Raw genomic sequence first — 144,179 nt, 5'->3', positions numbered from 1 at the left:
TTAAACATTTTCCAATCTCTTATTTCATTTGGTCCTCTTTCAACTAAAGGTACTGACCAAGCTGAAGCCTCCACAGTTAAATAAGAAATTAAAAAAGCTACCTTAGTTGTTCCAGTAGGAAAAGCTTCTGGCCTACACAAAAAGTGTAACTCGCATTGCATTAAAAATGTTGATTTCCACCAAATCTTTCAGGGGGCGCTAAAGGAGTTGAAACCAATGAGATCCCTGGAGTCAACTGTATATTTTTTCTCTCTTCTCTGTCAACTATTTGCATCTTTTCTCCTAACTCAGGATACAAAACTGGAAGTTCTCGCTCTATAACTTTGCTAACCTTTGATGATCCTGGAATCTCTGATCTATGCACAAAACTACTTAATTCCTCCACCCTAACTCCCAAGTTTAAAGTCTTACTCTTGGCCAACCTTAATTCTTCCTTTATCTCCATTAACATCTTTCCTATAGCTCCCAGACTAAACTCTGACTCTGGGTTCATCATCACTCAGGCAGGATTTAAATACGTGGGCCTTTCATTCTGTCAGAGTCCAATCTTGAATCTTCCTGCAGGAGTGATGCTGGCCCACCAGACCCCCCAAGTCTGCCTGCCTAACAGTCTCTCAGCAGATAAAACTACCAAGCCGGCAAACCCAAGGGGAAAGGGGAATTGGAGAACAAAACAAAGACAGATCTTCACTGGACTGCACTGATGCCCTCTGGTACTGGATTACTCGTCGTATCAGTGTCCTCGGTGTCTGTGAAATCTAGGGAAAACAATAACATATATATGTTGATGTATAACTGATAATATGTCTACCTTTTCTTTACTATAATTTGCTTTCTTTCTCTTAAATACCTGTAGCCTATGCTATAATGCTTATAGGCTTTCTTTTCAGATGATGTTGAGTAGATGCTTCTGTAGTTCTTGAATAACTGTTTTCTTAATATAGGTTTCCTAAACTTCTTAACCAGGATCTTCTCTCGAACTTTAATATAAATACTTGTTTCCAGAATTCTAATTAACTTCCTCTGAAAATGTGTTTCTATGCTGCAATAGTTACAAATGTCTCTTTAAATGGAAGGAGTTGTAAATACCTTAACTGAATTGCTTTTGACTAAACAAAACTTATATTGCGTAAAAATCAATTAAAGTCTGTTCACTCCTCTAAAAATACTCTGCTGATGACTTTAGCCTTGAGTGCACATAATGATGAATGTTGTACTTAGTTGGATCCGCGCAAGACTCTTATGATTTTTTCTTAATAGATAAACGTACCGCGCTTCCTACCGACGTCTTCTATGAAAAAGTACTCAACCACGCATTAATCCGATTCTTGCTTCATAGCTGAACGAACCGCGCTTTCAACCGTCGCTTTGTTTCTTGACACACGAACCGCGCATCATTCGACGCTTGAATTCTTGATCCAACGAGCCGCGCACTGCTTCCGCAATAAAAATGACGAGTACGCGACAGCACGTGATGAAAGTAAGGTACTTTACTCTAACCTTACTAATAACGACAAAGCGAGACCAAAATACGCTCGCACACGTAACTACAAATTACGTAATAACAAGTACAGCCCGATCTTAACTGTATTTGTAAAAATATATATTGAAATAAAACCGCACGTGAGTTAGTAGGAAAACTTCGCGAAATAAACGTATTGAACACAAAAATATATGTACGCAATATGCAGATATCAGATAATAAAAACGGAATCAAATCTGATAATAGAAAATACAGTCTTTCTTAAATAAAGTCTTATTAAGGTAAAAGGCAAATGAACTTCACTCGATTTCATAAGTCTTGAAAGAGTCAATCACTTAGCTTGCTTCATCTGTATCTTCACTGCTTCTTTGAAGTCTTGAATTCAATGTCTACTCTTCTGCAGTTCTGGAAACCTTAGTAACTCTTCTTAGTATAAGCTAACTATAAATATTTAACAACATATTCTTAGAGCTAAGTAGACTGCAACCTGCCACTAAGACAGCTAAAATGAAAGGCAGTTTAGAACTCTGAGCAACATTCCAAACAACCTCATACACTATTTACACCAATCACTGCTGCAGAAAAGACTCTCCATCTTGCTTTGGTGGAATAAGCGATTCTTGAATTTAACATTAAGGAATATTTATACAAGTTCTATTTCTAATCCAAACATAACCCAAACATCACACTTCTAAGTAAAACTACATCCAAAAGGTTTTTGTGCTAAATGATGATTTCTTAACTTAATGTGTAAGTAAATGAAGTCTATGAAATTTACCTTGGAATTGTAACTGTATGTCTTTTAAGGTTGTGGACCTTTGAAACTCTAGAAATGTACCATGGAATCCTGACAGTTACACATGCCGAGAAATGTTTGCATCTCTTTCACTGTTATTGGTCTTCCTACTGCTGTAATGGCTGCTACCCGGTCAGGTATTATTTTCTTGCCGTCTTTTGAAATTAGCTGTCCCAGGTACAACACTTCTCGTTGGCAATATTGTAATTTCTCCTTGTCTACCTTGTAACCTTTATGGGCCAACAATGTTAGGAGGGTGATAGAGTCTTTTCTACACTCTTCCTCATTTTTTCCACAGATCAACAAATCATCCACATATTGGATAATTGTACTTTCTGCCGTCATATTCCCTAGATCTTCATGTAGAATGTGGTTAAATATGCTGGGGCTTTCACAGTAACCCTGGGGTAATCTGCAGTGCTCATATCGCTTTCCTCCCAAGGTAAATCCTGTTAAGTATCTGCACTCTTCTGCAAGTGGAACTGTGAAGTGGGACGCATCTTTTGGGGTGCTGCACAAGATGGATTCAGGGTTGGGGACCAAAGGGAACTCTTTTTGGATGACGTTGTTTAGTAGGCGTAGGTCTTGGATCATCCTCCACGCCCCTCCTTTTGCTTTTTTAATAGGGTAGATACAGATATTAATTACATGGTGAGTTTGAGGGCACTATTATTCCTTGTGCTAATAATGCGCTGACTGTTTCTTTTATCCCTTCTTCTGCTTCTCGGGACAAGGGGTATTGCTTCACCCTGGGCAGTATGGCTCCTGGTTTGAGTTTTATTTTAACTGGTGTGACCCCATGCAATACTCCCACATCATGGGGGCCGGTGGTCCATAGGCCACTCGGTACTGATTGCATGTCTTCATCAAAGAAAGAAGGTGGTGCTCCTACCACAGCCATTAGCTGTACTGGCACTTGTCTTTCCTGTATCATAATATCACAGGGCATAGCTATTTCCATTATTATTTCCCCATCACTCTCAGAATCTGCGAAGAGGTCTTCGTCTGATAAATCTCGCAGTGCAATGTCGGCATTGATGCACAATACTGTGCGCCATTCGCAGCCATGTATGTCCATTGCAATGACTGCTATTCTTTTGGCTGAGATCTGAACTGCATGTAAGTCCAATGACATTACTGTCCCGGGCACTATCCCGGGGCGTGCAATGGGGCGGAAGATAAACTCTGCAGGCACCCTCCATTCTAGGTTCTTCAATTCTGGGACCACCCGTGCCAATGTTTTTAGCCCTTGGATGAACATGTCTGGGTCCACTGGAATGCCGCGCACTTCTTGCGTTGTTGCTCTCGCATGCACCAAAAGCATTACACGCATAGGGCAGATCCCTGGTGTTGAACAGACTATTCCTTTCTCTGTGAAGGATATGGTCATGTTAAGCTTGCTGAGAAGGTCCCTCCCCAATAAGTTAATCGGGGACTGTTCTTAGTACAATAAGGGTGCCCTTACTGTCTTCCCCCCACTGTAACATCTAATTCTTCTGTGTAAGGAACTTCGACCACTGCCCCAGAGAACCCCTGCATCTCCAATTTATGATTAGATAGCAGAAACCGGCCTTCACGCAAACATGACTTCTCAGCTCCCGAATCCACCATAAAAATGAAATGTTTGTTCCCTATCTCCGCCCCTATCAATGGTTCCTCTGCTGCATTGTAGGTTGTCGATAGTACTGGGCACGCAAGTGCTGTCTGTGGGCTGTCCTATGCTGGGTGTCTCATGTTCCCCCCCCTGGCTGAAGACATTTCCCGGGGTTACTGCCACTCCTCCATACGGTGCAGGTGCACCGCTTGCTGTTGTGGTGAAAGGATTGTTCTGTGTGTATGGTATATGTTTACGGCATTGTGGGTGCTGCTGGACATTATGTGGCTGCTCCCTGTGTTGTTCTGGGCACCTTTGTTCCTGTTGTACTTGTCCCCTCCCATTGGTAGCCCATATGGACTTCCTGGATGCGGATGACCCTAAGGTTGTTCATCTTGATAATTGTTATTTGGTCTATTCCTGCATTTGCGTAAGAAGTGTCCCCACCTTCCACAGTTCCCTTGTCCCCCTCTTGGTCCTTGTCCCCCATAACCGCCATTTCCTTCATACCCCTGACCACCCCCTCTGCGCCCTCTGTACCCACCTCTTCCTCCCAGGGGGCTCCACACTTGCCACTGCGGTCCTCCGTACTGCTCCTGTCCGTTCCACTGTGCCTGCCCCATGCCTGCCCAATTTGCTGCCATCCTCCCTTGTATTGCCACTTGTTCCTCCTCCCCCTCTGCACTATCTGTGGGGAGTGCTGCTACGGCTGCAGTGACCTTCACCAGTTTCGTCTGTATTAATTTCGCCTTGTCTGCCAACCTTTTCTGTGCTATCTCCTTCTCTCTTTCTTTAATTCTCTTGCAGTGGTGCACTATTATGCTTTGAATTTCTGGCCAGCCTTTCGCTTCAATCCCTGCTATCTTGTCAAGTGCTTTTTGAACTTCTTTTGGGAGCCCTCTCTTTATTATTAAGTAAAATAGGGGCGTTGTTTGATCCCAGGCCGAACCTGTCTCCGCTCTCCACATCTCCTGCACTCGAAAAATGAAATCCATAGCATCTTCCCCATCATTCATGGTACATTGCATTACTGACTGTAAATCTGGTGTGTCTGGGAAGGTCTCTCTTAAGGCCTCTCATATCCTTGCACGTACTGTATTAAAGGAGGCTCCATCATGGCGGTCACAATCGTTTTAGCTTTTCGAAAAGTTATCCCAGGTCTGTCCCCAATATAATTACAAAGATGGGGATCAAGTTTCAATAAATGCCAATTTTTGCTCAAAATCTTCCTCAACTTTGTATTTTCATGGCTGTACGTTGTTATAAAGTTTATTTCATTCTTGTCAGATCCAACAGGGTTTACTCTTGGTGTCACTGTTTGTTCCCAAGACATTTTTGTTCACTTATGATTTGTTATCAACATATGTTATTGGTGTACATATGCTATGCATATTATGTGGACTGTGGTATTGATGTAATACACAGATAGAAAGTATTATTTAGCAAATATTTTGCCCTTAAAGAAGTTTTTGTTTTGAAAAAGGCCATTGAGAAGCTGAAACACGTGTCAACAATATTCATTGGGCAAGGGGAGCGAACCAATAATAAACTTGCTCCAACATTACTAAAACAAGAGTGGACAAAAAATTTTTTTCAAACATGAATTTGAGTGGCCCAGTTAAAGTGTGTATCAATAGTGTCAATATTCTAACCAAGGGAAGGAGGGGATTGGTCCTTCCCTATTAAAACACACTAGCGCGACACCAGACTAACAAGTGTATTATTCAGGTCGCTGGTATAAGTAGCTGCACCCAGAACCAAACCCCAAATACGAATAACAATACTTGTCCACTAGCCCTGGGGCAATCATATGGTGGCAGTGCAGTTGGCCGCGGAGCAGCTGCGGAGGTCGGGGCGGGCACATACACAGGGTCACTATAACCCTCGGCGGGCACTGGCTTATTTAGTAGAGGGTACTGCTGTGTTACCTCTATTGGCCCTTCTTTTCCCCCACCTTCACCTTCACACTCAGCTGTTACCAAGGGAGTGTTGGTAGTGGCAGGCTGTTACGGTCCCATGTCTTTTCTTTTAAGTGGGGGGACCTCTTCAAACAGCCTCCACAGATCAAGTATCTCCCTTCTATTATGGAATTGTTTTCCCTTGTATTTTATAAATATGCATGTGGCAACCATGTCCAACACACTTTTATCAAATGACCCTCCTTCTGGCCATACCTGGGTTAGCCCCTCTCCTTTTAATTCCGTGACCCACTGGTCATGGTACTTGGTTATGCGTTCTGCATAGCCAGGTAGGTTTTTGCAAATATGGGCTAGGGGTGTTTCTGCCCCCATGTTGTTTTCTGTTAGTTTACCCTCCTAAAATATCTGTGACTACTGTGACGTGTGTGTGTGTGTGTGCGTGCGTGTGTGTTAGTTATCACTAGCAATTCTCAAATGTTAAAATGCTCTCCCACAATACACCTGTCTTGAACCTGACCGGGTCACACTTACAATGACCATACCACAGAAAACTCTTGCATCATTAATTCAGCATTGTTATTACACAGTGCAATTTTCTTAACATAAATAACATAGCACATTTAACACAAAATAGACGTTTAACAAACACTGAACATACAACACATAACAAAAGACCCTCCCTTTTCTTGCCTTTGTAATTTTTCTTTGAACAAGACCCTCTATCCCTCACCCAATTCTGCCCTTCGACCCTTAGAGTTTATAGTACCTCATCTAGTATTAATTCACCTAGAATAAAGAAGGAAAAAGCAGTTTCAAAATTTTACACTGTGTCTCCCTTTTCTCAGACACCTTTATTTCTATTTCCACCATTTCCAGTACTAGTCAAGATAGCACTATGCGGCGCCGCCTTCTATCCTCTTGCAGAGCTAGGTTCCCGTCTTCCTTTTTTCACCTTGTAATCTCCTTAACTTATCCTAATGGCCATATGCCACAGAAAGAAAAAAGTATTAAAGTACCAGTCAGTTTACTCCAAAAAGAACCCCTTCCCTCTTGCTCGACCTCGTGCACCCTTATTAATATCCCTCTCCTTTTAGTGTCACTCGCACTTAATACTCACGTACCCGTCTTGATCCGAGACTCTCCGGACTTGGTCCGTCCAGGCGGCGCTGCCTCACACTCAATGCCTGCCCCCGGCGAGCGGTACTAAGGGTTTTTTGGAACGGGACCCGTACCCTTTCGCCCTACTGTGTGCACACGTCTAAGTGTACCAGTTGCCGTAGGTGGGCAGCTCTCTTGAGCGGCCACGCCGTGCGTCTCCACTGCGGCCGGGGTCGTCTCGTGCCAAAAGGGGACAATTAAGACGAATCACGTCGACGGGGTCACCACTGAAAGTAAGCGTCCCCCAATGAGGTAGAAGGCCCCCCTGTATGAGAGGCAATAAAGGGCACACCCCAGGAGGGAATGAGACCAAGGCCAAGTGCGGGTGAAGTTAAAAGGTTTTTATCTAAATCAAATAGGGCATGCAAAGGACTCTACAAACTCTGAGAGCCCTCTGTTTGACAATAGCAAAGACAGTCAGTTATATTACAAAAACACGTCATGCATGAGGTAAGCTATAGGGGACGGTGCTCCATGATTGGAGGAGATCCACGTGGTGGCATCGCAACATGCTCGAGTCAGCTGGGCTCATCGGGGTGGAGCTCTTGAGCGCTGCCTGTCAGTGAAGATTTACCACGATAGTTCTAGAAACTTGCCCTTGTGGCCTTTCATACCCATTCATCACATTCACTTATACCAAGTTGTTATTTAAAACTTCTAACACATTAACCTAATACCTACGTGGGGACACAGGAACACAATATGCAATACCAGGATGTTTCTATACATCATCATAAAATTGTCAGCAGCAGGGGGTCCAGTCTCGTGGGACCAGGTGTCTTATCAGGGGGCATGGGTCAGGCTGTCGCCATCATTTTACTCTGTTTGATGCAGTAAAGGATGACTCCGAGGGGTGTTTGCACAAGGACGGATAACTGCCTTTGTGGTCTGTTAGATTTGGGGTGAACTGGAATACCATTGGGTCAGTGGGGGCACCTAGCTGGCACCTCAAAGGCGGTGGGATTTAGGACCAGGTAGCTCATAATTCATTTGGTCTGGCCATGGCGGTCTCTGTCATGGGGGAGGTAAATACTTGAAGCGGGTCCAACAGGAATGTGGGGAGGTGAGGCTGTGCTGCTCGCTCACCAGCGAGCCCCTGCGGGCCTTGGCGGGGAGCGGGTGGAGATGGCCTTGTAGTTCTAAGCAACTCTCTATTCACAGGGCTGCACACTATACCACTTGGAGGGGACGAATGCTAAAGCCGGGAGTGTTGGGGAAAGTGCATATATTTTGTTGTTTACATTGTCTATATTACTAAGTTCATAACAATAACAATATCACATACAATTCATAACATTGGTCGATCTTAAAACGTGTTATTCCTGATAGAGGTGGACGAATAAAACATGAGGTAGTATCAGGTTGAGTCATACCTTCAAGAGCATAAGAGCAGCATATTAATGTGGAGTTTCACTTATTCTACAATCTGCTTCCATACCCTACGTAGCTTACATGTAATGCGTCATCTGACGTTACATCATACACAAGCGTTTTATATATCTTTTTTTTTATATATTGCTTTTTCAACTTATCCTTTTTTACAATAGCAGCAAAACATTGGTTGGCACAGATTGAATATATCGAGTAGTTGTACACTGGGCCTTAGAAGGTATACGAGGTAACTTTGCTTTAATATAAGTAATCTGCACTGCATATTTACCATACATTACTGCACATTCTTTAGCGACCAGGATTAAGCTGAGAAACTTGAGGGCTTGGTCAATGCTTCATCTGGGGGAACTGGGCAGGGGGGTTAGGAACACCATATATTGGGAGGGATGGAGTTTGTTCTTTTCCAGACTCCAACTACAGGTCCGGTCACTTCTGGGGCAATGATGTACTGCGGAAGGTAAATGATACAGTGTTTGTTTTGTTACTTGTTCGTGTCTAGTTGCTCGTGAGCCTGGGCTTGAGCCTGGGCTTTCAGTGGATCTGCCATGGGGTGGAGGTTGGGGGAAGCGCAGGCCTCTCCGTGTGCAGTCAAGTGGGGGCCGAGCTGCAGCTCTGTACACCAGCTATTCTGCACGGGCCTGTGTTCAACACACTTAAAATGGAGTCCTGTTTATTACATATTGGTTTCTAGGTTATGCCAGGCTACTGGCCATGCAGCCTCACGTGTCCATCCGCAACCGCCCTGCCTCCCGGGCCCAGGTGCATGGGGGGCTGCCGACGAGTCATGAGCCTCACGTAGGTGGGCAATGTAATGGAGGGGGGTCTCACAGACCTATCCTTCCATACACTAGTTAGCCCCCTCAACCAAAATATTTATAAAAATGTATGTCATTTGTTAAAAATTCCTTAGATCCGGGGTGATCAGGCATTTTTATTTGTTAGATCACACAGCTGAAAATATTTGGCTGCAAGGGAGCAGGGCTGGCCTGCCCTCAACAACATTATGGAAAAAAGTCATTAATTTCACTACATATTCGTTAGATCCAGTCAAATCAACAGTTTTTAACGTTAGATCCGCTACAGAACAGGAGTTATAAGCAATTATTTAGAGGGGGCCAACCCGTAACCAGCCACCCCAGTAAACAAATGGACCAAAATTCATGTAATTTGTTAGATATTCATTAGATCTGGTATGATCAACCATTTTCAATGTTAGATCCGCTACAGAACAGGAGTTGTGAGCAATTATTTAGTGGGGGGGGCGCTAACCCATAGTGAGCTAGTTAGCCCCCGTCAACCAAAAAATGTACACGCATCTGTCATTGGTTAGATATTTGTAAGATCCGGTATGATCAGGCATTTTTTTGTTAGATCACACACAGATGCTGAAATATTTGGCTGCAAAGCAGGGGGTTGGCCCCCACTCAATAAAATTTTGGGAAAAAAAGTCATTAATTTCAATAGATAATTGTTCGATCCGGTTTGATCAACCATTTATCACGTTATATCTGCTACCGAACAGGAGTTATAAGCAATTAGTTAGGGGGGGTGGTAACCTGTAGCCAGTGTCACTTAAATCACAAAATTGACACAAATTATGTCATTTATTAGATATTCGTTAGATCTGGTTTTATTAACAATTTGCAATGCTTGTCTCATTCTGGTCACTTGTTTTTCACTGTGTGAATAAGGGTAAGGGAACTCTAAAGTGAATGCCTAAATAATCAAAATGTTTCACACACAGTACAGGGCTGACATTGCTTCACATTGTTGGAATATGTATCTTCTTCTTGCCTTACGAGCAAGCCATTATTGCAGATTTTGCTGAATTCAGATGTAAATCTAGGCTGTTCACATATTGTATTTGTTATTTAGGATTTGAAGGGTTCTTGGTGTGCGGGTGATTAAGACGGTGTCGTCAGCATATGCTAATACTGGTACATGTCTTTCACCTTTTTTGGGACATTGGCTTCACATTCTAGTAATACCTCTTGGAGATTATTAATGTATACTGAAAATAGCTATGGGGCCAACACACACTCTTGTCTAACCCCCAAGCATATTGGGAACCAGGGGGTGCAATGGCCTTCTGTGCTGATTCTCATGCAAGCCTTGTTGTTTGTGTGAATTATCTTTAGTACATCTACCAAAGATGTAGGGCAATTATAGGACATATGCACATGCCAGAGTTTGTCTCTGTCAACTTTATCAAAGGCTGTTATTCAGTCCATGAATGCCAGATATACTGGTTCCTTTTTGACTAATAAAGAATGGGTGGCTACTAAGCAGAGATTTAGACCTCGTTTTTTATCCCTAATGAGCGGTGGAATCACTGTTGTATTGGTGATAATATTGATTTATCTTTGACCCAATTTTCCAAGATGTTTAGCCGGCACCTTCCAAATATCTTAAAGTCTTAAAGCTAGTATTTAAAAGGGAAATGGGTCTGTATGCTTTCAGGCTACCTCTATTACCTTTTATATATATTGGTATGATAATCAGTCTTCTCCATGTATCTGGAATGGAATTCATAGTTAATATTGCAATAAAACACTGTTGCTAATAATGGCCCTCATAGATCTATTAAGTCGTGATAATAATCTGCTAGTATGCCATTCGGACCTGGGGACCTGTTATGGACCTGGAGCATTACTGCTTTAGTCACCTCTTTGAAGGTAAATGTTAGTTGTGTTGGTAATGCAGGCACAACATACTAAGTATCAGTTAAAAGGCCCTATTAGACAAGTTTGACATTTCCTCAAACGGTCCTATATCTTTAAATAGTTCTAGGAAGTGACTTAGCCGTAATTGATCAGTTTGATCAATTCAACACATTTTATTTGGCTCTACATAGTATCCCTATTTTTTAAACAGTGTAATAGATCTTTTTGGCCGCTTTACATTGATCATTGAAGCACCCCTGATCTTTTGATTTTTTGGTGGGTTTTCTGGTTGCAAGATTGTGAATACTTTAGCAATGTTTGGTAAAGGCGTCACAAAGATACATAGGATTATTTTGGCTCCACATCTTCGTTTAATAGGGTTAAACAAAGAGAAAGGTTTGGGCTTATTATATTCACATGTATCATTGGTTTATCTATTGCTTCCCATTTGAGTCTTTTATTGGTCGAGCCCTTGTATGCCAGATCGTGGGGTATTATATTATTAGAGTTTCTTGAGTTCCACAGCATCCTTAGATTTAGAGCGTGATGGTCACTAAAAAGGTCAGGGAGTACCAGAAACCAATTGATATTCCACCATAAATTAGTTGTAACCAGAAAATAATCAATTGTTACAACCTCAGTTGGCTTCTAAACGTAAGGGCACTGGGCAATTATCCTCTGTTCAACAATTGGCTGATCACACCCCTTTGTCTATGAGCCAGTTACACATTTTAGACCCTCACCAGAAACTCCTGGCATCAGTAATTTGCAGTTCTAGTATTCCATCGCTATGTCTTCTGCAGGTCATAAAATCCTTGTGGCGGTCCATTACTGAATCTTATTTCTAGATCTCCTCTCCATATAATAGAATTTTCTTTCGATGAGGGTTGGTGCTTTAGTGGGTTTTTATGCATATTTGTTCAATACAAAGATTGGCCATCTGGGGGGATTCATTCAAACGTTTTAATTAAGGCAGCATTACTTCTTGTGCGATTTGTTACCTTACATTCTATAGCGGTCTTAAAAAAGTGGCCATTCCTCCATCATATCTCCCCTGGGCCTTTATTTTGCCCTTGTTTGGTATGCAAAGTATCCACCCAACACCAAATCCTCTCCAGCCCATTTATCCTGTAATAATATAATTTCATGTCTGGTTAGTAATTGTTACTCACCACCGAGCTGGCCGGACGTTGATTAGAAGACCTCGAGTTCAGTGACCAGGACGGGGGGGACCCTATCTGGATAACCACTCATCAACCAGGGATTCACCCAGAGCCCGGCCTCTTCAACATGAGGGAACTCTTCTTTGTGTGATACACCCCTCTGCTGTTTAAATGTTTAGACAGACAGAGGTGTTGATCACATAAAAGAGCGGAGAACAAACGCACCGCCACACCAATGCTGTGATAAAAGTACAAGAAACAGGTTAGCACAATGTGGAGTTGAACAGATATAAAATATATCCTTAACATGCCCTGTATACCTGGTAATGTTGGTGTCTAAGGCATGTGGTGTCTGCGCCTATGGAGAACCAAAAAGCACAGTTAACCCACTGAACCCCAGAAGCAGGCGTCTAGAACAACTCAAGAAATGACATAGAGGAATCAGCTTACCCCCGTGAGGAAAGGATGGGGTTTGAAGATTGTTCAGAAAACAACAAAAGGATAAAACAATAAATGTGAATGTTAGTATACGGTATCTCCCTGGACGGCACGAGGGACGCGCTAGTTACGGGCTGGTGCACTGGTCAGCAAAGCGTTCGTTAGTACGCATGAAGTGTCCAGATGTCCTTGTTAGGAGAGTCTATTGGGACAATTGTAGTAGAAGCAAGGTGACAATGAGGGCTCAGTAAGGTGGCCGGTCAAGAGTGTGGAAACCCCTGGGCAATAGAACGCAGCTGATTCTGTATGGCTATTTAGGAGCGCAACACTCAACTGTACAGCAAACGCAGTATAAGCTTACCAAGCGCAAATGCAACTGTTGCATGTAGTGGGATACAAGTAGGATGCGCAACGATGAAAGGAATATAGGAACAGGATAGGGTCCAGCAACAGCGGGTTGGATCAAGGCACAACCGTAAGGCAAAAGAAGTCTGTGGAAGAGTTCCGAGTTGTCAATAGTCGGTCCAAATAATCCAAAGGAACAAGCAAGAAGGAGTCCGTTATAACGTAGCCGTAGTCAAAAAAGCAATGCATTGATCAAAGGGTCAAAGTAACGCCACAATTAGAAGCAGCGCCGTAGTGGACAATGCCCATTTTATGTATGCTTTGGAGGGCTGAGTCTATGGGCCTGTGTCGCGGGAGAGATCAGGTGACATGAGGTACGCGTCTGTATTGTGGAGACCGGGGCCTGTACGCATCTCCAAGGCAACCTCCAATGCTGCCAAACAGGAGTAGCCAGGCGCCGGGAAAGAAAGAAACGCTTACCTGCTCGAGGGGCATACAAAGCACCTGGCGTAACAGCGAGTTCACTGCATTGTTAGTAAGTTTACCCCATGCTATATTCCAGGACAAAATGGATAAAATAGTGGTTTGTGGTAGTCTGTTTAACTCGCTATTAATGTCCTGTGCGGAATTACGGTGAGTTAAATCAAAACACAGTACCTACCAAAATATTCATGAATTTTGTCTATTTTCATAGCTTTTGGGCTGCTAATGGGCAGGATACCTGTGTTGTTTTTGCAGCTGTCGATATGTTGCTGTATCTTGTCCATGAAGAATTGTTGATGGTGCTACATTTGTCAGCGGAATGCATTACTGCAAGATATGTCAAATGGGTGATGCAGAGATGCATGGTTTGTAGGATTGCTCTGTTTTTGTTGGATACTTCTATGATGTTGTTGTGTGATTGTTTCATTTGGATGAGGTGATGTGTTTCCTGCATGTTAAACAGATGGTTCTCAGGGTGATGAGTTCTTGTTGGATGGATGGAATTTCTCCCACGTTTCTTGTGTGTGGATGTAATGCCTGTGGTTGATTAATTCCTGAGTCTACTAAGGTGTGAAGGGCTTATGTTTATTGAGTCAAAGTGTCAGTCATACATGGGTGTTGGTGGGGTCTGTTAGGGAGTGCACAGAGCTTGGAATTGACATTCTTTGAGGGTTCGGACGTGAAGGCCAGGGTGTTAAGATTTCTTTCCAATGCATCCATGGGGACATTTCTGAAGGAGTTATTGGGAGTCTTGGAAGGTGTGAGTTGGTCCCAGTTGGGGAGAAGTGACAGATCTGTCCGTTCTGGCAGCACTTGGCTCATTAGTGAGTATCAACTATCACGCACATACAAGCAGTCACATGACACACAGAATAACAGGCCATGACAATCAATGCTAACAACAACCATTTCCACCTTTGCAGGGGACAGTACCAAACCCGCTCTCACCATTCAGGAATCATGCCACCCCAGGTGAGATAAGGTATAACGCAGTGCACACAGCCACTAGGGCCATAGTGGAGCACACGTTAAGTGTGCTTAAGTCATGCTTCCGCTCCCTTGACCACTCTGGTGGGGTATTGCTATGTGCCCCACCAGTGCTATGTCAGATCATCATGGCATGTTTGTTCCTGCACAATGTTGCCACATGGTGTGTCCTTCCATTACAGCTGCAGGAGGGACATCGTCCTAAGCCACAGGCATTGCCCATCTCCTTGACAGGCGCCAAAGGGTACAGGGACAGGATGCACACAATCAGATTGTGCAAACATACTTCACCTGAATACCAGCACACACAGTGAAGCCACAACCGTGATGCCCTTCAATGATCGATCAAGGCTAATCCACCTTGCCCATAACAACTGTAAGGAAGGCATGGTATCAAACAGTGAGGCTAAGAATCTTGGTGTCATCTTCAACTTCACCCTCTCCTTCTCTCCGCACATCTCCGACGTCTCTAAGAAGTCAAACTATCAGCTGCAACTCCTCAGAGGTATTCTTCCTTTTCTCACTTTCCCCCAGAAGCTTACTGTCTCAAGAGCTCTCTTCCTCTCTAGGCTGGACCATTGCAACAGCCTCTTTGTAAATCTGCATGCCTCTTCTCTTCGACCTTTACAATTTATCCACTACAGGACAGCGAGACTTGTCCTTGTCCTCGAGCCCAGTGATCATATCTCTCCATCTCTGAAAACTCTTCACTGGCTCCCTGTGGCTGCAAGGACCATGTTCAAGATCCTCTGTATCATCCACAAGTTTTTCTGAGGCCTTGGACCACTCTACCACCAACTTTCTCTTCCAAAACATCTTCCTTCTCGAGCTCTCCACTCATCCTCCTCCAACTCTCTGAGGACCAGACGCTTCTCCAAGCAGAGATTTGGGGGCAGATCTCTCTCCTCGGCTGGGGCCTCCCCCTGGAACAGCCTCCCTGGCTCTCTCAAACTTGAGCAGAACCACCTCCGTTCCGGAAGCAGCTTCAGACCTAACGTGTCACATCCGCTTTCTTTCTACCTCTCCCCTGCTGATGTACCAGACTGTTCCGCGCACTGGTCACCTCGATACCCACTGAACTCGGGCCCAGGCTCCTGCTTGTCCAGTTGCCCCTGCACTGCCTCTGGGTTCCCCCAGCACTTAAGGGTCTGTACCTGCAAACCTGCAGTCTCTTTTCTCTACACTTATGAGCCACCTGCTGGCTGCACTTATTAAGTTACCTGCACTTATCCCTTCCCCTTGCCCCCTGGCACTTCTCCCCTTCCCTCTTCCCCCCACTTGCGCGATCTGAATGACACAAGGCCTAGTAAGATTGTTGTTTTGTCCTCCCTTGCTTCCCCCTCCTTGTCTTGTCACACCTAGAAACACTTGTGCACAGGCGCTCAATAAATGCCATTTCATATCATAAGTGGTCACAGTTCAAGGGTGTTTATTGAACTTCAATGGGTTGACTGAAATCCTCACTTCCTTTTTGTGTGTACTTTCTTTACTGAAATTTAATGCCATGCAAAAAAAGACAAAAAACAATTAACACAAATTAACTGATAAACATCATTTAGACAACATACCTGTATATTTATACAGCTTTTACAAAAAGTTTAGAAAGCAGAAAAGGTGAAGAAAAGAAAGAGCAGATAGAGAGAGAGAAAAGGAGAAGGATGAAATGGGGAGAAAAGAAAAAAAAATAATAAAGTAGCAAAAGGGAATATTCATATATATAATTAAAAATGGTGTGGGACAATAGTGTATGCAAAAAGAAAAGTGTTCAAGAAATAATATGTCAGTATAGTTGAGCAGTTGTCTTCCATTCCCCACTTGTCCAGCACGGGCAAGGCGGCACGTTCGAGCTTCGCACACACTCTGGCTTCTCTGCCACGAGGATACAGTTCAAAGCATAGGTATCAGGGCCTTCTGCCAAAGCCTCTTTCCCAGTACTCTTACTGTAGAGGCCCTGTCATAAGAAACACGCACCAAAGTTCCTTTCTTTTCAGGATTTTCACATTCACAAGTTCTCAATTTCAGTGTTCATCATGGTTCTCCCTCCTTCAGACTCGGACCCCTTTTTACCACAATGTTCACAATTGGTCTCCTTCTGACCCCTTTAGTACAATATTCACATTTGGCTCCCTTGTTCGGGCTCGGATCATGGATCTCCATCGTTCTGGCTCAGACTATGGATCTCCCTCGTTCAGGCTTGAACCCCTTCAGCACAGTATTCACAATTGGTCTCCCTCGTTCGGACTCGGACCATGTAATATCACTTTCTACGTTTTCCTCTTTATATCAAATATCGAAGACTTTTGAATGTGTGATGGGTTTTGCTTAAAACATTGCAGGATCATTTTGATTCACTTCACACAATTTTCTTGCCAATATTGTTTCGTTTTGGCCACCTCTTGGCTGGATTCCTTACAGAGACCTTTGATTGAGCACTCGTGTGGTGCCGGATCACTCTGTCACTGGTATCATATCGTTCTCCTTTAATGTTCAAACATTCATCAGCAATTAAGTTTTCCTCACATCTTTCATCACACGTGTCACTCTTTGTTTTTGCTCTCGTTATACAATGTAGCCGCTTGCAACCTTGACTTCAACACAGACAGGTCTTACATCAGTCTACCCAACTCACCGGCTGTGCTGATCTCTACGGTGCTCGGTGCTGCTTTCATATTGGAGCACGGTGGCTGTTGTTCCTCCCCGACTCAGTCAGCCGTACAGGAGGGCCCCGGGTATCTCTGACAGACAATACAGGATTCTTCAGTCTGGTTTCCTAGCCATACTCTTTCTAATCTGAAGGGTTCTGGAAAGTAACGGTTTCTCACAGAAAAGGACAAGGGTCTCTCCCTCCTTGCATACCCTTCTTGGCTTACCATCTTCCTTCCTTCGTTCAGCTGCCGTCTGGAAAGTACTATTCCTTTGTGTGCTTTGCCTTACTCAGTGTGTGCTCTTGTGCTCCGCCTTTTATCTGTGTGGGGAAGTTTAATGGAAGTCAGGTGTAAATGATCTGACCTTGCCTGAACATAGTAGTGGGACATGTTAGGTACAATGCTAGGGTGTGAGTTTGTTTTCTCCCAGAGCGGGCTGTCCATGTAAAAGTGTTTGTGAAGAGAAAGGCGTGGTAGAGTTTCTAAATATCCTATCGGGTAGGATGGAGTAAAGGTGTTACAGGGAGGGGAATACTGTGTCTCGCCATTGGGTGTCCCACTCCCCGAAGACCCCTCACCCAGGTGATCCTCCCGCACTGGTCCACCCCCAGGAACGGGATCCAAAAGTGATGGCAGTGTCCTGGCCACCTGGATGACAGATCCCTGAGGACTAGCTGGTTTGCAGTTTGGAATGCTCACCACCAACAATTGTGGACTCAGACACCTAACAACACAAGCAGACCAGTAGTAGAAAGGCACAGCATATAATGTAAGCATGAACAAATTCCTAGGAGGACTGCCTAGCTCACCCTAGGCATGTTTCACCCTCATATACAGTTGTCATGGCTACTCCATTATCTGCCAACAATAAAGCTCATAAAACACATCTCCATATAAATAGTCATACAGACTGAGTAAAGTGCAAGTTGAGTTCAAGAAGAATGCCCATCTCACATGGCAGCTTTTTTCCTTGAGAGTCTGCTCAAGCCGTCCTCAGTCATGTAGCAATGCACTTCTCTGGGGGTGCCGAAACCAGCCTAGACTGCCTGAGGTGCGGTGTGCAGGCATTCCACAGCCCTGTGTCCTTGCATAGCAGCAACCGTCTCCCCTTGCAGAATGCCTCAGTAGAAAGGAAAAGACAAGGTCAGAGCAGATAACACATCCCTACACCCAATGACACTGTACCCTGTGCCCTCCTGATTGCCATGCAACACCTGCAAGCAATGACTCACCAGCCTCCCATTTCCATGTCTCCCTCCACACCTATACTGCTGGACCTGCTCACCCCAGGCCAACGTACTGAAAAATACCCCTCAAAGTGACATCACCACCGTGTGCTCCCCTGAGTGTCATGCAACAAATAACTCATCTGCCTCCCATCTCCATCGTGCCTCCCTCTGGACCCATGCCCTCTGGAGAGCCCTGGGCAGGGCTTTTCATACCTCCTTGCCTGCTCATATAGGCATGCAGTATTGAATAAAACAAGGACCTGGTCAAAGAATCCTGCATGGAACTGTGAAACTTGACAACTATGCTTTACTGAGCAGTGCCCTCTGCATGCTCCGGGTGTACCCCCGGCCCTGCAAAGCTCTAATGCATTTAGCAGTTGCTCGCCGTTCCAAGGTCCCTGCAGACACCCGCTCCTGCAACACAAAACCACCTGGGCGTTCACTTCTGGGGCCATGCAGGGGGCAGTTCCGTTCCAGGAGGCCAGCGGCTGTGCCGGTTTAGCAGGGACATTGGAAGCGCTATCTTGTGCCCTGGCCTGAGCTCCATGATGGCTCGGGCTGCTGCCCCCTCCCTTGAGCACCTGCATCCAACATGGGTTGACTGTTTGCCTGGCCAGCAGTGGACCCGGGGCACCCTACCAGGGTCCCCGTCCCTCCCTGGAGGCAAAATCCCAAATGTTCCTTGGCCAGAGTGCCAGTGCTGCCCCTCTTCACCCCTGACCCTTGTGTGCCTGGCTCGCATATGGGTCTTCTACGCCCCCTGCCCAGCGGGTCCTGCTGCCCCTTGGCCAGGGAATCCAAGGACCTTCCTACCCAGGACCATTGGAATGCATTACACTACCAAACGGCTGGCTTCCTCCGGAAGTCCGGATGGCTGTCATTTCAAAAATTATATTTCTAGCTGGGTCTATAAGGAGGCTGGATGCTTTTGGCCAGAATGCCCTCTCTGGCACCCTTGGTATACAGAATACAAGACGGTTCAGTGTTTGTGGGTCCTGTCTGTGCCCCACTTGGCTCTCGCTGCCCCACCTGGGCTTCATGGTGAAACCATTATGCCGGTGGGTTTTGGGTTGAAACCACTGCACCCTTCCAAGCTGGCCCATGCAATGCCCTATCCGAGCATGGTCTGCTGTGGGTGTCCTGCCACCTCACAGTGGGGCGGAGGGGGAAACAAGCCTATAGTGCTTTTCCAAGAGGCCAACTTTGTCCCAGCCAGCAGGGTACCTGGACGACAAAAGAACCTCAGCTGATTTGCACGTGGATATCTGGGTGGCCTGCCTGTGTGCCTCCCTGCACTACACTGGACTGATTTGGTGCACTTTGTTCATCTAGGATTGGATTGCTTAGCTTGCCTCAGCTGTTGTTCCAAGCAATGACCTTCCATCTGCCTTGGGACCGTGTCAATAGCATGCCCCTCTGGGAGGGCCTCTCAATGTGGGTAGCTCTATTCTGCAAGCACAATGGCTGGTTGAGCAGCCTCTGGGAAAACCAAAGTCTTTGGGTAACAAGAGGGAGAATGGTTGCAAAGCTGAAACTGAAAGAAATCGACGAAAGTGCACCACCAGGAGTGGAGCATACAGCTCAATTTGACAATACATGGGAAATACCACTCGGCCCATACACAGAAAGGATTGACAGATTGATAGCTCTTTCTCGATTCTGTAGGTGGTGGTCCATGTCTGTTCTAAGTTTGTGCAGCTATCTGTCTGGGTAATTCCGATAATTATCGAGACTCCATGGCAACTACTTAAGTGACCCCCAGGGGTTGGCGTTTAACTTCTTACAGGGACAAGTGACATTCAGCCACACAAGATTGAACAATAACATGTCTTTGATGCTATCAGAATTGTGGGGCTGCCCGTGCGTCACTCTGAATTGATCAGTGTGTGTTTATCCTTTGCAGACAGGTGCAGGTACCCCCTGAACCGTGTTTGTGATATGGATTGGTGATTGCAATTATATCACATGCACTAGGAATTCCCAGTAAGTATAGGTCATACACTTGTGTTGATTAAGTCTCTGCCCTGTGTACACACCGCCTGTCACTATAACTGATTGTATGCTTGAGTGAAGTCCCTGGAATGGTCCTGCTGGGGTTGGCGACGGCTGAAGTAGAGTGCTGAGAAGAGGATCAAACTTGATAATCCAGAGGAAGCAAAAGTCATAACAATGTTTCTGTAGGTGAGCCTGTGGAAGAATTATCAATGGTGGAGTAGCTGTTGCATCCCAGACATGCACACCCACAGCCCAGGGTGCCCCTCGTGCCATAGTCTGACAAGTGGAGTGGGCTGCGAGTTGGGCTTGTCGGAGACCAGGTGTCAGCTAGCGGGATCCCTTCCACCAGAGTGGTCCGCGACCCAGCAGATGTGCGGGGACGTATGTCCCGGTTGGGTTAAGCTGCTGGAAGAACCCCAACCATGCACCAGCAAGGTTGCCCTAAGCAGTGCTGGAAATTGAAACAATTTATTGCGGGAACTGTCACCTCCTTGAAGGGGCAGGGCTGTCGGAAGGTGGAGCGTGGCCCCCAGGCAGGTTGGGCAACACAGTATCTCTTTATCGAAACCCAATTCTAGCGATTTGCATAGAAGCAAAGAGCATTATGGCAACATCATAACGTCCACAATTTTAAATGTTAAATATATCTTATATTGATTCAGTAAGAAGCCATTTAAGTGAATAACGAACTCTTCTGTTTTGATTGGGCACAATATTAACCCTAATAAAGAGATGTCTGCAAATTGCAGGACAGATATATCAGTTTGGACAGCTGCAGAACTGTTTTTGCGGTTTTGGCAGTTTCCTGTGCTGAGAGTTCTGAAAGATCGTTGAAGAGCTGGTTACTCATGCCTGCGATAATGCAGCTTCAGATCTGCTTGGTAGATGTCTGTGCGAGTCCCTGGCCCAGTGGAAAGAGCAGCATATGGTGGAGTTATAGCAGGTGTAACCTGAGCTTTCACGAGCAGACTGCTTTCAGAAGACTTGGCAGCTCGCTGTGCCGGGTCTTCTGAAAGCGGTCTGCTCGTTTAAGGTGCAGGACCTGGGAGAGACATGTGCTGGCCCCTGGGTGAGTCATGTGCTGGCCCCTTGGTCTGGGGGAGGAAGCGACATTTCTTGCCAGAGCATGGCTCAGTCTTGTTCCAGCCCATTCCTGCACTGATCCTGAGATGGACCCCCCTGGCACCAGAGCTGCCGTGTTGGCCGAGTGCACTCCTCTATCTGACCTGCTGGTCTGTCTAACGGGCAGGTGTTGGTGGGGGCACCACAGTAAGAATTGAAGTCCCGAGTGGGTGCATCCAGGAGGTGAGGGAAACCTGGCTGTTCTCAAAGGATGCTTCCCCAGGTGGACAGGGGCTTTCCATGCTGAGCGAACTCAGAGCCATGGTGCAGCCAGGCCTACTTCACATGTGGGCGTTGAAGTTCTGGCTGCCCTCCACCGTGGGTGAGCAATGGCCAGGCTCGCCAGTGCAGTGGGAGACATAGTCTTGTGACGAGGTACCTGGAGCTTGGCCCCATGTGGCTGGGCTAGGGATTGAAGGCCCTAGCAATCCTACCTGACCCCTACCCTGCCTGGCGCTGAGCCTCCTCTCAGGACCATGTCCTTCCACGACCAGGACATGGTCTTGGAAGGATGTGCGGTGGGCCAGCAGTGGAGCTGCCTGTCCCAGTTGCTGTGGGAAGCCCCTGTTACGCTGCTGCAGAAGATGGTGTGTGGGCTTCCCAGGCTGAGCATCTGGAACCTGTTTCTTTGAAAACCATAATGGTCTTGGCTGACTCCCAAGTGGGGAAGCTAGATGGGGCACCTTGATGTCTCGCTGCATGGGTGGGTGGAACAGGTGGCGCTGTCTCCCCCCAGTCCTCCTTCACTGGCAGGTTTGGGCCGCTGTCTGGACAAAAAAGTTGCCTGTCACTCCTGGTGGTGGATCACTCGGCTTGCGTTTTTCATCGACACATTGATCAACACTTCAAGAACACGTTGTGGCCCTGGATTCCTCCTAAGGCTCTACCTGTCTGAGGGTCGCTTAAATGTCAATAGCCCAGGGACACGCCCCGGGTTCAAGGCTGGGGCTGTTGCTGGGACCCTGTTCCCCTTCGTCCCCCTAAGGACAGACCCTGATCAGCACTGTTGCAGGATCCCTGGACCCAGCGCGGAGGCTTGTTGCTGAAGCATCCTGCCTCCCTGTTTCCCCGCCCTGTTAGTTTGGGAGGGCCAGGTGCTCAGTGTGCACCAGTGATGGTGGCGAATGCCTAAAGACCTGACGTACCTTCCCCTACCCCGAGGCAGCTGGCCATGCCACGTGTTGCTGTCCGTGGTGTCCCCCATCTGCCTGCGTGGGACAGCGCTGGAGTGCAGGCCTTGGACTGCGTCCAATGGCCCACCCCTACTAGGCGTTCTTTGGCACAGATTGGAACAACCCACACACAGCTGTGTCCGAGGTGCGGGCTGGGGAATCCCCCTCAAATGGCCCCGACCCTGAAGCAGGTTGCTTGAGCTTTGGATCCCTGACCATGACACAGATCAGACGTGGCAACCCGCTGAATTGAAGCATAGTACTAATTGGAGGCAAAGAGACTAACAAGGATTCCCTTATAAATGGCAAGTGAAGAGGGAAGAACCCAGTGCAGAATCTACGTCCAGCAGCAGGGTGAGGCCGGTATCACCCCACGGCATGCTGGGATCGGGTCATCTTGGAGTTGGGTTGCTTGGGGATGCAGGTCAAAGTGGGTGGTAAACTCCATGTTAGGCCAAATACGGACATGAGACCAATAGCCAACAACTGCCATAAGGGAAACCTGAAAAGAACTAAGTAAAAGAGGGCGTGTAATTGTCGAGAGGTAAATGGGTGGGGTTCATGCAGTCCGCTCCGGGGATACAGCACAGCAGGCAGGTTGGCCTGCCAGAATGGCGGATCCCCTCATGGGACTGCCGCCTGGGCTCACACGACCCCTGCAGGTTGCATTTCCTCCATGCAGGTGAACTACTGGGAAGGCCCCAGGGGTTGTATCTCCGATCCGGTGGAGAGTGGCAGCCGTCTCATGTCCACGGGACAGAGGGAGATTGACCGCTGCCACGCCCTCCTCCACCAACCATCCCACCTCTCGGAAGGTGTCTCTGGGTTAGTGATGGGGCATGGGGCCCCCTGATGCAAGTGCAACTGTCAACTGGGGTGGACTGTCCTCCGTGCACCACGACCGTGTTGTGCTGCTAGGCAAGGAGGGTCTCGAAGGGCGCTAAGGGTCTGCAGTGATATCGGTACCCACCCAACCTGTCTTCAAACACAGACCAAGGAGTCAAACACATGTGCGAGTCAGAGGCCAGTATCAAATCCTTGGCGCAATGAAGTTGAGGGCTGGCGCACACCTGCTGAGGCGGCACCCTGTTGTGGCATTGTGGCAGGTGCCCCACCAGCATCTCAACCTCTCTTTGTCGGGGAAGTGGAACATGAGCAGATGTGATAGGACCTGAAAGATGGTGAACAATGCCTGGGCAGGGCAAAGCCAGAAGAAACACTGGTGGAGGCTCGTAGCATTCTTGACGTGCAAATCGGTCGTCCGACCTGGATACAGGGAAAAGGATTAATCAAACCATCTAGTAGCTGGTTCCCTCTGAAGTTACCCTCAGGAGAGCTGGTGCTCGTAACCCCCACTTGCACCTGGGACTGGTAAAGCAAATTATCAGAGGCTTGGAAGCGATATTATCTCAACCTATTCTCAAACTTAAAATGGGCAAGAAGCCCGGCTCACTGGTGTGGAGCCAGGTGTCGAATGCAAGTGCACAGTGGGCCTCTTTTGGGAAGAAGAACTGGCACTGCTGGAAGAACCTAACGCTGGGTTAAGGCGACCCATGCCAATGCTCATCAGACCACAGAAAGAGTGTTGGTTGATACAGACAGCAGAATGGTGGCCATGGAAGACGGAATCTGATAAGGAGTGAGTAACAACTCACCTGTTTAATCAACTGGCCCTGAAATGGATGTTGCTGGAGCATCAGACACATACTAGGCCATCGTTGGTGCTCATCGTCGATGCTGAGAGCCATGGGGCGAATCCCAAATGAGTAGGAGGGCTGCTGTGGTGTGCATTGATGCTTGGGGCAAAGACCTGGGTGGAGCCGCCACAGGTGCAGACCTTGGTGGCAAAATTTCAAAAGAGAACTTTGAAGGCTGAAGTGGAGAAGGGTTCCATGTGAATGGCAGTTGAACATGGGTAAGTCGGTCCTAAGAGATGGGCGAGCGCCATTTGGAAGGAATGGGTGATGGCCTCCGTTGACCTCAGCCAATTTAAAGGGAGTTGAGTTTCGATCCCGGAACCAGGAGTGGCACAGATGGGTGCAGTACCGCAAATTATCCCAGAAAAGCTGTCGGGAGCCCCGGGCTCTCTCGAGAGGGTGAATCTCCAAGTTGTTGAGTGCCTAGCCCCAGACAGCTAGCAGTGGCACTGGGTAGACCATAGCTGTCCAGTCACCCGGTCCCATTCAGGACTTCTTCACCCAGTCCTGTTTCTGTTGATTCCCCACACTGCATATCTATGTGAGCAGACAAGGAGATTGAGTGAGCCCTGATGTTTCCCCTGACCACCTTACTGAGCCCCAGTAGCACTTCCCTGGAATACCTACTGGATGGTGGCACCCACCTGGGTCTCCAGCTGCTGGGCTTGCTTAGCCTTTCCCGCTGTGGCCAGGCCTGTTGGTCCCCATCTGCTCTGGGGACACATTCCAGCATGGAGGAGCCTGTCCACTTCACACCTACTATCATGGAGCCTGGCTGCAGACTAATGTAGGAGACAGCTCGGCCAGGTACGACTCAAGGTATCTGGTCTGACCCCTGTGGCCATATGGCAAGTTTGAAGAACCAGATAGCCCGGGACAGTCACCCATTACCACATGGCTGTGCCTGCTTTAAGGCCACCATTCAGGGTCTGGAGCTGAAACTGCCACCCGCAACCAATGCCCACCCTCTCTTCCTTGACTCCCATGAGTTGAAACCTGCCACTATGCCGCTAACTGAGCCAAGCCCATCTGGTCTGTTAGGCTTACCGGAAAGAGAGAACAGTGCTCAATGCTCATCCCACATCCCTGCAGGTGCACCCAGGGTGCATGGGAGTTTCCTGTGCGCACCGTGGTGCAGCAGGAGGAGTAAGGATAGAGACCCTTGTGGTACCAGCACTGCAGCAGAGCTATTGATGAAACTCTGCCACAGAGTATAACTACAAACAGATAACAGCGAGATAGCTACTCTACCACTCAGGAACCACCTGGACCAGATTCAGGTTGTCTACAAATCATCATGCACCACATTCCCCACAAACATGAGTTGCACGACAGGTGAGAGAGGTTGGCCACTTGTGTCCACAACGAAGTCCTGATGCAAGCAGCTCTATGCACCAGCACACAAGCTTGTTATCTCAGGCCCACCGAGGCACTACAATGCTAGATTACCATCACAGTTTTTGAGGGACACTGACTTTGAGACATTCAGTCATAATCACACAGATGGCAGCTTTGCCCCATTGCCTCCTCAGCCACATGTGTATGATAATGGTTGACGTTGTTTGGCCTCCAAAACCTCTAATCATTTGCCTCACCAGATTAAACTGGGGCATCCCAGTGCTAGCTATGAGTGAAACGTCAGAGGGAACCAGACACTATATGGTCTGATTGCTCATCTGACCCTATACCCATGTCAGACAAACGATTAGCATGTCAGGACCAGTATGGACCTCCACCACAGTACCCTCTTCCACCACCCTGCCCAGGCATAGTGCACCATGTCTCGGGTCCTATCACACATGCTCATATTTCACAATAAAAAATAACAAAAATTAACAAACAAATCAACAACAAGAAAATCACACATGCTCATGCAATACCTCCACAACAGATTGGACAAGAGGTGCTGGTGGCATGCACAGTGCAATGGGATCACACATCTGTTATCGCCGGCCCTCACCTCCATAGTGCCACAGTCTTTGGTTTGGCTCTCCAACCTATAAACGTTGGTCTTTGTCACAAGATGAGTTGGGTGGGTAACCAACATTACTGCAGAACCCTGCAACCCTTTGGTTCTACCCTTTGTGGGCCTCTCCGCATGGAGTTGTTGCGTGGTCCAGGTACACTGAGGACAGTCCACCCCGCGCACTGGGAGCAGGGGCCTCTTGCCCTGGTGACCCCTGAAAGATGCTGGGATGGTTGTCAGGGAAGTTCACGCTGGTGGTTAATCACCTGTGGCCACTTGGGCATGTTGAAACTGGAGCCAGGGGTCAGTGACACTCTTCACCACAGTCGATAGTGTGACGAATCCCAGGTTATTGTCACATACTTCCTTGGAGAAAGCACCTTACCATGAGGCCAGGAGGGTGAGGTTGCTACCTGTTAGTCCCTGTTGGGTGGTACTCAGTGGGTGAATGTCATGGCGAGGGAAGCCCTCCATGGGACCGGTGACAATGCTCTGTGGCCTGTTGGGGCTTCTCTCCCTGCTGCAGGCAATTACAAGTTAAATGGCTAGCCCACTTTTCCAGTCAAACATGTTTAAGAGACATACAGATTTGTACTCAGTCTGGGCAAGGAGGCCGCTAAACACAGCCTCCTAATGCTCTATGACCTAACTGTCAGTGCTAAAAACCCTAATGACTCTGTGGAGGGTCTTGCGCTTCCCATTCTCCTAGGTCTGGAATCCATAGCATGTTAGATGGATAAAGGATGTCTCTCCATTGCCGCTCATGAGCTCTGATCACTTGAAACTGGTAGGTTCTGTCCACAATCCACAGCTGCTTTGCCATTTGAGTAACTCAATCACTACCAATCAGTCCCGCATGCCCAAAGTTGGCACCTGCAGATATTTAGGAGCAGAGTCAGAGTCCGCTCCGATTGGAAATCAGAGAGACAGACCATCTCCAAGAGAGCCAGAGGGCCTTTATTCCACCAGGAGAGGGGGGAAGTAGTGTGAACTACTTGGGATATGGATGACCATTCTGGCTGAATCCCATCGGCAGATCAACACACCAACCAGCTGTGCACTGTGTGCTTGCAGGACACATGCTCCTATGAGTTGGTGCACCAGGATCACAGATGGCACCTGGGGTTTCTCGTAGGGAAGCAACATTATTGTTATATTCTCACTTTAAATCTAAACGCAGCCCCATGATTATGTTTTGATGTGTTATGTTAAAAAACATTTATATTTCACCCATTATCACCATAGCGTTCTTACAGCACAAAAGCATTTCCAAAAAGGTAGTATATTGAGCCCCTGCAGCAGGTGAGCCATAGTGTGGTCTCAGGAAGAAAGGAGGAGCAGAGGTAAGAGAAAAGGAGAGTAGGGAATAAGAAACCGATTGACAAACGGAAAGATACAGTGCAGTGGGGAAATAGGGAATCTGATTGTGGGGATGAGATGGTGTGTTTAGTTACTGCTGATAACAGAGTGCTAATCAGAAGAGCGGGTTAACCTCCTCTTTTAAACTTGAGCATTTTCTGTGACTGCAGATTCTAGTACATTGTTGAGTAGTACTTGATAAAGTCAGTGCCTGGTTGTGTGATGGATATGAGATGTGCTCAAGCGTTCCTTTAAAGTCAGGAGGCTTCTTCACCAGAAACATTTCATAAAACATCCATCGTTTTGGAAGGGGTATGACACAAAATGAAGGGGCCCCCTTCGAGCTCGGCTGAGGGATCCTCCCCCCTTTATAGTCACCTCAAGCTCCACAAAGAATTCTATGCTCTTCCTCCGACTCCAGGGCTACCACGCCAGAGTAATGCCTATAATGGCCTTGATGCTGCAGGGCTATGTTGTGCTTCACTAGGTGAAAGATGTACATGTTTTAACCAAATTGTTAATGTCTGGGATTCATAAAGCGCAAACCTAGCTGGGAAGCAACAGAGCTCTGTACTAAGGAGGCTCGCCCAGGGGTTACAAGGAGGATGCAGAGTTAGAAGAACTGGGACAGATAAGGGGAGCAAGGGAGAGAGTATGCCAGTGTGGTCACTGCATATCTCTTTCATGAATCTATTTTTATTTATTTGATGTTATTGTTTGCTTGTTGGGCGCTTATACAGCAAGTAAAATATTGTTTCAAAGCATCCACAGGGCGAGGGGAGAGAACAAGGGAGTGAAATACATCAAAAAACACAATAATTAATAAAAGCAGTGGAGGGAAAAGGGAAAGGGAGCGTAGGGACGAACCTACTATGCCTTTTGAGCATTCAGAGCGTGCAAGTGCAGCAAGGAAAAGGGCAGAGGGCGTATGTGCTGGGGAGTCCGGGCTCATGGGTGAGCCACAGATGAAGTGCTTGGGTTGATGAGTGCTCAAGGCCAGGTACCATGATAAAGTGTGAACCTCCGAGGCGGACAGTGTGCCAAAGCAAGTGCTGAGGGTAGACAGGAGCTCAGCAGATTGGGAGTGGGAGGCCAGGGGCCCAGAGGATGCATAAGGGCCCTGGACACCAATCACAGCAACTGTGGGATTAGCAGAGAAGAGAAGAATGGAAGGAGGAGGTGAAGAGGTAGGTCTTGAGGAGCTTCCGGAATTAAAGAAAGGCACAGAGGCAGGGGGAGGCTGTTACATAGGATGGAGCCAGTTATGGAAAGCGATCAACCACCTAAACTCTGTTTGGCAAAGCGCTTTACACACAAAGTGTTGGTGCCAGAGGAACGAAGTGGTCTAGAGGGAGAGTATTTAGTAAGATAATGTTGGAGATAGTGTAGTCCCCGGGCACAGACAGCCTCATGGATGATGCAGAGGGATTTTAATTTAATCTGTGCAACAAGCTGGGAGCCAATGAAGACTTTTATGGGCAAGATCGATTCGGTCCCTGGTTTTAGACCAAGGATAAGTCTTGCTGCCCTATTCTGGACTAGCTGGAGGGGTTGCAGAGTGGAAGAGGGTGGATTCAGGAGGAGGCTATTGCAATAGTCAAGCCTAGAGAGAACCAGGGCTTGGGTAACATTGAGCCTCTGGGGGGAAAAGTGAGAAAAGGTAAAATTCCTTTGAGAAGGAAGAGCTAAAAGTGGGACTTCTTGGCAATGTCCTGAGTCGGAAGGAGAGAGAGCAGTCGAAGATGACTCCAAGGTTTCTGGCTTCAGAAGAAGGAGCAGGGGGAGAGCCCAACGAGGAAGGTCAGAGTGAAGGGAAGGAGGAGGAAGAAGGGGTCCCAATAGGAAGGATCTCAGCTTTACAGATGTTGAGGCATAGATTGTTGGAGATGCACCAGGACTGGATGGCAGATAGGCAATCTGGGATGATGGAGGGTGCAAGAGGGACAGCAAGAAATTTGAAAAAATAATTTGGAGGAGGAGGAGGAGGATATAAGACGCACAAGCAGGGCAGGGTATCTGTTAAAGAGCCATGGGGAGAGGATAGAACCCTAGGGGACACCACAGGTGAAGACGGAAGTAGGAGAGGAGAAGGTGCCCAAGATGACTTGGGAAGAGCGGTCAGTAAGGAAGGATGTCAGCCAGTCCAGTGCCCGTTCCAAGATAGCAAGGGTATCGTGGAGCCTTTGTATGAGGATGGCATGGTTGACTGTATCAAAGGCAGAGGAGAGATTGAGAAGGATGAGGACAGAAAGCGAGTTGGAGTTAAGAGATGCAGGCAGTTCTTCACAGGTGTTCAGAAGAGCAGTTTCCGTGCCTCTGGATGCTCAGAATCCAGATTGATTGTCGCGGAGACCATCAACAAGTTTGGTGTGTGAGTTGAGTTGGGGAAATGCCAGCTTCTCACAGAGCGTACCCAGTAAGGGGGTGATTGAAGTGGGGTGGTAGTTGGCAGGGCATGTTGGGTCTACTGAAGGTTTTCTCAGGAGTGGGTGCACAAGGGAGTGCCTAAGGGAGGAGGGTAAAGATCCAGTGTCAAAAGAGTGATTGCAGAAATCAGTGAGTGCAGGGAAAAGAGAGCCAATGTTATCCTTGATGGTTCTGGATGAGCAACGGGAAAACTGTTTAGAAGAGACCTTCATGGAGAGGACAACTCTGATAACCTCTTCAGGTTTGACAGGGGGGAAGGAGGAAGGAGGAGGGTGAGGGGTCAATGGAGGTAATGGGGTGAGGGATGGGTTCGGAAGTTGGCTAGGAAGGGAGTTCAGGATATCCTGAGTGTTGGTGGCAAAGTGTGTAGCCAGCACGTTGCAGACGGCCTGGGAAGGAGAAGGGGAGGAGGAGACTGCGGAAGGGTTGGCTAATTCCCTTAAAATCTTGAAAAGTTCAGCCGTGTTGTTGGATGCACCGGAAACCCGTGCCTATATGTTGGCTCATTTCTTGCCGTGGATGGAGTGTCTGTATTGACTTTGGAGCAGGTAGCAGGCCCGTTTGTCAGAGGTTGAGCCTGAAGTTTGGCCACTTCCGTTCTGCTGCCCTGCACTATCATTTCAGGGCCGCAAGTTCGGAGTCGAACCAGGTGTTCCGCTTAGAGGCAGGTTTCAGGCGGATCCTCATGACTGGGGTGAGCATGTCAAGGGTATTGGTGATGGAAAGTTGGAGGTTGCTGAGAGCAGAGTCAGAGTTAGTATCAGAGGTAGTGGGTGAGCGGGAATGAAGGTGGAAGCGAAGGCAGCATCAGTCATTCGATTCATCGCGCAGATGTTAGTGCATGAGGAAGGAGGGGCTTTTTGGGGGGTGGTACGGGGGGCCAAAGGGACCCAGGTGGGAGGAGAGGAGAGAATGGTCCGACCAGGAGAGAGAGGTGACTAGTGAAGGGGAGAGAGAGAGAGAGAGGCCAGAGTGTATGAGGGCATCTAGAGTGTGTCCAGCTGAGTGGGTTGGCCCAGAAGGTAGAATGGGAAGGGAAAGAGAGGTGCAGAGGTCTGTAAAGAGTGGATGCAGAGCCAGGGGAGGTCAGTTGGACTCCAGCTATCCCCGCAATCTATCATAGTATGTTTACTGTAAATAACTTTCATGAAGTTGCCGCTATAATCAATGCCAATACGGTGGGTGTAAATCACTTTCATGAAGCAGTGGTCAGAATGTATGTGAGTATAGTCCATGTAAACCTCAAACATGAAGCTGCAGCCACAATCTATAATGGAAGTCCGAATCTAGCACATTGGATGATGTAGCACAAGATAAATAAACCAGCATTGTCATTATCAAACACTTTCATGATGCAGCATCCTGCCCCTAATACTTGCATGCATGCAGCATGCAATACCTACCCCATACACATTACTCACACAATAAATCATGAGACACTGTAAACATGTTTTGGGTCCTCACCATCGCCTCAAATGGGCTTGTTTGCATCCCGTCTGCATCCTGTAAATACATTTCTCTGGCTCCGTTTGTAAATAAACTGCAGTTTATAAATACAATATTGCCACTCAGTATATAACTAATTCAATCAGTGATAAAATCTCCCTGATTCTGAAAATAAATCACCAGTAGGAAAGCGTATGGGGATATATAGCACAATAGTTCCTGGTTGTTTTGCATAAAACCAAGGGCATTTTGAGAACATAAAAATAACCATTGATTTTTACATTTACTATTTTCAGCACATAATGCGCACTGTGCTTGGTGCCTATTTCGTTTGTTACAATACTATTGGAAAAAGGTCTACAAATGATGAGTCATTTAAACAAAGCTGGACATGCTTTATATTTGGGTGCAAGGTTTGTGGAGGAGAAAGTGACTACTTTCCCGCGCTGTTTTCGTCTCCCATTCGGCACAAAAGACATGCTGGTGGCTAGACAGAAGCATGTTTACAGTGTGCTTGTTAGGCGCCGCCCCATGCCCCGCCCCGAAACCCCCCCCCCTCCCCTGCTGCACCAGTGTCTTTTGCTGAGGGATCATCTTTGATTGCCAAGCTGTTTGATCGAAGAGCTAGCAGGTCTAGTTAATGCTGCCTCATCCTATGCTGCGAACATAAAGTCTCTGCTCTCCCACAAATACCAAACTCTGCGGGACGAACTTACTACCGAAAGAGGCACACTCTGGGGCCTTTTCTTTTCAGGTGGGACCCCCCACTTCACCCCTTCTCTCTGCCTTCACTTCCCCTTCTCCCAAGTCCCGACTCTCCTCTGCCACGCTTAACTGGTCTGGACTTCCGGTCCGAACTGCCACTACTTCCGTCCGTCCTGGGCCTTTGCATGGCAGTGTGCTGACATCATAGCAAAGGGCTATGGAGGTGCTGGCACCAAGCCTTTCCAGTGCATACATGAGTGCGGCTGGACACAATTAGTTATTAAGGGGGAAGCGAACGAGGAAACCTGAAACGTAAATCCTGAATGGTTATGCTGACATCATAGATCAGGATTGCATACATTAGGGGGGTAAATTGTGAGGTGTCTGAAGGAGAATGGAATATAAATTTTTAGTGTGATCTGAGAGAGATAAACAGGTATTACTAAAAGTAGTGTGTGCCTGTGTGATGGACTTGAAATGTACTCAAGTAAACCCTGAAGGCGTATCTGCTTTTATTGCATGGGAGTATGTTTAATTTATCCCACAAAACAAACACCACAATGGTACTTCCGTCGCTGCCAAGCCTAGAAGCCAAGTCCAAAATTCTGTCAGAGGAAAATGTGAACTGAGACAAAGAGGGTGAGTATCGTGGTTAGTGTGAGTGTGTTGAAACCATGCACAAAGGAACATGAGGGCAAATGCCCTTATATTTAAACTCCCTGTCTCTGAACAGTCTGGTGCTAGTACAGACAGGAAAGCTGGGTGGGAACTCCGGGCACTCTAAACTTAGGGTGGGCTTTGAATTGGGGCCTTTCTGCAAGTATTGGCCTGCCCCGGGCGGCCTGCAAGTTCATGAGGCCTGTGAGGAGCTCTAAGGAAGTGGTTATGTTGTGGGAGCCTGGAATGCTCTATGGCTGATGCCAGGCTCCTCAGGGAGCTAATCTGCATAGTCCATTTCTTTTATACCCTTCTCGACCTGGGCTGCAGTACTTTGTTTTGTCCTAAGAGCTCACTGCTAACTTCATTTTAACAGGACAGAGGCGTGGAGTCTACTTTAGATGTTTTGGCACTTTTCATTAACTGAGTGATGCTTAGATGTATTTTTTTAAATCTATTTGTTTTGTAGCGTGCTACATGCCATCTACTGGCTGGTTCAAAGCACTTGTCCTTGTTCCAACCAACATGACGCTCATTGGAAACGGCATAACAAAATATGACTCAACAGAACCTCATAATTTACTGTAATAAGAAAGGCTTTATGTCCCCAAAAAATCAAGGGGTGGTGGAAGAGGAATAAGTAAACAGATCACAAAATAATAATGAAAAGGAATGAAACTCCCTCAAATTGAAAAGTGCAATAAAGTTACCAGATTGCAATTGGGGAGTGATAATTAAAAAGGAAAAACAGCAGGGTGGAACAGGGTTGGGTGTCCATGCAAAGAAGGTTGAAGTGGAAGTCCAAGCTGGGTGTGTGCCGACAAACACCCTTATAAAAGCAAAAAGGAAGATGTGCATAAAAAAAGTGTGACATCATTTTACCATTTATAGCAATGATGCATTTTGGAATGCAACACATAGGGCCTCATTCCGATTTTGTTGGTGCATGAAAAAAAATATCGTTGCCAACATTTTTTGGGCTTTATAGAAATTACCTCAATTTTTCCTGCACCGCCAAATCACTAACTTTTGGTAGAATTACCACCAGCGTATTTAGTGAGTGGTAATTCTGCTGATATTTTTGAGGAAAAGTGGAGCATTTACCTCCAGCATTGGTTGATAGTGAGTGAGGGAAAGAATGTTGGTTTATGAAAAAGTTCTGTCTACAGTAGTTCCTAGTCCATGGCTCCATCCTTGTCCCAACACCTTCCGCTTCAGCCAAAAAGCCACCCAGTTTGGCTATTACCTAAGAGAACTGGTGAGGTCGAGGAAAACCTAAGCATGGGAAGGGGACGTGGTTGCCTGGGGACATGACTGCGTACAGCAAGCTTGTATTCACAAGGAATAACTGTACATGGGATTACCCACCGCGTTGCACCTATTTCGCTGCATGTTTAATGGCTTTTTTAGGCGGGGCAGGTAAATAATTGTTACGGTAGTGGGGGCTTTGTGTGAGGAGATGGGGTTTTGGAAGGTGATGCCCCATAAGAAAATGTGACAAAGCGGCTAGGCAGCGAGATCCGTACATCGGTTTGTTTTAACATGGAGAAGCTGTTGCTTGTCTCACCAGTTGGTGGCAAGATACCCAGTGGCTAGGAATTGGAGAGAGTTGTGCCCTATGTGAAAAACCTAGGGTTGTTCTCCCAAGTAGAGCCCAGGAATCCCTTATGCAGGTGGGCAGGACATGGCCATCACTGTTGGATCCAGTTCCTGGGGGTGGACGAGCAAGGGAGGATCACCTGGGTCAGGGATGATGGGGTTATGCTTGGGAGAATATCCAAGGTGAGGTGGGGTATTGTACCGAGTAGGAAGAGGAGGACGACAAAATCCCTGAGGCCTTCGTAGGTTACAATACATCTACCTCCTCCCTCCCATTACATCTCTCCTACCCAGATCCAGTAAACCCTCCGTACAGAACTGATTCTCTAAGATTTCTAACCTGTTGGCATCCAAGGATTATCTACCCCAGAATCCCTGTTTTGCTGCATCCCACCCAAACAACCCTGGACATTCTTTTCCACATTCCTCTGGTTATTCTGTCCCGAACACCCAATCTACTACGGCAAAATACTATTGTTCCCACAATCCCCTATGTTCTGTTCTCCATCCCGGTCATTCTTGTTCATTTCACAAACCTTCCCTATCCCGTCCCGTAGGATACGCTGACATTCCAACCCCTCCCCTTTCCAATACGAACACTATATTTTCTCATGAAAGATAACAAACTTGTAATAAGACTGTTTACCTGACATGCCCTGACACAAGGGTCAGGCAAAGTCAGACAATTGACTTAAATCACACACACCTGAGGCCCTTCACAGTACGAGCATGGCAGACAGCATGATGGCACAGCTAACCAGGCACGGCATTTCAAGAGAAGGTGAAAAGCAGCCGGAAGCGAGAGGGCAGCAAGGAGAGAAGCAACCTTGCCCATTTCATCCCAGACCTGCAGAACCTTAGTGGAAGAGGACAAAAGACCGCAAACAATAGCGCAAGTGTCTTGCAGCAGATGTCAATGGTACATGGGGCAAGCCTATGCTGATAAGCAGGAGCGAGGGAAGCTCCTGCAACCGTGGTACCGGCCTTGACTCCGGTGAAGCCGAAAGCCAAGTGGTTCATCACAGTCGGTGAGTCGAGGGGAGAGCCGTTAAGAACTGGGGTGTGTGGAAAGAGAATCGCAAAGTGGCAAGTTTGAACCAATTTCAATGACCTATGAAAAGTGTTAACGAGAGACCTGCTGCAGAGAGAAATCGGCACCCCATGGGTGCTAACTCAAGAGATTCTGGTCGATCCCCAACTGAGTGAAACAACAGGTACTAGAACGGCGTAGGAGAACCGCAAAAAGAGGTCAAACTGTTCATACATGAGGTCTAGTAAAACCCTGTACAATCGAAAGACTTTGATCTACAAACTGTGTGAAAGCAAGGGAAGTGAATCCTGCATTGAGAGAAAGCAAGGGACGTGAGTCCTGCAACACTTGAAAGTTAAGTGAATGTGAAGTTAGCACAAGTGAACCCGACCAAGGGATGCTGATGAAGAGGGGGCAAGTCTAAAGTGCCTGATCAAGTGAATCAGAGAAGGGAAGGTTCACAGTGAACTGTGTTTAAAAAGCAGAGAAAGGCAAGGAGAAGTGCACTATCCCACTTGTCAATTGGTGTCTGAGCCAGATCGAGGGAGAAACCAAGAGACAGTGTAAAACAAGAGGAAGTAAACTATCCCGCTTGTCATTTGGGGTCTGAGCCTGGCCGAGGGAGATCCAGGGATTAAAAGCCTCACCCAAAGTCTATGAAGGAATTGTTAATTGATTTGTGGAGTACAATACGTGAGGGGTCAGCGCCCAGAAGAGGGGGATCCAGGGGTGAAGCCATCACCCAACGTGAACTGTGGAAAATAACTTTCATTTTGTTAAAGGAACTTTTCTTTTTGGTTACTTTAATATGTCAGGCCCTCGAAGGCAAGAGACTTTCCAGGGATACAAGACTTGGCCATTGAGGATCCTAATAGACTGAAAAAGAACCGTGGACTCGTACAGGGAATTCTTGAGTGTGTTCTGTGCTCCAAAATGCCACTTTTCCCCGTGCTCAAAAAACGGGGAAGGTAGACTCAAGCTACCGCATCTTGACATATTATTTGAGAACACTTCTTTCTTTTCTTGAAAATCATCCCACACCCTTTTTGTATTAGTTGTAAGGTTTGGCAATAGGTTTCCTAGTATAGGCCCTTTTTATTTTTACTCAACGCCACTAGGACTGCCTTATTTTCATTTGATGGTAGACGCTTGCTCCCTCCCATCTTAGATTTAGGTTTAGATTAGATGTTTTTCCATCCTGCATACAGTTTAATAAACCCCGTCAAACTGTGATCACTTGTGTCTGTCCTACTTGTTGCCACCATGAGTTCCTTACACCTAGGAGTAACTGAGTCACCATAAAGATAACTTTATGCAAGGCAGCGGACCCGTCTATCCTGTCCCCCTTTTTTAAATTTCTCTTCTTGCTTGTGGAGATTGCAGGCTCCACCATCTTCTAGGTGGTGCCCCCCTCTTTATGCTAGCTCACTGCCCTGTGTACATATCTGACTGCCAGCTAGCTCGGTGTCCTTTGTTCCTTTATGATGGACAACAGTTGAGAGCACAGCTAGGATGGATGGCAGCAGACAATTGGGGTATACACCAGGCGCTCTGCCTTATGCTGTTGTACGTCAGTCCGCGTTGTGGTATTTGCATCTGCAATCCCAAGCTCTTGGATCAACCGGGCAATTTAACAGTCTTGCAATCATATTCAATGCATTGCCTAGCATCAGTGCTCCCACCCATAACTAAGTTGGTGATCTAGCCAGATATGGGACATTTCGGTTAGGTAGGTTGATAGAATGCGGACAGAAAATAAACCCGACTCCACAAGCCACTGTCCATTCTGCATTGGATTGGAAGCACCTTCAGCTTTATTACAACTTTTCAAACCAAACAATTTTGGGTTTGGTACACATTGGTACATTTCTCTAGTATTCAAGACATTTGCTTCTCTACATGCTTCCTTAATATGGAGAAAGCACACAGTCTCTCTTCTGTCGCCCCGCTACGCCTCCAGATCTATGAGGTTCCGCCATCGCCCCGTTTACCAACATGCATGTTCCTGACTGAATGTACCTGATTCACCCCCTCCTTTTTCTTCCCTACTCACCATTTATCTGAGTTTCCTCCCAGCTCCCCCATACACACTACATTACCTTTCCCCACCCCCTTCCACTGATTTCCTTGCCATTTGTTATATTAAGGAATTCGATGTAGGTTGAGATATACCACAAAATGTAATTCATTAATATAATTCCGGGAAGATGCAGCATCCCAAGCCCACATCCTTCTTCTGCACCTATGGTGTGTGCCATACCCTGGATTAAGGATTAAGGTGTAAGCCAAATGTTCTGTCCCCCTGAAAGATCCTTCCCAAAGTACCCCAATGCTCAGACCTGTGCCGAGTCACACAGTACTGGAGAGTCAACCCAGATGACTACTAGTTGGAGAACAGTCTTGTTTTAAGTCAGCTTTAGGAGTATGGTAACCAAAGATCTTACCAAGGATACGTCGAGTTCGAGTGATATGGCTTGAGCTCATGCCGTGTTCCAATCCTATCTAACACGGCCAGTCCTTGTTGTTCAGGGTCGGTGTGCAAACATAGCGTTTCTGTCAATTTCCTACATAGCTCGGGACCACCATCCCAGTTTTGCCACCAGAGGCTCAAAGCTCCCTGAAAATGATGCCTGTTTCTTGGTGGGTTTCTGGGCAGTTCCCAGGCTTTGCGTGGGCTCAGCAATGCATCCTCACTGAAGCTGGACCACTATCTAGGGTCTGGGTCCTTGATTCCATCTGCAGAACTTGATACCTACTGTGCAGATTAAGAATACAGGCAACTCTAGCCCTGCACCAATGCTCCATGCCAGGACTCCACGTCAGTTCCAGAGATTATGTACCTAAAAATAGCCAAAACCAGCTGGAACTGGCTTGCATACAAGGGGTATGCAAACCATTGTATTACATCATCCATTCAGAATAGTTTGATCTAAGTTATAACAATGCACTGGGCACCACCAGGTCCCACCAAGCATTGTGGCAGCATTTCACTATGCACCATGTGGGGGTTTCCTATTCCACTGAAACCCTCCTTTTTCTGTATAGTCCCTCCACATGCAGTGTTGTAAATCCTACCAACACGTTGGAGTACACACACAGAAAGGATCCCTCTGTGGAGTTCCCTTAAAAAAGTCCCAAAATCACTACAAATGTTGGTAAGCTCCGATCTCCAACAGCATCACTAACAAGTGGTGGGGAGCACATTCATATCCAATAATTTCCAGGTCAAGAGTTATTTATTTATTTGAATTTTTGTTTAGCACGGGCCCTACGCAGAGTGTCTTGGAGCACCTTCTATGGTTCACATACTGAAAAGTTGGGAGCTGAAAAAAGAAGTTACAAAATGTTTTCAGGCAAAGATAGGAATATAAGGATAGAGAGGAGTGGAGGAGGGCTAGATTATGTGTGGTGAAACAGTTATTTTTTTAGGCTCTTTCTGGAAGTGGTTATGGAGGATGCAGTTCGTATGTGGCTAGGTAGGGTGTTCCATGCCATGGCTGCCCAGTTGGTAAATGCTTGTTTTTGTGTGCATGTGAGTTTACAGGGTGATATGTGTAGAAGGTATTGGCTGGCTTGTCGGGTGTTTGTGTGGGTGATCGGCTTATAGTTTGCCATGAAGGTAAGATGGAGTATTAAGGTGGAATGGTTTGAATACAATGCAGAGTCCTTTGAAGGCAATTATCTGGGGTAAGAAGATCCAGTGGAGTTGGGCAAAAGCGGGTGGATGTGTGAATGTTTGAGTAGGTGGAGAATGAGTCTGCCTGCTGTGGTTTGTATGGCTTGCGGGGGTTGGGAGGGGGTAAGGGTGTTATCCATAGTGCAGCTTAGAGAGGACTAGTGCTTGGAATTCAGTGCACAACTCGTCAGGAGGCAGGATATGTCTGATTTTGCATAGAAGGTGTAGTTGTAGATGGCATGTTTTGGTGTCAGCAGCTATGTGATGTGTGAAAGAAAGGTAGGAGTCGATGGTGAAACCAAGGGAAATAACAAGTGTGGAGAGAGATATGTATGGGTTGTCTGTGTTGAGTTCTTGGATCAAAGGAAGTGAGGTTGGGTTTTTGCCTTGGGGGGCTGATGAAGAGGTATTCGGTTTTGGAACGGTTGAGTTTATGGACGTGGTTGGCCATCCAGTTAGTAATGATGGAGAGACAAGTTTTGAAGGTGTGGAGTTGTGAAGGGGATGACCTTTGAAAGTATAGTTGTGTGTCATCTTCGTATTGGTGGAAATGTGCATTGGGTTTGCTAAGGGTCTGTCCAAGAGATTCAACATATCAGTTGAAAAAGAGTGGAGATAGGGAAGAGCCTTGCAGGACTCCATACTTGACAGGTGAGGGGTCTGACCGAAAAGGGGGCATTGAGACAAAATGTGCCCTGTCAGTGAGAAAGGAGGTGAACCAGTTGAGTACGGTGCCAGAGAGATGTATCCTGATGTCCAGTAGAATGGTGTGGCCGATTGCGTCGAAGGCTGCAGAGGTCTAGGAGTACTAGTAGTGCTGTGTGTCCTTTGTCTGTGATGCTGTGGAGGTCATTGAGGATGTGGGTAGCGGTCTCAGTGCTATGTCCAGGCCGGAATCCAGATTGGAAGGGCCTGAATAGGTTGTTTGTGGTGATGCGTTGTTTTCAGTTGGGTTGTTACAAAGCGTTCCATGAATCTGGCTAGGTATGGTAGGATAGTAGTGGGGCAATAGATTTCAAGGAGCCTGTGGTCGAGATGGTGATTTCTGAGGAGGGGTGAGATATGTTTAGCTTTGAGTGCAGTAGGGATAGTCCCATGTGAGAGACAGGATTTGATTATGTTGAGTCAGTGGGGAACTAGAGAGGTGATGCAGTTGGATGCAGCTTGAGGTCGGCAGGCATCATCCAGGAAGTGTGTAGGTGCTGTTTTGGCAGTGAGGGTGTCAATGGGGTGGAAGGTGTCCCATGTGTTGGAATTCTTGGGTGTGGAGGGTTGAAAGGGGCCCCTAGGGGTCCCTTACGTCTATGGAAACAAGGCGAGTCACCACACACGATAGATACGCCAGACATGAGGTTGTATTCCCAAAGCTAGGGTTTATTGCAAAAGCAAAAGTCTCAGTTGGCCAACTGGGTCTCACGCCCCGCGACGTGTATCTCTAGACCTCGAGGGACGCAAGAGAGTGAATTACATACATCAGTTACATATATACAAAATGCATATCAAACAATCAGCTATGACATGTTTAACACCACCCTTTATTGGGTTTCTTTGTACTTGGTGTGATGATGGACACTTTCGACAGCTATGACACCTTCAAATATCTATTCTACTAACAATTTGCAATTTGTGAGATCGGAGGCATCTTTCAGTTGTTGAACAGAACACAGCGCTTCTGTTCTTGGAAGCAAGCTACATACAGGGGAAGAGTTGCATTCCAGACCTTGCTATCTATGAGGTGCTATTCGTGTCCTGGCAGCCGACACGCTCTAACAGGGCTCAGGAAAGGGGGGCCGTAAGAAGAGCTTAATTCAAGCCCTTAGCTGCTTTATTCTAACATATTCTACCATATAACGAGACTGGCTGGCAGCTGCGAAATGATTAAATGCCCTGCAGCTCTGCTTCAAGGCTACATTCGGGAGGGAGCCGGGCATTCTTCCTGGCGCTGCCTACGTTGTGTTTCAACAAACTCTTGTTATCCTCGCGGCCCTGCTGCCTTGTCCTTTCACGTGCAGACAACAATGTTTTACAGTCGAGCAGTGTAAGCAGAAAATGTACTGTGAAGCAATAAGAACAGAAAGCAATGAGCAATGGTTAGAAAACAAAATGGCGATTGTTGTTACATCAAAATGGCCGTTCATTAGCAAACTTCGAAACCTATATTCTTGTCATATCGTGCATGAGACGGTTGGCCCACGGCCATCAAAATACGTTTGCGGTCACAAAGTAGAGGTATCCATTTTTCTAGACTGACAAACCCTCCTTTGGCCGTATGCCAAATGTCTCATCTATTTATTGAAACCTCCTCTAATGATGAAAAGTCTGAAGTACTTATGTCTGAATTTTGCATGCTATCGTAAACATCATCATTTTCATCAATATCTATAGCCATCAATTCTTTTACTGTTTTCATCTCATTTGTGTCTTGGTCAGCCCGACCATGAGTTTTTCTTTTCTTGTCATCATATGCATACATCCCTTCGTACATCCCTCAATTACCTCAGCGCAAACTATTGGTAGGCAGTGTATGCAACAACAGTACGTTACGAATATTCCAAACACCACTACTAATATCGAAATCAACTTCCATCCCCAAGAACGCAGTATTCCCCAAAAGCACGACCCTATTCCCCAGCTTCCTTCTCCAGTAGGGAGTTCGGAATTTAGGACATGCATTTTCTTTATTGCTTCAAAGATCGTAGGGGAATAGTCATCTACATATACACAACACGCTGATCCCACTATTTTGCAAATTCCCCCACGATCAACCAGGATCACATCGAGAGCCATTCTATTTTGCAGCGTCATTAACCTGATTCCTCTTTCTTCCAACGTCATGTTAAATATTATATCTGTCGGTGTGTTTATGGTATTGTTTTAGTATTCTGGACAGCTGCCTTATATTATAGGAGTTCACTATCTGCCCCAAGAATGGAATGAATGATTTTGCTACGTCAGTTGCTATCAAAACACCTTCGCTAGTCCTTTTGACTCTAGCTCTGGATAGTCTGGCCATGTCTGCTGTTTCTAAGAGGAACACTCCTGGGAACAGTAGACCTAGGTAACATGTACCTCCCCAGTTTCTGGGCAACCAAGGATATACTTTCTCACCGCATATACAATAAACTGGATCTCCCACATATACTGGTTCTATTTCCCATTTCAATACCACTGTATTCATGGATCCAGTATATGTTCCGACTGAAAAGGAGCCTTTCTTTTTTAGACAAAAAGGGACAGTTCTTGGGCTATAATTCACCATGTAAGATGGGGGGATTGCATCTTTGTCCCCATCTGTTCTTACACGAAACGTCATTACAGATGTTTTTTCTGGTGGGGACAATCTATCTCGTCTATTTTGTCGTGTTATCTTTCGCTTACTTTTCCACGTGGGCTCTGGGGCCATTACTTGTGCTTTATGGAATATGGAACAACCCCCAGGCTTCATTATTATTTCCTCAAACTCATTCATGTTGGTTCTGTCTAATTGACCGGTACTACTCTCATTCCATTTCCCATAGAACATTGCACTTAAAGATGCACTACATGCAGAACTTAATGGTAATGGCTGTACATATCAACCTATTCCTTTCCCAGCATGCTTTGGTAAATGGGCACATACCCAGCAATTTGTTTTCTTCAGAATTGCATGTGTCATATTCATAATTAATAACAAGGTGTTATTCCCAAAACCTTCCCTGTGTCTTTCTTCCATTGGGGGCAGGGTATAAGTAATCACCTGAACCAGGCTTTCAGTAGTGGATATATTAACTATTGGTAAAAATATTTCTAATGGGTGTATCGATTCCACATACCATAATATTAGGGCTGTCGTTATTGGTGCTACCACGCTCATAAAGCACATAATTATTGTCAGTGCCAGCATACAATTCTTTTTACCATGCGTTTTTCTTAAGCTTACAGTCTTTATAATTGACTCATTCTCAGCAGTGGTGCAGGAGGAGGCTGGAACCGGTCCCGACATGTTTCTCATCATCCTTCTTCTTCCTTATTACAGTTCGTCATGGATATCTCTCTTTTTTGCACTTGCTCTGATGTCAATAATGTTCAACGGAATTGCCACAGTTCAGTTCTGCCAGTCCTTTATAGTCTGAATTTGCTTTTTTTTTTTTTGGCAAGTTCACTTGTCCTTTCTCATACTGCTCAGAGGACTTTTGATCAGTTATCTTATTGCCTTAGTACCATGTGCGCCCAGCTTGTCCAGTCTGGTTCAGGACACATGTACTTTTTATGATCGCATCGAGGAGCCGCGAGTCTTGAATTGTCTGACTTGCACAATTCTCACGCTTCTCTCCTCTACACCTCTAGTTCCTTCTCCGTCCATGAGCAGAACCAGAGGTTGATATAAACGCCAAAGAACTGTGGATCACTTTGTCTTTCGAGGTCGCAAATTGTATCGCCTCACTCCTGGTATCGTGTGATCCGTGAACAGTGCCGGTGCACCTCCAGATTCAGGCTCAAAGTCAGCCTGTGGCGCTACTGCAGGTGCTGGTGTGCGCCGCGCCAGTGATGCAGATTCGGTCTTTGGCGTGCTGGCAAGTGCTGGTGGGCGCTAAAGGGGTACACGTTTCGTTTCTGCTGGTATTTGCAAGGCAGATTTCATGTCGGCCAACAGTGATGTCGATTCTGCTGGGCAATGTTGGGGCACTCTTTGCCCTGCCCCTTTTTTGGCAGTCGTCTCAGGCTTTGTTTCGAGTTTCACTTCTCGTTTGGGCAGATTTGGTGGCTGATTACTGGCAACAGTTTCTTCTGTTTCTGGGACCGCTGTCTCTTTCCGGTCCTCTGGATCAGGCAAGTCTTTCAGTGAAGTTGGAATCTTTTTGGCATGGGTGGCATGGATCCACGACTTCCGTCCATCCAGCCGTATCGCCGTCTGTGTTGCCAAGAGTACTTGATAGGGGACCACGCCACCTGGGTGCTAACAATGATTTTCTTTCAAAATGTTTAAGCAGCACCCAGTCTCCTGGCTCCAGCATGTGCCCCGGACCGGTGTATCTCACTGGTAATGCCTCCTGCACCTGCTGATGAATCAAATGCAATTTCTGCATTAAAGGCCACAATAAGTACTAAGCACAGGATGTTCTACCTCTCTAAGTCGTTTTGGCTGAGGTGCGCACCAAACATTTGCCGGCCTCCCCATTACAATTTCGTACGGGGAGAGCCCAGTTTTAGCCTGTACAGACGTACGCATGCATAATAGCGCTATTGGTAATGCATCCACCCAACTCAACTTGCTTCCCGCACATATTTTACTGATCTTTGACTTGAGAATCCCGTTGTGCCTCTCCACAAGACCGGCCGAACTCGGATGCCTTGAACTATGGAATCTCTTATCGATCTGAAGACCCGCACATATCTGTAACACCACTGCACCCACAAAATGCGGGCCATTATCTGACCATAAGACATGGGGCAAGCCAAAACGGGAAAAATATTCTTTAAGCATTACTTTTGCCGTGCTCATTGCTGTGCAGTCCTTCAAGGGATATCCCTCCACCCATTTACCGAATGCACAGATCACCACTAAGACATATTTTTAATTTTGACATCTCTCCATCTCTATGAAATCAAAATGGATCACCTCAAAAGGCATAGAGGGGGGGCCAAAACTGCCTATTGGAGTCACTGTTCCCCTTCTTACATTGTGTTGTAAACACGTGATACAGTTCTGCACCAACCTCTCTGCATTCTTCTTTATGTTTACATTCTGCCATACTGTAGATAGGTGCTGTATTATCTTTTTTGCACAGATGTGGGTAGGGCTGTGGGCCATTGTGACCATTGCAGTCACATAGGAATTTGGCAACATCCAGTTTATAGTTCCCTTGTCCACCCAACAACCTTCCAGATCTAACTCAGCAGAGCCCTCTGCCCACCCTTGTATTTCATCGGCCGTAGCTTCGGCCTGCATTTCTTTGACAGTGGCAACTCAATTTTCTATCATACAGGGTACTTCCTCAGTCTGAACCGTCATCATTTTGGTATTTAAATCAGTGGCAGTTTGTTTCGCAATTCTGTCTGCAAACGCGTTTCCCTCTCCTACTTTGCATGTTACCTTTTTGTGTGCCTCGCATTTTACTATTGCTAGGCGTTTTGGAAACGTGAGTGCAGACAGCAATCGTACAATCAAAGGGCCATGTTGAATTCTGGCACCATGTGATGTCAAAAACCCTCTCTCAGCCCAGAGTCGACCAAAGTTATGAACCACCCCAAAAGCATACTGACTATCAGTATATATATTCACATTCAAATTTTCAGAAATCTCGCAGGCTGTGGTTAATCCTATTATCTCTGCGGCTTGTGCCGAATTGTAGGGGATTCTTTTGCTTTCTACAACGCTCTCTAGGGTAGTGATAGCATATGTGGCAGTTGCCGTGCCGTCAGGTAATTTAAAACATGAGCCGTCACAAAATAATTCTCCATCTGGCTCTTTCTGTGGGGTATCACTTAAATCAACTCTCCCCTTGGTTTCTTCCTCAGTGACCACTAAGCAATCGTGGGGGTGATTCATTCTCCCCAATTTCTTTTATGGGTAGTGGTATTCATTCTGGAGGATTCAAAGCGCTACACCTCATAATTTGGATATGGGGCACGAACAAGATAATCTCATATCTTGTCAATCTAGCAGAGGTGAGGTGTTGCGTCTGTGTCCTATTTAATAGCACGTCTATGGAATGTGGCACCATCAGAATTAAAGTATGCCCCAATACCATCCCTTCCGTTTGTTTCACTGACGCAGCAGCCGCCGCGACAGATCGCAAACATCATGGTAGTGTGCGCGCTACAGGGTCCAGCGCAGAAGAAAAATAGCCGCATGGCCTATTTCTTCCACCTTGTTCCTGTGTCAAAACCGCCAATGCACATCCTTCACTTTCACACACAAACAGTCCAAAAACCTTCTCATAATTTGGCGTGCACAAAACTAGAGCCGAACATAATGCAGTTTTCAATTGATCAAATGCTTTCTGACATTCCTCATCCCACTGTAAAGGCATCTGCATCCTTTCTAGTCAAATTCACCATCGGTTTCACAATTAATGCAAAATTACCAATCCATTGTCGGCAATATGAAGCCATGCCTATTATGGCTCTGATTCCTTTCTGTGTCTTTGGAATAGGCATACAAGAAATACTTTCTATGCGTTCTGGCGTTAGCCTTCTCCCTTCTTTCGAAAGTAGGTAGCCCAAATAGGCCACCTCCTTTAGATTATATTGAAATTTCTTCAAACTAGCTTTATGGCCATGTGCCGCTAGGTGTGACAGTAGTAATACAGTGCTTTCTTTACAAATCTCCTCTGTGTCAGCAGCTAATAATAGATCGTCTATGTATTGCAAGAGTAGGCAACCCACTGGTAAGTGTAGCATGTCTAGCTGCTCTTTTAATGCTCTACTGTAAATACTCAGACTTTCCGTGTAACCTTGCGGAATCCGCGTGAATGTAAATGATCGTCCTCCTAATGTGAATGCAAACAAATATCTGCTGTCCTTGTCCACTGGAATGCTGAAGAACGCATTTTTTAGATCAACTACACTAAAATATTCTGCTGAAACAGGTATCATTGTCAATATCGTAGTGACATCTGGAACTAAAGGAAATTGTGGGTCTACTACTTTGTTTAGCGCGCATAAATCAATTATAAAACGGTATGGTACTTCATTGCCTCCTTTTTTATAAACTGGAAGAATTGGGCTGTTGCATGTACTGCCTGTAATTTCTTCAATTACCCCTAATTTCACAAAATCTGTAACAAAACTCTTGAATCCTTTCTCACCTTCAGCCGAAATTCTGTATTTGGGAATTCGCAATAGGGTAACACCTTCTTTCAAAATTATTTTTACTGGCTCTATTTTCAAGCATCCTACATCGTTGTCATGCATTGCCCATATACAGGTTGGCACTTTACTTAGTTCTCCTGGTAATGTTTCAGACATGAATTCTGACACAGGGGCATCTTGTGGCCAAATCATTAGGAACACCCCGTCTGCTGTGCAATGTATAACGTAACCTAATTTTTTCAACAAATTTAATCCCAACAGGTTCTCCCCACAATTTTCTGTTAAAAGGAAAGGACATTGTTCAGTGAATGGTCCTACAGTAACTGGGACTGGTTGGGACACTGGGTTTATGACTGGTGTACCTGTGAACCCTACGGAAACATTCTTTTGCCCTGACAGTGGTATACCCGGAACCAAGTGGTGGTCTTTTGAACACTTTTGCGCTCCTGTATCTACAAGAAAGCGGTGCTCCTCATTCCCGACTCTCATTTCTACGTAGGGTCCTCTCTGATTCACAGGAATAGACACTGGTTCCGACCCCTGTCCTGGGCTGTCCTATTGGGGAAATAACACATCGTCCGATGTGTAATCATTGCTGTTACTGTAATACGTGTTTGGCTGTGTATCAAAAACGTTCCCACTCTTCCCTCTATTTCCCCCACTCTGGTTTCCATACTGTTGGTTTTGCTGTCCTGACTCTGGTTAGGGTTACTTTGGTTTTGGGCCTGGTTTTGATTACCTCCATTATTGTGGTGCTGCTGCATACTACTCCTATTTGGTCCATTTGCTCCTTGGTGCCCTCTATGCTGTCTCCTCTGACCAGACCCATTTCTGTTCTGCAGATGCAGACATTGCGCTCGCCAGTGTCCTTTCTCCTTACAATACGCACACTGATTTGGTCCCACTGTTCCCCCATGCATATTCGAAATACTCCTTCCTTGTGCGTTCCCTCTCCCTCTATTGTGTCCTACTACTTGCTGCAGTAGTAGCCGTGTTTTCAGATTTACCCTATCCTTCTCCTCTTTCTCTTTTTCCGCAGTCACTCTGTGCTCATAATAATGGGCCATGTGTAATACTTCGCCCAGCGTTTTTGCTTGCCATGCACTCTCTGATGTCATTATTAGATCCTGGATTGGAAGTTTTAACCCTCTCACATATTTGTCAACAAATAACCTCTTTCCCGCTTCGGAGCTCACATCCTGCCCACTGAAGTCTATAAATACTTCTTCAAATTTGTTAAAATAATCTGTAGCTAACTCATCCTTGCCTTGTACACATGCAGTCAATTTGTCCCATTTAATTCTTTTCTCTGGGACGATTTCTTTTCATTTCTGTACTATGCGTGCTGGTAATGCTACCAGATTCGGTCCCGGTGTTCCTCCAACCGCTTTATTCCTGTCTTCTATTATCAAGTCCGCCCATGTGGCGCCAGAGATCGTTGTGTCATCCACCTTTCTTATATGCTTCCATATGTCTGTTGGCAGGATCACTGGGAATATTAGGTCTATGGTAAGCACGGATGATTGCAGGCAGGACTCTACTTCCTTGTAAAACCCTGCAGGATTCTTTCTTATATCAGGAATCGTCTGCTTTATGTTGTTCACCTCCTGTCTGGAAAAGGGGACATGAACATATTGGGCGGTATAATGGGCTGGTGTTACCTGCGCCGCTACATTGCCCGCTGCGGGAACCTCTACTTTGGGCACAAAGGTAGGTCGGACCTCTCTCATAGGAAATGCCCCACTTACTGTCCCTCCCCCTTCTCTCATGTGTAACAATATTCCCAGATCAAGCGATAGGGCTGTTTCTCCTGTCCCTCGTTCTGGTGCTCTTTTATATATTGCCATTATTTCGGGTGGGCTGGCCTTATCATTTTTTATATCTTTGTCTAATAAATGTTCAGCCATCGACTGCAGTGCTTTTCTTTTCATGGGCATGGAATATTCATCAAATATCTCATGTATCTCCATTGTGGGGATACTGAGATCCGACATCCATCTAAAAGCTTCTCGTATGCATACTTTTAACTTGTCGCCGCTCTGTACTGACGACATTGAATGTCGTTGTCGTATATACGGCTATACAGTTTATTTCCTATGTCTCCCGATATCCCTACTCCTATACCCAGGTGTAGTAAACATATCGGCATAATCATTATCTAATTCATCTTTAAGTTCAAAAAGTCCATATACATGTTCTCTCACTTCGTCATCCCTCTCCCTACAGCATGCTAATGCATTCAAATCTAACTATCGCTGCGGTGATAATTTCCCAATTAACTGTTTCCATTTCTCCATCAAATATTCACCCATGCATTCCAACACTACCTGTCTTTTGTTGCTTCTTCGGAAGTCATACATCGAAGCCAATGCTGCCGTCCCATCATTCCCGTCTATATGCATCTCTGCCTGTTGCTGCAATTCCACCTTCCTTTCTTTGCTGATCGCGCTGCGAGTTACCCTCGTGCATCCCCGTTGTTCAGTCCCGCCTCTCACCCCCGTGGTTTCAACTTCAACCCCGGGAGGAACGGATGGTACCGAGTCTAAGGCGGGAGGTGCGGATGGGACAATGGGAACGGGGAGTGTCTGTTGTGGGCCTGGTTGGCTAATAGGAAGTGTTATGTGCGCGGTCTGTGGCTGTGGGAGGGCTTGAGCTACCGGAGGGAGAGTTTGGGCTACGGGCAGGGTTTGGGCAATTGTTACTGACGTGTTTGGCCTCACTTCTGATCTTGGGCCTTGTTTTGTATGGGTCAATATGTTTTCTATCAATTCATCTGCTATGTGTAATTCTCGTTGTGGGTATATTTTTTCTATATTCAACTGGTCACGCCTACCTGCCCTTCTTAGACTCTCACTCCACTCCTCCTCTTTCTCTTCCGCTACTTCACCTTTCGATTTATGGCTGCGCGCATGCTTCGCTCTACTTCTAAATCGGAGCATTGCTTCCCTTCTCCAGTCCTTAACGGTATCAAATGCTGCAGGACGCACTTTCTTTCTTATCAACACCCTTTCCAAGTTATCTATTCTTGCTATCTCAAAACTACCATAAATCGGCCACTGATGGTCTTGTTGCTTTCTGGTTTGCCTATGTCAAGTCTCCTAGAATATTATCGCACCCACTCCATACTTTACATACATCTCATACGCCGGCGTTCCCCCAGGTGGTACAATTTGGCCATCTTCCAAAGAAAAACCCTGCTAGGGTGGACAATACCCCAGGCATGTTTCAACCTTCCCCCTGGTTAATCAACCTTACCTAGGGTGTTTGATTTTGCAAAATCAACTCTCAACCAATATCAGGATTACTTTGATTCGGGGAATGACTCATCTGATAAATGAAGTTGTCTGTATACTGATGCACCAAATGACGTTGTGTCTGCGTTTCTTGGCTTCCGCCTCGTTTCGGGACCCTCGCCTCCTTGTTCTCTAGCCAGGCACGTCGATCAGGGATCAGATGTGTGCAGATCTGCAAAGGAGTCTCATCACTTCTACAGGGCGCCCTGAACACCTCTTGATCCCGGCTCGATCGTCCCGTCCTCGCCGTTCTCCGCCTTACTCAATTACAACGTATGCGATGGAACAAGTGGGGGAGGGTCCCTATTCGGGCGCCATCTTGAAAGGGGCCTCTAGGGGTCCCTTACTCTATGGAAACAAGGCGAGTCACCACACACGATAGATACGCCAGACACGAGGTTGTATTCCCAAAGCTAGGGTTTATTGCAAAAGCAAAAGTCTCAGTTGGCCAACTCGGTCTCACGCCCCGCGACGTGTATCTCTAGACCTTGAGGGACGCAAGAGAGTGAATTACGTACATCAGTTACATATATACAAAATGCATATCAAACAATCAGCTATGACATGTTTAACACCCCCCTTCATTGGGCTTCTTTGTACTTGGTGTGATGATGGACACTTTCGACAGCTAAGACACCTTCAAATATCTATTCTAGTAACAATTTGCAATTTGTGAGTCCGTAGGCATCTTTCAGTTGTTGAACAGAACACAGCGCTTCTGTTCTTGGAAGCGAGCTACACACGGGGGAAGAGTTGCATTCCAGACCTTGCTATCTATGAGGTGCTATTCGTGTCCTGGGAGCCGACACGCTCTAACAGGGCTCAGCAAAGGGGGGCCGTAAGAAGAGCATAATTCAAGCCTTTAGCTGCTTTATTATAACATATTCTACCATATAACGAGACTGGCTGGCAGCTGCAAAATGATTAATTGCCCTGCAGCTCTGCTTCAATGCTACATTCGGGAGGGAGCCGGGCATTCTTCCTGGCGCTGCCTATGTTGTGTTTCAACAAACTCCTGTTATCCTCGCGGCCCTGCGGCCTTGTCCTTTCACGTGCAGACAACAATGTTTTACATTCGAGCAGTGTAAGCAGAAAATGTACTGCGAAGCAATAAGAACAGAAAGCAATGAGCAATGGTTAGAAAACAAAATGGCGATTCTTGTTACATCAAAATGGCCGTTCATTGGCAAACTCGGAAACCTATATTCTTGTCATATCGTTGGCCCCCGACCATCAAAATACATTAGCGGTCACAAAGTAGAGGTATCCATTTTTCTAGACTGACAGGGTGAGTGGGTGAGCTGAGGGGAGGGCTGCCCTGATGTGTATTGTGAGTTGAAGTAGCTCATTAGAGAGTTGCATATTATAGTGGATGGGGGTGAGAAAGGTGTAGATGGTGGTTTAGAGAGGGACTTGATGATGTTGAATAGTTTCTGGGTACGCTTGGTGGTGGATTGAAGTTCTTGGAAATAATGGGTGGCGTTGGCATTGGTACTGGCTGTTTTTATATTTGTTGCATCAGTGTGTGGGGGTGTCCTGGTTGAGGGGCATGGCTTCTTTTACCAGGCTCGTTCTAGGCATCTGGCTTCCAGCTTGAGAGGAGGGAACTGTTGAACCATGGTTTGTGGAGGTTGGGAGAGTTTGGCGGTATATGCTTGAAAATACTGGCAAACTTGATTACTGGTACTACATGTGATAAGCATACAGTAAGCATGCAGTAAGAGGAAGGGTGTGTATTATTTGAGTCAAGTGGACCTTTCAGTTATTCCCCATTTTGGAGTTCTATAGGACACCAAGGGGATCCTGTAATGCTTGTGTGTGGAGGAAATGTCCTTCAAACAAAAACAGATGGAATGTTCACATTTTTAATTTAAACTCTAAGTTCGTTTGTGCAGCGAAAGTGAAAGTAATCAAGTCCCCACCAATTACTTACAGCACTGCCAAACCTTAAATGAGGCCTGAGAGAGCTGAAGTTACGTTCTTGCATTACCTTCCAATGAAGGGGAACCAGAGTGGGTGGTGTTTGTGGGTATTCCTATGCTCTCTTGGGTATTTTACCTACTCTGCAATCCAGTGGGTTCAGAACTCCATCCAACAGGTGGGATGTTGCCTGTTCTTCACCTTATGGCTCCAGATGTAGCTTTGCTACTTGCATGTGTAGGACGAACCTAGAAAATGAACTCTCGGGAGATGCATAAGTGTGAATGTGGGCACAACATGCTCATCATGTTCTTAAGCGCTGATGGCTAAATCTCAGAGCTGTACACCTCGGCGCTAAGTATGCAGAAGGTTCTGGGGGCCATCCCAATCTGCCCTTGGAGGAGCACTAGAGAGAAAACTCAGGGCCTCATTGCGAGTTTGATGCAGTGCTTGAAATGGACATATAGAAGCTCAGGTACTCACTATCCCAGAGTGCCTGCTTACTGTTGAGAAGTGCTGGCACACGTCCATTGAAAGTAGTGACCTCCTGATGAGAAATGCTGGTACTATGGGCTGCATTCCAAGTTTGGCGGTGCAGGAAAAAAGTGCTGTTAATTCCAGTAACCGCAACGTTTTTGGTGGTAACAGAATTACTGCAGTTTTTCCTGCACCGCCAATTTATGATAATTGATCAGTTTACCGCTGGCAGAATTACTGTGTGGTAAAAGTGACAGGTTAATCTCCAGCTTGTTGCTTGAGCTAAATCCTTCACTTCACCTCCAAATACGGGTGGATTTACCACGCAGTAATTCTGTCGGCAGTAAAGCTACCAAAAATCCCTATAAAGTCCTATGGACTAGGAAAATGGGGACCTACACCACCCTACCACCACCTATAGTCCTGTGGTAAAGCCACAGGACCAAGTGGCAGAATCGGTAACAGGTTTTGGCAGTAATTTGGCAGATTTACTGCCAGATTACCTCCAAACTCGGAGGGAGGCCGTATGTGTTTCAAATAAAAAAATGTAAAGCACTGGTTTGGCACTATTACCTCTAGTAATATCGCTAAACTCAATTACTGTGACTTCAAGCAATAACAGTAATTTAGAGGGTGCTTGAGTCCTGTGGACTCCAAAGTTATTCGCCATTTGGGGACGTATTCCTGCAAGCACCTGAGAGTGTGCACAAATAGTCCTGGTTATTTGTTTGTTTTGGCCTGTGCTTGTGCCTTCCTTTTTCCCTTCTCTCCCCTCGCCCTACTATCTGCAACCTAACCCCTTCCCACTCCTAGTGCCTGCCCACCAGCCCGCGATAGGTCCGGGGCCTGCCCCATGTGATCAGTAGATCCTTACATCAGAAGGCCCCCCTGGGCAGCCTTGCCCAGGCAGCGGGCAAAGGGCCAGAGGCAAAGGGCAGCTGCTCATCTCCCTGTTTTCTCCTTTTTGCCCATGGACGCCTGCCAAAGCACTCTACAGCTACAACTAAGGTAAAGTGGTACAGGCGGTAAGCACAGCCATTACTGCGCTCAATTAAAACACTGCCACTTCGTAATTACTACCATCAGAATATTATGTAAATTACCAGATGCTGTCCTTAGATAGCCTGATAGATGTATATTAGGGCCAGACAATGTGTCACACTTGTATTGATTTTGTGGGCAGGAAATGTGTTGCAGTTAGAGGTATATTGAGACAGGCAATGATTTTGGGGTTAAGCAATGTGTCACACTTAGATGTATATTAGGGCAGGCAGTGTGCCACGCTTAGATTGATTTTCGGGGCGGAAATGTGTTGCACTTAGATGTATCTTGGGGGTAAGATGTATCTTGGGGGTTTCACATAGATGTATTTTGGGGGTAGACAATGTGTTGCACTTAGATTGATTTTGGGGGGCAGGAAATGTGTTGAACTTGGATGTTTGTTGGGGCAGGCAATGTGCCACACTTTAATAGATTTAGATGGAATTGTGTCCTAAGGGTAGCACATGTATTGCACATGAAGAACTGTGAAGCCTAGCACGCGTACCGCTCTTAGAAGAATTGTGAAGGTTAGCACATGCATTTGTGAGACAGGCATTGTATCAGTAAGTTGACACAGACACAAAAGAACAGTTTAGAAAACCTTTATTTTATCTTTTTTTTTTTAAAAAGGGTTGGAGACTGCCTAACTGGCCTTATCTCTAAATGGGAGTAGTCTAGACCATTAAACTAAGTCGAAAGGAAGTCCAAGTCTATCAGTCAAACTGTCAAAATAATAATGGGGTCTGTGTCAAACCTATGCTTGCCCCCACTTTTTCTATAAAAATAATGTGTACGGGATTGAATAAAAAAATAAAAACGTGAGTCAAAGTAATATCAGGATGGTGGAAGAGTTGTCCCACAACTCTGGGTCTCAAACTTAGTTCACTTGGATTTAACCAGTTCTTTCTTCTATTTGCAAAAATGTCAATGTTCATCGAAAAGCACTCATTGGCTTTTACAGGCCTCAATAAATCAAAATTCACAAATGGCTCTTCAATAGACTATCGGGCTTCCCATACCTGACTTCACATTTCTTACACACACAATTATTCACATAGTTCCTTCTTCATCACTTTTGCAGGCTTCCCTTGCCTGGCTTCAAACGTTTAACAGTTCAAATGTTGAAACACACAATTGAATCACTTTCCAGCTACACAGCTCTGCTTCACAGAGCTCGGGTCGAGGTCTCCCTTCCCCAACCTTCTCTTTGTCAATATTTCTCTGCCAGAGACCTTTGCAACCACAAAGTATTTTCACCCCTATGCGTGACCACCCCTACAGTAGGGTTTCTATCCTGGGGCCGTGCTTCTTTGCACTCTGATTCTCAAAACGTACCCTCGGTACCACGTGAAAAGTCACTCTTTCACAACACAGTTCAATTCTCAAAGCGTGCCCTCGGCACCACGTGATAAGTCCTTCTTTCACCATTTTCAAAACACAGTTCACAAACATGATTGTGCCCCAGGCACTATTTAGTTGCCAAATAACCAATTGGGGATTTTGCTTCCACTTAATCCCATAGGGTAGCTCCCCTCTTTTTACTAATTTGCTTTCTCTTGGTATGGTGCCACTTGCACCCTGTTTTCTCTTTACTTTCTCGGGTCACTTTCGCCCACTTAGTTTTCGGGTTCTCCTTAGCCTCTTGGTTTCGGGTTCCTCGCACCCTCTCGGCTGTTTTTCTTTCTCGATCCTCATATATGCTTAAATCTTTCCATTCACCTCTCTGGTGCTTTAATTTTAATCTTGATGTTACTCAAACTGCAAGTCCCATAATGCCTTTCATCTTCCTCTTTATTTCAACAATTCGATTTTGCTCCCACTTCGCTAGCTCCCCCTCGGCAGCATCTTTTCCTTTCAGCAATCTTTGAAGATTCTATTTGTCATAATGCTTTCCTCTTGTGCCTCTCGCACGCTTTCCTTCTTTACTGTTTCAACTTCACATGCGCACTGGGTTTCTCTACACATTAGAAACTCACCGGTCGTCACGCTCCTCTGGTTGGGATTCTGCTTTAGGTAGTGTTGGGACGAGTTCTCTTCCGCTGCCCCTCTGACACCTGGGCTTCAATACCTTGCCTGGGGAGCAGTTTGCTGGACACAGCCAGCAGGCTGCCTTTCTCTGGCTATGAGAAGACACAGCTCCCTAGCCACGCTGCAGCCTCTCACAACTACTGGGCAAGCACGACGCCACTCTGCTCTCCTCTGGACTCTCCTGACTTCTTCTTCTGCTGCTGCTGCTGCTTCCTACTTCTTGCCTCTCCTGGTGCACACTGCATCCCTAGCTCATTCGAATTGTTGTTTCTGGCCCCACCTTTTATACTTTGCTGGGCAGTTAACAAGCTTCAGTTGTTGGTGATTGAAATCCCATGCCCGACTTTGCCTGGCCTTGTTAATGGGACATGGCCATAGAGTAGGTAGTGCTGCTTCTGGCTGTACCTTCCTCTTTCCAATGTTATCCCTATGGGTAATCGTCATCAATCTTGGTTGACTCTTCCTCGTCTCAGTACATGGGTAACTCAGTTGGAAAAGGGAATTATGGAAGTTGTAGTGTCCTCTAGGTATTGTGGATACGTTGGGTAAATTAATGTCAGGAAAAGGGGAAAAAACATGTCATTATAGAAAACAAGGTAATGTGCTTGATTCCCTTTTCCCTGTTCTCAGACGCCTCTCTTTATCTCAGTACTGGTTGGAAATGGGGGAAGGGCGAATGGACAGTAATGACAATATCCCATTAAGGCTGAGGGAGAGTAGGGTGATGGATAACTGGACAGGGGGGATACCATGTCTCGTCTAGTGTACTCCCATGAGAACGCTGGGCTCCCCCACCCAGGGGATCCTCCCTCGCTCGTCCACCCCAAGGTTTGGAATCCAGAAGCGATGGCCCTTCCCTGGCCACCTGAATAGAGGAATCTCAGGGTCTACATTGGAGAATAGCCCTAGGTTTCTCACATATTGGACTTGGAAGAAATTCTGTAGGTTAGCACATGTATTGCACATGAAGTACTGTGAAGGCTAGCACATGTATTGCACTGGAAAAACTGTGAAGGCTAGCATACGTATTGGACATGAAGAACTTGAAGGTTAGACGGACTTCAGGGCGGGCAGTGTGTTGCACTTAAATGAATCTGGGAGTGGGCAATTTGAGTTGCACCTTATAATGTTAGCCTGTCGGTTATGCTCAAAGATATTTGATGTTAACCTATCTATTTCACTTAGAAGATCTTTAAGCTAGCTATTGTAACACATAGAAGATATGTGCAGGTATCCTTGATGCTGCATTTAGAAGATGCCTGATGGTAGCCTATTATAGAACTTAGAAGATATAAAGTATGAGGGTAGCCTCTCTTTTGTGCTTAGAGAATCGTATAATTCTGGATCTTATGGTAGCCTGTCTGTCACGCTTAGAAGATGTACTAAGAAAGCCGGTGTGAAAAACCAAAGGATGTCTCACTTGCTAGTCCTCGGGGATCTCTCTCTCAGGTGACCAGGGCACAGCAATCACCTTTGGATCCAGACCCTGGGGTAGACCAGTGCGGGAGGATCACCTGGGTGAGGGATCTTCAGGGAGTGGGGGTGAAACAACCGATGGTGAGACACGCTACCCCCCCTTTCTTCTGCCCACACCCCATCCTATTTTATAGGATTCTCCAATGTCCCAACTCCTCCCCTTTCTACATAAGCACTGGGCCGAGGAAGAAGGTGACTGAGAGTAAAGAGGCTAACACTTACACATCTCATTGGACATGTCCAGTTAATCAGGTCAGGCAAAGTCAGGCAGTTGACCTTAATCACATACATCTGGTACCCATTAGCTCACCCCTCATGGATAAAAGGCAGAACATAGAGACACACTCTGAGCAAGGTGAGACATGAGAAGGAGCAGATCTTCCAAGGAGAGGGCACACCCACTAGAGCAGGACGATCGATCGAGGGACCAGAGCAAAGGGTGGGGAATCCCTGAAGGTCCTTGTAGGAGGTCGTTGCCTCTGGGAAACCGTGAAAGATACGCAGAGAATGGCAAATCCTAGACAAGAAGAAACCTGCATTGTGTGTCAAGGACGTCCGCAGCCCTCCCAGATGAACAACAGAGTTGGGCTCGTGAATCAAAGTTGCAGAGACAAGAAAGGAATGCACACACACGGTGAGTTAGCGAAAGACATGAAAGGCCGGTTTGTGTCAAGGAAAGATTGAAGCTGCAACCGTATATCTCACAATTGAAGGTTGCACACATGCTGATGAGATGTGAAAGAAACTCTAAAGTTACCAATATCTGTGAAGCCAGTGACACAGCGTTGTGGAGTGGTCAGGCAAAAGGAAGTAGCCCATTCCAAAGTCTCCGCAAAATGTTTTGATGTCTTGTTATAAAGCGGTAAGTGAACGAACTCTGAAATGCGCAATGGTCAAGATTAATCCCGTTAAAAGGGGAAGTTATAAGGTGATTGCTTTAAGACAAAGATCTCTTTAAACTTTGTTGATTGTGTTATGGAACTACCAAGACCAAGAGACACTGGGGCAAATACCATAAGCGAGAGATAAAGTGAAAGTCGAAGTGGTCCTGAGGAGATCTATGGAAAAAGCCTTGCACATTCAAAAGTGTTCAACATCAGTGGAAGGTCCGAACCCGACCAAGGGAGACCTGGAATATGAAATAAGATAGGGGAAGTGAACCCCTAACGAATGTGAATAAAGTTTGGGGAAGGGAACCCCTGCAAGTGCTGTTTGCGAGGTCCGAGCCCGACTGAGGGAAACCTATGTGACATTGAATCGGGTACTTTTTGTGTTGAAAGGTCCGAGCCCGACAGAGAGAGACCTACGTAAACCTTTGTTGAACTGTGAAAGAACTTTTTGAAAACTGGAATAAGTGACTTTAACGTGGAAGGCCAAGGGGGCCTCTTCCACTCGTTTTTAACTACCTTTTTTTAGAAGCTGAGCCAGAGTGTGTCATCCTGTTTACGCGGACCACCTTACTCTGTGCTGTCCAACATGAGGAGGATAGCTGACTCAGACACCTTGATCTTTTATGCTATAACACTGACATTCCTTTGCATACACATTCCCCTTTACACACTTTTTGCATAAGATATAGGGCAGACATTAGGTTTTGTAAGTATAGGCCATTTTGATTTAACAAAAACTGACTAGGACTGTGTTTGCTTTATTATATGATGGTAGAGACTACTCCCATCATAGCTATAGGGAAAGGTAAGAGTTTTTCAAAACCCCAAGGATTGGATAAGGGTTTTGAAACCTGTGACTCTTGTGTCAGGGTCATACTTGTGATACCATGCCTCCCTTACAGCGGTCTATTGCGATTAGAAGACTTTGGGCCTCATCACGAATGGCCGGTATCCCAGCAGTAAATCTATCGGGATACTGCCCAATGCAATTAGCATTACCGCAACTTGGTCCAGCGCTATTAGCGCTGGATCAAATGTTGCGGTACTGTGGTAAATCCCCATTTTCTTTTAGTCCATGGGACTTAATGGGGCATTTTCGGAGCATTCGCCTCCAGCTTAGCAGCTGGAGGCGAATGCTCCGAGGTTCCCCCAAACTCTGCATTGGCGTTACCATCGCATTTTTACCGCTGCGCCCAACTCCTAATGCGGCCCTTTGAGGGTAGCCTGGCTTTAGTGACTAGAAGTGTCTATGAGGGTAGCTTGACTTTTCACACAGATGATCTGATCACACAGCGGCATCAGCGACATCAGAGATAAAGCTCCATCTGAGCTCAAGGTACGTATAAATGCACCACTTCGGTGGACATCTGCCGCAGGCACGGCTATCCATCCACGCACATTAGAATGCAGCAACAACCTACGACAAATTCGGTCTAGATGGACACTTAACGTTTTCGCCTCCTTAAACCGGACTTGGCCTCAACAACTCTGACATTAGAATACCGCAACAACCTATGACGGAATATCGATCTAGATGACCACATAAGGAGTCTCTTGGACTCTGCACTCTCGTGACCTCCCTCAGCACCCATCCACATGCCTGACCTCTTAGGTTGCTTACTGGAGCTCCTGAGGGTGTACCCACCACAAGCGTATTGAGGCCATACTAATGGAAAAGGTCCTATATGAGTGACTCGGGCCCCCTCACCCTGCTCTCCGATCGATTAGACTAACATCCATGTCGGCACCCACCCTGCCATCTGCCGAGTCACTTCTTGGGGTTGCTGCTGCCCTACCCTGTCTGTGTGTGTCCGCCCTGCCTGTACTGCGGACTCGGCTCCCGACTCACGATCCATCATCAATCAGCGCAGCCTGTCACAGGCACACCTGATGATGATCTGGAGCATGTGTCCTACCCGGTGCTCATGTTGTGTGAGGCCATGGGCCTCGGACAGACTGAGCTACGTATGGGTGCCCGATAATAAACCTGTACATTAGAGTTTCTCTACTTAAAGTTGTAATCCACAGAGGTAGTGTTTAGCTTCAAGATGTGGGTCGGGGCGGAGTCTTGCCCCTGTTTGTTTGTGTGTAGCGTGACTTAGATCTCTGGGTTTTTGCCTTTCAAATGTAGGCAGGTCTGGTGTGAGGTGACCTACCTCATCTGCAGGAACACTTCTTCACTTTGCAAATGATTTTGTTGCATGCCCATCAGAAGTACAATGCCCCCATTATTCCAGCATTGCACAGTTACTGAACACTTGTATGGCTCATTCCTCCGCGCATTACGTCCAAGTCCCTTTTTCTCATCCCAATTACTTACATGTGAGAAATACCAACTTCAGAATCGAGGGGCCAAAAAACACAGTGGGCCTCATTATGAGTTTGCCGGTCTGGTAACAACGGTGCCGGTAAGTTACCGACACTGTTGTTACCAGACCGACACACTCCGAGTTCTGCAGGCGGGCGGAAAGGCATCTGCTCGCAGACCTTGACGGATGCAGTGGCACTGTTGCACACAGTGTCGGTGCATCCGTCCTCACCATTCCCATTGAATCCTATGGGAGTCGAATGGGAAAGGGGAGTAATTTTTCCCGGCGCCTGGCAATGGGAAATTACGGGGACCGCCGGGGCTGTAATGCCCCGGTAATTCCCCATTGCCAGGCACCGGAAAAAAACGACCCTGGCAGCAGCCATGCCGTTTTTACCATCCCGGCCACCACCAGGGTCGTAATGAGGCCCACTGACACAGAGATGTAATCCTCACTACCCAACACCAATGTATTGGACTTGCCTCCTTTAGTAAATTTAATGTGCTCTAGGACTTAATCAAAACAAAGGAGGTGATGGCTGGAAGGTTTAGGATTAATCTTAAACCTTTGGAAAAGCTCCGGGCAACCCTCGAGACCATCGTTCTTCGCCTGTCAAGTCATTACAAAAGGTGAAAGACCATTTTGCAAATCAGGCGTGGTCCCATCCTAAAGGGGGCAGTCCAGCCCGAACTGCTTGGTCACATCCCTTCTGCACGAGACCACAAGCATCCCCAAACATGTTTTGGCCTCGTTGGGCCTCATCAGTGAGGAGTAGCTTGGGTCTCACGGCCCAGCAGGCACAGGACCCATGTCTGGGCATACCCGTCTCACTCGGGGTGACTACAGCAAAACAAGAGAGGTGATGGCTGGAAAGTTTAAAATTCACCTTAAACCTCTGGCATTGCTCTGGGCAACCCTCCAGACCATTGTTCTTCGCCTGCCAAGCCATTACAAAATGGGAAAGACCATATGCAAATCAGGCGTGGTCCCACCCCTCTAGGAATGCCCTGGGATGTTTGATTGTGCAAGTTCAACTTATAATATCTAATAAAGGTGTTCGCGTTTTCCCATGTAGCCGCTCTGCAGATGTCTTGAATGGAAACAAATTGTGCTTCAGCCCAGGGGGCGATAACCACCCGAGTTGATCGCCTCGGAATCCTTGAAGGCGAGGGAGTCTCAGACAAGGAATAGCCCATGGAGATGGTGTCTGTAGTCGATATGCTAACAGTTTGTACCAGAGCCTTCCTACCTGGGCAAGATACCCCAAAATTCACCAACAACCTGTCTGATCTTCGAACCGGTTCTGATTTGTCAAGATACATTAGTACTGTCCTTCTCAGTTCCAAATGAGTCCAAGCAATCTCATCCAAAGACAATGGATTCAGAATAAAGGCAAGGAGAACAATTTCTTGGGAAAGATGAGACTTAGAGATTAGTAAGGGAGGCTGGGCCACAATGGAGAAACAGCGCATCCTCCTGAATAAACAGATAGGGGGGCCTTACAAACTGATGCCCAAACTTCCCAGAGTCTCCTAGCATAGGCGATAGCCACAGTGGAGTAACTTTGCTGAAAATGTTGGGGGAGACATGACATCGGAAGAAAAGGTGCCCCAGCCAAATGAATGGGGACAAAATGGTGTGCCATGAAAGTTGGTGGGGACAAGCCCGCCTGACCCCCCTAAAATTACGCCCATGGATAGCCACCAGAAAGCCTATCTTGAAAGTCAGGAATTCCAGGGAAATCCCGTCAATAGGCTCCAATGGGGTAAGCTAAGTCACTGCTGTTCCTTGAAGAATCGGAGAAAAGAATCAGAGAGAAGAGCAGTTGCTAGCTTTCTCCAATTGGAGGACCAACACGCTTTGTGGTATTTATATCTCTCTTGTTGCCTCTGCCTACCTACTTTGCTGGCATTGGTAGTAATGATGGCCAGCAAGGGCATTTTGAATGGTTATCCCCATAAAAGATTTTTGCTGTGAAACCATCATCGCAAACTGTCTCTAATCGAGTCTGACACAGGCATTAGAGCATCGGGGTTCTGGGAGTGCTCCCTCCAGTTCTTGTACTGGTGGAACAGAAATGGTCTCATATGTAGATGAGTCCAATGTGCTAACAATATTCTGGAGGCCATTTGCATCAGAGTCTGCAGAAAATCCCTGGCTGGAGCCAGATGTTGGCCTAGAAGAAAACAGATGGCTAATTGCAAATTGACTGTTCTGCTTTCTGGGAGGTTTACCTTCCCTTCCGTAGTGAGGATATGTGCTCCGATTAACTGAAATTCCTGCAATGGAAGAAACTGGGATATTTCCCAGTTCATGAGGAAGCCCACTGATTCCCGTGACCTGCATGTCTCAAGGACATTCGGCTGTAACTGATTCTGAGTTGATGCCCGAAAAAGCCAATCGTCCACATGGGAAAACACATGGATGCCCTGCAGATGGAGACGGGCCACTACTGGCCCCAGGAACCTGGGGAAAACGCTTGGTGCAGACTTCAGGACAAACATTTTGCGCTTGAAACACTTGTGTATAGGTGCCTTATAAATGCCATATCATATCATATCAATAGAATAGCCCAGAATAGCCCAGACTCTTCCAAGTGCAATTGCAGGAATCGTTGATGGCTCCTCCAAATAATCTTATTAATGTATACATACATATTTCTATTTATATACTGGGAAGAACAATTCCCTTTTGTTCACAAAAGAACGTACAATATTTAAGATATCAGATTTGACAGGAGACAGTGAACATCTTATGATGGGGTGAGTTCGAGTGACATTCTTACCAGGTTGTGGAGGGGAGTAAATAGAACAGTCACCAGGGACCATACATTGGTTGACATACATAGATTAAGGACAGGACAATCAATATTAGACATTTAAGTGCAGGTAGGTTCTATGGCCAGCTGTGTTAGGGATGTGACCATGATGGAAGAAGTGCTAGAGTGAAGGAAGAGAAAGTAAGGGACAGAGGCAGGCAAGAGATGATGGAAATATGTTAGCTTGAAGGTAGATGAGATGTAGATTAAGAGGGGAGCTTGGAGGTAGGCTTTCAGTTTGGTTTTGAACAAATCGGTGTGGACTATTTCTTGCATATCCAGGGAAAGAGAATTCCATGCCAGTGGAGCAGGTAGTGAAAAGAGCTGAAGCAAGAGGAAGCAGAGGGAGGGTGTGGTGCCACAAGGGTTGTCGAGGAGGCAGAGAAGAGATTACGAGAAGGCTTGTAGAGTTGGATAGAGGATTATAGATATAGTGGCGCCTTACCATGGATCGATTTGCGAACCAGGACAACAAATTTAAAGGGAGTCTAAATGACATGGAACCGTCAGCCATCGAGGTAAGAGTAAGTAGGTATGAAGTGAGGGAGTTCAAAGAGAGTCCTGGTTTCAAAGTTTGTGATCTTGTCAGGACAGTAAGCATAGTTTGGGAGACCAAAGAGGACCGTAGTCCAGTTTAGAGCAGGTAAGAGTGGTTAGGCGAAGCTTGGCAGTGTTGAAAGCAAGGAGGTCCCTGATTTTCCCAATGTTTTGGAGGATGAGGCCAGTCGCCATTGCAGTTTTAGGGAAGTAAGTAGAAAAGATGTGAGAAGGGTCATAAATGATGCAGAGGTTTCTAGCTGAGGAGGAGTAAAGGAGAGTGTCAAGTGGGAAATGGATAGGCAGGGGAAGAGTTGAGAGAGAGCATTTGGCAGGGAAGAAGAGAACCTCTGTTTTAGTACAGTTTAAATCAGAGAGTACAAAGCCATCAAATATTTAATCGCAGAGAGACGGTTGGACATTTTGATAGAGGGATCAGAAAGAGTTCAGGAAAAGAGAAGAATAGTTGGGTGTCAACAGCCAAGAGTTGGTTCAAGAACCCAAAGGAGGAGATACGTCCCCCAAGAACAGAGATGTAAAGATGAGAGGACCCAAGACAGAGCCTTGCAGAACACCAACAGTTAGAGGAGTGAGTTGAGAGGTGTTTTTGTTCCAGGAGACAGAGAACTGGTGAGGTGCCAGGTAGGATTCAATACAGGCAAGGGCTTGATCGCGAATCCCACAAAGAGAGAGTATTAAGGAGATCAGAGTGATGATCACAACAGTGTCAAAGTCAGCAGACAGGTTCAGGAGAATTAGAATATAGGATAGGTTGGAGCGCTTATCAGAGGCGATGAAGATAAGAATATGAAAGTATGCATCCCTCAGGTACAGTGAAGGTAGATAATCCCTTGCTGATTTAGTGGAATGATTCTCTGGAAACATTCCATCATGAAGTGTTCTGCAATGATGAAGTGATTCAGTCTCTTTAAGTGCAGAATAAGGCTGACTTTCCCCATCAGCTTGGGTATGATGAAGGCTCAACCCTTTCCCCACCTAGTTCTCGGAGACCCTCCGAATTGCACCTTTCTGGAGAAGATTTTGAATCGCCCGAAACATAGATTCCCTTGTCTGTGTCCTTCTGTTTACAGGCATATGTATTGTCCTTTACGGGAATGGGATAGAGTGAAATTCCAGCTGATACCATCCAGCTGGAGAAGTAGGATGAGCTCTAGCAAGAGCATAGGAAATATCACCCTCTGAAAGAGGGTTGAATGCAGATAATAAAGGAAGAGAAGAGTAAGAATCACTCAAAGGTAAAGAAGGTGCAATAGAAGAGGAAAGTATAGAAGAATGGAGTAAGGGAAATTATGAAGTAAAAAGATAAGCAAAATCAGTTGCAGAGAGGGAAGAAGAGGAGGAAGATGAAGGATCAGAACAGGGAGATAGAATACGATCTAAGCTTTGAAAGAGACAACGAGGATGAGAAGCAAGAGAGGAGATGAGAGAGTGAAAATACTGTTGCTTAGCAGAAAGAAGAAGATAATCGTAAGTAGAGTGAAGAGAAGAAAGGTAGGATAAGTCAGTTGCTGAACGAGACCTGTGCCAGTGCCGTTCAGCCTGACGGAATGAACGGCGAGTGGATCAAAGTGTGGATGACATCCAGGACAGGGAGGGCCTGCCAGATGGAGTAAACGCTAAAGAAGGATAGAGAAGATCAAGTGAATCAGACAGAATATCATACAAAATAGAAGAAGCAGAGTCAACAGAAAGAGAGGAGAAATCTGAAATGGAAGGAAGGATTGAAATAACAGCACAGAAGAAGTAAGTGAGATCAACCAGTTGAAGATCATGATGAGAAATAATAGTTGAAGATTGGGAGAAGGAGGAGGAGAAAAAGAGAAAGAAAGAAGAAAATTATCAGAGGAATAAATAGGGAGGGCAGAGACTGAAGTAGAAATAGAATTACAAGAAAATATAAGATCAAGGGAGGACCCAGATGTATGATAGGGAGGTGTTGGAATCTCTAAGAGTGAATAAGAATGAAGAATAGATAGAAGCAGGACAGCAGTGTGAATAGATGAGTGTTAAATTACCCATAAGAAATAAGGAAGAACAAGAAGGCGGAAGAGACGAAAGAAGAGTATCAAGATCATCACAAAAAGCAGAAAGGGGCCAGGTGGACGATACATGACAACAAAATTGAGAGGGCAGGAGAAGTAACAGTAGTGATATTCGAAGGAAGAAACACGTAGATGGTCAAATTAAGAATGGGCCGACACAGGAGGAACAGTAGACAAGATACCAACACCACCACCACATCCAGAGGAGCAGGTGTGTGGGAAAAGAATGACTGGGCAGAAGAAAGCGAGGCAGGAATTACAGTATTAAGCGGAGTCAGCCAAGTTTCAGTAATGCATAAAAAATTAAAGCAAAGAAGAGGAAAAAAGATCCCAAGTAGAGTGAGCTTTATTATTGAGGGAATGCAAATTCCATAAAGCCACATTAAAAGTGTGTGAGAAATCAGTCAGAGGGATGAATAAGATTGGGGATATTACGAGAAGAGGAATTATTAGAGTGAGCATACAGGTGAGAAGGAGGCATAGTAAGAATTTGAGTAAAAAACAAACTTGAAAAAACTGATTATGACAACACTAGCAGTTCTACAGAGAACAAGATTCCCTAAAAGCAAAGAGGAAAAGGCACACGCAGAGGCGTGAGTCCAGATGATCAGGCAGCACCGGCTGATAGCTGGAGAAAAGGAAAGAAAAGCAAAGAACCAAAGCAGGTAGGAAAAGCATAGCAATAGTAAAGCTGCTACCAGCTGTGGACAGCAGCTGACACTGCAGACTTGGCCAGGACTTCGCCTGTGACTTTGCCCTGGGCTAGATGTTTTAGCTTCCGGTGATGGGAGGGAGGGTTAGTGGGGGGCATGGCCAGCGGCAGTGGGACAGGTTGTCCAGGAAGTCCACAGGAGCCAGTCCACGGTGGTGATATTGTTGGCAACACAGTTATTCACGCTGCCTGAGGGAGACAGATGGCACATTTCTGCCACTAGAACAGAGAAGCGTTTAACGGTGGTCTTGTAAGCTGTAGGAATATATCTCATCTCAGAGGATGGTGTTTGGTAATTGTCTTTTGTAGGAATCCAGGCCCTTTGCTATTCTCTGTGATTGATGCACAGGGTCTTGTGCATGACTTGAAGCTCCACTGGGTGTCAGTGCAGGGTCAGTAGTGCCAGGCTAATGTGGTCTTTAGTGCTAGGTCCTAAAAGACATCTGGTGGCAGGATTTTGGGCTCAGTGTAGTCTCCTAGTGAGGCAGCACTAGGTCAAGGTTATGAAACCTTTGGCTCTCCGTATAGTTTGGACTACAGTTTGCTTCAGTCATAGTCAGCATGTGAAATGGTGAGGGATCATGGGAGTCCTAGTCTAAAACATCTGGAGCAACTGACTGACTGAGGACTAGATATACACCCCGGCACCAAGCCGTTAAGAAGCACTACTCAGTGCACCCACTCATCTTTGGCTGGTCCCCAATCAACACTATATTCAGGAAATATATCACATTTGCCTTGATAAAGACCTTGGTGAAAATAAAAGACCTAACGGCACTAATTTACAACAAGTTGACTATATTTTCATCATCGTTATAGGACTCCACAGAATATAGGAAATCCTCCTAATAATGGAATTTGTGTCAAGCGCCAACATTGTAGGGATCCAACACACACCCACTCTGGAAAGTCACAGGTTGCAGACCCCTGCCTGAGGTAGAAGGTGTTCGCATAATTTAAGGATGAATGAATTAGCCATCAAAGTGTATTCTGTATACCCCATTAAAACCAAAGTATAAAATCATAGTACATTAAAATGCAATAAATATTGAAGTTGTGGTCTAGCTGCCAATAAAAACACAATACATCAAACATACACAATATCTTAAGATCAGGCCCTTGCAACATAATTATGCTTGGTCAATTCGGGGGACTCGCATACACCCAGCCAGCGATTCTTTAACAAGAATCAGCACAACCATACCCTGTATTTGGTGTGGTTATGGAAGATAGTGCAGCTTGCAACAGAGGGCATGAAGGAGAAGAAGCACGAGTCTCGGATCAGTGCTGGGTTTTTACCAGTGTTTAATGAGCTGAAGCACATGGTAAACTGGATGGTCCTTGGTAGGGCTGGGATGTGTCAGGCGAGTTATCACGTATGTGAATGATGTTTTGTGGAGGTTAGCTTTAGGGAGATTCCTATTGATCCGTTATTGTAGGGAGTCTACATATTTATTGATTCATTGATGTGGAAAGGTAGGTGCTACGACCCACCAGGGTATATACGCTCTCTGCCTAGCTCAAGGGGCAATAGATAGTACAGCAAATGCAAATTTAGAACAAGGAAGTTTTAAAGGTTTTCCTCAGTGTATATAGATCATTTACACTATGCAGGCCACCTGGAAATGTTGTGAATGGAGGGTGGGCTGTTTAATCTGCAGATGATGGTATCCGATGCATAATTGTAGGAGTTTAGGCAAAAGGCTAAGGATACGTGAGATCAGTGGAATCATCTAGTCATTGAAGAGGAGGGCAAAAAGCCTTGAGTTTTATGGGACTCCACAGAAGCGTCTTAGCTGAAAGGTTAAGTGTGCATATAGTTTTTGTTCTGTTAGCGAGGAAAAGGATATTCAGGGCCGGGTGGATTCTTGTATTCCCAGATGCTAGAGTCTTCATAGACAGGAGAAGTGGTTTGTACCAGAAAATCCGTACAGGTTAAGTGGGATGGGGCTCCCTAGGTCATTGCTCTGTTGTTGGGGATGTCCTAGATGAAGACTAAAGCTTAGTCGCTCCCTCACACAGGACAAAACCTAGCTTCAGTCTCTTCTGGGAGACTTTCCTGGTAGTGTACAAGATGGTTGTAGTGAAGAATTTGCAAGGGGGAATGTTGCTGGTTTAGAGGTATGTGTGGAAGAGATGGCAGGAAGATGTGGGTATGCTGTATAGAAAGTGTGACATTGGCCTAGAGGCAAGCCAGCTCTCATGCTTGTCTCAGTCGGTTAAAGTAGCTGTTGCTGAGACATCGGTTCAAAGGAGATGTGTCTATGCTGGAAGGAGAAGGGACCCATGTGTATATAGTTTGTGTTCTAACAGTGAGAAAAGAGGAAATTCAGGCTAAAATGCAAGTCTCGAACTTCGCCTGGGATCCTGACCGTTAAGTGACATATTTGTGTAAAAGGCAGTGGACATATCAAGTGGGAGAAGTCTACCTATACTGTTGCGGGTATTGTATTGGTGAGGGAGCTGGTTTGGGAGTTTGATGTTTTGCAGTTAGTATTGCTCAGATATGTGATGTCAGTAATTTTGGAGGATAGTTCCTGATGTATGTACAGTACTTTACAGGTAAATAATCCTAGGTTTTCCCAATGCTCTTGATCGGTCATAATGCGCAGGGGTGGGGCCTTTGTATTTCAGAATATATTAATGACTTTGGTAAGCTTCCCATTGGCTGCTGGTGAATTTGTTTTAGCAGAGGTTGGGACGCCCCCAAGAATTATTTTTTAGAAATGTGTCGAAATGGTATTTTTAATAGGGCGCAGTTTTTGGGTGAAATTTCATTATAGAAAGTCATAGGAATTCCAAGCAGGTCTGTGGGGAAACATATTAAATATTTAAATACGTAATATCCAGGTATCCATGGCCACTGATTTCTCACAGCACCCAGTTCTGCCTCATGCCTTCTCACTACGTTAATATCACTTGCATTGTAACAGTGTTGCTTCATGACTCCACTGATTACCAGTTTCTTCACAAATATCGCAATCACTTCCCCAGTGTCAATCTCACTTTCCCGATTCTGCCCGCTTGAAGATGAGGCATGCAGGGTTGATCATGGTCTGATACAAACGTGATGTTACTTAGCAATTCGGGCTGCACTTATCCTTTTGTTGTGGGAGCAAGCCTGATTTGCATATGGTCTTTCCCTTTCTATAATGGCAAGTAACCTGAATAACAAAAGTTGAAGGGTTGCCCGAGCAACACCATTGGTTAATATTTATTCAAAAACCTTCCAACAATCACTCTTCAGTTTTGCAATGGCCTCCCTAAGAGGGGGTGTAGTACCAGAAGCTGGGCCTAGAATTTAGAGGGAGGGAGGTAACCTATCTCACTATCCTTCTGGAACGCCCATCCAATCCTTTGCTCATGAATATCGCCACCAAAGGCTTATCATCTGTGCAAACAACAAATACTCCACAAAAAGCCTTACCTTTCTTGCTAGCCCAGACAACATTAAGATCTTCTCTTTCTATGACTGAATACCATGCCTCTGCTCCTCTCAATACCCGCAACCCAAAAATAGTCACTCTATCTACTCCACTCTGCCTCTGGAACAGAACAGCACCCAACCCAGTTTCACTGGCATCCCTCATTATGGAGGTTTTGCACTTAGTATCCAAATTTGTTAGAGCCGGTGCACTTACAATGGCCTCCTTTATATCTCGAAATTCCCTCTAGCAACCAACAAACCAAACAAATGCGGCACCCTTCTTGCAAAGATTCCTAATAGTCTTGCATCTTTCTGCAAAGTGTGCCACAGATTTGGCATAATATTCAACTAGGCCTAAGAAGGACATGACCTCTTGTTTTTATTGGAGGTACCATAGGCCTCACCAGCTCTCCCCTTGGTTCTTACCCCTTTTTGCTGAGCTTGTGCCCAAGATAGTCAATTGATGTCTCCCTAAACTTGAATTTCTCCTTCCTAAGTGTGAGCCCTTCCTCAGAAAATATTCTCAAAACCGACCCTAGCCTTGGTTCATGCGCCTTCAGGTCTCTTCCAGTTACCAAAATATCATCTTGAAAGTACGACACCCCTGCCACACCATTTAATAGGTGATGCATTACTCTTTGGAAAAATGCAGCAGTCGACACCGGGCCAAAAGGCATTCTCCTAAATCTAAAAGTCCCTTCCTGACACACAAACCTGGTGATATCCTTGGATCCGGGATATACCATCACCTGGTGATATGCAGAGGCTAGGTCCAATGTGCTGAAAACCTTAGCTCCTGCAGCCATGATTACTATCTCTCCAATGTTCGGGAGCAAAAATTGGTCTACAACCACCCCCTGTTCAATGCTCTCAAATAAATCTACACACAGCCTTATTTGACCATTTGCCTTTTGTACTACAACAGGTGGCACCTATTTGGATGCCTCAATGGGTTCAATCCCCCCTCATTTTCCAATCTCCTTATTTCCAAAGCAACTTCTTTCATCATGGAAATTGGTACAGTTCTGACCCGTGCCACAACGGGTTTAGCACCTTCTCTTAACTTAATCCGATCGTAATATCCCGAGGTTTCCTTAAGCACATCTTTGTATTTCTCTTATGGGCAGCCCTCACACTGGTCGCTCACTAGAGCTAAATGTCCTGGAACACTTGGGTCCACCACAATCCCCATTTCACTCTGCGTGTACCATCCGAGCAGACAGCCCCCTTTCTTTGACACATAAACACTGGACACCTTTGAATTTCCCTTGCACTCTATTTTAGCTTAAAACACCCCCAATATCTCTATTTGCGACCCACCATATGCACTTACTTACAGAAGGCATTTGCAGTTTGGTACCCTTGAACATGTCTTCCCACACAGAGTTGTCAAGGATGTGTTGTCCGACCCAGTGTCCACTAGCATTGACACTCCAACAATGTTCATCACAACCATGGCATGTGGTTTCTTTACCCCTCGTTCTCGAACCCACCTGGCGAACTGACCAACTCATGCCATCACACATCTCACCATTGACCTTCTCGTCATCATTCTCCTCAGATTGCATGCTTATCTCTTTCACAGAAGCCTATGAAATGTTTTTGCAACAGCATGCAAAATGCCCCTTTTTCCGACACTCATAACAGAAGGCTTTCAGCCCAGGACAAGATCTATTGCTCACAAAGTGGAAGGTGCTTTTTTGGTATTGTTTCCCTTGTTGCATGCCACTGGCCTCTTGATTTGGACGTTCTTACGATCAGATTGTCCAGTCCTAATAACACATGTACTATTATCCGTCTGCAGATCCGTATTATCAAGTTCATTTGCACAAGCCATCATGTGCTTCATCTTCTTTGCAACATTTAAAACCTAACCTCTCACAAAGTGGGGTCCCCTTTGGTACATATTTCCTCCCTTATTTTGTTTTCTCAGACCTTCAATATAAATTGATCCTGAAGCCGCTCATTTTTGGATGATCCAAAATTACATTTATTGGCCAGTTCTCTAAACCCAGTAATTAAGTCCTCTGTTGACTCTCTGTTTCTTTGCTTGCGTACACCATAGTAGTACCGTTCATGAATTCTGCTTGTTTTTTTTCCGAAATGTATATCAAATTTTTACATTATCATCATACTATATAATAAAAGGCCAGATCTGAAGGTGTCCTGCCCGCTTCACCTGTTATCACCGCTAGAGGGAGCGGTTGCCTTACACATACAACAATAAGGCTTCAAGTTCATCTTCCAGGTGAACAAAACAGGTTTTTCAACAATGGTAACATGCAATTAGCTGCAGAAAAGCCCAAGACAGGGATGACACATAAACAGCATACTTCAAGTTGCATACACTATCAAAATATATACATTAAAAAAAAACATATAAATAGAAATTCATTTGATTAAGCACTACTCTCTAACAAAAGAAATTACTTTTTTAATGTGCTTATGTGTTATGTAATTATTAATTGTAATATTTATTGGTATGTATTTTTATATCAATAATATTCTTCGTGTACGTTTTAAACTTTATTTGACTTCAATTTACTTTATTTTATGAATTCATGTCTACTTCGAATCATGCTGCACGTGAATTGTATCACTCTGATATCCCTCAACATATATTTGAGTCTAAAACCCGTAAGTGGAATCCAAGACAATGAGGAACAGATACAACAATCGGCCATATGTACTATGTTGAACTTTCAACAGATTCTATGAGATTTTGTTTGAGGTTACTACTCCTCCATGTGAAAGGAGCAAGATCTTTTATAAAAAAATGTTTTTTCTATGAACATAAATTACGTTAAAATACACCACATAATATATTTACACTCCGAAAATGTCTTCCCTTACGCACATTAGCCCATGTACAGAGGCTTGTCCACTAGTACCTTCAGATGCACTCAGGAGTTCACCCCCACCACTTTCCTCAGCAGACCCGTCTTGTGGCAATTCAGGAAGGCTTTTCAGAATTCTACTGCTCTGAAAACCCAGGCAGTGCATTAGTATAGCACAGTGCCGGTCTATGCTGTAGGATTGCCCTTGGATTGCCAGCACATAATCCTGGAAGTCTTCCTTCCATGTTTCCTATTTTACTGTGGGAACTCGGAATTTGGCAAAAATTGATGTGGGTGGCTGCTCCATCCATAAACGTGCGGATGTGCTCCAGATAGGCCAAATAGATGTACCAATTCCTAGGTGGCTCTGCTTAGGCTTACTTATTAGCCCTTTGAAAGGGCTTTCCCAAGCACCTCCAAGACACACACCCCATGATTCAACAGCTCACTGTCACCCTCTTATCACTGTCACTCTCCACGTGGAGAAGCAGAGCTCCTCTACATAATCCACAGCAGCTTTGGTCCTCATCTTCATCCCTCCTCAGAGAAGCCAATGACCTCTCCAGCAGGTGCCTGCAATCTGCCTCGGAAGGAAAAGATCAAAAATTCTTGTCTGCGTCGATTGACATCATGGAAACGCTCCACTGATGTCACGTGCACTGCACGTTGGAGCGTGCTTTCTTGTAGTGTGCACCACTGGGAATTACGCCCGATGGACGGGCACTCACACCCTGCGTGTTTACCAAGGTTGCAGCGGACATCCAGCGGAGCACAGAGGACACGCTGTGGTGATTGGAAAGGCACTGCGGCAGTCCTCGATTCAGACTTCGCATGGTGGAGACTTGCAGCTCCAACAAACATTTATTGTGTCCCCCGGAGATGCAACTTGGCATTCGGTCATTTCACAGAGGACACCCCGGGGGGACCAGAAAGGACACTGTAGCCGTCTTTGAAGTGGATGTCGCACGATAAAGGCTTGTAGCTCCAACAGCAGATTGCAGGGGAACCGCAGGAAGGACGGGTCTCCGGGGGCTTGCCCACTTTTTGCCACTGATAAAAAGTGTAGCGCAGACACAGCAGCAGTGATCCAGGTAGGTTTTATTCAAAGCGCGCTCACAAGTAAGTGGGTATTGAAGCCCCTAGCTTCAGTCACCTCCTGCACCCTCACCTTCTCCTTCCCTCTCCAACCGTCGGACTCCTACTCCTACCCCAATTTTCTTCCCCTCTAACATTCTCTCCTGGAACGTAGACTATCTTCAACTATGTACATGCTGTGCTGTGGGATTCTGCAGCACTTGAATGGTTTGCAATCAACCCTTTAACAAAGAACAGTATAACAGAACACTAAGGCCTCATCATGAGTTGGGCGGCAATCTGGCGGATTTCCCATTGAGTGGTATTAGCGCTAACGCCAAGCCCCCGGCGGATAGTCCGCCTGATCACGAGTTGGCGAGCACGCGCACAGGGACATGGTGTTAACGCAAATAGCACTCGATGTACAAATTGCCCAAGAACCTGTAAATCCAGTGCACCGTGCGCTACCGCCGTGTCAATAGCGCACACTAATAGCGAGCACTATTAGCGTGCGGGAAACGTGTCAACGCCGGAATGGGAAATAAAGCGGCTGCCATTTTGGAAATCACAATCCTTCAAACATCACAGCCCCTGCAAGCCATCCACCCCCGGAAATAGTGAGAAATGTCACATGAACGCACCAGGGGCAAGTCAGCCCTGGACATGGTCAGGAAACGAAAATTCAGTGACCAGGAGCTGGCTGTATTTGTGCAGGAGGCAGTGACCCACCATGAAGAATTTCAGCAGCGCAAGACAAGCGGGCAGCGTCGTGCACAGATCTGGCGGGACATCAACCAGAGGGTGTCTGCAGTGGGGTGCGTGCTCTGGGATGGGGAGGACTGTCGCAAGCGCCTCAATGACTTGCGTGTCAGAGAATGTGGCATACTCTCCCAGCACAGGAGTGCAAGCATGGGCACTGGAGGAGGGCCACCACCACCCGAGCTCACACCCTGGGAGGAGAACATGACAGCGCTAATCGACATGGGCACCATAGAGGGAGTTGGCGGTGCAGAGGCTGGCACTGGTATCCAGCCGGCTGCAGGTGAGCCCCCCCAAATGCCTGAATCTGAAAGGACCACACATGCAGACCCTGAGTGAATGAATGTGCATGAAATGTGTGTGAGGCACTGCAGACAACCATAACTGAGCCTTTGTACCACCGTACCGTAGCGCCCCCTAGACTCCCCTGTATATGCACTGCATCAATACAAGGGCCAGGGGACAGACATCCATTGCCATGGCATAGCTACGTAGAGTGTGAGTGTGAGTGTGCATGAATAAACCACCAGCACCATGTGCAAGGTGCATCCCCATCACGCATGTGATGATGACACACAAACATTTCCGTGCGGTGTCCCTCCACATTGACACATTCCACCAATCACAGCATGGGGATTGAACACAAGTGCTATGCAAAATTGCTACTGACTACAATCCCACTTGATGCCATGAAATGCATGATACTAATGTAGGCCTCCCTGAACTCAATCCATACCCTATGTACACCACAGGCACAAAGGGATCACCACAGGACGACGATGACGGTGAGGAGGCCACTGCATCACAGCGCCCAAGGCAGCGCTCCTCAACCAGCACCACCAACCCGCAAAGGGGCCGTCCGGAAGCAAACTGACGCTGGACCCATCCCACATCACCACACCGCAGTCCAACCAGACGTCTGCAGCACCCATATGGCCACAGGGGGTCAGCGGCTACCTCACCCGAACCCATCATGCAGACACTTGATGCAGAGGGAGTCACCTTTGGGTCAGAGCCCAATGAGGGACAGACACCTCCAGCTGCACCTCAGCCAGGACTGATGCGTACAACCCAATGCAGCGACACTGAAGGAATGGCCACGCCTCAGGGGAGCCCAGAGCCAGTCACACAGGTAGCACAAACCCCACATGTGCATGTGCGTCGTGTCTGCACACCAGAGCCGGACGTTGACACACCAGAAGACAGGCACTCGACCGCAGCAGCCCCATCCAAGCTGCCAACATGTCCCCATGCAGCCTCCCCTCCCCACGGCAGCACACAGCTGCCAGCCCAGTACCCACCACACCCGGGGTACCTTTTGTCATGGGAGCTGCTGTGATTGATCGTCTGGACATAAGTGTGGCCAAACAGGCAAAAGTGGAGTCCATGGCCAAAGTGCACAGCCGGCACATCATGGCCATCAGCCGATCCATACGGCATGGCTGCAAGTACATGGCCCGAGACAACGTGCGCACCCGGAAAGTGGTGGAGAAATGCACCGCGGCCCTGACAGGTTTTGGAAAAAAGGGTACGGGAGTTGTGCGAGGTAGTATCTGCACTTGCAGAGCAGACAAGGAATCCAACAACCTTCTCCGCCAGCAGCTGCAGGTTACCGGCTCAGTCCTCTCGACCTCCACTACACCCACGGAGGGATTCCTGGAGCATTCACCTAGGCGCAGTTCATTGTGCCACCTGAGATCCCACACACCTGAGGGGCCAGGACATGGAAAGCACCCGCGACCATCATAGATGGACATGTCATTGTTGTGGGTGCCCTTTGTTGTGGGTGCCCTGAGAACATGCATCTACCTGCACTGTTATGGGGAGTTAACTAGGGGGTGGGGGGATTGTGTGCTGGGTGTTCACTGGGGGAGGGGGGATTGTGTGCTGGGTGTTCATTGTGGGGAGGGGGGATTGTGCGCTGGGTGTTCACTGGGGGAGGGGGATTGTGTGCTGGGTGTTCACTGGGGGAGGGGGACTTTCAAAATTCATGCAAAGCATGGACAGTCATGATTGTGATAAAGTGCTCTTTAATGTTCAAGTGATATGTGTAAAATATAGCCATCACCTGTATCGAAAATAATTCTCAATCAAGCCCTGCCTGGCCAACCTCCCCTCCCTCACCCCATTCCTGTGTATACGTGCAACACCTTCTGGCACATCATCATCTTCACTCCCATCCTCAGGTGGCTGCACATCAGCATCGGGGGGCAGTGGCACATTCCTGCGACAGCAAATGTTGTGCAGCATTGCACATGTAAGTACGATTTTGCCAACTTTTTCAGGTGCATACATCAATGCCCCTCCCGTACGATCCAGGCACCGGGTGCGTGCCTTCAGCAGTCCAAATGCCCTCTCCACGCAGATGCGTGTGTTGAAGAGGTCATGCTATCTCATTGCAATGCTGGCATCCGCCCTTTGCCTTCCGGGACATGCATGGTGTGAGGTTGCCATGCAGCTGTGTATCTATGTATATGTGAGTTGTTATGTGCATCACACTCATGTATTACATGTGGGCTAGTTATCACATGGTCACTTACATTGTGGTGTGTGCTTTGCTAGGGGCTGCATCGATTCAATGGAGTACTTACTACTTGCAACACCCCTGTTACTAAATCTAACAGTGCTCTGTTCCTTGTCACTGGAGTGGGGACCCTTCAATCTGCTTTGGCATGCGCCATGTTGTTAGCCCCTGTGTCATTGGCAATCCCTTTGGCTGCTGTTGTGTTTGCTGATTGGCACCATTATGTACAGTTCTTCACGCATTTGATTGGCCTATCAGGGGTCAGTGTTTCAGGGATGTACATTGTCGTGAATCAAACTAGTTGTGTGTAGTGCTTTTGTGGATATGCCTACTTTTGCGCACCTTTGGCATGACTGTCGGGTGGCCAGGGTGGGATGTCTCTGCTCTGTCAGGGCAAGAAGCAAAACAGCAACACACAGGAGGCTTTGTGGTAGTTGGCCTTCCATATGTGACTGTGCTGCCACATGTCTTTGCCATTCAGACTGGGTGTATTCTGCCGTGTTGAACATGTCCAAGGGTTCTCGTGCGAGGTACATGCATGGGAATGTTTCAGTGCTGGTGCTGCCTATGTCGCCTGCTGGCATGCAGGGATTTCACTGTGTATGTCCAGCCCCATCAGATGTCATTTAACATGCATTTCGGACTGCATTTGTACTCACCCAGGATCCATGTGTTTTGGCCTCGATGCCTTTCCATGTACGCTGGCAGGGTACTGTTGCGCAGGGCCATGGAGTCGTGGGATGATCCTGGATAGCGGACACAGCAGTGGCAGATGGTGAGGTCAGGGCTACATGTCATCTGCACATTCATGGAATGGTAATTTTTACGGTTTCGGTAGGCTGCCTCATGTGCCTGGGGTGGTACTAGGGCTACATGTGCACAGTCCAGGACTGCTATGACATTTGGGACTTGGGCAATGGCATGGAATTGACCCTTCAGCTGGTTCACCTGTGCCTGTGTGGCTGGCAATGCAATGTGCTCTTTCACATGGAGCATGAGTGCATCCAGCACCTGTCCCAGCATGGCACTGAAGGTGGACTGGGCCATGCATGCATCATAGCAACGGTGTGTTGGTAGCTGCCAGTCCAGCGGTATTGTAGCATGGACACAAGCTTCACGAGCGGGGGCACTGCAGTCCTGATAGCTGTACGGCTGCCGATGTCAGCCTGGATTGTGTCCATCAACTGGCTGATGTTTGCCCTGTCCAGCCTATACTCGGTCACCAACTGCCCACCAGTCAGGGCCCAGGGTGTTGGCCTGACCCTGGGGATGGCTGGCCGCCTTGCTGGTGCTGCTCTCCTTCTCCTTCTCCTCATCCCCACCACCCCCTGCGCTCCCGTGCCCTGGCCTGGTTGGCTGGCCTCTGTAGCTCCAGGTGCAGCAGGTAGATGTCCACATCAAAGCTACCGGCTCCAAATGGCAGCATGGTGCTTGGAAGTGTGTGTTGGGTATGGGTGGGTCCTTTGTAGGCCTCTGATTTGCATTGATTTCACCTGGGCCCTTATTGCTGTCTCCTCCCTGCTCCTGCTGGTGTAATGGTGTCGGGGAGGGTGTGTTGTGCATGGGTGGGTCCTTTGTAGGCCTCTGATTTGCATTGGTTTCACCTGGGCACTTTTTGCTGTGTCCTGTGCTCTTTTACCTCTAGAATTTGGATAGGGGTATTTTTGGCGTATTTTCCACTGCTTTTCTGGCGCTAATAGCGCCTACGCCGGACTCGTGATTGCTCTGTAATAGCGCGAATGGATACTGGCGCTATTACAGCCGGCGCTCTTACAGCCGTCTGTAATATCGCTGGCGGTATTTATACTCGTGATCCGGTGGACCCTTAAATGCGGCGATAATAGCGTTACCACTGGATTTAAGGGTTACCGCCCAACTCGTGATGAGGCCCTAAGCCTGTTTTGTATAAGGACTCTCAACTTCTGTAATGACATGGCAGTCTGAAAAACTATGTTTTGGAGGGTTGCCCAGAGCATTTCCACTGGCTAAGATGTATTCAGAAGCATCCATCCATCACTCTTCGGTTTTGCATTAGTCACCCTAGAATGCAGAAGAGCTATCCATTAGGATGAGTGCACTGGGCGTATTGCATCACCATTGTTTTCAGCAAGTCACAGATGGAGGAGTGTATAGATGCCATTCCCCATAGTGGTGTGAGGTTCTTAGCTTCCAAGTGATCCTAAGGTTGTTGGAAGATAAACCTCTTGAGCATTTTGGCAGTGATGGGTTATGCTGGAGATTGGTCGGTATCTAGCAGGGTCATTTGTGCCTGCTGTGGGGTTTTGAGAAAAGACTTTATGAAAGCTGTTGTGAAGGTGCACGGGGCAATGCCTTGTTCTAGAGTTAAATTGAGAATGGACATGAATAAGGGGACAAGGCCAAGCTGCTGAGCTATGGATTTTGTAGATGTTGGGAGAGATCTATCTTCCAGTGAACCTGCTGGATTACTGCCATTGATGGTGGTTTAGAAATCATGTATAAGGAATGGGCAGAAAGCTCTCAATGCTGCATTGTTGCTCTGCGCATGATGTTTCCACCACTCTGATTGATTGCGGTGGTCCCTTCTCATCCTACATGTCCCAGATTGGCAGAATTTTCTCCCTACATTGCACTGCGAAGGAGTCACAGAACTCTCGGTATGGTGTTAGTGATGTACTGCAGGCTGAACTCTTGGTATGGTGCTGTGTTGTAGGCTGAACTCTCGGTATGGTGTTAGTGCTGTACTGCAGGCTGAACTCTTGGTATGGTGCTGTGTTGTAGGCTGAATTCTCGGCATGGTGTTAGTGCTGTACTGCAGGCTGAACTCCTGGTATGGTGCTGTGTTATGGGCTGAACTCTCGGTATGGTGTTAGTGCTGTACTGCAGGCTGAACTCTTGGTATGGTGCTGTGTTGTAGGCTGAACTAGTGCTCTACTGCAGGCTGAACTCTTGGTATGGTGCTGTGTTGTAGGCTGAACTCTCGGTATGGTGTTAGTGCTGTACTGCAGGCTGAACTCTTGGTATGGTTCTGTGTTGTAGGCTGAACTAGTGCTCTACTGCAGGCTGAACTCTTGGTATGGTGCTGTGTTGTAGGCTGATCTCTTGGTATGGTGTTAGTGCTGTACTGCAGGCTGAGCTCTTGGTATGGTGCTGTGTTGTAGGCTGAACTCTCGGTATGGTATTAGTGCTGTACTGCAGGCTGAACTCTTGGTATGGTGCTGTGTTGTAGGCTGAACTAGTGCTGTACTGCAGGCTGAACTCTTGGTATGGTGCTGTGTTGTAGGCTGAACTCTCTGTATAGTGCTAGTGCTGTACTGCAGGCTGAACTCTTGGTATGGTGCTGTGTTTTAGGCTGAACTATCGGTATGGTGTTAGTGCTGTACTGCAGGCTGAACTCTTGGTATGGTGCTGTGTTGTAGGCAGAACTAGTGCTGTACTGCAGGTTGAACTCTTGGTATGGTGCTGTGTTGTAGGCTGAACTCTTGGTATGGTGTTAGTGCTGTACTGCAGGCTGAACTCGTGGTATGGTGCTGTGTTGTAGGCTGAACTCTCGGTTTGGTGTTAGTGCTGTACTGCAGGCTGAACTCTTGGTATGGTGCTGTGTTGTAGGCTGAACTCTCGGTATGGTGTTAGTGCTGTACTGCAGGCTGAACTCTTGGTATGGTGCTGTGTTGTAGGCTGAACTAGTGCTGTACTGCAGGCTGAACTCTTGGTATGGTGCTGTGTTGTAGGCTGAACTCTCTGTATGGTGCTAGTGCTGTACTGCAGGCTGAACTCTTGGTATGGTGCTGTGTTGTAGGCTGAACTCTTGGTATGGTGCTAGTGCTGTACTGCAGGCTGAACTCTTTGTATGGTGCTGTGTTTTAGGCTGAAATATCGGTATGGTATTAGTGCTGTACTGCAGGCTGAACTCTTGGTATGGTGCTGTGTTGTAGGCAGAACTAGTGCTGTACTGCAGGTTGAACTCTTGGTATGGTGCTGTGTTGTAGGCTGAACTCTTGGTATGGTGTTAGTGCTGTACTGCAGGCTGAACTCTTGGTATGGTGCTGTGTTGTAGGCTGAACTAGTGCTGTACTGCAGGCTGAACTCTTGGTATGGTGCTGTGTTGTAGGCTGAACTCTCTGTATGGTGCTAGTGCTGTACTGCAGGCTGAACTCTTGGTATGGTGCTGTGTTGTAGGCTGAACTCTTGGTATGGTGTCAGTGGAGGCTGCAAGGATTTGAATTCTTGGATGATTATGTACATTTTGTTCTTGCTGGGTGTTGCTCTACGTGGTGTGCTTAGTCCGCTTTTTCAGCTTTTATCATTTCTGCTCTGTAGATCCGGAGTTGTTGGTGGTAAATCATTTTGTCTGGCGGTATTTTATTTGCTCTCTGGATTCTCTCAAGTTTGCTTTTCTTTTTTGCGATGGTTGAGTCCAAGGGTGCGCCATTTAGCTACCTGCTTCTTTGTGACTATTTGAAACACATTTTGTTGCCAAAATGTCTAGGGTGTTAACTATCCATGCAGGAATATTTAGGCAATATGACCCTTGCAGGGGGCCATTACCGGTCGGGTACTAATACCTAATCCCCCGCACTATCGTGAGTGGGGGTTTAGATTCTATTAAAGACAAGGAGGCGAGTATTATGCCAAACAATCTTTACTACTGACATAAAATAGCAGCAAGAAAAACATTTTTGTTAACTTTTTCCATTATAACAAAAAAACACAAAGTTCAAATAACACATTTGAAACTCCCAATCCAAGATGGGGTTAGCCCATAGTCCAACATCCAATCAGGATGAACCCACACCCATATATGTCCTTTTCTCTAATGGGAACTCCTCTTCTGAAGCTGCAATGACGCTTGAACAGCAAAACATAACACCACCAGGAACCAAAGAAACAGTCCAGTAAACATCCAGGCGTGGTTTCCGAATAACCGCAGCCGAAGAAGGCACCCAAGGTAATCAACCCGAAGCTGAAAAAACGGAGATAGATGTTAAAAACCTGGGTGGGAGGGCGGGATAATACTCGCCTCCTTGTCTTTAATAGAATCTAAACCCCCACTCACGATAGTGCAGGGGATTAGGTATTCTATGGCACGACAAGGAGGCTCATATTATGCAAGTTTAAAACCCTTGCACCACATTAAACATTACATGATCAATCCGTTTATGATAAAAAGTTTTAAAAGTAGATTCCCTGGACCAGTCAGCCGCCTTGAGAATTTGTTCCAAACCTCCCCAAAGGAGAGCGACATTAGAGGCCATGGCTCCTCTAACTGAATGAGCCCCAAAACAGGAAATGTCAATACCAGATTCCTGCATTATCCACCTAACCCACCTCGCTAGGGAAGCAGAGGACACTGCCTTGTAAGGTTTACGGTACGAAATAAGCAGCTGAGAGGTACCAGGGAAACGCAAATCCACAGTTTTATCTTCAAAACATTTCAAACAATGAACTACACATAACTTGACATTTTCAGGAAATGCTGGATATGAAACAGAAGAAATCATATTTTTTGTTCTTCTAGTAATAAAAAAGGTTACTCCCTGTGGTGAGAAAATCTTATTGTCCACATCCAGTGCTCTAATATCCGACACCCTCTTAATAGAGACCAGGCATAAGAGCATTGTTAACTTTGAAAAAAGCTGTTGTAGGGATAAATCTTGATTATGAGGCCATGATATAAACAAATCCAGGACCTTACTAACATCCCACAAAACTGAATACCGAGGTTTAGGGGGAACTTTAACCCTAATGGATTTAAGAGCCTTTCTGACGAGGAAATGTTTACCCACTGGTTCTCCTTTCACCAAAACATGGCCAGCGAAGATCGCTGACCGAAACCCATTAATTGTCTGATAGCCCTTACCCTCCTTAAACAATTCTACCAGAAAGTTTACAACTTCTACTGGAGGAGCAAAAACGGGATTGAGGTGCCTAACCAAACACCAGCTAACCCAGCGACCCCATGCTGATGAATAACCTGCCTTGGTGGAGGCTGCCCAGGAATCTCTGATGACCCCAATAGAGTCCTGCGAAAGACCTCTGAAGCACCAGGACGTGCTGAAATCTTCCAAACCATAAGGGAAAGATGTTCCCTCCAGGACCAGGTTGTGAGGGAGACCCGCCGGGTCCGTCAGGAGGAGGCGATGAGATGGCAAGAGACGAGGGAAATCCACCGACAGCTCTAGGAGAGCTGGAAACCAAACCTGAGAAGGCCAAAGCGGGGTCACCATTACCAAAGAAGCTCGCTGTCTGCGAATTTGCACCAGAGCTCTGGCTATCGTGGCGAAGGGAGGGAAGGCATAGGAAAGATGGACCGACCAGTCTTGAAGGAATGCATCGGTGGCTAGGGCCCGAGGGTCTGGTTTCCAACTGTAGAATCTGGGAACCTGACAGTTGAGACGGGATGCAAAGAGGTCCATGTGAATGGGGCCCCAAAGAGATTGAATCAATGCAAACACCTGTCTGTCCAGCATCCAGTCGCTGCTGTCGAGAAGGCACCGGGAATTCCAATCCGCTACAGCATTGCTCGACCCCGGAAGGTACTCTGCTTGGAGTATAATGTTTCTGTCTAGGCAATAGTGCCAGAAATCCCTTGCAAGATCTGCTAGAGCCTTCGAGTGGGTCCCTCCCAGATGGTTGATATATCGAACCGCTGAAACATTGTCCATCCGAAGGAGGACACAACAATTCCCCTGATCCTTTAGAAGGCTCTTGACTGCAAAGGAACCCGCCAGTAATTCCAGGCAATTTATATGAAGCAGCGATTCTTGATTGGACCATTTCCCCCCCGTGGAAATGTGACCTACTCTGGCCCCCCAGCCGGATCTGCTTGCGTCTGACTCGAGAACTACATCCGGCGAAGGCCCAAAAATCGCCCTGCCATTCCAAGCGTTCATATGATTGAGCCACCACATTAGTTCCAATCTGGCCTCCTGATCCAGTTTTACCTTCTGAGCATAAGATAGGCTTTTGCGCAGGTGTTTTCCCTTGAGGCGCTGAAGCGCCCTGTAATGCAGAGGTGCTGGGAAAATAGCCTGAATAGATGCTGACAACATTCCTACCACTCTTGCTAACTGACGAAGGGAAACCTCCCCCAGCCTGAGAATGAGGCGGATTTCTTTCCGAATCTTCAAAAGCCTGGAACCCGGAAGAAGGAGGATGCACTCTTTGGAATCGATATCGAAGCCCAGAAATTGGATGCATTGAGTAGGAGAGACAATGGATTTCTTTGCATTTAGAACAAACCCTAGATCTTGCAACAGGGATATTGTGAGATCTAACTGGTCCTGAAGAGCTTGGAGATCTTGAGCTAAGAGGAGAATATCGTCCAGATAAATGATGCCCCTGACCCCTTTCGACCTAAGAAAAGCCATCACCGGCTTCATTAATTTGGTGAAACACCACAGGGCTGATGATAGGCCGAACGGGAGAGAAGCGAATTGCCAAATGCGACCCCCCCAGTGAAACTGAAGGAACTCCTGATGAGGGGGAAACACAGGGACTACCAGATACGCGTCCTTGAGATCCAATTTTACCATCCAATCCCCAGGAAGCAGAGTATCTCTCAGAAGATGAATACCCTCCATTTTGAAATGATGGTAAACCACAAAGGCGTTGAGAGCCTTCAGGTTTATCACCGGACGGAAACCCTCGTCGGGCTTTGGGACCAGAAAAATCGTACTGATGAACTGGGAAGCCCTAAATGTGGCCGGAACCACTGCACCCATGAAAATAAGATCATGAACCTCCGCATCCACCAGTTTTTGCTTTTCCTGATTGAACACCAGGGGTGGAGGGGGAAAGAGCTGACACAGGGGGGAGTAGAACTCTATCTGAAACCCCCGCACTGTCTATAAGACCCAAGGATCTGCCGTAAGATTTTTCCAATGTTGAAAGAATCGTCCCAGCCTGCCCCCCAAACCTCTGTGGGAAGAAACCCTTACGAAACGATTCAATACCTGGAGCAGATCTCGCTCTACCGGAACCCCTGCCATTCCGACCTCTCCATTGATTTCCTCTTTGGAGGTAGAAGGTCTGCGCACCTCTAGCAGAGGAGGAATGATGGGCCCCTCTGGAGGCGTATTGCTGAGGTCTGGCAGAGCCCCTGAAGGAGGAGCGGCCAGAGGAGCGGGCTCTTCCTCTTCCGGCCCTGTCAAAAATTCGGGGTGCAAAAACCTTTCTAATATTTGTCTGGGCCTTGTCCAAGGCCATAAAAGTATGGACGTAAGCTGACAAATCCTTTATAAACTTGTCTCCAAAGAAATTCCCTTGGGCTTTGGGACCCTTAGAAATGCATGAGTTAGCATTGCCGAGCAGGCAAATAGAACGCTGAACCCAGCCTCTGAGTGCTTCAATGTCAATTTGTGACTCATGAACAGCCGCTTCCTCTGCCAGTTCGAAAATATCCACATCAAAGAGAAGCCACGCCGAGCAGGCGAACGCTTCCAGGGGAGCTTCTAACTAGAAGCGGGACTACGCTACGTGTTGCCGAAAGAAACCGCTCTAAAAGGAGTGGGGAAGCACAATATAAATTAATGAATACGCGCCGAGCAGGCGCGAACAAAGCCTTGAGCGCGAGCAGCGCATGGCGGCGCACTCCTCGCCGAACAGGCGAGGTTGAATAAAGAATGTCCGGAAAGGAGGGGCGGGAGGCAGGAAGGCCGTACCAGGGGGCCGGCTCAAGGCATACCAGAGGCGAACGAAAGCCTCACGCCGAGCGGCTCCCGACAGGACATAACAACGCTTAAGCATAAATTTGCATATTCGCAGCGAGGATACTGACGAGGAAGGAGGGCGGGAGGCGGGTAGGCCGTACAAGAGGCCGGCTCAAGGCGTAACAGAGGCGGGCTAAAGCCTCACGCCGAGCGGCACCCAGCCACAAAGAACGCTCAAACAAGCGAGCGGGAAAGTACAATAGCACTGTACACTAGATACAAATACACTGTAACAAAGTAACACAAACTCCCGTTAAAGAGGACGAGAGCGTGTCGAGGATTTATCTTGTTGCGTCAGCAGCAAAGAAAGAGGAGTTGCCATTAGAGAAAAGGACATATATGGGTGTGGGTTCATTCTGATTGGATGTTGGACTATGGGCTAAACCCATCTTGGATTGGGAGTTTCAAATGTGTTATTTGAACTTTGTGTTTTTTTGTTATAATGGAAAAAGTTAACAAAAATGTTTTTCTTGCTGCTATTTTATGTCAGTAGTAAAGATTGTTTGGCATAATATGAGCCTCCTTGTCGTGCCATAGAATTGCAATATTTCTCGAGTCGAGCTACAACCATTTTAAAATGGCCACCATGGAAAGGGCGATGGGACTACACGCAGTCCCTTCTCCCTTTCCATGGCGGCCAGTCGTGGATAGAACTACAGGCGCTGCGGAAGTCGGAGCCTTTTAGGGCCAATGAGCTTGCGTTTTACGAGTTCATTGACCCTCGTTGGTACTAATCTTGAGTTGTTCATCTAGAGATCACATTATAGAGGCCTGGACGTGGGTGTTTACATTTTGTCAAGGAGTATATCTAGTTTGATCTCGTTCTAAGGCTTGATTGCTGTTGGAGGTGCTGTAACTGATTTTGGTAGTTATGTGGCTTAGGTGAAAATGTTGAATGCATGACTAGGTGGTGCCCCCAAGTTAAGAGCCATGGAGAAGATATAGAAGTGACCTTGCCAGTATAGTAAACGCCATGCACAGTGTGTCTCGCCTCATGAGTAAGCCCATTAACTGGATGCTTGAGATGTAGGGCACGTAGGTTTGTAGCCATGCTTTCCTCCACATGATGAGATGCTGATGGCCTAAACATAGGTTAACAGCGTCTTCCAGATCATCTGCGTAGGACCGGCTATGTGCTGGTGGTCTGTATATAAGTAGGAAGCTCAGTGTGGTAGTCTTCAAGGTGGAACAGGGTAGCAGAAGTGATTGCCAGTACGACATTTTGCCTGAGGGTAATATTTAGTTTCCCATAAGCTGGGAAAATAAAAACTGAATATGATTTTTACTAATATACCACAGTCATCCACTTGACAAACACTTGAGATGCTCATGTTCATTCTCTCAATAATCAAGTGACAATTTGTTTAACACAAATCGTTTTATTTTATGAGTCAGCTAGAACTTCTCAGGTGAAAACACTCAGGCTATAAAGAGAAGCTGTGCCCAATGGGACCAAAACTTGTCAGTGGTTCTTGCAGCCTAATGCGGAATGGATTTGAGCATGCAGTTCGGGCTGCACTGCCCCTTTTGGGGGTGGGGCCAAGTCTAATTTGCACTTGGTTCTTTCCCTTCTGTAGTGGAATGGCAAGCTGGAAAACTATGGTTTGGGGACTTGCACATGGCAATGTAAGTGATTAAGATTTATCAAAAAATGTTCATCCATCGTTTTTCAGTTTTGCATGCACAATGGTTGCCCCCAGCCGGCCCTGCTATAAATCAATACCATACCCTGGGATGATAGGGTCTTGTGCTTTCTGAAGCTAACGGGCCCTAGTGCTTGACGCTCTCAGTGCTTCATGCGTTGGCACAGGGAGACAGGCACCACATGAGCAAGTCCTTTGACCAGTTGTTTCAGATGTCAGTGCCCGTCTGTCTTCCTAAGGGCAGGAGCCCCTTCACCTTCCTCTGCTGCTGCAGAGATACACAGAGAGGACCACTTGCTCACTGGGCGTGCCACGTGGGATCTACCACGACCACACACCCGTCTCGTGAGACCAGCGACAACTACTACTGTCCTGCAGCCTGCACAACTTAACTCTCATCTGCTGCCTGCAATCGTTCCACCGCTGATGTACGTATTGGCCCAGAGCACCAGACGATGTGCAACACACGAAGAGCCAGCCATTTGTCTACCCAGCTGATCATAGGATGGATGCCCCCGCCCGACCCGTTTTTTGTTTACTCGGTTGCTAAGCAACCTGTCTCAACGCTGCTACAACAGCCAATTGTGGCCGCCGGCAGGCGGAAGTCTGTCTTACCGCCTAAGGCCTGTTGCACAAGGCCCCCTGTCCCGAGCCTGTCGGAGCCGGGAGGACTGTAGGTCTGTCACCACAATTTCTGCTACAGTACCACAAACGCTCCAGAGCGCCTCCTTATCTGCCAGTATCAACCATTGTAAACATCACCTGGCCGTAAGACTCTCCTCTCCATATTTCTATTAAAGCGCCCGTTCTTATCTATGCACGCTGTTCCTTTGCCTCCTTGCCTCGGCTCATTCTCACACCTCCACCCACATATGCACCTGCGCGTGCTGGCCCCCGCCATTCGCCTCGCCCTGACGGCTCCCGCCGCCTCCACTGCTGTATCCTACTGTGCCCAATGCCCCATCTCTGTTTCCCCATTGTTGCACATTCATCGTACCTCGCTAACTGCTGCACTATAGGTACCGCACCGTGACTTGTGCGTGCCCAATTGCCTCGTGCACCTTCTATTGTGCACAGTGTCGCCTTTCTGCTACTCTCCTGTTAAGAATCGTTCCATGCACCTATCCATACTAAGTTTTATGACAGTTGCCTCAAACCGCGATACATGCTCCTCACTGTTATACACCATTGTGACTAAAGTGTCTAATTGCCTAACTCACACCCTACTGTAAGTGCTGTGTTTCAGCTTCATTACCTGTACTGTAAGGCAATTGCTGTGCTAAACTGCATTACTGTACCTTGATATAGTCATTGTAGTGCAGTCCACGCACCTTCGTGTATCTGCTGACCATCTCCGTCTGCCTATCCCATCTAGATGTGCCTACCTTAATTTATGGTTATCACCATGAACCTGCCCACATGATTATGCAGCCCACAAGTCTCTTTCATTGCATTTGATCTGAAAGTCTAGCTAACTGCTGTATTGTACTTTATATGAACACTCATAGCACCTCCTGTATTTCATTGGTCTATTCTGCGTGCTCTGACATGGACGTCAAGCAGCCCAACTCAAATGATGTTCCCCCCCACGCTATTGCTCCCACCTCTCCTCAGTCCTACTTCGGCCCTACATGCCAGGACACCCACAGCCTCCCACAACCTCACTCACCCGTTACCCAATACCACACACAGTCCACATAGCATACTAGAACGCCCTCAGCTCCTCACACGTCCCAGGCCTACCCACATAAGAAATCTTTTGCTAGGAACCTGCTCTGGACACAGCACATCCTATCACAAACTAAAGCAACCAAGCCTATTTCCCCTGTCTACACCCAAACCTAGGCCGGCTGTCCCGCCTACCGGCGACAAGGTCACTTCATCACCTAACCACATCCATAAGAAACATACCACCAAAACCTCTCCCATCCAACTCCAATGTCCTCTCATTACCAGAACACGCTATTGAGATCCACAACTTAATTACAGATCTGGACCTTGATGTGCTTGCCATCACGGAAACATGGCTACATGAAGCCTCTGCTCCCGCCATCTCTCTTGCCCTTCCACTCGGCTTCACCATACTCCGACAGGACAGAACCACCAACAAAGGAGGGGGGTTGCACTCATCTTGATGCCAGACAAATAATATCCCCAGTAGGGGATAACTGTGAATCCTTATGCGTCAAACTATCCCTCTCACCTAACAACACGATTACTCTCCATATCATCTTCTGCCCACCTGGCCCGCTGCTAGACTTCCAAAGTAATCTCCTACACTTATTAGGAGACAACCTTAAAAATAACACCAGAGCACTCTTGCTGGGAGATTTCAGCCTGGACTTCAACGACACAAATGACAAGCATGGCAAAGCCTTTGCCAAAGCACTTCTGGATATGGGCTTTATCCAAAGAGTCACCGACCCAAGTCACATATTAGACTGGATTGCTGATCACGACTGCTCGGCAGACATCAGTTTTAATACTCCACATCCATGGACCGACCATCACCTCCTATACTTCCATATCCCCACTAGAAACTCCACCAAAACGACCTCACCTGCACCTTCAGCCATGGCCAGATCTTCACGTTGCCTCACCAAAGATAGCCCCTTTTTTCACAGCGTTTATGAATGCATCCTTTGCCTCAGGCGCGATTCCACCCCCCCTTAAGGAATCATGGGTTAGACCTCTGCTAAAAAAAACTTCCCTTGACCCTGACTCACCCAATAATTACAGGCCCATTACGACTGTGCCTTTCTTGCTAAAAATCCTTGATACAGCCGCATACTTGCAAATCCAGAACTATCTAGAAATCAACAATATCTTGGGGAAAAGGCAATCCGGATTCCAGCCACGTCATGGTACCGAGTCTGCATTACTCGACCTTAAGAACCAAATACAGGAAATAATGGACAAAGGCAAGCCTGCGCTGCTCCTTCTCCTTGACCTGTCTGAAGCGTTCAATCTAGTCGACCACAAGATCCTAAGCAGACACCTCAGAGAAGCCACCCATTTTTATCAGGAAGCCACAGCCTGAATCACCTCCTTCCTTGAAGGTAGGGCTATGCGAGTCTTCTCGGATCAGGCCTGTGCTACCCCATCCACTGTGGAGTTCCACAGGGATTATGTACCTCACCTACCCTCTACAACCTCTTCACCCTACCCCTCTTCAATAATCTAGATGAGCACAGCATAGCATTTACAAACTATGCTGACGATACCCAAGTCATTCTCCCTCTCTCCGGCTCTTACGAACAAGATGCTGCCACCCTCAGTGAAACCTATGCCCAATCGAGGCTTGGATGGCAGCCAACGGTTTATGTCCCAACGCAGACAAAAGAGAAATCCTACTGTTAGGTCTGAAGGAAATTCTTATTAAACTCGACAGTCAATACAGGTCCTTCAGCATTGAGGATACTGTAAATACGGCCTCTACTGCTGTCAAAACCCTGGGTGTATACCTTGACTCCACCCTCTCAATGAAACGTCAAGTCAGCGCCATCTCCTCATCAGCTGCAATTACGAGAAAAATTATTAATGCAGTCAAACCATAACTCTCCTCAAAAAACTGCCTAACCATTGCCAGAGCCACCATCGGTGCAAAGCTGGACTACTGTAACATACTCCTCCTAGGCACCTCTCTGAAAAACATGAATAAACTGTAAATCACCCAAAACAATGCCCTCAGAGCGGCACTAAGCATTCCTAGGTTGGAGCACATCGCCCAGGCCAGACGAGATGCCCACTGGCTCCCAGTTAAAGAGCGTATTCTCTTCATGATCCTCACTACCACCCATAGATGCTTATTCCATTCTGCACCCCTGTATCTGTCAGAAATAATTCACCGGGAAAACTCTCTTAGACCAAAGCGGGCCAATACTCCCACCAGCTCACAGTCCCTACTTTCAAAAGAGCCAAAGCTGGAGGAGCAAGCTTCCCTGTATTAGCTCCCAAAAACTGGAATGCCCTGCCACTCTCTATCAGGATGGAAACCTCCCTCACTGCCTTCCGCAATGCAAGGAAAACCAAGTTGTTCAACTAGGCACCTCCTTCAGACAGTTCCAATGTAACCTCTGGAACATACCATGCTTTATCTTGTAAATGTTATTATACTATGTCACAGCCATGTCTCTTTCTGTACCAACTGTATTCTATAGATGTACCTAAGTGAACCCTGCTTGAATCTTCTGTAACAGCGCCACGATGCCTCAGGGCCGTTGCACGCTTTATATATTCAAATAAATAAATAAATAGGTTTGTGGTCAGAATGATGCAGTTTTGGTTTGTAAAAAACATCAAACCACATGTTGAAGTTCCCCAGGATTGTAATGCTTTGCTCATCCTTTCTGCCAATTTATCCTCGGACATGAAGTTGTATGTTGTGCGGCAGTAGACCAGTGGAAAGAAATGGGATGTGTACTGTGATTAGAAGTAGAGTAGGAGGAGAGACTGGCATTCGGTGAATGTGTCGTTTTGGAAGTTTGGGTAGCACTGTTGTTTGAAGGAGCACCTACCTCAGTAAAGATGAGCAATATTTTTAGCAAGGGATATCATATCTAAGTTCCCACTGGGAAGTAGATTGTATCAGTCTGTGGAATGTTCAGAGACTGAGAGAGTCTTTAATAACAAGCAGCTTTTGTGTTGGCGGAAAAGTATTGGGAGGAGGAAGGATAGCCCAGGGGCAACGCATTTGTATTGAACACAAGACAACGCAGTTCAACACAGGTTTGAATCACGACCACTCGCTAGTATTAAGCGTGTTATAAATGCACAATAAAATAAATTAAATAAATAAAAACAAATTTGTTCTTGCGGGATGTGTCTGTCTGGAGTGGAGTTGGTCTCTGGCGTGCAGGCAAGAGACGAAGCAATGGGGCAAAAGGGTAATGGGTAGACACCGGGTGGTCTTCAGACAGCTGAGCACAGTTGTGTAGGGATGGTTGGCAGCAAGGATGGATAGCTGGTAGTGGCCCTAGAAGGTGAGCAGTGTGGTGGGGTTAGGTGTGGCTTTGTGGGAGGATGTGCTGCTTTAGCAGGCTTGCTTTCAGAGGCTTTGATGTTCCAGATAGCAGCGATTTGGCATTCCCATCAAATGTACTTTCTCAGAGCTGCAGTGGTGTCTGCATCCCACCCACTCTCGCTCCACAACATGTAGCTGAAAAGGATCCCTCAACAGTGTGGATCTGGAGGGCAAACAGTAGTGCAGGTTCCTTGGAGGCGCCTTCCTCATCAGAGTTCCAGTTGCTTTGGAATGTGATATCTGCAACGTCCCTTTTCAGAGCTACACAGCCCCTGTTCTTGCCAATTCTGGTGGTCTTATTTCCTGTTCTCGTTGTGGTGAGTTGTCAGGGCGCCCCATTCTCTTTTGTGAGGGGGGAGGCTGAGCCACAAGGGACTGAGTTGCTTGAGCTACTACTTGATATGTCTCCCAGAGGGTGGATGAAGACGGACCCTAAAGTCTTTCCTCACACTCTAATATGCGGTAACAACCCACCAGGGGAACCCCTGCCACAAACCACAGCTATAAACTACAATACCCAAACCGCTTCAGTTGAGGTGGAAATGGTTTGCGGCCCAAAACCCACAGATTTAAACAAGCCCTCCACCTTAGTTTGCAAACCCGCTGAGTTCATGCATTGCAACTGCAGGGTTTTTTCATTTACGTGCTAGAAAGAGAGAGATGGCGAGGAGCCTGTGGACTATACGGTTGAGCATGGATACCACAACTGCACAATCCCAGAGTAGCAAGGCAGATGGAGAGCTATGGAGCAGTGAGCAGACAAAACCAGATGGTGGTGAGGTCCAGCAGCGCCTTCAAAGCTGTGGAACTGACAGGTTTGGTCAATTTTAGAAGCTACCAATCAAGGGATATAAGACAATGGGCCTCATTACGACCCTGGCGGTAAGTTCCGTAAATTACCGCCATGGCGTAAATTACGTTAACGCCGAGTAGCGAAGACGTAAATAGCACCTAATACCGACCCATCGGGCACGTGCTTTACGCCATGGCGGTAATGTAAAGTACGCCATGGCGCTAATGGGCCAAAAACGGCCCTTACCGCCATCGCACACCGTCCATGGAGCACTACCGCCAAGCACACCATAGCGGTCACCGTACTTAGCGGTCACCGCAGTTAGCGGTCACCGTAAATAGGCGGAAGCGGAAATAGCGCCATCGCGCAGGAACGGGAAATGGCATGGCGGCCATCTTTAAAAACACAATCCATCGCCATCCTCCACTACCATACCTCATCCGGCCCCCATAACCATCCACACCCATCACCCACCCCAAAACCACATCCAACATGCCCAAAGTTGTCAAAAAGGCATGTGACAGGCAGCGCCAAGACCGCTTCACCAAGGAGGAACTCAACATGCTGGCAGAGACCCTGCAAGAGAATGCGGAAGTCGTATTCTCGACACAGATGACAAGGGCGGCTATCATGAAGAAGAAGGCGATATGGGCCCTAGTGGCACAGCGAGTGAGTGCAGTGGGGGCCGCACCCCGCACAGCCCAGCAGTGCCGCAAGCGGTGGGATGATCTGAGGCTCCGTGTCCGTAGCATCATTTCGGCTAACCGCAACCTAGCCATGTCAACTGGCGGAGGCTCAGAATCACCTATCAAGCTCCAGGCGTGGGAGGAAATATGCGCATCCACCATAGGGATGGAGAGCATTGAAGGTGTCGGAGCCATGGAGAGAGGAGTGCCGACCCCAGGAGACGCAGGTAGGTGGCCAGAGCTATGCATGCCACACTCAACAAAGCCCCACTGTGCGAAGTACCCAGTTGCCCCATAGTGCACATGCAACACATCGACAGGCGAACGTGCACAGACACATCCCAACACCACCCTGCAAACAAGCAGCATGCACACCTTAACTGCTGGAACACATATAGCACCATGCTACCTCCACACAAAAGCCACCAAACCTGTATGAAATGCGCTGCATGCACCGACTGTATAGATGTCATCCCCTAATGCACGTCCAATGTCCGCGGACCCATCAATAACACATCCCTCCTTTGCTCCACCACAGATTCCGACACAGAGCCCCAGGAAGAGGGCAACACCGCATCCTGTTCCTCCAGAATGGCCAGGCCGCAGGCATCCACCCCAGCCCTCCGGAAGGGAACCCACCGGCAGCCACCAACCCTGCCTGGGGTAGAGGACAGGCAAGTGCCAGCCCCCACTACTGCTGACACAGACACAGCAGCAGCAGCAGACATGCCACTAGTTGTGGCCACTGAGGGGACAGCCTCTGCCGCAAGCAGCACCCTTGGGGAGAGTGCAGCCATAGCGGCAGACTCTGACAGCGGGCCAGCCAGCATTGAGGACATTGATGTAGAAGGGCCCACTGCCCATCCACATTCCCCCACAATTTCCCTAAGCCCCCTGCAGGCGGATGCCACACAGGGGCAGTCCGACTCCGACGAATGGCCAGCCACCCCATCCCCCCAGCCTGAGGTGGGCATCGCACCGGAGATGCAAATGGCACTGGCCATAGGCCAGCAGAACCAGCAGGCACTACAGGACATTGCAACACGGCAGCAACAACTGTCTGACCTCCTCAATGCACATGTGGCACAGTGTGGTGGGCCAAGGGATGCCATGGAGCGGTCAGCTGACCGTGTCACAGCTGCCATAGAGAACTCCACAAGGAGTATATGCACTGAGCTAGCGGCTGTGCGCAATGTACTCAGTGAACTTGTGCACACCATCAGGGACATGCGACCGGATGTGGGGCGTGGAGCCTCATCAACCACCAGCTCAGCACAGAGCAGCCCCGTCCGTAGATCTGGGCGCACTCTCCGCAGCACGGCCAGGGGTGCCCCAGGGGCCATGGGAGGGGATACACATCCTTGACTTGCCTGTTCAGCAGGACTACTCCGCACCTTGTAGCACGGACACTACTGCACCATTGTTGGGGTGTTCAGGGGGGAGGTGGGAGGGGGGAGGGGGTGTGTTGGGGTGTTCAGGGGGGAGGTGGGAGGGGGGAGGGGGTGTGTTGGGGTGTTCAGGGGGGAGGTGGGAGGGGGGAGGGGGTGTGTTGGGGTGTTCAGGGGGGAGGTGGGAGGGGGGAGGGGGTGTGTTGGGGTGTTCAGGGGGGAGGTGGGAGGGGGGAGGGGGTGTGTTGGGGTGTTCAGGGGGGAGGTGGGAGGTGGGAGGGGGTGTGTCACAAGATTTCACTGTTGCAATACACATTTATCATTACCACAAACCAAATGTGTTGACATCTTTATTGCGTCCATGTGCTACATTGTTGTAGAGTCCACAGTGTGCATGTCCCACACACACACAGTGCGCCGAGTGCCGTCTCCATGTGACACGCAAACGCTGTGTGTGCTAGAAGCATTGGTCAATGAGAGTCTGACGCATGACACGCCTCTCCTGTGCATCGCTGCCTCCTTGAGGTGGTGCCCCATCCCCACCCTCATCATCCTCATCGTCAGGTGGTAGCAAATCTACGTCAGGGGGCAGGGGCACATTTCTTCTGACGCACATATTGTGTAGCATGACACATGCCATGACGACCATTGCAACCTTCTCATGCCGGTACAGGAGTGCCCCGCCAGACCTGCTGATGCAGCGGAAACGTGCCTTCAGTAGGCCAAAAGCTTGCTCGATCACTACACGCGTACGGGAATGGGCACGGTTGAAGTCCTCCTCATGCTGGTTCTGTGGGTTTCGGACTGGTGTAAGGAGCCACCTCTTCAGGGGATAGCCTGCATCACCTGTATGTGGGCAAGAATGTATGCGTCAGGGATGAGCTTGAGTGATGTACATGTAATGCCACCATGAATTGCATTGAACATTGATTTTGCAGCAGTTTCTTCTGTGCTACTGGTTTCACACCGTGCAACCGCTATATTGTTATTGTTATTGTTATTTTGCACTTATATAGCGCCTTATATACCATTGGTATGGTCTGAAGGCGCTGGTAGGTTGAACGTCCTTGGGAACCGAAGTTCTGATCAACAGAGAGAGTAGGGAGAGTCAAAAGGTGCGTGTGAGCAGCGGGTATGTGTGCAGCTCGTGCGGTACTTGTGTAATAGCTGCTTCTTAGCGGCACATGTGGTGGTTGAGAGATCAGGATAATGTGTTCGTTCAGGCAGGATTTATCCAGGACGGATGTGGCTGCGTTAGGCCTGAGGAAAACGCCTGGCTGGGGGTGTGAAACCAGCAGTGTTTACATAGATTGATGTGGAGTAAGCGGTGTTAGTATGGGAACAGTTATACCGAATGGTGTCATAGTATCTCTGTGTTCTAGTTGAGTGGTGATGTAAAGGAGAGAGTAAGCGTGGTGGTGTGATTTGATGGGTTATATGCTCTTTCAATGTGCACATTTATTAATGCAACTTTTCCCAGAGAGGGTACCGGGCAAACTACAAAAATCATTTTCCCACGAGAGGCTAATGGGCGGTTTTCTAAATACTATTTTCCATAGAGAGGCTATTGGGCACACTTCTAAATTCAGTTATCTAGAGGCTATTGGGCACATTTCTAGGTGCAACTTTATGGAGCGTCTATTGGATATACCTCTATAATCGACTTTCACAGAGTGTGCCACATGTCTCACATGTGCCGCTTCTGAATTCCAAGGCATGAGGTATGCAGGGGTGACATGTGCCTTGTGAGTGCCGATCCACTGTGTCCGTTCAGGCTGTTTCTGTAGGTGACCTGGCACGTGTCCCGTGAGGGTTGCATTCACATGATAGCGGGAATGCAGTCTGGCTCATCATTACCCCAGTGAACAAGACTGTTGCCCATGGGGACAGTCTGTGGGCCTTGCTGTCTGTGTTTTGGTGCATTGTTCTTCCAGTCCATCATGTGCCTCCTTTGGGCACAGTCATGGGGAACAGGCCTTTCTGTAGGAGCTGTTGGTGACGTGCATGGACGTACATTACTTTGGAGTGTATGTGGTCACGGTATGGTCAATGCACTTGTAGGTGGTTGTGTCAGGGTTGGGTGACACCTTCATTGACATGTCAGGTCTTCTTAGGTCAGGCCTCATGTATCCAGGTGTCAGGTGACGTGAGTGCTGCCTCAGGGTGTGTTGTGGCTAATGCTAGTCGCAGCCAGTTGGAGCATGCATCATTCCCCCCCCCCTTCCCGCCAGTTGGAGCATGCATCATTCCCCCCCCTTCCCGCCAGTTGGAGCATGCATCATTCCCCCCCCTGCATTGGTATGTCAATTACACACCCACTTCACATTTCAATGCCCATGACATTGGACTCACCGAGTAGCCAGGTTCTGGGCCCTGCCTGTTGCTCCATGTAGCGTGGTAATGTAGAGTTCCTCAGGACAAATGAATCATGGGTTGATCCGGGGAATCGGGCACAACAATGTGTGAAGATACTGTTGGAGTCACAGACCATTTGCACGTTGATTGAGTGAAATTGTTTGCGGTTCCGGTACGGTACCTCCTGGGCACGTGGCACCGTCAATTCCACATGGGTGCAGTCGATGGCACCGATGCAACCAGGTATGCCAGCTAGTGCATGGAAACCCACTTTGGTGTTGGCAATCTCCTGGGCAGTCCGTGGTAGTGAGATGTGGTCATCTGTGTGCTTGAGGAGTGCATCCAGCACTTGCGTCAGTGTACGCGAAAACGATGGTTGTGATATGCCATGCAAGTGCCCTACTGTGTGCTGGTAGGTGCCTGTGGCCAGGAAGTGGAGCACGGACACTACCTTCAGTAGGGGGGGGGTGGCGGTGGGTGTTTCAATCATGCTGGCGATGTCGTTGTGTATCATGTCCACGATGGTGGTGATGGTGTCCCGGTCCAGTCGATACAGGGTGTGGATCTGCTCAGCGGTGAGGTTGAATGGGTTGGGTCTGACGCGTGGGATTGGGGGCTGCCTGCGTGGTAGCACTGGCTGTGCTGGTGGGGCATGCTGGGCCTGCCTTGCCCTCCTTCTCCTCCTGCGTCTCCTCTGTGCAGCCTGTTGTTGTTGTTGTAGTTGTTGTTGTTGTTGTTGTTGTAGTTGTTGTTGTTGTTGTTGTTGTAGTTGCTGTTGTAGCACTCGCATTGCTATCAGGTCCTCCAGCCCCAACATTGCTAGTCCTATCGGTAGCATTGTGGTGTGTGACTGGGTGTGGGCAGGGGTGGGGTGTGCTCTTTTTGTGCTTCCTGTGTCTGTATTGCCTTCACCTGTGCTGTTTCTGTGCACCTGTGGCAGCTGCATTCACTTGACTTGTCCCTTTGCGGTTGATTCACGATGGCGTTGTTAGCGCCATGGCGGTAAGGTACTTTACGGGCTGGGTGATGGCGTAAGGTGCATGTCCGCTTGGGTCGGCATTCGCGTACCTTACCGCCATGGCGCTAGTTACGGTGTGGGAGATCGCGTGCACGCGCCCTTGGCGCAGTTAGCGGCAGCGTTGTCTACGATGCCGCTAGTGGCATCGTAGTTAACGGTCAGGGGTCGTAATCGGCCCTAGCGGAAAACGATGGCGGTAATCGTTTACCGCCATCGTTTTGCGCTTAGCGCCAGGGTCGTAATGAGGCCCAATGTATTCACAGCACCAGCCGACCACAAACAGCTGTGCTAATGGTGAAGGGTCAGGAATGAAACTCAGACACAGCTGATTCATGATTTTGGCCATAATCTTTTTATTCAATGAAAATGGGTGTGGAAAATGTGCTCTAGAGATATTCCCCCTACCTAAAAAAAAACGAATGGGTCAGTCCTTTGTCAAGGTGTCCAAAGTAAACTGCCCTGTGTCCAAAATACTTTTCTGACCCTCACATTCTATAAATCAATTATAAGGTGACAAGGGAAATGTCTTAGGCCTACAAATGTTCAAAAAGGAACATGCTTAACTCCATCTCAAAAGTTCCAGGAGGATAAAGTTCACAATTCCCGAGGGTTATCCCCTTCCCCAGGATTTCTCTTCACTCAGCTTTGTACTGGTTTCTTTAAGTTCCTTTAGATCAAATATAGTTAATATACAAAGTAGCTTGGCTGACAGTCTGATTCTTGATAGACTACCTGGTGTTTTTTGCTGCCAGGTTTCATCGTACTCCTTGCTATCTCTCAATCACACTCTTTAATTACTTCCTGATGTATCCTTCTCAGGAATTTCTCATGCAGTGTATTTTGTAAATTGTCCAATTTGGTTTTAGCTGGTGTACTCTTCTGCCAGGAATCTTTCATATGCAAACACTTTGTTCAATCATATACCAACACTTATCCGTTGCAATGCCTAGTATACAGTCCTGCCAGGGCTTTTTCTATGTACATACTTCTGCACCTTGTGTCTGCCTGGTATACTCTCCTGTCAGGGCTTTTTCTTATGTGCAAAATACTTCTTCTCATACACAAAACACTTGTGACTTGAAATGCCTGATATACCTAGTACCTGGTATACGCTCCTGACAGGGTTTTTTCTTATGTGCAAAGCAGTCTTCTGAGAGTTAATGACTTTGTTGGAGTTGTAAACGCGCTACTGGTTTAGAACAAATGTCTTAACCAGGTATGTCTTCAGCCACTCAATTTATAAGTACCATGTATATCCTTCACTGAAGTCCTGTTAAAAGCAAGAATTGGCAAAGCCAACAGTTTTGGCTTGTGTATAAGTATTAGGCCTTTTCCAGGCAATTCGAGTAGATGCCAAGGTACTCTCACCATTTTGCAGCTGCTACATCTATGGCCAGTTAATACCACTATGGCAGTGCCTGGCAAATGCCTTTCCCATGACTACACACAAGCCCAAACTGTTGAGTCAAATTGGGGTTAATCAAACACATGGAAGGGGTGCTGAAGGGTAGAGTTTGTCAGTGTTTTATGGGTTTCAGTTGGGCTCTCAGAAAGATAAGCAGGACGTGAGCTGGAGGCTGTATAATCTGAGATGGCAATCACAAGTAGGGTTACGTAGATGGAATAACATGGGACGCCAGTGCATATGGGATGATAACATTTGTATTGCTTGATCAAAAACATGATTGTTTTTTCCTCTCCCTCCTCTTGTTTGAAGTGTTCTTATAAAAGCCTTGTAATCACGTACTGGGTTAAGGGTTTCCTACCAAATGGGACAAGTCATACATTGAATTGTTTTTAGATAATAAGGAGATTATGTTTAGAATGTTATGACTGATTATGGAAAGAAAGCACGTGGGGAAATGAATTGTGTTTTGTCAATGTGTCCGATAGGAGAAAAGATCATACAGTGATTAGATTTCCATGCACAGGGTTATCCAATGGGATTTTGGGGGATGACGTTGTAAAAGAATATGTGTGATTATGGAAATTGTTCAAATGTGTATAAAAGCTGAAACTATGTTGAGCACTGATAGGATCTGTTAGTTCTCAGCTTCACAAGGCTAACTAACCCCTTCTGGCCACCAACATGCAATAAACTTGCTTTTCTGACAAGGTGCATTTACTCTCCGTTGGAGCTGCTTTTTTTGCATTGGATTCTGGAGTCACATTCCTACATTTGGTGACCCCGGCTTGACCTTCAAGCCCTCCGGTGGGGTGTTTTCGTGGCTACACATGCTCGGCTGCAGCTCCTATCTGCAAGGTATCAGTTTATGTGTATATCAAAGAATGGTCTGCAGGTGCCGTATTGATTGAAGACCTGCCTGTTAACTCGGCCAAGGGGCCATGGTTCAGCTGTGCAGGCTATTTAATGAGGTACTGCTTCTGAGAGCTTTGAAATACTTCTATTTATGTGAGTGCACTTCGGAAGAAAACAGTCAGGGAAAGACAGTGTTGTAGTAAAAAGCACTGTACTAGTGAAAAAGGAGAGAGAGAGAGAGAGAGAGAGAGAGAGAGAGAGAGAGAGAGAGAAGTTTTGTAGTGGAAAACATCTATTAACTATTAATGAGGAATCATGGTAATTGTATTTTATTGAAATTGTGCTGTCTTATGTGTAAAAGTTAAAAACCTGCAAAAGCTATTGTTTAAACATTCTTGCTGAACAGAGTATTTTGGAAGAAATCCTAAAGACAAACCTTGCCAAAACAAACAAAAAACTATTTGACTTAGATTGGATCAATACCAGAGAAAACACCGGATCTTTAAAATTATATGGACAGAAAGATCTAGTCCACGGGGCTAAGCCTTAGCAATATTTGAAAAAATTCCCTTGCAGCAGATGGAGAACGGAGTTCATGAGATTTCGGATGAACTTGATGCCCACTAAAGAAGCATTGGAAGCAAGAAAAGCTAAATCCCAGAGAGACTACATGTGTAGGTGGTGTAAAGAGCAAAAGGAAACTCTGCAGCATCCGACCATGCTTTGCCATAATCTAAACTTACAGAGAAACAGATGGGTGGGTAAATTCTTTCGAAAGTATACAACTAGAACAGTTGAAGATTGGTGGTCAGTAATCCTTGAAGGGGAAAGTACCTCTCTGATCCTAGCGGTACTTGGATATCTGAAAGAAGTATTTGCATGGTCAGCACAGGCAGTTACTATAGATGGAGGAGTGGCTGCTTCGACCTACCCTGGTGATACCACCCCACCTCAGGACTTGATACGCCCCCCCCCCTTGACATGATTGTTCTTGCCTCCTAGGTGACCAGTTTTTAGTTAAATTAATTGTTTTAAAACTGAATTTGTTTCTTTCTTAAAAAAGTGTTTATTTGGATTCGTTTTGAGTAAGGTGATTATGGTGTGAGTGAGAATGAGGTGAGTAATTATTGAGAAGTTTGAAAGAAGATTGGGGAGAAAGAATGTACTTTTGTTTTGGAATTTTAGCTATTTTTGGAGGGCCGCATGATCGGCTTTGTGTTAAAGTATTGTTTTTTGGGTACTGTTAGACAAAGGTTGTTTGGGAGTATGGAGACTCCACTGGGTCATACATGCCAAGGTACAAGGAAAACATTCTGAGGTACCACAAAGAGCGGGTCCAAGAGAGTAAGGGTAGGATATTCAGAACTTGGCCCAAAGGCGGGGACGTATGATAAGGGGGTGTTGGAAAATATGTATACCTTTTTATGAACAAGGTACAAGGGAAGGAAATTGGAGAAAAAGCAGAACATCTTAGAGCTGTGGAGGGTGTTTGAGGAGGCAGGGAAGGCCCCTGGAGATAAGGTTGGGGAAATAGGGCAGATGCAGGGAGGCTCGGAGACCCCTACGACCCCGCCACCTTATGGGTGTTTTCCTTTATCGCCAGCTGCTGGATATCCTAATACCCAGTAGGAGCCTCCATTGTCTCAATCCTCCACCGCAGCAGTTGTGAGGAGGAAACGAACAACACCCCAAATGAAAAGAGGAGCAGGAAGAAGTTAACGAGCAAGTGGCAGGGACAGGGTTGAATCAGTGGAAGTCGGGACAGGTTCTTTTTATAATAATAATAATAATAATAATAGTAGATATGGTGAACCTCGCAGAGGGAGGTGTTGCTTTGAAAGCAGAACATGAACCGTTAGCAAGAGAATCGGTGTGCCATGGTAGCTTGGACTATGATTTGGTGCGCTCAGAAAGGATAAGGACTGTAGTAGAGTTAGAGGAAGAATGGGAAACAGATGGAGAACAGGGAGTAACACTACAAACAGCCAATGAGGAAATAACACCATGGGGTGCTAGGACATGCTGTGGTGGTCGTGTAGCAGTAATGAAGTGTAAGGGGAAAACAGGAAAAATTCCTACAAGGGCAAAAAGGATGCAGTTCCAGTTACTTCAGAATGGGTTGACAAGAGCATATTATGGCCCCTGGTCACATAACAATCTGAATAATCTAATGAAATCACTACCCACCTTCACTGCAGGGGCAAGGAAGTGGAGTTACGCATTGTAAAAACAAACAATAGGCGTTATGTTGGCCATCTTATTGGGGGATGCGCGGATGAAATGTGGGAAAAAGCAGTGTATTCAAGGGTACAACTAGATACTAATAATCATGATGGGGTCACCTTTTAATAATTGCAGGGCAAACGTTTGGGCAGCTTTGAGAGTCATGTATCCCGATATGCTGGATATTAATTCAATTATGGCTGAAACCATGCAGGTGTATGAAGATCCCGCCAGATACATACAGCAGATGTGGAGAGCAGAGATAAGGGAGGCATGGGATAACAATCTGGACATATTTTATCATATGCTAAAGAAGGGATGCCCCAAGAAGGTACAACTCATTTGGATAAAGTCGAGGGGTTGGCCAGAAATTCAAGCACATAAAGTGCATTATTGTAAAAGGAAGCAGGAGAATGAAAATGAAGCATCAGAGCAGGCACGGAGAACCAAAGTGCAGCTGGTTCAACAGAAATGGATTAAAATACATTTAGAAGGGGCAATAATCACAAGCCCCATCAAAGGACAGCAGGAAAAACAGGGACAATTTGAACCAAGTTTTGCATAAAGATGGATGGATGGGTGTACTCCCGATCGGAGGGGAATGGGAGGTTTTCTGAGGGCCAGAGGATCCTTCCTGAGAGGGTGAGCAGTTGCATTTGGTGGATTTGGGGGAATGAGGCCTTGTTTTGGCGGGCAGATGGGAGGTCAGTTCGGAGGACCACATGGAGTCCAATGTTGGTCCTGCAGGAGGATGGGACAAGTAGGTTTGCGGGTTATCCCTCGCAACAGATGCAACCTCGGACAATGCCATATGCCTCAGGTTCAGCCTCCCAGTACCGGCACTGGTGCAGCCTTGGGGTCGGAATTCTTTGCCTCAGGGTACAGTCACACATTATACTGGAGTGTCCGTTTTGGGGGGGGGGGGGCTCTCCTGCTCCTGGGTGCAAGAACATATCCTCACTAGGACAGCCCACAGAGAGATCTGACATGTCTAGTCCTGTCTGTTACCGCTGATCCGGAAGAGGAAACCCAGGTAGATATGACAACAGGTGACTGAATATTTTCATTCATGGTCGATACAGGGGCAACTAAATCTTGCATCAAGGAAGGTAAGTTTCCCGTTTCAGGAAAAATGATGGACACGCAGGGATTCTCTGGGGCTATCTTGTCGGTTCCCTACACAGAGGATTTACCTATTAAGGTACAGGATTTATCAGCTCCTTTGTTGTATTGTACAGATACCCTAGTGAATCTCTTGGGCCGGGATCTTTTGAGTAAGTTGAATATGAGAATTGCATTCACAGAAGAAGGTATAGTATGTTCAACTCCAGGTTTGTAGCTAGCTGGGAAAATGGCATTTTTGCAAGCATGCTATAGTGACACTGTGACAATCTGGGTGCCTGTACATTCAGATGTGTTCCTCTATGGAGTGATGGTGGTGTTTGGATGAGTGCCTGGGATTAGAAACATGGTGGGTACCAGCTGAATTTTTATTTCATCCTGCAGTTCCCAAGAGGTTGCACGGGGCACCATAGTTACCGTACCTTTAGAAGCAGTAGCCATCAAAAAGGACAAACTGGTTCTCTCAGGAACTAGAGAGGAGTGGCATACAGTTATATGCATTAATCTGATACTAGCGCAAAGGGCGGTATCTGATGAACACTTGTTCAAGGATGCCGAGGACACAGGAGAGATGGTTGTTGAGATTGCTGTACCTTGCCAGATAACAATAGAGCATAGGGAGATGCCTCAGACTTTGGCCCTCATTACGAGTTGGCCGGCCCATAAATAAAATGGCAGTAACAACGTATACCTGCGCCTTTGCGGATTGGCCAACTCCAAGTCTGACGGTAGGGGCTCTAATCTACCGGCAGGTCTCACCTGCCGGTAGATCAGGCCCCTACCGGCAGAAAAAATGCCTGAATCACTAGCAATGTTACTAACAGTGCCAGTGATTTGGACAACCCCATCCCATGGGACTCCATGGAATGGGGAGTTACCAGCATCTCTGCCGCCCATAATATCCTGGTGAGACTGGGTGGCAGAGACGGTACGGTAGTTATTCGGTATCCCACCAGAATTACCAGAGGGATACCGGGGAACTCATGATGAGCCCCTATGTCTATTGTCATTGCCATGTATGAAGGAAGATTTGGAGAAGGTGCCTAGTCAATAGGGCTAGTTATACTCGTGATGTGGGGTTGCATTGGGGCAGTGCAAATAAAGTTGAAACCTGGTGCCATATTGCCACATGTAAGACAATACCCCATGTCTAGGGAGGCAGATGAGGGGATCTATGAGACAATTATAGCGTTGTGGAAGCAAAGTATAATCCAGCAAAAGGGTCTAATTTAAGGATGGTGCAGGATTTGCATCCTTTGAATAATATTGTTGAGGCTGAGTTCCCAGTGGTTCTGAATCCTGCTACCATTCTCAATAACATCCATACTGGTTCTACCCACTGTACTGTAATTGAGCTGAAGAATGGATTTTTCTCGGTTCCCTTGCACCCTGATTCTCAGTACCTTACTGCATTTACATATTGTGGCCAAAGATTTCAGCACACAAGATTACCACTGGGTTACTTTGATCTCCGAGTATTTTTAAATAGGGTGGTTCAGATGGATTTGGGGAATTTGCATGTGCCTAGTACAGTGATTCAATATGTGGACAATTTGCTAGTCAGTAGCACTCAGAGGAGCAGTGCCAAGTAGATTCAATAACATTTCTCACCCTGCTCGTGGAGAAGGTGAACAAGGTGGACAAGGAGAAATTACAAATGGCCAGACAGAGGTAGTGTATCTGGGGAAAGTAATATCGCACACAGGAAGAAGGGTGATGCCCGAGAGAGCAGTTGCAGTTCAGAACACACCACAGAGTTACCGTAAAGAAATTGCAGCAGTTTTTGGGACTCTATAACTATGGTCGGTCTTGGATTTTTGACTACTGTAGTCACATGAGGCCCTTATTGGCAGGACTCAAGGAAGAGCAGAAAGTAAAAAATCTGATTGAGTTGTCAGAAAAGATGGTAACTTGTTTCCGGGAGCTTACGGCTGCAATCAGTAATGCTCCAGTCCTGAGGCACCGGACTACAAGAAGCCAGCCTATCTATTTTCTCATTCAAATGGGCAGGTGATGATGGCGATCCTCACCCACAGAACATGGATGGGCCATAAGCCTCTGGCTTGTTACAGCAGACTCTTAGATTTAGTTATGCATGGTCATTTCCTGTGCTAGTAAGCTCTGGCGGCAGGAGCTTTCGCTATGCAAAAGTCTTCAACTATTACTATGGGCTGCCCAGTGACATTGTATGTTGAACATGCAATTTGCGCAATTTTTGAAAAGTTCAAATCAACTCTCACCACGCAGAGAGCTTCAGGATATGAGGTTCTCTTATCGAATGCATCTAATCATCCAGTGAGGTGTCACATAGTCGATCCCACATTTGTAGCTGAGCTGGTGAAACCTTATGGTGTCATACATGATTGTACAACCTATGAATGAGTAGGGGATGAGAGTGCAGATGTCAAGGAAGATGCACTAGAGGAAGAAGAGGTACTCCTTGCCAAATGGTTCATCGACGATTGATCAGGACACTGGAGAAAGGCATATGGATGTGGCAGTTGTGGGCCTTGTGGGCAGTGAATACCAAGTCAGGTCAGCTAGAAATGGAGTAAGAGGAAGGCAGCCACCATTCACTCAGACTCTGCATATGTCACCTCTACTGTGCATTCAGGGTTGTCAAGATGGTATAGGAGAGGGTTTAGAAGATTGGATGAGACACCTGTCCAGCATACTGCGTTACCGTATGGAAGCGCTAACAATGCCAGCAGAGGTAGCCATTATCAAATGTGCCACGCATACTAACCGGACTGACCAAATAGCGCTGGGTAATGATGCAGCTGATAGAGCGGCAAAGAAGGCTGCCTATGCGCCAATAACAGATTGCCAAATCACAGAACCTGTTTCCCAGCAGGTACAGTTAGCAGTTCCTTACACTGCAGTTCCCCTAATTCAGATTACAAAAATGCTGAAGCAATTGCTGAAGGATGAGAAGGGTCTGTGCGCCAGAAGGGGGTGCGTCCTCTCGCCCTCCAATTTATTCCATAGACAGGAGCCTTACAAGTAAAGTAGTTATGCCCCTAGAGTTACTTACTGTGGCTCTGGAGCAGCTTCATTATCCAATGTACACTTCTCAATGACAAATAGCGGCAGACCTCCAGGAAGACTGGTTCATTCCAAACATACAGGAACAGGTAAATAAGTTTGTAGCTAATTGCATGACGTGTCATCAGTTCAACACTGGAAACACATTGGGAACCTTGAAAGGGACATTGTCCTGACCCACTGGGCCTTTCAGAGAACTTCATATTGACTATGTGGACAAGATAAACAGGTGTAGTAATTTTTGTTACCTTATTTTTGTAGTTTGCCCATTTTCCCCGATGGCTTGAAGCTGAACCCTGTACACACCCTGATGCAAAATCAGCAGCTACATTTTTGGTGCGGGAGGTATTTTCTCAGTGAGAAATATGTGAGGTCCTGAAATCTGTGGGCCCACTTTTTTAATGAGCTTTTTGCCGAAATTACTTCTATGTTAAGCTTAGGTTGTGTTTGATATATCACCCACAAGCCAACGGAATTGTGGAGCACATGAATGGCCTTTTAAAGCACCATCTAGCTAAGCTATGTTTCGTTTTGAAGAATATTTCAGTGCATTACCTTCCCTTGGCCCTGTTTTACCTCAGAAACAAGCCGGGGAAGGAGCACCACTTGATTCCTCATTAGACAGTCACAGGAACAAGAATACATACACCACTTTGACCTGCACGTACAGCATCAGATGCTCAGAAGTCCTCAGAAATCCTAAGAGAGGAGTTTAGGGCATACCATAGGGACTTAACTCGTGCTGTCAGACTTATATTTTCACAGGTTGCGTCTTCCCATCAACGGCAGGCTACAGCAGAGGGCATTGATCAAGAGACTGAAGTTCTACAATGGCTGCAACTGTTCCCTGGGGACTCAGTGTATATTCAGTCCTTCACCCGAAGTTGGGGTGAGCAATGCTTTCATGGTCCCTAGGTTGTCAATGCAACATTTGCTGTGAATGTGGAGGGCAACAGATGCTGGATACACCTGTCTGATGACCGGAAGGCTACCAGCATTCCCCCATTGGCATGAGAACAAAGCAGTTTGGAAGATCAGTCGATAAATACTTAAGTTAAGTATGCCATGGAAGTCGTAGCTCGTTCCAATTAGGGCGTCAGTGCGAATGACAGACAATGGGCCTCATTACGACCCTGGTGGTAGAGTGGCAACGGCGTTGGTAGTGCTGCCGGCGCTGTTATCACTCTAGCGCCACATTACGAGTTCTGCTTGCGGGGCCGCTCTGCATGCCTCGTCAGACCAGACGTCCAGAGTGGCACCCGCTAGCAGAACAGGATGGTAGCAACGGTCCCGTTAACAATGGGACCGTTGTTACCATCCTCCCCATTCCCATTGAGCCCTATGGTGGTTCAAATGGGAATAGGGGTGTACCGGATCTGGTTCCCGTGAATGGGAACTACCGGGCCTGCAAAGGTCGGAATGGCCCGGTTATTCCCATTTTGCGGGACCCATGTTTGGGGGTAGCCATGACGGTAAAAATGGCATGGCTACCTCCAAATTTATACTCAGGCCCAATGACTCTTCTGTGAATATTGCAGACATAGTGGGAAAACATGACTGCAAGGATGTATATTTGTTTCTCTCTTTTCTTCTTCTCTCTTAGTTTAGGTGTGATGAGCAATATAAATGTAAATGTTGATAATGTGTCTAGTGTTGTAGGGTTTCATGAAATATTAATACCCAGACCAAAAAGGGATAGTGACCATGATTTGATTGAATATGTAGGGGTGGGTCTGGATTGTGCCATGGATGTGCACTGCTTTGTCGCAGATAATATATGGTATAGTCACATGAGAAGGGTGTGGATATAAAGGTCTCCAGATTCTTGTTATATCTGCTCTCTTATCCCCCATGCTTCTAGCGTTCCAAGAATGTTTATTCCAAATGAAGTGTCATCAAGAATTGGCACAATATTTAGTGCAGCTAGCGTTATGCAAAGAATGAGGGCAATTTAAAGAACAGTCAGTGCAGGCATCAATCATATCGGTTGATGAAAATGAGTGTGTGAAAAAAGAAAAGAAGGAGCAAAACATGTTTTGATGTAACCCAAGAGCACAATTGAAAATCAAAGGTTCTGTATTCTCACATAACTGATTGGAGGAGTGGGTAATGAGTTGCACAGCAGAAGGAATGAGTAGGCTCACTGAAGAAGCATTGGCACAGATTAATGACAATTGCTCTGAGACATGGAATCTGTAAGTGAAATGTCTTATGTGGCTCAAGGAGCCAGAGAAACCTGTTAAGATCCAGTTACTTACACGTTTTCACTGTGTTCTAAGGGCGATGACACTGAGCCTGTTGGCACGAACATGAACAGTAGTCGAATCTTTTGTTTTGCTGATCTTGCTGGAGCGACATCTGCACTGCTTGATCTTTACTGGTCTTGTGGGTCCCTTGCATATCTCCAACTTCCTCCAGCTTGGCAGGGAGTGTGCAGTATCAAAACACTACACTCTCCAATCATAGTAGTGCCTGAAGCCCATTTTACAATCACAAGTACATCGCCACGAGCCACCTCTGTGCCTTTTTTTGTCCCCTGTGCCTCTTGCATACCCTTTTTCATCTAATGTGAATGGACTTAAGACTCTGAATGGGCATAAGAGAATTGAACTTTTTGAGAAGATATAAGCGAAGCAACTATCTTTGTCAACTTCTTCAGACATTAAGGAACATTTCAGATAGGTACTGTGTCTTCAGCAGGGCCGAAAGGGTCTTTCCCTCCCATCTGGCCCCTGGTGTCCAGGCCATCGACAATGCAAAATGGCTGCAGGTCACCAGGTATGAGTTGCTCCTTTTCATGAACCACTCACAATTCGCGTCCATTTAGATAAAGGAAGAAATGAGAGCCTTGCTTTTTATGATATTGCAGAACTGCTACACTCTTGCCCTTCTGACAGCTATGGAAAGCGGGGTGTGTACAAAAATAGGGAGTATGTTTGCACACACGTGCCTCCCAATGATTTGGATGATGGGAACCTGTCCCAAACAGTTGGAGTGCTACACATACTTCAAGTGGCCATGGAGAAGTAGGCTGGGATTGTAGACGATGCTTGGATAAACTCATTATTCTCCTGGGTACCCTTCTGGATGAGCATAACTGTGAATACTGATGCCTATTTTTTAAACATTTTGTTTATCGTTTTCTGTTCCTGTCAGGTGCTCTTGAGATGCCATTCTGCCAAACTAGCTAGAACAGCTGCAATGATGTAAGTTACTCGTTCTACCTGTAGGGCCACTTCCACTCCAAATCATATGGACACACAGACTGAGCCAGGGATGAATCCAGGGTTAATTGGGCCTCCAGGTACTCTTTTGTGTCCGCCACAGGATCTGGTTAACTATGTGGAGTATTGGATTGTTTGCAAAAATGGTGGGTGGATGTTTTTGTCTTGTACGCCGGAGGAATATGCCAAAGTGGGAAGAGCATGCAGGATGTTTGTAGAGTTTGGGTTCCCCAAGAAGATTTTTATTAAAGAACGAGAAGTGCATTTAGTAGTTAATGAATTTACTAAAGGGGGAATGTTGGGATGCACGTTTCATGTCCCAACATAGGGAAGAGGTACACATTGCACACGTCATATTAGAACAATGGAGTGGCTGGGTTACAAGCGATGCTGCAATTTAACATGCGTTCAGTGTGGGTAAATGGATTGAGATAAATGTTACTATAAGTGTTACTTTGTGTTTAGTTTGGATACATTTTAAATTTTCTTCACATAGCAACATAATAGAAGTCAATGTAATTGTGCAGTGCACAACGTGTACTGCTTAGAGTTGGAAGCGAGAAGCTTTATGCGAGAAAGAGAAGCCCACAATGGGAAAGCCACTGTGAGGGGTGCAGTAGTACTGAACAATGTACATGTGGGATTCGATAATGGTTTAGATGTGAGACATGCTCTGAAATGTATGGGGAGTATGGGGTTCATTGCGAGTACATGGAAATATCACAGATCACCTTTCCCCCATAGTTGGGTTTCATGTAGTCTGCAGAGAGTTTGATTTGTGGAGAGCTTGGTTTGTGGAGGTGAATCTTGCATAACCTGAAGGGTTGAATGACCAGGTTGAGGAAGGAGGAATGAAGCGAACCACAAATGGTTACTTGAGGCGAAGATTAAATGAAGTGCCATTGGGTTGGGAGTTTACGACTAGATGGGTTTGTGGATATAGGGAACAATTCTCCTGGGAGCAGAGAGTCTTATTAAGTCTGGCCAAACGTGAGTCAAATTGGGGTTAGTTAATAAAACACATGGATGGGGTGCTGAAGGGCAGAGTTTGCCAGTGTTTTATGGGTTTCATTTGGGCTCTCAGGAAGATAAGCAGGATGTGAGCTGCAGGCTGTATGATCTGAGATGACAGTCACCAATAAGGTGACATGAAGGAATAACATGCGACGCCAATGCATCTGGGATGATAAGATGTTTATTGTTTGATCCAAGACATGGCTGTTTTTTCCTCTCCCCTCTTGTTTGAAGTGTTCTTGTAAAAGTCTTGCACATCACGTACTGGATTAAAAGTTTCCTATCAAATGGGACAAGTCAAAAATGTAATTGTTTTTTGATAATAAGGAGATTATGTTTAGAATGTTATGACTGATTATGGAAAGAAAGCACTTGGGGAAGGATATTTTGTTTTGTCAATGTGTCCAATAGGGTAAGAGATCATAGGGGGGTTAGATTTCCTTGTACAGGGTAAGCCAATGCGATTTTGGGGGATGACGTTGTAACAGAATATGTGTGATTATGTAAATTGTTTGAATGTGTATAAAAGCTGCAACTTTGTTGAGCACTGGAAGAAGCTATTCGTTTTCAGCTTCACAAGACTGACTAACCCCTTCTGATCATCAGCATGCAATAAACATGCTTTTCTGACAAAGTGCATTTACTGTTCGAGCTGCGTATTTTTGCATTGGATTTTGGAGTCACATTCCTATGAAAAAGAGCAAGTCCTGATGCAAGTGCATTTGGGCGCGCAGGACAGCACCCTTCCATGCATTGGGTGTGGCCGGTAACTGGAATGGGGGCAGTGGTGAGGAAGCAGGGACAGTGAGTAGGAGCAAGGGCCTATATACCAGGTATGCTGGAAGGCCAGATGCTTGAACAGTAACATTGTTTTTTACCTGAATGAGGACCACTCATGGGTCTGGGGGAAAGCTTTGGGGTGGATTAAGTTGGGCTAGTGGGGTCCCAGAGTGAGTAAGTGAGCAGAGAAGTTAAAGCAGCTAAGGAGCGGCGGTTGATGGTGATAAGGTACATAGCGGAAGGGACCATGGGGTGGGTCATGCAGAAGTGGTAGTTTGTCCCAAGGGGGATGGGATAACAATATGGAGGTATTGTTCGGCAACCATAGAGCATTTAAACTGTAGTGGGACCGATATGCGAAACAATGCATGTGGAGCATAGATGAGCTAGTTAAAGCGGTGGTACAGTTGGGAAATTTCACCCGAAGCATGGGAGCTGATGGCATTGGGTAGCATTTTATTTGGCAATCGATTAAAGGAGTATCCAATGATTGTTAAAGATAGATAATGGAACAGGCAGGCGAAGGGGTGATTGATTAAAATTGGGCACAATGTTGAATGTTGCAGAGAAGTGCCAATTTGGGGTGGCTGCATGGGACGGCACCCAAAAAAGGGGGGCAGCAGTTGAGACTAGGGGGAATCATCAACAGGCAAAGTGTTGGGGTGGCTTGCTGATGGGAGCAGATGCTGAAAGTGTGCAAGATTCCGCCAGGCCTTTGAGACAGAGTTGCGGCACAGGTATGCAATACTTCATATTTTGGAGCCGTGAACAAGTGAAAAGGGTACATTAGCACAAAAAGGAGTAGTATGAGAAGAGCAACAGGCAGAGGAAAGGAATGAGGGTGCCGTTATGATTAAGAGCATGTAAAGGAGGAGAGCTCCGGCATGTGTAGTAACATGGAGGGGCGAAACAACTAAAAGAGCCACTGAATGCAGGGGCAGGTTGCTCAACAGTACGTGCAATTAAAAGAGCAAGAAGTGATGGCACGAAGGAAAGTGGTGGGAAGGGGTGAAAAGACGTTTTAAACGGCGAGGAAATACAGTATTGGTGATAATGGGTTTAGGGAAGCATTTTAAAGGGAGTGGCCAATGGAGGATAAGGTATGGATAACGGAACGGGATGGAAAGGTGCAATAAGCTAAGGCACGAGGAAGAGTGCTGGACATGGGTGCAATTCTCGGGCGGGTGCGTGGGGCAGCACCCTGAGCATGGGGGTTGCCGATGGCATCATTTTAGCTGGGGGCAGCCTGAGGATCACTGCGGTATGGAATGCCAGATCAGGGTCATGGTTGGGGTCTGGTGGTGTTGGGCGGGGGTAGTGGCATTGGTGGTGTTGAGAGAGTGCTCTGGGTAATGAGCAAGGGCGGTTGAAGCATAAGGTGGGTGTGTAGCAGGAGTTACTTAATGCAAGGTTTTTGGCGAAGAGGGTACTGGGTTCTGATCCGCTCAGAGGGAATATGGGGGATACAGATCACGGTTGGGACAACCAAGTTAGGTAATGAGGTGGCAGTTGTGGGATATAGGAGCACTGGTAGGCCTCTGAGCAAGTTGCCGGTACAGTATGGAAAGGTGGCTGGGGTTTAAGAGTTACAACTCTCGGAAAGGGTGTGTTAGACGGATGTGGGGTAGTATAGGGAGTGCTTTGGAACGGTGTGGCCGCAGGAAAGGTGCAACTGATTGTTTGTGGATATGTTTGGTGCTCAGGTGGGAGAAGAGAAGGGTTATGACTAAGAGGAGTTGGCAGAATGATGCGGCGGAAGAGAGAGGGGGACGATGTGAGGGAGTGTATGATTAAGTTGTTATAGTGAGGACTAGGATAACAATAATGGAACAAGGGTTGGCATTTGCGTCTACAGTAAATGGTTTCGGGTTGGGTGGGCAAGGTAGGGAAGGATGTAAAGAAGGATGTTATAGGGCAGGGGACCAGGGAGAGCAACCGAAGGAGGGTCTCTAGGACCACAGTGACAGCAGGAGTACTGGCCAGATTGCAGGGGTTTGGCCAAAGTATTGTGGTCAGCATGAGTTAGGAAGGTTTAGGGTGTGCTTTACATAGGGTATTAGGGCTGTCGGGTTATGTAAAATGGTGGTGGCCAAAAGAGGGGAGGAGCTGTTATTGGAATAAGTAAGTATGTCCAAGGATGGACTAGAAATCTTGGTTAAGAAGGTCAAAAAGAAAATATCAATTGTTGGTAATAAATAAGCAAAGGAAAGGGGCTAGGGGTTTGTTTCTAAAAGGGGGAGGTCAGATTTGGGTCTGGTCAAGGAAGGCAGGGGATGATGGTTGCGGGGTGGCCAGGTGGCAGGACCAGATTTTAGGAATGAGAGAAGGGAGAAGTTGACCGCAGGAAAGGTTTAGGAGGCTTATGCAAAGGTGTAATTATTGGGGAAGGAAGGGTGGCTTTTGGTTACACTTCCAGAGGTATCCGAGGGGGAGAGTTTGGGTATAAGGGAGAAGGAGAGTTACAGATTGGGGCGAGGGAAGTAATTAAGGTACAGGGGATATTAGGGAGACAGGCCGACAGGAGTTGAATAGGAAGGATCGAATAAGGTATGAAGGGGCAGGGTGTAAGATGGTCTGACAATTTGTGTTTCTTTCCGCAGATGCGGTATAGATGAAGAGTAGCAGAAGATATGTGAACATTTAGCTGGTAAGGGGATAGGAAGACAGAAGAGCAGGAAGGTTTAGTACACAGGGAGAGCAAGAGATAAAGAGGTGGGGGTGCGATGGTCAGTCTTGGGTAGTATAAAGGGGGCTTCAATATTTACTGATGATGAAGTGGGATGGAAGAGTGGAATGCGTGCCGGCTGCAATATTAATACAGATGGGGGTGAATGACACAGGTAGGGTATCAGGGATGGCCTCCATTAAAGAAGTGAAGAAGGACTCTGTGATTATTAAGGAACAAGAAGAGGATTACAAAATGAAAGGTTATGTTTGGTAGAGTGTTGGCATTTGATTGGTAGGCATGAAGTAGGAAACGTATAAGGAAGATGGAGTATTCTTCTCTAGGACGGGGAGGAGTACAATGTGATGGGACATCAGGCAGTGTCAGGAAGGTTCAAAGGTGGGGGGTGGTGCAGAAAGAACACCTCTAGGGAGGGTTTTTCTGTGTGCCAGGAACACAGTCGGTTAAAGGATGGTTGGTGGAAGCCGAAGGGTTATAATCGCTTTCATGAGGGTGGTTAGAACTACTTGGATGGACAGGCTAACCCAGGGTTGCAAGAAAAGGGAAGAGGAGTGAAGGGCAGGCACTGCTCAGGGATACATTTGGGAAAGATGGACGGGATTTGAAGGGGGAAGGAATATTGAAGGGAGTGAATGGGGGGCTGGGGCTGGGGAGGACAGAGTTTCAATATTATATATGTGTTAATGGTTTGGTTAGTCTGTAAAGCCGGGGAGCCACGTTAGCGATGTTTGTAAGCTGTGGCCTGTCACATTAAAGCAACCTTTTCCACTTACGAGACTGGGCATTTTTTGTGCAGTTTAGCCCAAAGGAGTTCTGGGGGCACACAGAACGTGTTCCCCCAGGGGTACTTGGGCACTGCACTGAGGCCAGTGAGCCACACAGCGGACAGAGTACCCACCAGTCTATTTATAGGGGACTGACGAAGGTCCGGGATGAGTTGACAGTTAACGCCGTACATGTCGCCTGCCCATCCACCCCTGTTTTCTGGTGAGAACATTGTGTACAGGGTTCACAAAATTGACAGATATGGGGGCTATTTGAAGTGAGAACTGGCGATTTTGTGTGACAGGCTGGGGCAGCAAGAGGCTGCATTGTTGGATATCTATGTTCTGTTGCTGCTGTGGCAGGTCAGCGTGGCCTTTCGGTAAGAGGGTTGAGTACTAGAATTGTGGGGTAGGGCAGAAGGGATTGAAGAGCTACTGGAGCGGGGATGCTGGGGACACGGTCGGTTAAAGGATGGATGGTGGAAGCCGAAAGGTTATTATCGCAGTAAAGAGGGTGGTTAGCACTATTCAGACCGTCAGGCTAGCCCGGGGTTGCAAGAAAAGGGAAGAGGCGTGAAGGAAAGGCATGGGCTGGGCTGGCATTTCAGTGTTGCGCTACTCCTTTGTTGTTGAGCGTGTTAGGAAAACGTATACTGTGCGGGTGGTCATGGGCCCTTCCCACGCCAACGCAGTTTATCCTGAAACATGGTCCATAGGACCGGGCTCCACCAAGCCCTGCTGCAGGCATTGCTACATCGTGCCTTCCCCCCTGTGAGGTTTTGGAAGTGCCAGCATCTTTAACGCACTAGAAGACCAGTTTCCTGCATTTCCTTTTTCTGTGTGCAGAAGAAAACAAGCATTGGCAAAGCCAATCGTTTTGGCTATTGAACAGGCATGGGAAAAGCATTGCTAGGCACTGCCATAACAGTGCAACCTGGCCATGTAACAGCAGCAGCTGGAAAATACTGCGGGTAGCTGGGCCTATCATAGCCAAGACAGGTTTGCAAATGCTTTTCTTTTTATTTAGAGAGGATTTCTGGGTTGAGGAAACCCGCTGCTTATAAATCAAGTCGCAGAAGCCATGCTTGGGACATGTTTATTACACTAGCAGCACTTTTACAGCTGCAATTAAGCCATTAACTCTCAGAAGACTGCTTTTAAATAACACTGGCAGGGTCTTCACAGAACAATGTTTGATGTTACTGTTTTCTAGCGCTAGCTCAAAGAGAGTTAGGGGTTGTGTGGGTGGTGGGGGGATGTTTTCAGAAGAGGAGGGGATGGTCGTGGGTGGGAATGGCCATAGGGGCTAGCATGGCCAGGGGCTGTCAATGGGTGGGAAAATAACCAAACAACACCCATAGGCTGTGTGTCCCTTCTCACGTGCCATTTCTCCATCTTCCCTATCTTCACTTCCCATGACAATTCTCAGCTCTTAGGTAGCGCTTTCAGTGCCACCTAATATCCAAACGAAATAATAATAATAATTAATAATTTAGCATTTATATAGCGCTACAAACCCTCAGGCATCTGAGCGCTGCTTATATTACCCACATGTGTGGGGAGCTCATTTATCGACCTTGGAAGGATGAAAGGCTGAGTTTGGCCCTGCCGGGATTCGAACCTGCGTTAGCAAGCTCTGCAGCTATACAAGAATAGCAGCTGAGTTCATTTTCTGGTTAAAAGATTGAATCTGTCAGTTGTGACTTTGGATAATGAGGCTTGTGCCTCATTGCCCCAATTTCTTTGGTTAAATGTGTCTTTAGCTGTGGATACAGTGCTGCCAGGTTAGCTTCTTCCTTCTGTTCAGTTCTCTTGTTATGATTTATTCAATTGAACTTGCTCTCTAGAGTTAGCTTTAGGTGAGAGTGGCTCGTCTCCCACTTGCTGGTCACTACATTGATGCTGATTTGCAGGTGCCCCTTGATCTTATTTCGGGTAAACTATATTGCCTTGGTCTTGCTGATGATTAGTACTATTTACCAGTCACTGTACCACGTACAAAGCTTGTCATGGGATGCTTAAAGGTTCTTATCCACTTCCTTTTCACTGACTGATGAACAGATGGCTGCAACATAATTTGCATAGAGTGCCAAATCAGTGTTATTGAGATCTGTGGGGATGTAATTTGTGAAGAGGCTGGTCAGGGAATGGTCCATGGTTTGAGCCTTGTGGCATGCCAGCTCAGATAGGGCATGTTGTTGAGAAATACCTCTTCAGAGCCATGTGAAAGGTGTGCTTGGCTAAGTAGCTAACCAGGTCGCATGACAACTCAAAGTAGATCATCTTGTACAGCAGGCTTTGTCCACCTCCAAGAAGACAATGGCTTTTTGTGTCCACCACCTTGGACAATGGATGATTTCCATAATGTTACAATGAACCTCTGCGATGTCTATGGGTACCTCCGTCCCCAAGCTCCAGCGAAGGAGAAAAGGGTCGTGAATACGGGCACCAGGCACTGTAAAGGAAAAAGCAGGTGAGAGTAAGTACACGGTAAAGAATATGGAAATAACCAATAATCAAGATAATGGAGTGGGACCTACCAATCAGGAAGGATAACCAGGACGGGAAGACAGCCGGGAAAGAAGGTGTTCAGAACCCCCACAATTAGGGGCTGTACGTGGTGCTGAGCCGAAGTCCAACCAAATCCCCCTTGAGTCAGGGAGTTTCCAAAAGCAGTTCCAAGAAGTGTCCCACGAAGAACCGGGTCCAAAATCCAAGAGATACGATCCTTGAAGTTCCAAAAGCCAAGTCCGAAATCCGTAAGCAGGTCCAATGATTCACGCCAGAGAGTTCCAAAATCCGTGTGAGCAATAGTTCAAGCAACCAAATCCAAGGAGCAGGCAAAGACAGTCCAGAAAAACCAGAAGCCAGAGTTCAAAAACCAGAGTTCCAAGATCCAACACAACGCCACTCGAATCGCCGGAAACAGCTGAGAAGCGCGGAGACTCAGCTTCCGCGTTCTTTTGAACCGGTGTTCGGGTCACGTGAGCGACGCAGCGTATCACGTGACCCTCGCAACCGGGGAGCAGCAACATGATTGGATGAGCGGGCCGCTCCTACGGCAATACGTGGGCGTTGCCTAGGTGACCAGGACGCCGGGGTGGTGAGGCTCAATCCACCCCAGCGCCATCGCGGCCACAGTCTCCAAGCTGTCACGCGCCGCCTTCCTCTTCCGGGGAGCCCGGCACCATGGCCTCTGAAGGGGGGGCGCTCGGCCAAGGACACCGCCATAGGTAAGATGTCGCTGAGAGATGGGCGGTGTTGCGCTGCGCTGGGAGGTGGGCGGTACTGCGCGGATCGTAACAGAACCCCCACCCAAAGGCCCACGTCCACGTGGGCAGGACGGATGCTCTCGATGGAATCGTGATACAAGCAGGGGGGCATGAACATGAGACGCAGGCTCCCAAGACCTCTCTTCCGAGCCGAAGCCAGCCCAGTCAATCAGGTAGTACAAGACCCCTTTACGAAGGCGCGAACCCAATATGTCCTTCACTTCATATTCATCGGAGGACCCTTGCACAAGAGGAGCCGGTGGTAGTAGAGGTCTCTTGAGGGGCCGGCAAGGTTTCAACAGGGAAGTATGAAACACCGGATGAATGCGCCAAGAGGAAGGAATGGTTAAACGAAAGGCCACTTGGTTAATGACCCTCGAAATACGGTACGGGCCAACAAAACGGGGAAGGAGCTTACGGCAACCAGGTATCCGTAGGTGACGGGTGGACAACCACACCTTATCCCCAAACGAGTAACAAGGGCTCGGGGCACGATGTCTATTGGCCGCACGGCACATGGTAGTCTGGGCATCCTTTAAATGCACCAGGGTCTGAGCATGTACGCTTTTCAGATCCCTAATGCAGTCAGCAGCCGCAGGAGTTAATGTATTGGAGGAGTCAGGAATGGGAAAGACTCGGGGATGCTGCCCATACATGGAATAAAACGGAGAGAAACCAGTGGCAGAATGAGGTGCGTTGTTATATGCGAATTCTGCAAGGTGCAAAACTTGGAACCAGGTATATTGATGTTGGAGAGAAAGGCAGCGGAGATACTGTTCTAGTGTCTGGTTACAGCGTTCGGTCTGGCCATCAGTCTCGGGGTGATATGAAGACGAGAAACGAGCATCAATTCCCAAGAGGCGAGTGAGGGACCGCCAAAACCTAGAGGTGAATTGGGAGCCCCTATCGGAAATGATTATTGAAGGTAATCCGAAGAGACAGAATATTGATTGGAAAAACAATCTGGCTAGCGTTGGTGCTGATGGGATGCCGGTGCATGGAACGAAACGTGCCATTTTGGTGAATGCATCCACCACAACCCAGATGGTATCATGACCCCGGATCCTCGGCAGATCAGTTATAAAATCCATGGTTACAGTGTGCCAGGGACGGGGAGGAATGGGCAATGGTTGAAGCAGACCCAACTGGCGTCCTCTAGTATTTTTACATTGGGCACAAATTGGGCAGTTTAGAACATAGTTGGTTACATCTCGACGCATGGACGGCCACCAACACCATCTCCTTAATAGTGTGAGGGTTTTTTGTTGTCCCGGATGTCCGTTGACTGGGGCGTCATGAGACCATTCAAGAGCCTGAATGCGTGTGTCCGTGGTGGGGAGAAACAAGAGGCCTTGCATGAAGGGTAACCCTTCACGATACTCTAAATCCCAGTCACTCATTTCATCGGAGTGCGTAGAAGCCCAAGTGCGAATGGCACTGACTAGGTCGATTGAAGGGGTACATAGACAGATGACATGACTTTTTTCTAAGATGTGTTCAGGGAACACAGGAAGAGACTCTCCACCTTGTAGGCGTGAGAGAGCGTCTGCTTTACCATGACCAATGCCAGGACGGTGTCGTATGACAAAGTCATAGGCGGAGAAAAACAGGTGCCAACGGACTTGTCGACTGTTTACGCATTTCAGGTTCGCCAGATCTTGCAGGTTGCGATGGTCAGAATAAACAACAATTTGGTCTTTTGCTCCCAACAGATGGTGTCTCCAAACCTGAAACGCGTCTTTGACAGCGAGCAACTCTTTTTCGGTTACCGTGTAATGTAGTTCGGTAGCGGTGAACTTGCGGGAGTGATAGGCAACGGGGTGTAATAACCCCGAGATGGGACAGTTTTGCGACAATACCGCACCTAATGCGAATGACGAGGTGTCTGCCTCCACTATAAAAGGCAGCTCCGGGTTTGGGTGTTGCAGAATGGGAGCGGAAGTGAAGGCTGCCTTTAATGTCTCGAAGGCCAGATCCTGTGCTTTCGCCCAAGTGTATGGTTCTCGAGGGCTGGTCAGGAGGGTAAGTGGTGCAGCTATGGAGGAAAACCCCGCAATAAATCTCCTATAAAAATTTGCGAACCCGAGAAATGATTGCAAAGCCTTGAGTGTCGTGGGTACAGGCCATTTCAGGACAGCATCAACCTTGGTGGCATTCATGGAAAGGCCTTTAGGAGTGATGTGGAACCCCAAGAAATCCACTTCGGAGACATGAAAGAGGCATTTTTCAGGTTTGGCAAATAAGGCGTTGGTCCTGAGTCTATGGAGTACATCTCTAACGTGAGTTACGTGTAAAGCAAAAGAAGAGGAGTATATCAGAATGTCGTCTAGATAAACTATGACGAATATATCTAGGATATCATGGAAGATGTCATTTATGAATCTTTGAAATGTCGCCGGGGCATTGCAGAGTCCGAAAGGCATAACGGTATATTCATAGAGTCCATGTCGGGTGCAAAAAGCGGTTTTCCACTCGTCCCCTTTTCTAATACGGATAAGATTGTAGGCCCCCCTGAGATCGAGCTTGGTAAACAGTACCGCGTGAGTAAGACTGTCTAAAAGGGGATTTATTAAAGGAATCGGGTAACGATTCTTAATGGTGATTTGGTTGAGACGGCGGTAGTCTACACAAGGACGTAGATCCCCTTCCCTCTTAGGAACGAAAAAGATAGGACTGGCAGCAGGGGACTGTGATGGCCGAATGTGGCCTATTCTTAAGGCGGTCTGTAAGTAGTCCTTGAGAGCCTGATCTTCCGTGGGTGACAAGGAATAGATCCGACCACAAGGAATTGCGGCCTCCGAGACAAGGTCGATGGGGCAATCATAAGGTCTGTGGGGCGGGAGTTCTTCAGCCTTTCCTTTATCAAAAACATCCAGGTGATCCCTGTATTCTGCAGGTATGCCAGAAGCGGTGACTCCTATGACATGGCTAGGAGGATCTGACTCCATATCCTGCACATCCGTGAGCTGCAAGTGAGCCAGAGCACCCAGCACTTGGGAAGGAGTGGTCACCGATTCTGGATATACCAAACAATGATCTTGACAGTAGGGGGATTCGAAGAACACTTTACTCTGGGTCCAATCAATGATAGGGTTGTGGGTTCGCAACCACGGAAGACCCAAGATGAGACCGTACTGTGGTGTTGTGATAAGATCAAATGACAAGGTTTCTTTGTGTTTTTCGTGGATGACCAAGGTTAAAAGAGCTGTCTGTTGCTTAATGGGGCCCGAAATGAGTGATGAACCATCAACGGCTTGCACAGGTTCCGGTCGTCGTTTGTTCAGGATGGGTAAATTAAGCGAGGCAGCGAGGGCGATGTCAATGTAGTTCCCCGTGGCTCCTGAATCGATTGCCAAGCACACCTGATGGGGAGTACTGCCAGGGAAAAAGAGAAGGGCCTGAATATGCATGGGTCCCGCAAATGTTGCGGACGAGGAGGAAGAAAAGGGAGGACCCGTCCGAACCCCCTCATTTAGGGACGGGCTTTCCGAAAATCCTCCGGCTTAGGTTTAGGACGTCGAGGACATTCCCGGACATAAGGTCCACTCAACCCGCAGTAAAAACATGCGTTGGAGGTCCGACGGCGTTCCCTTTCGGTAGCCGTAATGGGACTACGTACCCCACCTATTTGCATAGGTTCAGGAGGAGAATCGCTGGTATTGAGATTTGAAAAGGGAACGGGTCTTTTCGCCTCAACTCTCCTCTCAGCCCTTCGAGCATCGACCTGAAGTGTCAGATCCACGAGTTCGGGATATTGAGCTGGCAGGGAAGGAACTGCTGCTAGTGCATCCTTCATTGCCTCATTTAGGCCGCGATAAAGCACCACAGCCTTTTTATTTTCCGGCCATGCCGTCTCTACTGATAATTGATTAAAGCGAGTAATGTAATCCACTAATGAACTCTTACCCTGAACCAATTCTAATAATTCTAGGTCCCGGGTTTGTGCTTTGTGCCTAGTATCAAACACTCTTGTCATTTCCGTGATTAACAAATCGAAATCATATAATACGGGACTGTTTGTTTCTAACAGTGGGTTGGCCCAGGCGGCTGCTATGCCTCCCAGGTGTGAGAGCGTGAATGCTGCCTTCGTTGTGGAATCGGGAAAGGCTAAGGGGCGGCACAAGAAATGGAGTTTACATTGATTAATAAATGTACGGAATTTGCTGGGGTCTCCATGAAACTTTTCGGGGGGGGCCAAAGGAAACGGTGTGGGAACATAGACCGGGGCAGAATTCGGAGCAGGAGCTGGTGGGATCATCTGGGGAATATTATCCCCGAATTCCGGATCAGGGGGGAGTGCATGACGTTCGCTCTGTATGGTGTCTAGCCGCTGATGAATAGCGGCCGTGGCAGCGACATGTCGGCTCTGAGAACCGTAATAGCTTGTACCAGAGCAGCTACCTGGTCCCCGGCGGCAGCATCCATAGCCAAAGCAGAGAAGGCTTCTCAGTCTGTTACAATGAACCTCTGCGATGTCTATGGGTACCTCCGTCCCCAAGCTCCAGCGAAGGAGAAAAGGGTCGTGAATACGGGCACCAGGCACTGTAAAGGAAAAAGCAGGTGAGAGTAAGTACACGGTAAAGAATATGGAAATAACCAATAATCAAGATAATGGAGTGGGACCTACCAATCAGGAAGGATAACCAGGACGGGAAGACAGCCGGGAAAGAAGGTGTTCAGAACCCCCACAATTAGGGGCTGTACGTGGTGCTGAGCCGAAGTCCAACCAACTCCCCCTTGAGTCAGGGAGTTTCCAAAAGCAGTTCCAAGAAGTGTCCCACGAAGAACCGGGTCCAAAATCCAAGAGATACGATCCTTGAAGTTCCAAAAGCCAAGTCCGAAATCCGTAAGCAGGTCCAATGATTCACGCCAGAGAGTTCCAAAATCCGTGTAAGCAATAGTTCAAGCAACCAAATCCAAGGAGCAGGCAAAGACAGTCCAGAAAAACCAGAAGCCAGAGTTCAAAAACCAGAGTTCCAAGATCCAACACAACGCCACTCGAATCGCCGGAAACAGCTGAGAAGCGCGGAGACTCAGCTTCCGCGTTCTTTTGAACCGGTGTTCGGGTCACGTGAGCGACGCAGCGTATCACGTGACCCTCGCAACCGGGGAGCAGCAACATGATTGGATGAGCGGGCCGCTCCTACGGCAATACGTGGGCGTTGCCTAGGTGACCAGGACGCCGGGGTGGTGAGGCTCAATCCACCCCAGCGCCATCGCGGCCACAGTCTCCAAGCTGTCACGCGCCACCTTCCTCTTCCGGGGAGCCCGGCACCATGGCCTCTGAAGGGGGGCGCTCGGCCAAGGACACCGCCATAGGTAAGATGTCGCTGAGAGATGGGCGGTGTTGCGCTGCGCTGGGAGGTGGGCGGTGTTGCGCTGCGCTGGGAGGTGGGCGGTACTGCGCGGATCGTAACACATAATTCCAAATTATTTATCTAGAAGAAGGTTTCTGCCCTAGGCCAAGTTGGCGAGGCGAATAAGCATCATCTTTTATAATAATATTATTTTATTGATTTGGTTGAGAATCTCAACCTTTCAATATAAAAAACAAAACGTAGAACATTCAAATTCATTCAAATTCATTAACAATTCTTAATAAGCAAAATACAAACAAAAAGATAAAAAATAAAACAAAACAAATTAAAACACTTAAATAATAACTCACAATATTTCTAAAAATGTTTTTAGATTTAAAATAGATAACAAAATAGGAATCAGACAGAACAAACCACTACGGAAGTACATTATCTAGGCAAGGTAATGATTATCGATTCATTATAGTATGCAATTTTCCCTTTATCAGGCTTAAATGTTCATTCTCTGGTTGGAATCATCAAGTCTAAGTTCATTCAAGAAATTTATCGTCGCATAACCCATTGATTTGGAGTATACATGAAATATGTATTTCCAGAGGTCTTTAGCCTCCATGTTTTGCTTATGCCCAAAGAATGCTTTAAAATAATTAGTTCTTCTTTCCACTAACTTGGGGCATTCTGTTATGATATGTACAAGGGATTCAGTTTCAACATTACAAAAATGACATAGAGTATTTGTATTGGGATCTTTGCCCCATTTTGCTGTAACTAATCTGACATGCCATAAATTGAATCTCAGACGCAACAACCCTGTGCGATGCGAAACACTAGGCAATTTCAAAAGATACGCTTCAGTAGTACCATAGGCCTTGAGCCCAAATGGGTTCTGTTTAAAGTTTTGGTATTTATTGCACAGTTCCCTGGTTTCTATCCAGTCTATTTCCCACATTTTGCGCTTGGCTTTATTTGGATTTTGACACAGCAGATTAACTGATATATTTGCTTCCTGTAGGAATTATTTTGCCTGGCTGCCCCACTTCAAAATGAATTCATCTTTAGATGCTTGTATATAATTGGCTAGATGTATAAGTAAGCCATTTTGATGGTCTTCAAGAATACATTTCTTATACAATGTACAAACTTTCCACTTGTATACAGCATAAATGGATATCAACCCTAGTTCGTGTCTTATCATGGCTGTCGGAGTAGATACTGGAAGATTTAACTGTATCCTCCAAAACAACCCTTCTTTCTTGTTCCAAAAACTGTTTGGTTTAATCGGTTTGGTTTCGGCTCCATATAGTAAAATTGGCAATGCTTTTTGTTTGTAATAAGCTATTAGAGGGGCAATGGTAAATTTGCAGTATTTACCTTTGACAATTTTCTATTGAGAAATCAAATTTTTCCATTTTATATTCATATAGGGTGTCACTTGGACTATTATTGATGTTAATCCCCAAGTATGTATATTCATCAACTGCTTCAACTATTTCACCATATATCATCCAATTAAACTTTTTGTAGCGGTGCTTACCATTACCGAATTGAATCACTTGCGTTATTTTAGTATTTATAGTCATTTTATTTGATACTGCATAATTTTCCAAAGCCCCTAGCATATTACGTAGACCCATCGGTGTTCTAGACATCAACAACAGGTCATCGGCATACAAGAGCCATTTTACCACAATAGGGCCTAGTTTCGGAGAGTCAGTAACAATGTCAGCGAATACTTTGCCGATATCAGGAATAAAGAAATTAAAAATAGAGGACGCCAATATACACCCTTGTTTAAGACCTCTTGAACTACAAATTGGGTCTGATAGCAATCCTTCATTATTTAATCTGATTTGCAGTGTTGTGTTAGAGTGGAGATCTATGATCCATTTTAATATATTCCAGGGACATTCGCTTTTCATCAACTTCATCACCATGAGTTCCCTTGGAATTGAGTCAAAAGCAGTTTTGAAGTCGACGAAGGCAACATACAGGGGTAATTTTAAGCTTGCTTGTTTTGCTATGATTGCATTTATGCATAATAAGTTGATCCCTGTGCCAAGTCCTCTCAGAAATCCAGTTTGCCATGGATCTCTTAGCACTTTCCTATCGAGCCAGGCATTAAACTCTCGAAGCACTAAGCGGGCAAAGATCTTACCAGGACAATCTAGAAGTGCAATCGGCCTATAAGAGGCTGGATCTGATCTTTGGCCTTTCTTATATAGTGGAATGAGGATGGATTTCTTCCATGTCTCCGGGAGGCGCCCCGAGCGCATCACCTCTCCAAATATCTGCATTAGTATTTTTGACCAGATCTCGGGATTGGATTTGAGCATTTTATTGGTAAGTCCATCCGGACCTGCTGCCCTCGAGCTACTAAGTTTCGATATAAACTGCAATATATCATTCTGGTCAAATATAATTTGATGGTCCCAGTTTCGAACTTCCAATGCACATTGGCTATTCAGAAATGGAGATTCATATGTCTGCAAGAAATAAACACGCCATGATTCGGCCGAGATGGAATTGACTTGAACCGAGTTCTGGTCTTTAAATGCTGCCTCATTTAGCAGACTCCAAATTTCAGCTGAGTTTTTAAGTGCAATTTTTTTTAACATGTATTCACTATCTCTTTGAAAGCATAAGGCTTTCCTTCCCTTTTGCCAATTTTTATATCTTGTACGTAGTAGTTTAGTCTTCTGTATCATTTCTTCAATGGGCAACTGCTTTATCAAGCGTAGTTGGTATCTTAATTCAATTTTTTTGTTTTTCACCTCTGAGTCAAACCTATGGGTATGTTTATAACCACAACCTTGCACAGAATCCTTAACAGCTGCATATTTGAGCATAGATGATACATAGTCCCTCCCCGAATTGTGAGACAGTTGTTTACCATAGCCTATTAGAGAGGCATTCGACCATTTTAGTCGATTTCTTGCATTGTTTGCACTCATATTACCATTTATTTTCCCCCAATTTTTGATCAAACTTTTTTTCGTTTCCCACTCCCATTCGAGGCAAAGTTGATGGTGGTCACTGTTACCACTAGGTTTAATATTCAGGGACTGGACTATGTTCATCATTGCCTTATTTACATAAATGTAATCAATAGTAGCCTCGAATACACCATTATGCCAAGTGCTCACCATGGATGGGTCACCTTGCACCGAACCATTCACCATAACCAGTTGCATATTTTCCATGCATTGACTCCATCTTATTTCCTCAGGTGTTAGTTTCTTTCGATTTTTAGGAGCCAAATGCATATTGATGTCACCCATGACCAACACATAGTCTATATGCTTTTCTAGTGCAACTCTTATACCAATTTGCTCTAAATAGGCAAAAAAGGAATCTGAAGATAGGTGGGATCTCCCCCAATAGATGTTGACTAATATGATATTATGGGTTTCATTGCATAATTTAATGAATTGCATAAAAGGGGTACCCGAAATCAGATTTGTGACTTTAAACTCTTTTGATTTTTTAATCGCAATGAGAAGGCCAGCCATGGGTCTCCCTATAGGCAACCTAATGGCAGGTTCTAGCAATATTTCATAATCATTCCAAACAGGAGCTTGTGTCAACCATGTTTCCTGTAGTACTACAATGTCATATTTGTTCAATTCAGAGCCATGCGTGTTAATAAAGTGTTTGAAGCCCCGGGTGTTCCAGCATACAAGGTTAATTTTTTCTTTCGGTATGGGTTGTTATGTTTGGGCAGATCTTTCTATCCCAAAATTTGCCTGATCCCTATTAATGGAAGCATAAATTCTAGGAGCCCATTTTTTTGCCCCCATTCTTTGTCCTGTTTCCAGATGCTCTTCTTTATAGATATTGAAGCCCATGTTCTGAAGGGTGTTTCTTGCTTCCCCTACCATATCCGCCAAAACAGTTGAGCGAAACGTGATTCTAGACCTGGATAGATCTTTATTGCTCAAGAATTTCACCCTATCAATATCAGGGAATGTTAAGTTTCTTAGCTCTGGTATCTCTTTAAGTATGTTAAGAACACAGGAGCGATTAAGATCATATTGTTCATAAGGATGATCTCTACATTCCAGAATAAAACAGTGAAGATTACTTGACCCCATTAATCTAGCCTTTGGTACCTGTTCTCTCTCTGCACTTGCACTTGGCTTCCACTGGACCCCGCACCTCCCATTCCCAGGAGTTGTCGATGTTCTTTCAATATTTGTGGGGAACGTTAGAGGGGGACGGGTGTCAGACATAACTTTCCCCGTATTTTGCGGGAGCCGCTCATAATCCATTCTAGATTTTTCCATTTGTCTTTCAACAATGTATTGTTCGATTGTCTTATTTATCTCTTCTCTCAATTGGGCATCAATCTGCCCAACAACCACAGCTTCAGATTGTGTGTCAATCAAACCACTCCTGGCAGGTACCTTTTGTATGACAGGTGGAGAAATACCAACAGGATCTTGTAACACTATCTTCTCTTTTTTCCATTGCCGCCTGGCTTTCAGCCACCAACTCATCTAAAGGCTTGTAACTCATTTCAAAAGAGGATTTCCCCTTATTGATCCCCAGTTGCCGGGTTACTTGGCCCTTAGTAGCATTATTCTCTTTCATTGTAGGAGTCTCCCTAGGTTTGGCATTAGTTATCTTCAAGAATCGTCTTGGCTTTGCCCGTAATTTAGAGGCTTTTTTTTGGTTTTTGGGGCATTCTTCACCTATATTGGCAGTTATCTCGCCTAGAGACTTTTTTACTAGAGAGGGAGGCATATTGAAATGGCATCCATCATTGATTGTGATTTGTTCATTTCGCACTGTATCTGGGCCAGTTATTAATTCTCCATTGCTCCTTTCAGCTACCTCACCCAGAGACTCGAGCTCTCTCTCTCTGCTCTCAACTTCGGAGTGAATATTACCACTAAAGGTGAAATATCTGGGTTGCAGCAACTCTTTGCTTCCACTTGCTTGCCTGCATTCAGTTTGTGTCTCTGAATCATGTGTATTACAGTGTCTAAATATTTCGAACTGAGGATCACATTACCTGGATTCCCTCATATTTCCTCCTTCAGTAATTTTACTCGATAGAGATGATAATAATATTGTTTGATGATTGATTTTCTGATCCATGGCTTCATACAACTTTGCCAAGGACAATAAGGCAGAATTCATCGCCAGGAGGGTTGAGCTCAGGTCTTCCCGCTCGCCTGATTCTTCTGCCTGATTGTCCTCCAGCCTCAGGGATTCAAGACATGTCCAAGATTTTTTTGCTGGTCTTGGGGTGGGTAGAACAAAAGACAGAGAGCTTTGCGAGCCATCTTTATCAGACATCGCCGATAGAGTGTGTCATTTCAAGATCCTTGTTTGCAGGCATGAGTGGTTCACTGGTCTCATTTAGAACTACTGACAAGACCTGACTACTTTTATTGTGCATTCTAATTGGTGACAAATCTTCAACCTGGATAAGTTCACCCGTATTAGAATGAACAAACACCACTTCTTCCTCATTTATTAGCACCTCAGACATGTTCATGGAACCAGAGGCTTCCCTGTACACTTGTGCCGTTACACACATATTATTATAAGCTTCCCTCAGCCTTTGTTGCGCTTCCACCGTGCATGGTCTAGGAGGACTTTCATTGATTGTGCCAAGTGTTCTGCCTGAGGTTACTATATCGGCCTCGCAATGGTTAATCTCATTTTCCATAGTCGTATCTGAGATCATCCTTTCACAATTGGCACTCACAATTGGCAGCAGGTTATTTTTAATTGCTGCTACTTCCAAATTAAGACGTGTATTTAATACATGAAGGTTATCAAGTTTGTTATGGCTATATTTGTTCAAAACAATGTCATTACTCTCTACACCTGGAGTCACTCCCAGATTATAATATTTGCGAATGTCGCTTCCTTTACTTATAGCATGGTTTCTCGGTTTGTTTACAATTACCCTCTCCCCCACATGAGGCGGAGCATATTTTTTACACTGCATTGCCGGCAAGACGGGAGCAGCATTTGGCGTGCAAGGGATTCCCCCTTCTCTAAATAAAGACATGTTTACATTTGGCATTCCTGTTTTCAGATTAAAAGCCATTATTTCCACCCTTCCTTTTTCTTTTCCCTTTTAGTTTTCTTGCCCCTCCCTATCGACAAATATTTATCTTGATGCAAATAGTGACTGACAACAACGAGCAAAGAAGGTTATGGCTTTCCTTTCGTGTTAAGCCACACAAATCCCAACACGGTTAAATAAATTACTACACAAAAAAACCAAAGTAACAATAACCAAGAAAATAAAATAAAAATAAATACAAAGGAAAAAGGAAAAAAAGAATCGTATGATAAAATCACATTTAAGATCACTCACCAAACAGTGAGAATTTCATCCACTAACCCCTTAGCAGATGTATGAAAACACTCAAAGACAACAAAGCAGCAAACAGCAAACAGTACTTTCTTGTACTTTCCGTGTGCGCGCGCAGGTGCGCTACACACGTTGTATTTAAGTGATGAAGGGCGGGCTCACAGTTCGTGAAAAAAAAAAAAAAAAAAAGAAGAAAGAAGGCCAGGGCCCAATCAGAGGATAGCTGTAAGCAAGAGGAAAGGGAGGGATTACGTCAGCACTGCAGGACTCAAAACAGCATTCAGCGTTCGGTCCCAGCAAACAGTACTTTCTTGTACTTTCCGTGTGCGCGCGCAGGTGCGCTACACACGTTGTATTTAAGTGATGAAGGGCGGGCTCACAGTTCGTGAAAAAAAAAAAAAATAAATAAATAAAGAAGAAAGAAAGCCACGGCCCAATCAGAGGATAGTTTCAATGTTGTAGAGTCAGGCAGCTTCCGTGTAGCGGAGAAAGACGTCCGCTCGGCGATGACACAGCTGCCTGAACAAAACGACCGTGTTCCACGCACATTCCTCAATGCAAGTAGGCTCCAAGGTGCATTCAGCGTTCGGTCCCAGCAAACAGTACTTTCTTGTACTTTCCGTGTGTAAGCATCATCTTTTTGAGAAGTTTTAACAGTCTAGAGAGCAGGTAATCGGGCAATAGTTTGCAGGGCCACGTAATGGATTTCCATCCTTTGGAAACACTGTGACTTTGGTTTCCTTACAATATTTAAGGAAGTGCTGACATCACTTGCAGGCAATAAAGATTTCTGCGGTTTATAGTGATAAAGTCGAATGACATAATGTCGAAAGTCATAATGTCTAAAAAAAAATAAGTCGAAAAAAAATGTCAAATTTCTTTTTTTGGTTGCTTTTTGTTCGAAATGAGGGGTTCCCCCAGCCCTCTTTTTTGTAATTTTTTTTTGTTTTACCGCCTTTTTTACCTCCAGAACCCAAAAAAACATGTAAATTAAAAAATAAAGCATTCGACTTTTTTCTTTTTTTACTTTTTTTTTTATCGACATTATGTCTTCCGACATAATGTTTTCGACTTATTCACTATCTACAGATTTCTGCAGGTGAGAGCATTCTGACTGGTTATGCTGGCGCTCCCTGGTGATTTGCCTTTTGCCAGCTTCTCTGCAAGTCACAATAATTCAGCCCTTGTACATTCCTCAATGCTCCCCGCTTCTGTCTCAGGTGAGTGGGCTGCAGCATTGCTGGAGACTCTTGCTCCAACTGTTGGGCCAGTTTGCTTGCTTGGTTTGGCACAACAGATACTGAAAGCGTGTCTGAAAGCACTATTATAGGTCTAGGAAATGACACTGGAGGAGCATAGGGAGAAGAGAGCAGGGTTATTAAGATCTATTACACATTGTGTTGCGCATGGAGGATACTTCAAAGTTACAAGGAAGACGATGAGGGAGAGAGCTGGGAGTAATGTGCATTGCTGTACTGAATTATATAAGCAGATGGTAGGAGAGTAAAGCCAGTTCGCACACTGGAATAGCCCAGTTAGCTAGGCTGCTTGCTCTTGTACTGTGCCGGCCAATTCCAGAAATTGGCAGCATAATAAACAATTCTATGACAAGACAGGAGGCTCATATTATGCATTACAATCTTTACTCTGAAACCACAGCAGCAAAGAAAAAACTTTTACAAACAAAAAAGTTTCAACAACAGAACTAGATAAAGTTCAATGTCAATGCATGGGGAACTCCCCAAACCATCATGGAGGATAGGTCATACCCTGCAGGGGACCAATGAGCAGGGACCCTCCTTTATATATGTCCATTACTCTAACCCCAACCCCTCTTTCTTTGCTGCTGACACCACAGAGCTAAGTCACCCCTTTCAGTTGTGTCTTACATTGTTTGTCAGTAGTAGGCTTTATTAGTTTGAATATGGCATATATGGTAAATATGTGTTAATTACCTTTTATTGTAAAGGAATTTGTGTATTTGATACATTGTATCTGGATAGCCGCGTGCGGCCGTTGGTTTCATTTTGGTGTCTTTCCAAAAGAAAATATGTATTATGCTTATACATCATGCTTCAGCTGAAGCAGTGGTGCAATGGTTGAATTTCGGACTACGGTCCATGAGGTTGTGAGTTCGAGGGAGCTCTCTAATTTATTTCTTCTTTAAAAATTTCTCGCGCTTGTAAACTCAGGTGTTTCTAGTGCATTAATCAACTCGCTCCCGGCGTGCGCGAGAGCAGTGTTGTTTACACTGTTCCCTCTTCATTTCGCCTGTGAATTCCAGGTGTAATGGTTTATTGGGCGTGACACCCTTTAGGCTCCTGTTGGGCGCCGGTCAGAAAAGAAAGAAGCTGTTGCTTGACACCCGGCGTGTACGGGGCTCTTGTTTGAATTCGTGCCCCTTGACAGATTTATGGTCACCTGGGGATTCCAGGTGCTGCAGGCTTTGGGTTCGGCCTGCCCCTGTGGCTTATGTTTGTAACAAAAGCCTCTGTTTCAGTACTGAGCCAAGTTAGCTCAAATATAGAGCTGCAGGTCTCCCATGCAGGAAGACCCGGGTTCGCGGCCGAGGCCGACCAGCGCATGTTTATTTGTATATTTTAAGATTAGATATTTTAATTATTATATTTTAAATAATTGTATTTTACAGTGGAGGTATTTGATTGTCAACTTTCTTGCTCAGTTGAGCAGGGATTTCCTAATGGGCATTTGGTTGGTTCATGACTTCTTCAGAAAGATTATAGCACAAACATTTTAATAGTAAAAATGTGGTTTTGTTAAATGTTTGTAATTTCGTATCCCTGGTGACACAATACATTTCCTTACCTTTAGTGCTGGAAAGAAAGAATGTATACTGATAGACTGTGGGTTTGTTAGGTCAAAGTCTGACCATCCAGCGCAAGAGCCCGATGCACTGCCAGTCTGCAGTTTTATTTTATTTTCTTTGTTTATTTATTTATTTACTTATTTCTTAAGTTATGTGCTTTGCCTTCACTGTAGGTGCCATAACCTGTTCGGTTTCAGGTTCAGCCTGATTCTATTCCGAGATTACCCCCTCGTGTACTGCTGATTATCACACCCTGCTCGGGCGAGCAGTTGGAGGTGCACTTGCTCAGTGTATCCTACCTTCAACTTGACAGTTTTCTTTTGTTTGGGTTATCTTCCCTGGAAAGGTGCAGTCACCTGCTCGGTGGCAAGATTGCCTGGGGTTTCTGCGAGGGGTCCCCTTGTATACGGCTGTGTCCACACCCTGCTAGGGTGAGCAGTTGAGGTACACTTGCTCAGTGTTTCCTCCCTTAAAGTTGGCAACTTGGGTAATTACCTTAACTGGCATGCACCATAACCTGCTCGGTTTCAGGCTCTGCCTGAGTTCTAATGCGAGGTTACCCCCTCGTGTACTGCTGATTATCACGCCCTGCTCGGGCGAGCAGTTGGAGGTGCACTTGCTCAGTCTATTCCTTCCTTAAGGTCGGCAGCTTTGTTTAGGTGCTGCATATGGCTGACGCCATTGTTTGGTCTTGTAGGCGTGCAGTAACCTGCTCGGTTTCAGGCTTCGCCTTGTTCCTACTGCGAGGTGCTCCCTCGTGTACTATTGGTTGCCTCACCCTGCTGGGGTGAGCAGTTGAGGTGCACTTGCTCAGTGTACGCTTTGATAAACAATATGTTTAAGTGTTGACCGGAACACATTTGCGTTTTTTCAGAATTGTCAGTGGCCCAGAAAGCTCAGTGAGTATCAGCTTATGTAAGGGCCGGGGATTCGGTCCCCTGTGAGGGCGTAACCCCTCTTCTTTGGATATTTTATATATATTTCATATATTATATATTCTTTATTTATTAAGTGCTTTAAAGAAAAGAGTGTGGAAGTGGTTGTAAACAGACCCATATGGGGTTGTACCTTCCTCTCTAACCATCTCTCTGGTGTTATCATTCGTCTTTTAGTTAAAAATTCTGTCACCCTTTACCTTAGTTAGTTTCAGGACAACTCAGTCCTTTCCTTAGGTTTTGATTCCCGACCTCAATTGCTCCACCCAATACCCGTGCTGATTAAGCTACAGTATTTTCTCTCAACATGAGGAAGAATAAAGATGATGCGTTATGCCTCTATTGAGGTCTGTAGGGCTTAAGGCTCTCTTTAGTGGGGACGTTTGTTCTCCCCTACTTTTGTCCCATTGGACATTCCTTATTCTTTTGGTTTCTGGTGGAGACAGGGTCAGCTCGAGGGTAACCGTTCAGTTTTTTACATGACAAGTTGAGCAACCATGTTTTACTTGGATGGAGTGTTTGGAAACACTTGATGGTATCAGTTAGACGAGTTGCCAAATAATAACTTTCTGTCGCCTGCCTCATGTTTTTCCTCCCAAAGCTTGGCCTATGGTTCAGCTAACCGTCTAACAGTGTGTTGCAACTTCTCCTCTGCTCGAGGAGTACACGCAGGCTTCTGTACCCTCATGAGCGTTGCTTAACCTCTTTAGAGTGCTGTTTTCATATCCGTGCTGACCCTTCTGATACAGGTTCCTAATTTTGGAAAGGTCTACATCAGTCTTTTATCCTGCTGAGATCGATAAGTGAACACCTCACACCACACAACGTTCGTAGTAGTGATAAGCACCACTCATATACCTGAGGGTTCGTAGTACTGTATAAGTACTGTTTTGCTATGGACAATGTGCTTAGTTTTTCCTTCCCCTGATTCCCTTAGTGGCCAGTCAGCCTCACATGAATACAGTGACTCAGACCTCAGGGTTTGAGGGGACAGTGGTCCCAGATTTCTTCTCAACCTTGCATTTACGGGGCATTGATAATTATCCAGAGTTCTTTCCCCCTCATTCCCCTTCCTGCCATCCTTGGGGGAGATTGCATCATAATATTACACCTCTGGGAGTATCCAATGGTTTCCGTTTTTTCCTTTTTACAGGAGTTCTGGCGGGTGACCAGTGCAGACTCGCACTGAGCATTTCCCTCCCGTCTGTTACTTTCCTTTGTGCTAATCTCTGGTATTTCAATAAGTTAACCGGAGTCTGTTCACAGTCAGGGGATTGGTTAGAGGCGCTAGTGGGTATTTATTTCTCTTAACGGTGTAAAGCGGGGCTTTAATGTGGTCCTCATGGTAGTTTTCTTTCTGGATTGCAAGGTTTTTCCTTTGGATAAGTGGGGGAGGTTTCTCCTCTTTTGGGAAGGCTCAATATCCCTTGGTGGGATAGAGGGGTCTGGGAGTGATACTATCCCCCCATCCACGTTATGACCCTCTATCACGATGCGTTCCAGAGTCTATACATTAACTTTCAGACGGTGTCTGCCGCTACGATTACCAGAGTGCTGGGATATATATTTGGTTGATGACTTGATTATCATAGTCACCTGCATGGCAGGTGGACCTTTGGGGTTTTCACAAGAGTTTGTTTGCAGTAAGGTGCCAGCTCAGGGTGCTGTGAGCTTCAAAGATCTGCAAATTGGCTGAAATATAGGTTGGACCTCTTCTGGTGTACACCTTCAGTTTAACCGTTTAGTGATCAGTTCTTTGCAGTTTAGAGTCTTGCTAAGATTTTGGAAATTTGGTGTCCTCCTTCGGTTACTTTTGATCCGCTAGGGGATTTATCACCAGGGAGGAGGGATCAAGGTTCAAGCACCGGGCATACCTACAAAGGAGTTTAGATATCACTATAATGGTAGTGATTGGATGTCGGATACATTTTTTCTTCTTGCCAAGTTTGGCTCTTAAGGATCAGGTTTATAATATCTGCCTTTTGTCATGGTAGCAGAGTCCTTCTTCAAGAGTTCGGGAGGTCTGAGGGTCTCCGTGTTGGCGGTTTGACGGGTTTAGCTTCTCAGGTGGGGCCCTCTCTTCCATTCTGCTTCTGCCTCCAGAAGACCTCCCTCCTTAGTATACACATATGTCTGAAGACAATTGTAGATTAATTCTATTGCTTTTCAGCTCCGCTCAGGATGGATTGTCCTATTACAAAATTTATAAAAATGATTTTTTACTCCCATTTTACCCTTTTGAAGATTTGTCTTTCCCTCTTGGTTCCCCAGTGTAGTTCTGTGACATGCCCTGTTTCTAATGCGATATCTTCCTTTAATTCATGGGATGGAACCTATAAGACTTTCACCCCTATGGGGTACTTTTCTTTATTTCCAGGAGAGCTAGGTGTTTGTTTTCATTGGTTTGCTTTCTAGGTCCCCAAAAATGGTACGAATTTAAGTGTTTTGAATATTTGATTGAACAACATAGGTGTTTATTTCAGATGGTTTTGTCCTAACCTATTAGTATAGGAAAACGTTGTTCAATGTTTTCCCCTCTTTTAACCAGTTGGTTTTGGTGGCCTGTAAGGAACGCTGGAATTGGCACATTTCCTGTTTTTCTTGCAGTGGATTTGACTTTGCCTTATAAGACAGCTTTTCGGGCAACCTAGTCTTGGGCAATTCTCTGATTGGTCAACAGATTGATTTAATGAAAGCATTTAAAAAATGTTTCCTTTCCTATTATTTTATTATATTATCTATTATATTGGATCATTTTGTACGTACTAATGAGATGCAAGGGCTTTGAACTTGCATAATATGAGCCTCCTGTCTTGTCATAGAATGACTAATCCCCCACACTAACGTGAGATGGGGGTTTAGATTCTATTAAAGACAAGGAGGCGATTATTATCCCTCCCACCCACCCTGGATATGATATGATATGACAATTGTGATACGCATGTACACAGGTGGTTCAAGTGAGAACATTCTTTGGTTTGTTGTTCTTCCCAACCACCCACCCTTCTTGCTTGTTGTTCTTACAGGTACGAGTTGAGGTTCTGCTCAGGAGTGTGGATCGCAGTTACAAGTTCTGGAGTGCGTGATTTCGGGTGAGAAGTCCTATCCAGAAGAACTTCTTCATTGCTTCAGGCTGCGGAAAGGTTGAGATCTCCGGTTTCGCTGGATCCTTTTCTCTGCGCTACACAGTTCAACCGTTCCATTGGGCGTCTGGTGCAAGTCAGCTGCAGAAAGAGGGGTTGGGGTTAGGGTAATGGACATATATAAAGGAGGGTCCCTGCTCATTGGTCCCCTGCAGGGTATGACCTATCCTCCATGATGGTTTGGGGAGTTCCCCATGCATTGACATTGAACTTTATCTAGTTCTGTTGTTGAAACTTTTTTGTTTGTAAAAGTTTTTTCTTTGCTGCTGTGGTTTCAGAGTAAAGATTGTAATGCATAATAATCGCCTCCTTGTCTTTAATAGAATCTAAACCCCCATCTCACCTTAATGTGGGGGATTAGTCATTGTTATAAGTGAAATGTGCATCCCTGCTTGTACACATGTGTGTGTGTGGATTGCTGGGGAGGGAAAGCTCTGTGCAGAAAGATTTCCAGTTGTGCTGAAAATGGCATAGAAACGGCACAGCAGTCAACCCAAACGAGGAAAGAAACACAGGATGTATTTAGTTTTTGTTTTGGATTACGACTCCTCTTTGCCGCCATATTGAATAGTTAGCTGCTTTATCATCGGACCAGGGAGTGTGCTACAGAGGCGATGCAACTGAAAGGGTCATTGTGGTGTCTTATCCCACCCGCTTTCCTATAGGGTGACCACCCGTATATTTGTATTATGGACAGCCCAGAAGTTGGGCCTTCTGTCTGTTTTCCAAGTAAATCCTCTCCGTACTACGTAATTTCAGCTCAAGGTGGGTGTAAACAGACAACAGATCTCTGATTCGGCTGTTGAAGAGGAAAGCCAACCCTGTCTTTAGAGAGAAAGGCTGCCCTCTTGACAGGTGAGTGGGGACACATTCCCCAGCTGTCCAGTCAGCAGCCTCCCTGTGGGCAGCACAGTGCCAGGAGGCGGGACTGCCTGTGCTATAATTCCACTGCTCTGCACACAATAATTAGTAAGTACTAGACGCAGGAAGAATGGACTGTTGCTGGCGACTGTCCCTGATTGAATGGGGCGATCGGAACGTAATGGCCTATTTACTTACTGGTAACTTTAATTACTCCTAGTCCTACTCATCCTCGTCACAGTACTTCCTCATGAAGACACCCGCCTTCCAGACAGATAGCGATTCACTGCTTAACATTTTTCTCTTTTCATTCTGCCCTTTAGGCTCCACCACCCGATGTAAAGGCACTGCCTACATCTCATCGCCTGATGGTACCCAAGCAGTTGAAGCAACTCGCTCTCATGGAGACAGGACCACAGACATAGGAGTAGTGCACACCCTATGAAATGTCATTTTTTCAGAACCAGTGAATAAAGGAACAATGGCTTGCAGAACAACATGAGGAATCCTCTGATCCTACCATTTGGAGAGATGAAGACAGTTATGAAATACTAAAGTCAAAGGGGAAGCCCAGTTGGCTTTCCAACACGTGTCCTGAATAGATAGCCCCCTACCCTCAGGCCAGGAAATAGCCATCCGCCTTGTAGAATGTCCCTGAACCCCAGGGGTGTAGGCCAGGTTTCCAAGAGCGTAAGCTCACCGTATAGTCTCTCTAAGATAGTGACTAATGGTTAGAGTCGGGCCTTCTGTCCCTCCCAGACAGAAAAAGGCTCAGAGACTGCCTGATTGGTGCCACTCTGTCCAAAAAGTGAGGAGAACCTGTACAACATCAAGATGATGCAAGCCTCCAAAAACGGAATCGGGCAATCCTTCTGGAAGGGACAGTATTCTGATCCCATGGAGCATGCAGAATGAAGGGACGACTTTCAGCCTAAAGGCTGGGTCAATCATCAAAGCAATACTACTCGGAGAAACCTCTAGAAAGGGGTGAGAACACAAAATGGCTGCTAGCTACCCAATCCAAGGTGACGGGCAAAAGAAAAACTGTCTGCATTGTCAGAATGTGTGATCCGAGGCGGCAAGAAGCTCAAAAGGAGCACCCTTGAGAGCTTCCAGTATCATGGGCACATCTCATGCAGGAGTTCCCCCAACATCACCTGTCGTCTAGAGAGAAGCCGGAACAAGGGATCGGCTGCACCCACCAACCACCTCAGTAATATGTGAAAGCTCTGATGGCTGCCCATTAGGCCATATGAGAGGAAATGGGAAAGCCCCAATCAAAACCACCCTAAAGGAACCTGGGGAACTCAGTATCTTCACACTCTAGGGGTAGAACTCTGTGATTCCTATGCCAGGCAACAAAAAGAACCCCAGTGGCGAGCATAAGACTTAAAGGTAGAAGGTTTCTGAAAACCCTAAAGGGTTTGAGAGAGCTAACTCCCTCGAAGGCCCATGTCTTCTTAAACCTTCCTTCTCAACAGCCAAGCTGCCCATCCCCAGCTGTTGTTTGGCAGAGAGTTGGCTACCCTGTGCACTGGAACGGGGATCATGTAAGGATCAACAATGGGGGAGAAAGCTGTATCCAAGAGATGGGAGAAACAGAACCTCTGAGGCTACCAGGCGGTTACTATGATCACCAGGGACTGGAGCGGACCTTCTGTAGAGTCCTGGTGAGCAGAGGAACTGGAGGAAAGACATAGATTTAGGTTGTGGACCACTGGAAAAAAGCATCTGTCCTCCATGCAGCTACTGCCTGGGAGTGAGAGCAAAATGGAGGCAGAAGGGTGTGGCCCGTAGCCCCACGGAGCCCAGCTAGTGTGGCTGCATGACATCTACCAATAAAGATGCAGATACCAGGGTAATAAACGCTTTTAATAAAAGTGTAGTGTGTGTTTTATTTATGTACATGTCCTGTGCGTGTTTTCAAAGAAACCATCCAATCCACCATGGGGCTGGAGGGAATGTTAAAAGAAAAGAAAAAAAGGAAAGAACAATAGGACAGAACTCCCCTGCCCAAGAATGGGGAAGAGAAAAGAATCCAAAGAGGATTTTAAAAGAGACAGGTGGAAGGAGAGTTGAAGAAGAATGAACAACCGAGAAGCAGAGACAAACATACCTGGGGGTGTGCCTCGAGCGTCCCCACAGGGCCAAAATCCAGGAAATGGTGCTGTGCAGTGCACGAGGAGTCCCCCTAGAAGAGAGATCCAAAGGGGCCGAAATGCTGATGTCAGCAACAGCTCGGCCAGCCTTGTGCTGTGGTGGATGTCGGCTCGTTCAGGGGCCCAGCAGTATCCTGGGGCCAGGCAGCGTGCCAGGGGCTGCCTGGGCCAATAAAGAGCAGCCCATGGAAGACTGCATCTGGGCTACCCAGCCGTGCCCCCTGATGGCCTGCCTCATGGCCAGCGAGGCGGGCCCTGCATTGCGTATGCTAGGAGCAGCCCGGGAGGTGAAAGGAAGAGAACAGCGAAGTAAGTCCTGAGTTGGTCTTCCGGGCCAACCCGGGTGAAGAGCAGAAGGAGGAGGAAGTCCCTGGCTGTTAGAAAGCCCCGGGCCGCCCAGCAGAGTAGCCCAAGTGAAGGCAGCGGGGTGGACCAAAGCCCAAACGAGTTAGTGGAGCGCGACAGTAAGATCAGTGGGCTCCCTATTGTCATGGGGGACGCTGCCCAACACAAGATGGCCACGGGGAACGCAGCAGTGAACGTGGTGGCATCCCCATGATAACAGGACCGCCGCCAGAAGTCAAAATGGCACTGCAGGTGCGGCAGTGACGTTATGTGGGCCCCCAGCCAACACCCCGAATAAACAATGCCGTGGGTGTTGCAGTGAGCGTGGGCAGACCCTCACTTGTAGAGGGGCTGCCCAGGACCAATAAAGTGCACGCTGCGCAATGAGTGCAGGTTGCCCTATGTGGTGGACAGGGCTACTCTGAAGAAAGAAGAGGGGCCAGCCCCAGCCATCACTCGTGGTTGACAGGTCCCTGCCAGCTAACATCCAGCCAGAACCAGCAGAGTCAACTTCAGTCTTTTCTGCAGCCAGCTACCATCCAGCCTTGCAACCTGGAGCAGCCCTGCACCAGCTCGGCCCGAGCACGAGCCACCAGAGACAGATGCTATGCTTTGTGAAGGGGTGACTGCAGCAGTCACCCCATTGTGAGATAGTGTTTTATGTAGTAGTATATATGTTGTAAGTCAATGTATTTATGTATGTTTAGTAATATTCATCTAGTTAAGTAGTGTTACGTAGAGTAATTGGTATGCAGGGCGAAAGTAGTGTTTGGGATAAGTGTTAGGGAAAATGCTAAGTAGGGTTAGGTGTTAAGTAGGGGTAGGACAATATATAAAAATGGCCATTATTTAAAATGGGGGGGTAGAGGGAATGTACTCTGATGTGATGTAGTAGCATAGTGTGGGATAGTGTGGCGGCCTGCCTGTTGCGCCAGATTCACCGTAAGGTGTCGAGACCCCTTCAATGAAGGGTGAGCTGATGTAGCAGGTCCCCAGTCAGATGGAGCCATGCCATGGGAATCCTAGGGAAAAGGTATATGTGGTTTTCTTAAATAAAGAGGTGTCTCCATTGGAGTCCCTATACAATTGACTCTGTTGTCTGTGTCCCTTGGTGATCAAAGAACTCAGGGTGTAGCCCATCTCCTGTTAACAGTGATTTTATTTTAGCAGGTGAAGCACCCCTACCTACTCAGCGGCTGGGTGGCCTCCATGGGATCTGTCCCTGACCTAGGCCAGGATTAGATTCTCCCTTGCTTGGATTAGGGCCGGGAAACAGGGATACAAGGGCATTTTGCTTTGTCGCAAACATATCCACTACCGTAACCCCAATGGTCTGCGTAAGGAGCTGACATGCTTTTTGGGGCCAGTCTCCAGTCTTTTGATGATGGGAAGGAACAGTGTAGGGTGACAGAAGAGAGGAGGCAGAGGTAGTTGAAGATGATGAGGAAGGAATACTTCTATGCTTCCTCATTTTAGTCTTGTGTGCGGATGCCCTCTCCAGTGTGATAACTCCCGTATCAGCTCCTTGATGTTTTCCTCTAACTTGGAGCTCTCCTGCCTTGACCTTTTTACCAGCGGGCAATTAAAAAAAGACTCTGAGCAAGTGTATTCCTCTGTGTGTGGGCTTCCCGCTGTTTTCCCCTTGGCCGTGCTGGAATACTGGGCATCACACAGAGCTCTCAGTGCTCCCGCGCAGAACCAGGTGTTTGTGTGTCCTGGCAACAAAGTTAGAGAGTCCAGACTATCTGCACAGAACATAATAAATACTGAAGGCATGCACCTGGGCCATTAGGGGAGGCCCAGGGATTACCGATTTGAACCAAAAGTCCTCTCCCTCGCTCCATACCCCCGCTTCTGTCTGATGCCTCACCAAGCAGTGCAGTCCCCTGCAGTTTTTTGCCTTGAGTGAAGATCCAAATGCAGCCCACATTCTGCAAACTGAAGGACCCCAGAAGCCCAGCAGCTGGACTTCACCCTCAGGCCTGGCTCAGGCAATGGAGGGGCTTTACTAATCCAGGGCTTGACCCACCTGACCTCAACTGTCGCCACTGCCAATATTGACCTGGGAAATCCCTGCTTGGTGCCTCCCTTGCCGTCGAGCCAGCTCAGGCACACCTTCTACGTAGCAAGAAGGTACAAGCCCATCAGGCCCCTTGTGAGCCACCACCTGAAGAACAGTAAAGAAACAAGAGGAGACATGTGAGAACTGCCATATGTAAAGGAAATCGAATTAAAGGAGGAGAATGAAAAGAGGAAATGAGCAAACAATTGGACCACCCGGTAACACCGCCGGTGAAAGAGAGAACAATTAGAAAACAGCTTACATTAACTATTGAAAGAAACGTTCATTAATACTGTTGCGGGACATGAAAGGGTTAAGTCCTGAGGCAGATCAACCACGTGATTCCGGGAGGAGGGAGGAAAGAGAGGGGCAATGGGAAGAGAAGGCAGTCATGTTTGGAGTTAATAAACGGAAGTTGATGAACACCCTGGGCTCCCTGTCTTATATGGTTGTGAGGCCGACTTAAGGTACAACAACTGTCAACGAAGGGTCATGAGCATGCGCGCCCTCGCACAGCTGATCGGCACTGTACAAGCTGTCGAAGGGTGAGGGACGGACAGCATTGAGCAGCTCCCAATGGAGCAGGAGGACCGGCACAAGACAGCGCTGTGAGGGACAAACAGAGCAGCAGCGCGCCCAGTGGTGCACAAGGCCAGGCATGCGACAGTGACCGGAAGGAACAGGAGTAAAGACACACCTGCCCGCACATGGGAAGAAGGAGGACCTGGAAGAGGCAGTCCGCCCCACGTCGTAGTGAATGAATGTGAGGCCAACATCATAGTAAATGCAAGGGAGACCAGTGCCTGCGATGTGATTAACACTGTGAGGAGGGCAGCACGTGCGCACCACATAGACACAAGTAAAGGAAGACTGCAGTGAAGGATTACTTACTATTAAGGATAAGGGAATACCAAGAGGAAAAGGGAATACCAAGAAAAGGGACAGGAACATCGACACATAAGGGAGGGCAACGCTCAGGGGGAGAAACCAAGCCCATACAGAGAAAGCAGAAGGGGGAGTGACCAATAGAAAACCCCAGCAACACCAGCCATAGCAACAGCAGAGGCCCGTGCAGGAGGAGAAA

The sequence above is a fragment of the Ambystoma mexicanum genome, chromosome 2p (assembly GCF_040938575.1).
Source record: "Ambystoma mexicanum isolate Mex_15411 chromosome 2p, UKY_AmexF1_1, whole genome shotgun sequence".
Lineage (NCBI taxonomy): Eukaryota > Metazoa > Chordata > Amphibia > Caudata > Ambystomatidae > Ambystoma > Ambystoma mexicanum.
The sequence above is the reverse complement of the archived record's forward strand: the minus strand, read 5'-3'. Positions refer to the sequence as shown.